Raw genomic sequence first — 144,179 nt, forward strand, 5'->3', positions numbered from 1 at the left:
GTGTGTTACCAGATCATGCATTCCTTTTTTTAATATTTATTTATTTATTTATTTGTTTATTTATTTATTTATATTTGGCTGCATTGGGTCTTCGTTGCTGTGTGCGGGCTTTCTCTAGTTGCGGTGAGCGGGGGCTACTCTTCGTTGCAATGTGCGGGCTTCTCGTTGCAGTGGCTTCTCTTGTTGCGGAGCACGGGCTCTAGGTGTGCAGGCTTCAGTAGTTGTGGCATGTGGGCTCAGTAGTTGTGGCTTGCGGAGTCCAGAGCACAGGCTCAGTAGTTGTTGTGCACAGGCTTCGTTGCTCTGCAGCATGTGGGATCTTCCTGGACCAGGGCTAGAACCCATGTCCCCTGCATTCGCAGGCGGATTCTTAACCACTGTGCCACCAGGGAAGTCCCAGATCATGCATTCTGAATGCAATCTTTTTTCCTTCTTTTTAGCTTAGTTTCATTCTTCCCCTCTCCATCCCCTCTACCCTCACAGGCACTCACCCCCATCCCCATAGTCCATGTTAACAACCTAGTACTTACCCTTTCATGGTATTCTCCATACTCACATAATCATGCACACACATATACTGCACACACTCTTATTTTGCATGGATTATCATTGTTCACACAGGTCATATTTGTTTCACTCAGGACCCAATCAAGAGAACAGAAACTACTACTCTAAGATAGTTCAGACAGAGAGAATTTAATGCAGGATACTGGTCACACTGGTGATGGGAGAGCTAAGAAGCCAGGCAGGGAATGGTGAGGCAGCCCAGAGGTGGGCAAGAGCAGTGAACCACTACCAGCTCTGGGCTGTAGGTGCAAAGGAAAGAGGCAGTATTATCCCATCCCAGCAGGTATGGTCACCTGGTGGGAGCTGGCACCAGGGCAAAACTGTCCAGTGAGACCAGAGCCATGGAGGGGAGACATTGTTGTCACCATAGTGAGGTGGCATTCCCCCATTCATTTAAGTGAATGGACATGAAGCTACTTTGTAAACCAGAAAACTGAGTAGTAGAATGTAAGCTTTATTGGAAATAGTATGTCACGGTAAGATGGCATGTATTCGAGAATGAGCCAGGGAGAGAGTGAGCAGAAGAGGTTGGGGAGGGTGAACACATGTCAGGTCATGCAGGGGGCCTTGGAGAAATTCAGCTTGTAATAATCATCATCATAAAACAGAGAAGGGAGAGAAGAAGCCCTATGGAAAGCCATGCGGGGGCCAAGACTGCAGTGGGCACTGTAAATGCTCTCCTGAGAAAGGAGCCAGAGACTTCCTTGCAGAGGTAACCTGTTTTAAAAACCGATATGAGGTGAGAGGGAGGAGCCTCCACAATGGCACCCGCCAGCACGGGCTTAATGTGGTAGAAGGAGCTCCCCTGTATGTGCTGCAGCCACCCTCCACCTCTCCAGGAGACTCTCCAAGACCAGCAGGTAAAGGAACAATCGTTTCCAGGCTGCTTAGGGTGAAGGAGGACACACAGGACACTGATACACAGACTTCCCACTGTTCCTGTTTTCAGGTCCATACTCCCCCTTACCTTCTGAGAGTTATCCTTAAAACTATCCAAAGCAGTACTAGGAGGACAGGGAATTCACGTCTCCTCACAACTAGGGCACCTACCAGGCACCGGTGGGGTACCACAGACACCTAAGGGGATGGGAGGAACCCCCAGTGACCAGCTTGCGGGATCTTGGTTCCCGGGCTGGAGGTCAGGCCTGAGCTCCTGTGGTATCAATCAGAGTGAGGCCTCCCAGAGGTCCTCATCTCAGCACCAAGACCCAGCTCTATCTAACTGCCTGCAAGCTCCAGTGTTGGACATCTCAGGCCAAACAACCAGTAAGACAGGAATAGAGCACCACCCATCAAAAAAAAATGAAACGACAAAAAAATTGTTACAGATGAAGGAGCAAGGTAAAAACCTACAAGACCAAGTAAATGAAGATGAAATAGGCAACCTACCTGAAAAAGAATTCAGAGTAATGATAGTAAAGATGATCCAAAATCTCAGAAACAGAATGGAGGAAATACAAGAAACATTTAACAAGGATCTAGAAGAATTAAAGAGCAAACAAACAGTGATGAACAACACAAATACTGAAATTAAAAATACTCTAGAAGGAATCAATAACAAAATGAAATAAATAAGGAAACACAAGCTTTAAATGACACATTAAACAAGATGGACTTAATTGATATTTATAGGACATTCCATCCAAAAACAACAGAATACACTTTCTTCTCAAGGGCTCATGGAACATTCTCCAGGATAGACCAAACCTGGATCCAAATCAAGCCTTGGTAAATTTAAGAAAATTGAAATCGTATCAAGCATCTTTTCCAACCACAATGCTATGAGACTAGATATCAATTACAGGAAAAAAAGCTGTAAAAAAATACAAACACATGGAGGCTAAACAATATGCTACTAAATAACCAAGAGATCAATGAAGAAATCAAAGAGGAAATCAAAAAATAGCTAGAAACAAATGACAATGAAAACACGACGACCCAAAATCTATGGGATGCAGCAAAAGCAGTTCTAAGAGGGAAGTTTATAGCAATACAATCCTACCTCAAGAAACAAGAAAAATCTCAAATAAACAACCTAACCTTACACCTAAAGCAATTAGAGAAAGAAGAAAAAAAAACCCCCCAAAGTTAGCAGAAGGAAAGAAGTCATAAAGATCAGATCAGAAATAAATGAAAAAGAAAGGAAGGAAACAATAGCAAAGATCAATAAAGCTAAAAGCTGGCTCTTTGAGAAGATAAACAAAATTGATAAACCTTTAGCCAGACTCATCAAGAAAAAAAGGGAGAAGACTCAAATCAATAGAATTAGAAATGAAAAAGGAGAAGTAACAACTGACACGGCAGAAATACAAAGGATCATGAGAGATTACTACAAGCAACTATATGCCAATAAAATGGACAACCTGGAAGAAATGGACAAATTCTTAGAAAAGCACAACCTTCTGAGACTGAACCAGGAAGAAATAGAAAATATGAACAGACCAATCACAAGTAATGAAATTGAAACTCTGATTAAAAATCTTCCAACAAACAAAAGTCCAGGGCCAGATGGCTTCACAGGTGAACTCTATCAAACATTTAGAGAAGAGCTAATACCCATCCTTCTCAAACTCTTCCAAAAATTGCAGAAGAAGGAACACTCCCAAACTCATTCTACGAGGCCACCATCATCCTGATACCAAAACCAGACAATGATACTACAAAAAAAAGAAAATTACAGACCAATAGCACTGATGAATATAGATGCAAAAATCCTCAACAAAATACTAGCAAACAGAATCCAACGACACATTAAAAGGATCATACACCACGATCAAGTGGGATTTATCCCAGGGATGCAAGGATTCTTCAATATATGCAAATCAGTCAATGTGATACACCATATTAACAAATTGAAGAATAAAAATCATATGATCATTTCAATAGAGGCAGAAAAAGCTTTTGACAAAATTCCACACCCATTCATGATAAAAACTCTCCAGAAAGTGGGCATAGAGGGAACCTACCTCAACATAATAAAAGCCATATCTGACAAACCACAGCAAACATCATTCTCAATGATGAAATACTGAAAGCATCTCCTCTAAGATCAGGAACAAGACAAGGTTGCCCACTCTCACCACTATTATTCAACATAGTTTTGGAAGTCCTAGCCATGGCAATCTGAGAAGAAAAAGAAATAAAACGAATACAAATTGGAAAAGAGGAAGTAAAACTGTCACTGTTTGCAGGTGACATGATACTATACATAGATAATCCTAAAGACGCCACCAGAAAACTACTAGAGCTCATCAATGAATTTGGTAAAGTTGCAGGATACAAAATTAATGCACAGAAATCTCTTGCATTCCTATTCACTAACAACGAAAGATCAGAAAGAGAAATTAAGGAAACAATCCCATTCACCACTGCAACAAAAAGAATAAAATACCTAGGAATAAACCTACCTAAGGAGGTAAAAGACCTGTACTCAGAAAACTATAAGACACTGATGAAAGAAATCAAAGATGACACAAACAGATGGAGAGATATACCACGTTCTTGGATTGGAAGAATCAATATTGTGAAAATGACTACACTACACAAAGCAATCTACAGATTCAATGAAATCCCTATCAAATTACCAATGGCATTTTTTACAGAACTAGAACAAAAAGTCTTAAAATTTGTATGGAGACACAAAAGACCCCAAATAGCCAATCTTGAGGGAAAACAACAGAGCTGGAGGAATCAGACACCCTGACTTCAGACTATACTACAAAGCTGCAGTAATCAAGACAATATGGTACTGGCACAAAAACAGAAATATGGATCAATGAAACAGGATACAAAGCCCAGAGATAAACCCACACACATAAATCACATAAAGCAGGATACTATGCAGTGGATTTATTCAATAATCTGTGTAGCCTCATAGATTCAGAATGAGACATGGAGGGAGAATTACTCCTCTAGATTTTAAAAGGGCAGGTAGATTTGATTAAATGGAGAACTTTCTTAAAGAGATGGACCCAAGATAAGAAACTTCTCCCATTATTTGTTCCAGTACAGTCTGTTTAGGCCATGTGATTTTGTGTGTGAGCATAGCTATCTTAGATTTGGTACTTGGAAATAAACTTTGAGACAGAGTTTCATGCAGAAAGTTTACTGCAAATGTATTCAGGAGAGACATCTGTAAGGCAGTAGGGAAGGCAGGACTCGGCTGAGGGGGAAACCTACCTGTAAAATTGATACAGCCATTATGGAGAACAGTATGGAGGTTCCTTAAAAACTAAAAATAGAACTACCATATGACCTAGCAATTCCACTACTGGGCATATACCCTGAGAAAACCATAATTCAGAAAGAGTCATGTACCACAATGTTCATTGCAGCACTATTTACAATAGCCAGGACATTGAAGCAACCTAAGTGTCCATCGACAGATGAATGGATAAAGATGTGGCACATTTATACAATGGAATATTACTCAGCCATAAAAATAAATGAAATTGAGTTATTTGTAGTGAGCTGGATGGACCTAGAGTCTGTCATACAGAGTGAAGTAAGTCAGAAAGAGAAAAACAAATACCGTATGCTAGCACATATATATAGAATCTAAAAAAAAAAAAAAAAAAAATGGTTCTGATGAACCTGGGGCAGAACAGGAATAAAGACACAGACGTAGAGAATGGACTTGAGGACACAGGGAGGGGGAAGGGTAAACTGGGACAAAGTGAGAGAGTAACATTGACATATATACACTATCAAATGTAAAATAGATAGCTAGTGGGAAGCAGCTGCATGGCACAGGGAGATCAGCTCGGTGCTTTGCGACCACCTAGAGGGATGGGATAGGCAGTGTGGGAGGGAGACTCAAGAGGGAGGGCATATGGGGATATACGTATGCATATAGCTGATTCACTTTGTGATACAGCAGAAACTAACACAACACTGTAAAGCAATTTTACTCCAAAAAAGATGTTTAAAAAAAAAGATGGCATGCGTTCTAATTGCTAAAAACATGATGAAAACACAGCCAGGTTAGAAGTTACAATCTAACCTGAGTGGACTGACATTCTGGGCACCAGGGAAATACCCACTGACCGGTGCTTTCCCACTCAGGGACAGTAGGTCCTAAGACCTCTGTCTGACTTTTCATCCTGCTCTGCTTCCCAAGGCACTGTTTCTCCACTTAGAATAAACAACAAACAATATTGAATTCATGCTTTTTAGCAACACTGTCCTACAGAACTTTCCGTAATGAAAAGTTGTCCAATATGGTAGCCACTAACCACATGTGACTTGAGCTTTGAAATGGGGCTAGTATGACTGAGGAACTATATTTTCAATTTTATTCAACTTTAATTCATTTAAGTTTAAATTGCCCCTTGTGACAAGTGGCTACGGTATTCCACAGTGCAGCTTTAGAACCTCTCAATCATTCTCTCACAAGAGTAGTATTTGTGACCTCTGAGAATCAACTGAGTCTTTTTCAAGACACGTGTACTTAAACCCACTCCAGATTTACTGAATCAGAACTGCTCGTGCTTGGACCACAATGGTCTGTGACATTCCTCGTGGCTCTAAATTCTCTATGGGAAGAAGAGATGAAAAAAGGGGGCTTGCATTGTGTTACCTTGAAAGTTTAATACATTAGCTCACCTACTCATGAGTGGAGATTAAAATTTTTTGGAGTCATTTCTTCCCTCTTCTGGTCACCTGGCTGAGAATAACACTCTACAGCAAAAGAAATTTTAAAAAGGAGGGTGGGTTTTAATATAGCAGCAAGCAGCCAAGAAAGTCCCAACAATTTGTCAACACCCATGCTTCCAGGGTCTTTGTTTTGGGCATCTCTGGGCAGCCCAGGGTCAGCATGATTGAATTAGAAAGAGAAGCCCACTGCCAATGACTTTGACCGAGGGTTGCCCTGGCTGTTTGGGGGCAGTGCCAGGAGATCTTGAACTCAACAGGCCCACAGTATGAAAGGGGAAGGGAGACCATGCCAAGATGGATCCGTGGCTAATGAAGCAGTCAGCTGCTCTAATTGCACGGTGGGATGGATAATGGGCTGCTGAAAAGAAAAATGATGAGGTAAAGCACTTATTAAATAAAAACACCAGGGTGAAGGTGAGGTGTTAATTTTCAAGGCAACGGACAGCTGTCGAGTCCTGTCACATAATTCCATTTCATATTAAACTTATTATGGGCAATAATGTAATAATATCAATGACACCCCTATTCCTCAACAGCCAAGAAATTGATGGTGAGCTAAAAACTATCCAGTCCTAGAGTTAATCCATGACTTGAGGGGATAAAACTGGAATGGGGAAGATATGAAAAATTCAGAACGAGGGCTTCTAATGCTATCTTGGGCACAATTGTTCCATGTTGCTAAGAAAGCATTAGCATGCCCTCCTCTGCTCTGGATTCTGCCAGCAGCAAACTGGGAAAACTTCCTGCCCTTCATTACAATACCTTTAATAAGTGCCAGTGTGGATAGGTGGAGTCTTAGATACTCTGCCTTTCTCCATTCCCCTTGGAGAAAGGGTACACCTAATAAACAAATTAGGATTGACAGGAACTGAAGTGAAAAGCTCTCATTTCAAAGATGAACTGAGGAATTTACAACTGTTGGGTTAAAGCTTCCTAACTCAACTCTTTTATTGTATCATAAACCTCATTTCCCCAAGTCTGAAACTGAAAACTTTGAATGTCTTTCCATTGTCTCTAAGATGAGCCTCTCCTCCTTAGCCTGACATCAAAGCCTTTATAAAATGGCCCCAATATCCCTTCCTGTCTAATGTCACTGACTTGTCCCCCTTTGTGAGCCTTCACAGAATAATAAATGGGGAAACACAATGGCTACACAGCAATGACAAGTTAACTTTTATGAACAACTGCCTCATCTGTAAAATGGATGAAGAACATCAAGGACATAATGCAATTATTGTGAACATTCAGTGAAGCACCTGGCATAGTGCCTGGCTTATGAAATGCAGGTCCCTTTGCTCACAAGTCAGCCTTGTCTTCTCATTATTTCTAAAATCCATCTAGTAAGTTCCTTCTTCCCTTTAGCTCATCCCTATACCCCTCCCCCACCATCGCCTCCATGCTCCTGCTAGAACCAACACCATCTCCAACTCCCCGTTCTCCACTTAGCCAATTCCACTCTCCCTGTAAGGTCCAGGCCCACTGGCCCCCTTCCATGAAATCAGATTCAGTTTCCACATTAGGAGCAGGGCTTAGGCAAAATAGCCTTAAATAGTCTTAAATAGCCTCTCCAACTCTAACATTCCATGATGCAAAGAACACATAAATTTTGCTTTGAAGGTATGATCAATTGAAGCCTTAAACTCTCAAAAAAATAGAAGATGATTTCCCCAGTTGGTGGGCAATGGGGAGAAAATGAAAATACTTCATAAGTTCTTTAAAAATCCATATTACTGTAAATGGTCATTATTTTAGTCTTGTGTAACTTGGGGCTTATTTCATGCCAGATAACAGGCTCTATCATGTATGGAATTTTAAGTTTTCCTACAAAGTCAGTGATATCACCCAGCTTCAGGATGATCAGAAAACTGAGACCCAAGGTCATTAACTTAGTAAGTAGATGACATGAGATCTAAACCATGGACGGTGACCTTGATCTTGTATAGAATTCTGGAATCACTCTTTCCACTATGCTTAACTTCCACAAACCCACCCATTTATCAAGTGCTTTTGTTACATACAAAATCCTTGGTTAGCTACTGGGAAAAATGGGCACGTGTGTGTGTGTGTGTGTATGCATATATATATTTCCTTCTCTTAAAGAGTTCAGAATCTAAAAAGAAAAATAAAACACAGATATAAAAAGAATATAGCGAGAAGTCACAGGATGTGTCAGACTGGCATAGTATTTGAAGGAATTCAAGGATATGGGAATTCCTTTCAACTAATGTGATGAAAGAGCTGTGTCCAGTGATCTAACTTTCCAAAACTGCATCTATCCTGCCCTAGAGAAAAGAATAAAACTCTGAAAATTCTAAATTCTTCAAAAAAAAAACCATCAGAAATTCAATTTTTATAATTCCTTCATATTCATCCTTTGGAAATCTTGAAATCTCCTCCCCAGCAATATTTCTTCTGTTATTTCTCACTGGAAACATGCTTAAGATAGAATATTAAATCAAAGCAATAAAGATGGAATATGTGACATAAGATTAAAGTGTAAAAGCTAATCATTCATCTTAAAATGACTACTAGATACAAGAGAAGATAAAACCTTTTCCTCAAATGGACGACAAAAATTCCTATTCACATTGAAAATTATTTTTGATCTTCTTTCTTGGCACCCAGAAACTAAGATAGTAATAATTTCCCATAAAACCCTGATTTAATTATCCTTCTTTTGTAAGTTTGAAGTCCATCTTTCAGAATCCACTGTGACTTGTCAGAGTTCTCCATATGAGCCACATCTACAAGACAGCCTTGTCGCTTTACAGTCACAGGCTCTGTGCAAAAGTTGCCCTCGTAGACCAGAATTGTCTGTTACAGTTAACCGAAATTTTAGATTTATTCTTCACCTTGTTATCAAATATATCCTTAGAGCTGATCAACGGCAAAACATTTTGGGAGCTGGGCCCACCAGACAGTTTGGTTGATTTTGGAAAAGAATAATAAAAATATATAACAGTAAAAAAAAATAAGAATGGGTTATACTTATTGAGTGCTCACTGGGTCCCAGGTATGTTATAAGAACTTTATGTATTTTATATTATTTCATGTTTTACATTATTTAATGGTGTTTTACAGTAGTTAATCTTCATAAGTAACCCTATGATATCAGTAATATTATTTTACTCATTATGCAAATAATGATGTTGAGACCACGGTCTCACAGAGATTAAGGGCAAAAATAGGACTTGACCCTGGAGTCCAGCTGTTAACCGCTGGGCATCAGAGCCAATGTCAGAGCGTGAATGGAGAAGCCTTATCCGCTCAAATGTATCAAACCAAGAAGACATTTCCTCCCCTACCTCCCACCCTCCCCACCTCAGCCACAGAAACAATTTCATAAACCTTCCTGCCCCCCTAGCGGGGATGGGGGAGGAAAATGGTGGGCAGGAAGTGCTGATCTGGGTGAGGATGACTGTCTTGGGAAGTCAGGGACTTGCTGTGTATGGGGTAGACATGGGCGTGGGGAGCGCACATTGACTAGGCCTAGAACAGTTCCTATTGCTGGTGGGGCCTCTCTAATCTGGTCTGAATTGGCTCAGGAAGTCGAGAGGATTCAGGAACGTAGGAGCTAAAAATCTAAGGGTGCCTAGATATTATAGCCAAGTGTCCATTACTGTTGATGAGACAGTCAGACAGACAGACAAGGATGGGAATGGGAGCGATAGTGGAGCAAGAGGCACATTTGCCTCCTCTTCCTCCTGAGTTTTCTGTTTCTCAGACTTCATCTGTGAGCACATGTATTCCTGTACTGGTTCTTTGGCACACATTGTGCTTCTCCATCTCCTTCTTGTACTCAGATGGTCTCTCTTCCCTCCCCCCACAGCAGGCTCTCTTGCCACTGTACCACAATGCCTCATAATTCATACCCTTATGAAGTGCCCATCACTGTGGGAGATAAATGTAAGGGACCCAATTCCTGCTCTTAAAGAACTTACAGTCTAGTGGTAGAGGCCTTACAAACAGAATATAGGGTAGTTATGTTATACGTCACCACATCAGCCAGAATTTTTTCCATTGCAAGTGGTAGAATCCCAACTCAACATGGCCTAAATCTGGACTTCTGACACACAGAACTATGAGATAATAAATTTGTGTTATTTTAAGCTGCTAAATCTTCGGTCATTTATTATGGTAACAATAGGAAATTAATCCATGTACCCAGCCAGCTCTGGAGGGGAAAAAGGTAATTCCACAAAGTCTACAAGTTCTCTGAGGAATTGGGAGAAACTACGGTACAACTAGGCCTATAGCCACAATAGTAACTCCAGCTCCTATCATTGGTGGGGCCTCCCGGACCTGATCTAAATTGGCTCAAGAAGAAGAGAAGTTCCAGAAAGGTAGAAGCTAACAGTCTGCGGTGGTGCCTGGAGATATCAGCCAGGTGTCCATTACTGTTAGTTAAATCAGGGATTGGCAAACCACAGGCCAAATTCGGCCCACTATCTATGTCTCAAGAGCTAAGTATAGTTTTTACATTTTTAAATAGTTTTTTAAAGCAAAAGATGAATATTTTATAACGTATCAAAATCACATAGAATTCAAATTTCTGTGCCCATAAATAAAGTTTTATGGGAACACAGCCAAACGCAGTCATTTATGTATTCTCTATGGCTGCCTTCATGGGACAATGGCAGAATTGAGTAGTTGCAACAGAGACCATATGGCTTGCAAAACCTAAAGTATTTATTATCTGGCCCTTTAAGGAAAAAGTTTACCAACCCGTACACTAGAGAATACTAAAATATAAATATCCCTGAGAACCTTAACACACCTGAGCATGCATTCATTCTGATGACTGGCATGGGAAGAGGTAAAGTGTTCAGGAATGTCCGATTGTCAAACAGGGCAAGGGCTCTGAGGAATACAGGGACAGACGGCCAAGATCTCGCTCTCCTGACTCCATAGTTGTGTCCAGGGTAGACCCAGAGATAGACCCACGTGAAGAGCTGTTCCCTCAGCTCCTGACGTGAACCCCCAGAGCTATGCACAAAGACCAGGCAGAATGAACCTTCCCTTCTAGGTGGACAGGTGGTCCTTCTGATTTTTGCCACAATTTCCCCTGTGCTGAACTAGGTGGAGAGTGATGAGGGAAGCTGACTTTGCAGGGCTCAGGTGAGTCCAAACATAGTCCATAAGCAGAGGAGCAAGAATGGCACAATTTAGAGTAACCAGAGTAGAAGGTAGAAACACAGGGCTCAAGGCCAAGGGCTGAGATGACCGAGAAACACCCCCTCCCCTGTCACCACCCAGAAGTAAGAGCTGGACAATTAAATGGAGGCTCTGAATGCCATTCTGACATGACAACGTTTTCCTGAACTGATGGCTTTTTGTCCTGGAGCTGTGGTCTGGTCAGCCAGGGCAGCTTCTGAGTGTTCAAGGCACTAACCCTACAATTAAGAATTCTGCCCTATTGAAAAACAGGTTGACCTTTATCTGTGCAGTGGCCTCTGGTATCTGTCAGATGGTAGAGTTAGGACTGATATGAGGCAGGCTGCAATAGGATGACCTACCAGGTGGATCCTAATAGATATTCCCTGGATTTCCATGGGGTTGGATTGTCTAAACATGGCTTCACTTTCTACTGTTTCTCAGACTTTCTTTCCCTTTTCCAGTTTCTCAGACTTTCTTTCCATTTATCCCAAAGCTAGAACGGGGACTAGCTCCTTGACAGTAACTGAAAGAAAAGGATTTGTTTTTTAAAGCCTTTGAAGAGAGTAGAGGATTTGTCAAGTTAGCCAACAGTCCCCAAGCAGAACAGTAGTCATGCCCAGTTTAGCTGGCCTCTTAATAAATATCACCGTGAAAACTACGTGCTCTGCACCACTGATCATCTTGTGTTATAACTGGCGTAAGTAGAATAATTTGGCCATGACTCAGCAGGTCACCTGGGGGACACTTCAGAGAAGATGGTGTTATTGAAGAATAGCACCCAGGTCAAAGAAAGCCCCACTCTAATCTCTCCATCAAGCCAACCCCTATCTGAAGGGTTTGATCAATTCTGGTACTTGAGAGCAAAGGGTCTGGGTCTAGAAAGAATAGCACGTGAGAATGTTTAACCTACTGAGGAGAATCCTACAGGGAGAGGTAGACACTGACTCCAATATTTTTTTAAATCTGTGATAAGAAAGGTAGACCAGTCTTATATGTGGAATCTAATCTAATCTTTCTTATCTGTGATATCTTTTCTGTGATATCACAGATAAGAAAGACCAGAGCTACCTTTCTCACAGAAACCTGGACATGTGAGAGATGGAAAGACCATATAGTCTAACTGGGCCCCAAGAGGGGGCATTTCCAGTGATCTGGAGGAATCCAGGTCTCTGGATTCTCAGCCTGTGTTCTTCACACCGTGCCACAAGCTCCACAAGGGTTTCTTCTGTTGAGCTTCTGAGCGTGTCCCAGGGCCTTGTCCATGGAGAGTGAGGCAGAGCTACCCTCTTGGCTGACTTCCATCAGTCCCAGACGTCCATGTCAGGTTGACCCAGCAACTTGCCTTCCAGGGCCAGTCTGGGTAGGTATTCCCCTCAGCCATTCTCTTCACCACAGACGAGAACAATGCTGAACATCTCTGGAACAATTTTCCTAATGAATCCACAAATTCCCCCTCCAGCACTGCAGGGAGGTCAGGCAAGATGATGATGATCCCATAACTTAGTATTAAGCATCAAAGCTGCCCACACACTGAGATCAGATGGCCTCTCCCTTGCTCATGTTTGCGTTAGAATAAGAAAGGTTATGTCATTTCATCCCCAGAGAGTGACTGTCACAGCTGGTGATTTTAAAAAGTAGAATTTCTTATGGGAATCCAGGAAGAGGCAGGGCAAAAAAGCACTAGACACGGGAAGGCAGAGCCTTAGGAAGCATGGAAGACTTCAGAGCAGAGAGACCTCAGTTGAAATCCTGGCTCCTCAGCACTATTTACAATGGCCAAGACATGGAAACGACCTGAAGGTCCATCGACATTCAGGAATGGATAAAGAAGATGTGGTACATATATACAATGGACTACTACTCAGTCCTAAAAAAAAGAATGAATTAATGCCATTTGCGGCAACAGGGATAGACCTAGAGATTATCATACTAAGTGAAGTAAGACAGAAAGAGAAAGACAAATATCATATGATATCACATGTGGAATCTAAAATATGACACGAATGAACTTATCTATGAAACAGGAATAGACTCACAGACATAGAGAACAGACTTGTGGTTGCCAAGGGGGAGGGGGGGTGGGGGAGGAATGGACTAGGAGTTTGGGGTTAGCAGATGCAAACTGTTACATATAGACTGGATACACAACAAGATCTTACTGTATAGCATAGGCAACTATATTCAATATCCTGGGATAAACCATAATGGGAAAGAATATAAAAAACAATGTATGTACATGTATAACTGAATCCCTTTCTGTAGAGCAGAAATTAACACAACATTGTAAATTAACTATACTTCAAATAAATAAATAAATAAATCATGGTTCCCCTTACTAATAGTAACTTGATCCTTCTTCTAAGTCTCTGCCCTTATCTGCAAGATGGGGGATAATGCCTGTACCCCAGGCTGAGAACCGAATGAGGCAATGTGTCTGCAGCACTCATTACTCTGCTCCGTGAAGGACTGTTAGTTGTGTATACATATGAAGTAGGTGGGCATAACTAGGGAACACTAGAGGCTCAGTGGGCGCTAAAGGACCTAGAGCTGCTTGCTCCCCTCCTCCTGAATCAACATCAACCACATCAGGAGTGGATCACTTTGCCAAGGAGCTATCTTCTCCCTCTCGGCTCTTCTGACATAAGAGTGGAGCTGCTTAGAAAGGGCACATCAGCAAGGCAGACAGTGTTCCCGTGAGTGAGTCAGCTGGGTTAACGAGCTTGACTCTGATAGGGTTAAGTACACATCACTCATGCCACCCAGTGAATTCCTCCAGTCACAGAATCCACCCAACCACATAGCTGAGAGCTGCTCAGCTGGGGAGAAATAAAAGTTCTGATCCAAGATCCAAGTTGCAGAGGAAGAAATGGTGCTTTGGCCTCTGAACACTTCAAAGAAGGAAGGCTGGCCAGGTGGACACAGCCTCTGGGTATTCAGACACCAGGGACAGCAAGAGAGAGAGAGGAAGCCAGATAACAAGAAATGAAAGAGGGATTGGAAAAAAGCAAGGGAAAGAACCCAAAGGACACCTTAGCCCAATCTGTTCCTCTGCTAAGGGCCCTGGTGATCATTCTTTGAGGCCCAGCATTGGTGTCAGTGAGGGTTTAGATTGACTGTGAACCCCTAGATGTCCTGCAGAAGCCATAGTGAGACACTGCTGGACTGGAAAGCTTATGCAATTTCAAACAGGAAGACCCAGTTTGAGTACTGTTTCCACTTCTTGCTGGTTTTGTGACCCTGAGTAAGTCATGATCCTTCCTTTGCCCCTCAAGGTCTTTATTTGTAAAAATGAAGGTTAGACCAGGTGGATGCAAAGCTTTCTTCAGGCTCAGATTATAAGGGTCCCTGGAGAGGGCATACAACTAGAGAGAACAGCTACCTTCCCACGTGGAGTCTGGGTGTCTTTTGTTTACATTTCTCTGTGGGAGGGGACAATGGTTTTCTCTAAAATTCTCACTGAGTCAAGAAAACGATGATGTACCTAAGAGTCTTGATGGCCAAGGAACTCAGGCTATGAATTTGGTCCAGAGACTCTGTTCTGTAACAGACTCTTCAGACTCTCGGCACAAGGAGGTCTTTGCTTCAGCTGCTCTGAGCTGTATGGGAAAGGGTGTGGGGCGGGGAGGAGTCAGGAGGGAGGGAGGTGGCTAACCCCACACACAGTCTTGCAGCTCAGGGCATCTGTGTCCCTGTGTATCTCCAACATGTGCCCGCTCCCTGCTTGCCAATTTCCATGCCTTTTAGCACTGAGGTTCTCAGTTCCTGGACTGTTTCACGTCCCAGCTGGTGTTCTTTTCTCCCACAAGCTGGCTCAGAACACACAGCCCTGCTGTCTGTCCACCCACTTCCCCCAAAGCTGCATTCTTTCCCCCAGCAGTGCCACGCCACCCGGCCCGGGGTTGGGGGCAGGGGGGAGGCGGCTGTGAGCCCACTGTCCCTGGGGGCCAAAGAGCGTGCAGCCAATCCTAGTTCCCTTACTCACACTTTCACTGCACGCACGCACACACACACACAGGCACCAGGAGATGGGTTCACAGAGCCTCTATTTCAGCCTTCCCTCTTCCCTTGACACACTTCTTTTTATCGAGATTCTTCTTCCAAATGAATTCAGCTTACTTGTAAAACTACAGTAAAGGACTGGATGTCTCCCTTCTATATAAATGGTAAGTCAGTGCATTCACTCGACACAAATTTGCGATAAGCCTAACATGTGTCAGGCATTGGGCTGATTGGGATGAATGCAGCGATGAGTCACAGTCTAGAGAGTGTGAAGGACCAAACCACTGACGAGTGAGTCATTCAGAAACTGTTCCTTTAACAGAGTTAACCGATACATTCAAGGTAATGATCTTCTCAAGGGACTCTTGTCAGTAACTCAGTTCTGCTGCTGTCTGAATCGCCAACACGCTCTCCACGACATTCCTGCCAAGGTTGCCTGTTCTGCCCATCACTCTGATGTAGCAGGAGGTGTGTAATCTGAGTGTCAGGCTGTGGGATTGTGGAAGGAGCACTGCGTAGGGGTTAGGAGCCCTACAATCTAGCCCCAGCAATGCCACCTTTGTGACCTGGGTGTAGCTATGTGTGGCTATGTGACCTGGGGAGACTGGAGCCCACTGCTTCCCGTGTCCCCAGTATCTGCTGCATGCAATTCATTACAAAAAGAAAGAAAAGCAGAGTCTGAAATCTCCAAGCAGGGGAAATGACTCTCATAGGGGAAGAGGGCCAAAGAGAGGTCTGTGGTACTCAGAGGAACCAAGGTAACTGAGGCTCCCCAGGGAGAGGGATTGGGAAGCAGACAAGAGCAATTAAGCCAGCAGAGAAACCCTGCCTGGGTACTTGCACTGACATCAGGAATGATGGCATCGTCTCACCCCAGGAAAAGCTTTATGAGAATATGGCTTCTGAAGATAGCAGACTTGATCATTAAAGGTGTGTAGCTGTGTGTGAGTGTGTGTGTGTGTGTGTGTGTGTGTGTGTGTGTGTGTGTGTGTGTGTGTGTGTGTGTGTGCTTCTCCCTGACCACATCTGAGTGAAGGCTACTACTCCGTATCCAAGCCCAGATCATCCTACCAAGGACCCTGTCTTTGCTTTCTAATTGTCCCCCAGTCTGAACTACCTTTATTTCTTCTTCCTGTTTCCTTCCTTCCTCTTCTCTTCCTCTGTTCCTTCCTCCCTCCCTTTCTCTCCCTTTGATAAGCACACATGATTTTTTTTTTTTTTTTTAAAACCTCAGCATAAAATAGTACAACGTGAAAAGTCTCCCTTTCTTCCCTCCCCCTGCCTCCTACTTCTGGAGCTCCCCTCCCCAGAAACAGTCACTAGTACCATCTTTTTTTTTTTAACATCTTTCTTGGGGTATAATTGCTTTACAATGGTGTGTTAGTTTCTGCTGTATAACAAAGTGAATCAGCTATACATATACATATATCCCCATATCCCCTCCCTCTTGCGTCTCCCTCCCACCCTCCCTATCCCACCCCTCTAGGTGGACACATAGCACCGAGCTGATCTCCCTGTGCTATGCAACTGCTTCCCACTAGCTATTTATTTTACATTTGGTAGTGTATATATGTCCATGCCACTCTCTCACCTCTTAAATAAACTTCAAAAGGTGTTTTCTGCACAGATGGGCACTTATGTATTCATAGCACCCCTTTCATAGAAAGGTGCTGCCTCTTTGTTTTTCTAAGTTTTGTTCAGCCTCAGTGTAACTAATTTAATCAGTGTACATGTCCCCAGAAAGCTGTATAAATTAAATTCTATTGTGACAGGTGTGAACAGGAAAATAGTTATAAAAGTTATTTAAAAAGAAAAAAATGTTCCAAGCCTTATTAGGCGATTTAAAACTGTGATTAAAAAAAAAAAAACTTTGTGTTAATAAAATATTCTTCCTCCCCCTCCCCGTCATTTAATCAGTTGTGTATGTACTTTGGTATTGGGGGTTTCCTTCAGTTGAGCATTCCTGTGTTTGAACTGTTCTCATGATTTAAAAAATGCCTTATGACTTTTTGGATGATGTGCATTTTACAGTTTTCCATAATGAGTTGAGAGAGCCCATCAGTACTCAAACTCCAGCAGGATAGTGGTGCCCCAGAAAAGCACACTGCAAGTGACCTAAATGAGGATCAAGTTTAGACACTATTCTGAAACTGCCAGCAAGAGATTCATGAGGAATGGGTGAGTGCCTACCAGAAACCCAGCACTGCCTAAGTCTGTGTCAGAAATTCAGAAAGGTAAGGAGCTTACAGACTAGGTAAAGATAAATCTTCAATCAATTTGAAGGAAATCATAAAACATATCGGAATTACATGCTGATTTCATGCATAATTGTACCAGACTTCCAGTGTAGCTGGAAATCAGAGAAGGAAGGCAGGGGAGGTCAGTATGACCAGAGGAGTGGAAAGCCTTGCTGGAGGCACTGGAAGTTGAGTGGGCCTTTAAAGGACGGGTAACCTTGGACCAGGAGAGAGGAGTGTACATTACCGCCCTAGGACTGTCATAACAAAGCACCACAAACTAGGTGGCTTAAAACAACAGAAATTTACTCTCTCACAGTGCTGGAGGCCAACATCGGAAATCAAGGTGTCGGCAGGACCATGCTCCCTCTGAAACCTGTAGGGGAGAATCCTTCCTTGCCTCTTCCCGCTCCTGGTGGTGGCCGGCAATCTTGGTGTTCATTGGCTTGTAAATGCATCACTCCAGTCTCTGCATCTGTGATCGTGTGGCATCATCTTCCTTCTCCCTGTGTGTCTCTGTTTTTACATGTCGTTTTCCCTCTCTTATAAGGACATGAGTCATATGGATGAAGGGGCTACCCTACTCCAGTGTGATCTCACCTTAACATCTGCAGGGACCCTACTTCCAAATAAGGTCACATTCTGAGGTTCTGGGGGTCAGAACTTCAATATATCTTTCACAGGGGGACACAATTCAAACCGTAACAAATGCCAAGGATTTTCCACGTGACTCCATTTCCAGCCCACCTCACATCCCCCCACCACCCAAAGTCAGTGTGCACTGAATTCAGCCTCTTCTTCTCCAAGGACCTCTACCCCTCCTAGTAACCCATCGACACAGCCTCACTGTAGAATTTCTTATCACCCAGAACTCCTACTCCTGCAAAATAGCAAACTCAGATGCTCTTGTCCGAGCCCAGTTTCCTGCCCTTCTGCTGTGCCTTCTCTCTCCCTTTTTCCTCATAACACCAGTGCCTCAGTTCCTCTTCCTAGTCTGCGCCCACCTCCTGGATTCACATCCCTTTTCACCACCTTGGACCCCACTGATTCACCTGTGCTCTCATCAGTACCATCAACATCCCTGCCTTCCTGACAGCCCATGAGCCCACACTTGAAGGAGGTCTGACTCTTCCAGCCATGGATCCGTACTGCAGGAGAAAACCAAAAAAAAAAAAGTCTTAGCCTATTTACTTTTAGTAAATAAATTCAGTCTTAGCTGTGTCTTATCTTGTGCATTCTCATTCCCACTCGATACATTTTCCTGTTTCCCACATCAGCTTCCCAAATCCTTCCCACCCTCTCCAGTCCAAACCTTGTCCCCATTTCCTTTCCTCCCTCTGGAAATGACATATTTCTCTGTTATGTGGAGTAAATAGAGGTCATCAAATATAAACTTGTTTAACCTCCTCCTTCTAGAACTCAAAGTGTACACCCAGCTTTACTCTCATGTGGTCCCTCTTCTGAAGTCCCACGGCATTTTTCATAAGGAGAACGGAATTCTTGTTATTGAATCCCTCCCAAGGGCCAGGCATTATGCTAAGTGTTTTCATATATTATCTCATGTATATTTCTACTCTGACACTTACATGATTCTATTTTTGCTTGTTTACTCTTCTATCTGACCCTCCAACTACAAGCTTCTTGGGAAAATCTCTTGGCCACCTCTACTCCTCATGCATTATTTCATGTAAGCCTCTAAAACTTTATGAACTAAGTAGCGAACTGCTATTATCTCTGTTACAGATGAGGAAACAAGCTCACCAAGGTTAAGCCACTTGGCCAACCTTATACCACCTGGAAACAGCAGAGCCAGGATGCGGGCACGAGTCCACCCGGCCCCAAAGCCCGTGTGTCACCACCACATCACACTGAACAAGGGGAGGGGCTCGGTGCTAATGGAGGCCCAGACAGGAGAGAAAATGAGGGCCACATCCTATTGGCTCCATCACCCACCTGCACCCTCTTTAACCAGAAACCACCCTCAAGTCTGGGATAAGAAACGTCTAAGAATTATTCAAGCTCAATAGGGCACCCTTTCATTCATGCATTCAAGAGAGATTTAATGAGTGTCCCATGTGTGTCAACCTGTGCTAGGAGCTGTGGACACAAAACAGAGCTGGGCCCTGAATCCCTCTCTCTTCACTCCCCACAGACCTTGCAGGCTAAGGACCCACTCCAGGAAAGGCTCAGTCTACCAGAAGGTGGCCGTCCCCAGCCCCATGCACAGCCTGTCCACAGCCCTTCCATTTAGTTCGGGAAAATTCGGGCCCCATGGCAGGCATATGTCTCTTCCTTGCGGCGGGGCGGGGGTGGGGGGTTGGGGAGAGGAGACGGGGATCCTGGGGAAAATGAGAAAAGGGTGGGTTGGACTCTGGTTTTCCCTTCCTCTCCTTGATCAAGGCCACTTCCCATCAGTGAATTTATGGATCACAGCTAGGGTTTGGAACCACTCCTGAAATCCCTAGCTGAGGAGGCAGAATCCCACACCAGCCCTACCTGCAGCCACTCACCTGTCCCCGCTGCCCTTATGAAATGTGTACTTATCTCCCGATAGGCTTCCGCTGGTACAAGGCTTCTCAGCCTTAGCTATTGGTGTTTGGATTGGATAATTCTTTGCTGGGTGGGGCCGCCCTGTACACTGTTGGAAATTTAGCAGTATCTGCGGCTTCTACCCATGGCATCCCAGTAGCAACAACGCCACCATCCCACTTATGACCACCAAAAATGTCTTTCAGACATCGCTAAATATTCCCTCAGGGTTGGGGGGGCAAAATTAGCCCCTGTTCTAGTACATTAAAAATTGCTCAGATGGACAAAGCTATAATTCAAAAAGAGACATGCACCCCTATGTTCATAGCAGCAGTATTCACAATAGCCAAGACATGGAAACAACCTAAATGGCCATTGACAGATGAATGGATAAGGAAGATGTGGTACATATATACAATGGAATACTACTCAGCCATAAAAAGAATGAAATAATGCCATTTGCAGCAACATGGATGCAACTAGAGATTATCACACTAAGTGCAGTAAGTCAGGCAGAGAGAGACAAATACCATGTGATACCACTTACATGTGGAATCCAAAATATGACACAAATGAACCTATCTATGAAACAGAAACAGAATCACAGACATAGAGAGCAGACCAGTAGTTGCCAAGCGTGAGAGGGTTGGAGAGGGATGGAGTGGGAGGCTGGGGTTAGCAGGTGTAAGCTTTTATATATAGAAAGGATAAACAACAAGGTCCTACTGTATAGTACAGAGAACTATATTCAATATCCTATGATAAACCATAATGGAAAAGAAATTTAAAAAAGAATGTACATATATATGTATAACTGAATCACTTTGCTGTACAGCAGTAACTAACACAACATTATAAATCAACTATATTTCAATTTAAAAAAACAAGGTAAGAAAGAAGAAGAAGAAAAAAAGATGATTAAAAAATACGGTGAGGATTGGTGCCTATGTTTTGGTTCGTATTGTCACATATTATTATAATTGCCCTTTCTATGGTCCTAAACAGTAATAAAGCTTCAAAATTAAAAAAAAAAAAATTACGCAGATGACCTCCAAGGTATCAAGTGGGGACCCACATGACCTGAGTGCCACAGAGAAGCCACTCTGAGGAGGAGAGCCCAGCACAGCCAGGAATCTCCCTCGGAAGATGACCGCAGAGGTGATGGATGCAGCCGGCATCCAGAAACTCAGCTCAGCTCAAACACGTCCAAGCTCAGCTCACCTGGAGACTCAGGAATGCTGAGCCATCGAAGTGTGCCCAGAGTGGCAGGGCATTTGTAGCAAGGCCCACGACAGGATAAGTTACAGGTTAATCCTCCCTGAGGTCTCAAATCTGAATGGCTCAATCATGGGCTTTTATCCCCCCGTCATTTCCTGCCAGCTACCTGGTCGCCATCACTTCCCGAAATGCTTTTGTTAAGAGTGTCTTCTCTTTTTCTCACACCCTCACCTATAAAATGTGAACCTCCCCAGGAGAGCACAGTAAATCACTAACCTTTTATCTTGAAGTAACTAACAAATCCTTTGTCCTTAGGCCCTGGGGTAATTTGACGCGTCAGCCAGCTTTGATGGGAAGTTTTCTGTGTCTCCGGGATCTTCTCAATAAATGGCTTTGCAGCCATATCTTCTACATGCCAGGATGAAATTGGCTGAATTTAAGTGTGTCAATTTGAAGAGAGTTTTTTCATCCTAACTCAGTGAACCCCAGAACTGGGGCAGCAAAGAGAGGAGGACAGAGGAAGGGAAGAAGGAGACACTTGCCAATTTGACTTCTTACCTGCTTGTGACGAAGGCTGCTAGGAACTGTGACCTGCTAGAATGGTTTCTCAAGGAGCAATCATTCAATAAGTATCAATAGACAATTCACTTTGTGCCAGACCCAGTAGGATTGATTGGAACCATCCTCCTTTGCAGGACTCGTGCTAAAGCAGCACTGGACTCAATGGCTCCCCAGTTAGGACTGGATCATATGCCATTGGGAGTGTCTTGCCAAGAAATGGGGTCACGTATCCTGCCCCAAGTCAGTTCAGTTCTAACCAATTATAATACAGACAGGAAGGCCAAAGAGACCCTGACCCCACTGACTGCCCTGAAGAATTTCTGACCCTAGGTGGACAACAGAGACATTCTAGGAAATACCTGGGTCTTCAAGCTTTACTTCAGCTGACCCGGAGGCCCAGGCTGATGTCATGTAATGATGTGGACCTCACCCTGGAACCCAAACCACTGGGCGAGCTGAAGTCCATCCCTCGCAGTTGTCCACAACAAGGAAGTTAACTCATTTGAATTAACATTCCACTCTCTGTGTTTCTCCCCTTCCTGCATGGCTACAGATGTCCAGAAATTGGCTTGGCCACTGGAAGACCTACATTCCAGTGTCTGTCAATGTGGCATCCTAACCACCTGTGTCAAAGCCACTCATGGAGTGTGTTTAAAATGTGTGTTAATAGGGACTTCCCTGGTGGTTCAGTGGTTAAGAATCCGCCTTCCAATGCAGGGGACACAGGTTCGATCCCTGGTCGGGGAACTAAGATCCCACATGCTGCGGGGCAACTAAGTCTGCATGCTGCAACTACTGAGCCTGTGGCTGCAGCTAGAGAGAAGCCCATGCACTGCAACAAAGAGCCCTTGCACCGCAATGAAAGATCCCGCATGCCACAACGAAGATCCCACGTGCCGCAACTAAGAACTTACGTAGCCAAATGAATAAATAAAAAAATAAATATAAAAAAAAATGTGTTAAAAAAGCAGCCCCACCCTGGTCTAGAAAAATCAATCTCAAGGTGGTAAGGACCAATTATCTGATTATTTCAATCACACAGTAGGTGATTCTTACCCACACCGATTTGGGAATCATTGGAAGATAAAAAGAGCACAGATGCTGAGACCAGACTGACCTAGGTTCAAACCCAACCCTGCTAGTTCTGGACTGTATGACTTTAAGCTAGTTATTTAGCCTCTTCTTCATTTCTAAAATGGGGAAAATAAAGCCTTCATTGGGTTTGTTATGGGAATCAATACAATAATGTGTAGAAATGGCTCAGTCCGTTGTATGTGCTCAAGGATGGTAGGCTGCTGTTACCGTCTCCATAGTTTTGTCGAATTTAGACAAATGATCAAACCAACTTCTGGTCCTCGGAGTGCCTGGATCTTTCTAGAACCTTCCAGCTGCATTCCTGCTGCAGATTACAACAGCCAAAACTGGGAGAACATGATCCAGGATCATTGTTCCCCTCCACTGGAATCTCTGAGGCCCTGAGGGCCTAACAGAACTTTTAAGCTACCAGAACTCCCAGAAGGAAAGGCAAACAGATTGCTGGGAGAAAGATCTAGCTAATCCATCCACTCCTTTATAAACCCTCAAGCCCCAGGACTTCTAAAGGCCCTGATCTCAGCAACACACACATCACACTGAACTGGCCTTGCCTGCAGCTCCACTGTGCCAGGACAGGTGCCTACAACACAACTGACAGGCACGGTGTGATGAGCAAGCTATTTTCTGAGTCTGCACAAGGAATGTTTAATATCCCAGAGCTCATACAAATGGAAGAGGCAGTGTCAGAGAGTTCTGCATAAGAGCATTATGCAAGGAAATTATTTTTAAAAGCTTTCCACTGACAGTTTCTTCAAAGAGAGACAATTGTTCCTTTCAGAATTTCCTGTGTTCTAACATAGATGAGCAGCTTAGACCTGCTTACAGGGTGACTAAGTGCTCCTTTACGCTCTTATTTCTACCCTGGATTATTCTAAGCCCTCAGATTCAGAGAGAAATCAAGTCCCAAGCCTGGGCGTTCAGCAGGAGGTCTCCTGATCACCAAGTTCTGAGCCGAAAGAGCAAGACTTCATTTTAAAAGGGAGGTTTCTCCAGGTAGGTATTCTTGGGACTAATCCTTATTTCATAGCCTCACCCATCACCGTCTTAATTCATCCCAGGGTCCTGCGAGTGTTAATGTCCTGAAACAGACTGAATGTCTGTGTCCCCCCAAAACTTATACGTTAAAAGAATCTTTAATGAGATGGTATTGGGAAGTGGGGCTTTTGGAGGTGATTAGGTCATGAAGGTGGAGCCCTCAAGAATGGGATTAGTGTCCTTCTAAAAGAAACCTCAAAGAGCTCCCTCACCCCTTCCACCATGTGGGGACACAGCAAGAAGAGGGGACAGGCACCTTGAACCTGGAAGAAGGCCCCCACTAGACCCTGAATCTACAGGCACCTTGATCTTTGACTTCCCCGCCTCCAGAACTGTGAGAAATAAATTTCTGTTGTTTGTAAACCACACAGTCTATGGTATTTTGTGATAGCAGCCCAAACCAAGACAGGTCCTATAAGAAGTTCGCCTAGCTAGGATTTTAAAGACTTATTGAAATATCTCAGGAATTTCAAACATAAAGGACTTCATCTGTGTTTTTGATTTTTGTTTCTTAATTTGGGTGGTGGGCACACGGATACCCATTATTTTATCCTATATGTCTGAAATAGTTCATTAAAAATAATGTTTCCCAAATATCATATACTATCACTTATATGTGGAATCTAGAAAAACGGTACAGATGAACTTATTTGCAAAGCAGAAATAGAGACACAGATGTAGAGAACAAACTTATGGATACCAAGCGGGGAAGTGGCGGGGTGGGATGAATTGGGAGATTGGGATTGACATATATACCTACAATGTATAAAATAGATAACTAATGAAAAGCTACTGTATAGCACAGGGAACTCTACTCAATGCTCTGTGGTGACCTAAATGGAAAGGAAATCTAAAAAAAGAGGGGATATATGTATACATATAACTGATTCACTTTGCTGTACAGCAGAAACTAACACAACATTGTAAAGCAATTATACTCTGATAAAAATTAATTTAAAAAAATTTTTCCAGATATGCAATGAATATGCCCAAGAAAATGTCTTGTCAATAGTCCCTAATCTCCAAGGTATCACCAGCCTATGACATGGATTCCTTCTCCCTCTCCTTTGATCATCCTGGCACATGGTAACTATGAATCTCTACCAGATAACATCTTTTGAGAGCAGAGACCTTTGAATTTCCAACATATTGCACAGGGATGGACATCTGGTAAGTACTATTTATTGAATTTTTTGTTCATTAAATTGAGGCCTTTAGAACCTCTTAGAACCACAGCTTTTCCCCTCTCTCTTCTCCCGAAACAGATCCACTGCGTGCTGGCTGAGGCCATTCCAGTGCACGTATATTTTATGACAGTGTGACAGAATCTTGAGTTGTACAATATGGATTTTATAAATTACACACATCCATGCTCACATTAATGAAGTCAGTTTGGCATGAGTTTAAAGCATAGCTAGTTTTCCGAAGCTTATTCTGTTTTCGTACTCCCTTCAGTTATCCCTCTGCTTTTTTTTTCCTCTAGCCTATACTCTTGAGTTATTTTTCTTCTTTCAAGGTCACCCCACTTCCATCTTCCATTTCAAAAAGCATTTGAACTCTGATCAAAGAAATGTCCTGCCTGGGCTTCCTCCTGTTCATGGCTCACAGCAGCCCCCTCCCAGCTCCCCTGAGCAGACGGTCTCACCCAGCAATTTCCTGAATTCCCCTGTCACTCCTTCTCTCTCCTTCCCTCTTCTCAGACCATGGATTCTTGGAAAGTCCAGATTCCCTCACAATGAGACTCCCCAGAGTCACCATGTAGGCTTCCCCACCCCAAGCCCTTCCTACTCCTCTGCCTTCCCTCATCCAGAACCAGAGGTCACCTCTGGGATCACACCTCCAGGTCACTGTTCCTCCTTGTACTCTGCTTCCTCCACCTGTGAGTGTAAATAAGCTGGGCCAGGAATCTGCAGGCAAAAGGTTCTCCTGTCTTTCAGACACATCTCTGCCATGGAGCCATGATGTTCCCACCTGTCTGGTCTCCTCAAACCCAGAAGTAGTCCATGATGCTCTTTGCTCTGACTTATGTGTACTTAAAATGGGAGGTGGGGGTACAGACTCAGCCTGTCTTTCTGGAAGCCCACAATGCTGTCAACTTCTTCCATTCAACTTGTACACAGTGAGAGTCCCTGGGCCCACAGGTACCATGAGGGTACCTGGGTAGGGATAGCTTTAATAACCACCCACCATAACCAACAGCTCTTCCTCTCTGATCTTGTTTGCCCAATGCCCCTCACCCTCTATACCCCCATACCCCCATTCCTCTCCCACATCCAACAGAAGGGTCTGTGTGTCTCTTCAGCCCAAATTGTGGACAGAGTTTCTATTGTCTTTGTTTATTCGAGGGGCTACTCTGTGAATGTAAACAGATCATCGGAACTAGGAAATGTCTCCTAGCTCTGCACCACATGTATACCTGGACCAGCTGAGATACGCTATGATGCTGACATTGGCCTTGTTGAAAGTGATTGCACATCATTTGTCACTTACCTCTCACTCCCAAGACTTCAGTCAAGTAGCTGTGTCCTCCAAATCAAAAGTCATCTAAGTAAATAGGTTTTCTGCTACAGGGTGGATTAAAATCAATTTCAGAAAAATAATATCCTTAATCATCTAATACTTAGTTGACCCTAGATTGGGTGGTGTTCTTCAAGGACTAGGAATCAGAGCAAACAATTTTTCTGGAGATAAATTAACTGGTAGCTTTTCCCAATTTTGAGCTAGAGTATCTCACATTTGGTCATTTTTCATACCAAGGAGAGAAAGCAGTCTCAGTAAGGGCTGAAATCAATAGTTTTGCATCCTCCTCCTCCAAGGTGCTTGGGAAGAGCCAACACTCTTCGCAAGGCTAGATGCCCATCACTAATACTGACTCTACATCAGAACACATCCACCTCTATGAACAATAATCCTTGTTTCCCTCCCTAAGAGCTTCGTCACTGTCAGATTGATCTTTCATTGATGGCCACCTAGACATAAGAACCATAGTCAAAATCCTGACAGAAAAAGTTTAGTATCTGAATAGACAATAACTGTATAACTAACAAATTCTTAAAATAATTAAAACAAATTCATGCAGCATGTGTAAGGGAGAAGGAAGAAACAATAGATTTATTTCATTATTACTAAATTCATTTATAGAACACTGAACATTAAATGGTGAATATAATATTCATTGATTAAAGATATGAATTCACCAAAAGTTTTATTGGAAGAAATTGAGAATTAGAATTGTCTATGGTATGAGAGGAACAAAGGCTAATGCCACCAGTTACTTTAACTAATTAGTATTTGGGTGACAAGAAAGGGGGGTGCTGATGTCTTAGGTTCAGTACCTAGAAGCTGACTCTGAGATGAAGATTTATTAAGAAAGTGCTCCCAGGAAAAATCAGCAAGAAGGTAGACAAAAACTTATCTACTAAACATAGATGACTTTAAAGGTAAAAAAAAATGTATCTTAGAGCCTTGTTATTCTCAGTGTGGTCTTTGACCAACAGCATTGGCAACACCTACAAGACTCTTAGAAATGCAGGATCTCAGGTCCCACTCTAGACCTACTGATTCAGAATTTGAATATTGAAAATATGTCCAGGCAGTTTGAATGTACTTTAAATTTTAAGAAACATTTCCTTATATAAAGCTGGCTTACAGCTATGATCAATCTAAAAAGAACAAGAGATTCTAATGTCTACTGCCTAAAGATCCATTAGCCAATTCATATGTCCAATTTTTGTTTAAACTTTTGTTGTAAATAAGGAATAATTATCTGTTAAAATTTGTTTCTGCTGTTAAATGATGAACTCTGAGAGGTCAGGGACTATAATCTGTGAGATAGATAGATAGATAGATAGATCTCCAAGTGCACAGTTAAGTTTCAGTAAATGTACTCGAGTCTCATCTCTTGGTAGTAATATAAAGCCAGCAAAAATGAATATTTCAAAATTTTTAGCAATAACACTAATGGCTAATTCTGTAACAAACACTTACGGAATATCTATCATGTTCCAAGCATGTGCCAGACATTAGAGTGAAAAGACAAAATGAAGGAAAATAAGAGAGAAAATACAGAGGAGAAACTTATCAATAGAATAATTCAAGAAAAATTTCCAGAACTGAAAATACATTGAATTACATGATCCAAAAGGCCCACTGAATTTCTAACACAATAGTGAAACTAGACCAGGGCACTGTGATTGAGGGAAAGATTCTACAAGTCTCCAGAGAGAAAGGCAAGTTGCATACAATGTCTAAGAGATGAGCATGGCTTCAGACTTTTCAACAGCAATACTAGAAACAAGAAGATGCTGTAGCAAAGCCTTCAAAATTATGAAGGAAAATTATCTCCAACTTAGAATTGTCTACCCAGCTAAACTATCAATCAGAAATAAATTATCAATCACATATGAAGATGGAAAATAAAGATGTTTAAATACAAGAAATGGCTTAAAAACTTTACCACCCATGTTCTCTTTCTCAAGATGTGACTAGATGGTACCAATAGAGTACCATAGAATAAATCAAGAGAGCAGTAAATGCAAGAAAGAAAGAAGTGAAGGGAATTCTCAGGAAGGCAATGAAGAGAGATCCCAGAATGACTGTTGTGCATCAGAAAGAGAAGGCAACAAGAGCAGATCAGAGAAGAGTGACTCAGGAGATTGACAGCACAAGGATGCCCACTGCCATTGTGCTATGCTCTTAAGAACAGAATGCCTGAATGAGTCTGGTCCAGATTCTAATCTGTACCTGTCTTGTCTTGAACACATGCTGATGAAATCCTTGCTCTCCCCACCATACTTGCTGCCTGGCCATCTTAGGACACTCATTTTGTTCCACAGAAATGTTCTGCTTTGACCTAGGCCTGAGAGCTTAAGATAAACTCTGGAGATCTTTGAAGCAAAAATACACAGTAGCCCACTTCCCATGCCTATACTCCTGCTGGATATATAGTACCTGACCACACAAGAGCCCAACTAGGGTGAGCCTTGGGTTTCAAGGAATCCCTCACGACTTTGCTCATTCACTCTCCCAAAAGGAGCACCTATCAGCTCTCAGATTTCTTAGGGAATCTGAGACTGTTCAGTCTGTCTTCTACTGAGAGCCTTCATCTGCTGCTTTTTCCTTGCACAGTTGTGTTTGTTCTTGCTACTCAGTGTGTCAAAACTAAATAATGTGTTGTTTAATAATACTTAACTAGGTGATATAGTTATAAAGAAAAGCAAGGGAATGATTAACACAAAAATTAAGACAGTGGTTACCTCTAGTGGGGGGAAGGAAGGTGAATGCAATAATAAAGGGGAGTCTCTAAGCCAGTGGTAATGCTGTACTTCTTAACCTGAGTGTTGGATTATTCCTTAAACTAGATATAGATATAGATATATAGATATATATATACACACTCATTATACATTTTTAAACTATATTGTCTATGTATGGTATACTTCATAATAAAGCACAATTTTTTAAAAGGAAGTGGATTTGAAAAACTTTAAATAGATCAAATAAATAGGTAGAATCAGATGAAGGCAAGGGAAGATTTAAAGTTGAAGCCAGGTTCTCTGGCTTGGACAAGGGATTAAATAGTGGTACCATTTACTGAAATGGGATACAACCAGAGGAGCATATCTGAAAAAAGAAGATTGTATACAGAAGGGTGGAAGCCCTATAGAACTTCAAGGATGAGATATCTGATAGACAATAGAAATATATGGGTTCAGAACTCCAGAGAGGAGCCTGGGCTGAAGAAGTACATCTGGCAGTTGGAGGATATAGTTGGCAGTTAAAGCTATGACACTAAATGATATTGCTGAAAGAAGCACATCAAACAAGAAGGGAAGAACCCTATGGAGAATCAAGATTTGAGAGCTGGGACTTCCATGGCCATCCAGTGGTTAAGATTCTACCTTCCAATGTAAGAGGCTCGAGTTCAATCCCTGCTTGGGGAACTAAGATCCCACATGCCACGGGATGTGGCCAAAAACTAAAAAAAAATAAGATTTGAGAGCTAATTGGAGAGACTTTGACTCAAAGTTCTTAGAGCTGACAGTGAAAGTTTATAATTTACTAATGGAGCTGTCTTGCTAAGGACATTTAGTTTGCATCTGGGTTTCATTTGGTTTGGTTTGATTAGAATACCTGCCAACACATTTGCCCCTTTGGGTCTTGGGAGGCTATAATTAATCGGTATCTAGGAGGGAGAAAAAGAGGATAAACCAGGACCTGGACTCTCTTCATAAAGATGTAATGGTTCCAAAGACCTTGAGAAGTTCAACCAGAAGTTCACTAGTAGCAAATAAGTACCAGGTATAAGACCAAATGGGAAGGTAGGGATCAGGGGTAAGATGAGCAAAGGGTCAAGAAGAGAAAGCTTAGAGCAGGTGTCCAAGCAGATAGACTGGGATGAGGAGATCAACAAAACAGGGTGTAAACAAGCATTGATTTGATACTAAAACCAAAGAAAGACATTCCAGTGAAAATGAAACTATAGAGCAATATCACTCATAAACATAGAGACAAAAATCTTTAACAAAATATAGCAATCAAAAACAATGTATATTATTTTTAAAGCATAATATACCAAATATACCAAGTAGGATTTATCAAAGAAAAAACTGTAAAAGAAAACTGTCTCTCTACTCATAGCATTATTGATACCAAATGTGTGGATTTCCCACACCAAGCTATTCTCCAGTTTCCTGTAGACATCAACTGGGTGTCCTACAATTTCATTCAATTCTGATACTAACTACTCAGAGTTAGTACAGACCTCACAGGTTTAGGTCTCAGTCCCACAAGACTGTCCCCCACTTCAGATGTCCATTGCAAGCAGTGGATTCCCAGATTACCCACACTTCTGTTCTACTTGGCTACAAATTGGAGATTCCCATGACCCCTTCCTCAGGTTTGATAACTTGCTATAACAGCTCACAGAACTCAGAGAAACACTTAACATATGTTTACCAGTGTTTAATATAAAGGATACAAATAAACAGCCAGATGAAGATGTATACAGGGTGAGGTCCAGAAGAGTCCTGAGCAGAGGAGCTTCTGTCCCTGTGAAGCTGGGGTGTGTCACCCTCTTGTTATGTGGATGTGTTCACCAACCCAGAAGCTCTCCAAACCCTGTAGTTGAGAGTTTTTTTAATGGAGGCTTCAACATGTAGGCATGATCAATTATCAACTCAATCTCCAGCCTTTCTTCCCTCCCTGGAGGATGGAGTTTGAAGCTGAAAGTTCCAAGCTTCTAATCATGGCTTGGTCTTTTTTGTGGTCAGCCTCTATCCTGAAGCTATCCAGAAGCCCACCAAGAGTTACCTCACTGGAACCAAAGATGCTCCTATCACCTAGGAAATTCCAAGGGATTTAGGAGCTCCGTGTAAGATACTCCTATCACTCAGGAAATTACAAGCGTTTTAGGAGCTCTGTGTTAAGAATCAAGGGCAGAGACCTGATGTGTGTGTGTGTGTGTGTGTGTGTGTGTATAGTGTCACAAATGGCATATGACGTTCAAAAATTAGTGAAATTCACCATATCAAGAAACTAAAGCATTTGGCAAAATTCAACACTCACTCATAATAAGAATGCAGGAAGGAAGGAAGGAGGGAAGGAAGGGAGAGAGGGAGGGAGGGAAGAAAGAAAGAAAGAAAGAAAAGAAAGAGGAAAGAAAAGAAAGATGAAAGAAAGAAAGAAAAAGAAAGAAAGAGGGCTTCCCTGGTGGCACAGTGGTTAAGAATCCGCCTGCCAATGCAGGGGACACGGGTTCAAGCCCTGGTCCGGGAAGATCCCACATGCCACGGAGCATCTAAGCCCGTGTGCCACAACTACTGAGCCTGTGCTCTAGAGCCCACGAGACACAACTACTGAGCTTGCATGCCACAACTACTGAAGCCCGTGCACCTAGAGCCCATGCTCTGCAACAAGAGAAGCCGCCACAATGAGAAGCCCCTGCACCGCAACGAAGAGTAGCCCCCGCTCACCGCAACTAGAGGAAGCCCGCGCACAGCAACAAAGACCCAACGCAGTCAAAAATAAATAAATAAAATAAATAAATTTATCAAAAAAAAAAAAGAAAGAAAGAAAAGAAAGAAAGGAGGAAAGAAAGATCTGTCTCAGCAAATCAGTAACCTGACAAATGACATCTGAAAAAAATGTACAGCTAATATTTTACTTAGTGTCAAAAACTCAGTGCTTTCCCCCCAATAGCAAGAAAGGCAAGGATGTCCACTCTCACCACTTCTATCCAACACTGTACTGGAGACCTTAGACACTACAATAAGATAAGAAAAAAAAGACATAAGCATATTGGAAAGGAGGAATTAAAAGTATCTATTTGCAAGCAGCATGATCATGTACATAGAAATTCTTAGGGAACCTAGAAAAATGAGCTGTGACAAGTGCTAAAAGGTGAATTTAGCAAGGTCTCAGGACATACGGTCACTATACAAAATTCAATGTATTCTATACACTAGCAATGAGCAACTGAAAATTGAAATTTAAAAACAATATAATATATAGTATCATCCCCAAACACAAGAGATTTATGAATAAATTTAACAAAATATGTATAAGATCTGTAGCTAAAACTGATAAAGCATTGCTGAAAGAAATGAAAAAGATTTAAATAAGTGGAGAGAGATGCCATACTTAGGGATTGTAAGATTCAATACTGTTAAGGTGCCAATTCTCCACAAATTAATATACAGATTTAATGTTATCCCAATCAAAATGCTAGCAGACATTTTATAGAAATTGACCAAGCTGATTCTAAAATGCAAAGAACCATAAATATCAAAACAATCCTTTTAAAGGAAAATTTTTAAAGATTAGAGAATTTGTATTACCTGATACCAAGACTTACTATAAATCTACAGTACTCAAGAGAGTGTGTATTGTCATAACATAAAGTCAGATATATAGAGCCATAGACCAGAATAAAGAATCCAAAAAATAGAAACATACATATATGGTCACTTGATTTTCACAAAGGCACCAAGGAAATTCAGTGAAGGAAAGGATAGTCTTTTCAACAACTGGTGCTGAAACAATTAGATATTTATATGGATAAAAATTAACCTTAACCCTTATCTCACACCATACACAAAAGTTAATTCAAAATGTACCATACATCTAAACATAAAAGGTAAAACTTCTAGAAGAAAACATAGTAGAAATCTCTGTGACCTTGAAGGCATCTCAGATAGGTTATGAAAAGTATAAAGTATAAAAGGAAAAAAAATGATAAAATGAACTTTATCAAATTTAAACACTTTCATTTGATGAAAGACACCACTGATAAAATGAAAAAGTAAGCCACAGACTGGGAGAAAATATTCATAATTCATATATATGCCAAAGGACATGTATCCAGAATATATTTCAAAACTCTCAATTTGATAAGTAATAAATCAAACAATAGAATTTAGAATGGGTAAATGACACTTTACAAAATAAGTGATTTAAATAGTCAGTGACCACATGAGAAGGTGCTCAATATCAATAGTCATCTAGAAATGTAAAATAAAACCACAATGAAATACCTCTGCACACCTACCAGCACTAGAATGGTTATAATTAAAAATATTAATAATACCAAGTATTGGCAACAATTTGGAGCAACTAGAATTCCCACACATTGCAGGTGGAAGTGTGAAATGAGACAACCACTTTGGGAAAGTTTGGCAGTTTCTTATAAATTTAAAATATACATATTATGTGAACTATCAACTCCATTCCAAGGTATTACATAACAGCTAAAAAACTACTAATAGTGGACAACTGACTATTTCAAATCTGAATTTATTATTTTCACTAACAAAGAAATGCAATCAACATTTTTCCCTTACAATTCTAATTCATTAGAAAACTTCTAGGGCTTCCCTGGTGGTGCAGTGATTGAGAATCCGCCTGCCAATGCAGGGGACATGGGTTCGAGCCCTGGTCTGGGAAGATCCCACATGCCGCGGAGCAACTAAGCCCGTGTGCCACAACTACTGAGCCTGCGCTCTAGAGCCTGCGAGCCACAACTCCTGAAGCCTGCACACCACAACTACCGAATCCCGCGAACCTAGAGCCCGTGCTCCGCAACAAGAGAAGCCACCGCGATGAGAAGCCCGCGCACCACAACGAAGAGTAGCCCCCGCTCGCCACAACTAGAGAAAGCCCGCACGCAGCAACAAAGACCCAACGCAGCCAAAATTAAATAAATAAATAAATTTATTTATTTTTAAAAAAAGAAAGAAAACTTCTATGCTCCCCAGTTTCTGGTTGGATAAGGAAACACTTAGAAGACAGGGACTGTGCCTTATTTAGTTTTGGATCCTTAGTATCTAGTTTACGCCTGGCACATAATAAATACTGAACAAATATTTGTTGGTCATGATATAATTCAGCACAATTTTAGGTCCTTCAAGGGACATGATATTACTTTAAATCACAACGTTAGCACAATTTATAACAGATGTGTTTCCCCTTCATCTTTTTCTGGGGACTCTATTGGAACCTCTCAGCATCTTCCATAGTGGTTGATGTTACTACGCTGCAGAGGTCTGGGGTCAGGATTGTGAAGACAGCTGTTCCTCTTTTTATTGCCCTGGACTAAGATTGTGCAGCGATAAATGACGAAAACACTAAGCAATATAATTCTAAAATCAGAAGGGTTCTAGATCAAGTCTCAAAGGGAGCTAGCTGACAAGTCATTCTTTCCTCTGATTTAAGGGAAATTTTACTGCCAGATGTGAGAGCCTCATGAAATAAGGAAAAAGACAATGAATTAGGTCCCTAGGTCTCCCAATCAAATCATTAATATCGAATTCAGTGGGGTCCAATAACTAGTTTAACTTGAGTATGATTCCAAGATTAATTCCAAACCACGACTGGGTAAGTAGATAATATAAAACTAAAGTGACAATAAGAATTATATTTCACTCTGAATTGACATTATTATTTTCAAGCTCAGCTCAATTGAGAAAAAAATCAAAAGTACAACGTTCTAAGCAGCTTCCAGGAAAATAATATTTTTAAAAAATCCTTACGACAAAGGTGGTTCACCCCTGTGTTTCTAAGCAGGAAGTGGTTTGGAACATCAGCAGGTAAACACAATTAATTGTTCCACTCATGGCAGCTAAGAGAGTCTTCTCTTCATTATGGCTGTTCTTGTAAAGGCGATGAAAATGCCAAAGTTCAAAAAGTGTTTTAAGATAACATGCAGGCTCCAAAAGCCTGGAAAGATTAGGAATCATTATAAAATGGAAATATAAGATGGGCTATGGTTTTTCCAGTACAATCACTACATTGTTTATTCCTCTTATTTTCCAGTCCCTTTTATCATAATTGCTGTTTCTTGTCTTTGAAGAGATGTTTGGTACTTGGCAAAAATCTCCAAAGTGCCCAGAAGGTCTTTCCTGCAGACTTTGCAAGTTTTAGTCACTGGTTTCTCAAATAATTGTATCTGTTATAAAAGAAGACACAGTCATCTTAACTTGCTAGAGGTTGTCTGAAAAGTTTCAGGCACACTTAATTGATGAAAGAAAGCTGCTTTGTGAGGAAGTTGTATAGGCTGGATTTTGATATATCGGACTGATCTAGGTTCCTCTTGGAGACTGCTTTTTATTATGTGACCTTGGCCTAATGACTTAGTATCACTGAGCCTCAGTTTCCTTCTCCATAAAAATATTATTGTTGGGATTATATAATGATCTAGGTAAAATAATGATCTGTGCCTGACACATAGTTAACCCTCAATAAAGGTACATTTAAGAGGATGAGGGAATAAACTGGTCAAAGAGTAGGGAAATGGAGGGAAATGTGGGGAAGGAGAGAAAACAGACAAAAATTAGAGAAGCCAGAGGAGGGGGAAAAGGTAAAACAAGGCACTCCACCCTAAAGTTCTAGAAATCAACTAAATATGAATATGATCTATGGCCAATTCATCAGGAGGGTACTTGTACCAAGATTTCACAAGTTATCCTTTGCTTTGTGGGTGCTCAATAATTTGACAATGACTTGTCTGATCTTTGCTCATCCCTCACCGTATATTCCTTCAAATATATTGGAGAACTGTTATTTAATGGGATAGTAGGGAAAACTGGTAAATATTTAGGGCGTCAAGTTTGAAAAACTATAAAATGTCCATTCCATCAATTGACAAATTGCCAGGTATTTGTTTCATTTGCATGGATGTCCTACCAAATGGGCAGTGCTCCTTAAGGGAAAATGTTGTCTCTGTGTCCCCAGTATGTGGCACCCAGGAAGTCTCAATAAAGATTTCTTGAAATGAGTTAAGTCCAACATTCCATGGGGTTCAGTCCTGAAAAGATAAGAACACCTTAAAAATAGGTCTCTGTCCTCCAGGAATCAATACTCTAGAGTTGGAAAGTGAGGTCAGTGCAGGCTGGATCAGTCTGGAAAGACTTTGCAAATTTCCTCTGCAGAGACTACATGCAGAAGAATCCTTGGAGGAAATGGGGCAGCATAAGAGTCTCAGTAGAAAGTGAAATTACCTCCTAATACTGACTCTCGGGAGTGAGGCTCCTGAATGAAGCAGATGTGAGAGGAAGCTTGAAAAACACTGGCCAAGAGCATCATAGGATGAGCCAAAAAAAGCTTAAAGCCTTTCTTGTCCGACTCTTTCATTTTTCAGATGAAGATGTTAAGACCTAGAAAGATGAAATGATTTCCCCAGAGTCACATAGCAAGTTCAGACCTCAGGACCCCTGACTTCGAGTTTTTGCAATATTTGCTATTCCATGAAGATTCTTCTGTCTGTTAAGAAAAACTCCAGTGATTAACTGAGTATCTGCAGCCCAGGCTCATCCAGTCCATCAGGGTGCCATCACCGGTGATTCACTGCTGTATTTCCAAACACCTTCTTTCTCTTAGCATTGGCATCAGCACTTTTGGTCCATCTATAGGAACAATGTTAATTATATCGCCATATTAATCATTTCAGCAGAAAGAAATAAAATAGAGGAATGAGTATCACTTCGTACTTTGGAAAAGAGTGTCTTAATCTTTTGTTTTCTTTTGTTATCCCTCATATACCCAAAGAGCAGCCCCCAACACCCCTCCCCAGGCTGCAGCCTTCCTCTCCCTCAACTACACTTGCACTTATATCCATTGGGTTTTGTTCCAGCTCTTTCCTTGGCCTGCAGTAATCTTCCCCAACTCCCACCCCCCCCATCCCTTTCTTCATCTACTCAACCAACAAGATGTCATTTAAAAGCTTCCTCTTATGAAAGGCTTCTCAGATTACTCAAAATCATAACAAATGGTTCTTGTCTCTGAGACCCCAGACCCCAGAAGTGCAGCCTCTGCCTCTATTTCAGGTCTTAGATCCTCAACTTAGATATCATTCCGATCACCCTCTAGATTTCAAGTCTCCAGGAAGCAAAGATAAGATGCATCCTTTTTCAGTGTTTCACAAAATATCACAGAGGAGATGTTGAGTACACGTCTATTCAATGAAGAGATAAATGAAATATCTCGTCCAATTTGCATATTTCAGAATATTTAGTATGCCTGAGGAACTATGTAAATTATCATATTTTAATAATTTCACTAGTGAAGGGTAGTTATAGGGTGATAACAGAATCCAACTCAAAAATAAATTTATTATTATTTTAGGAAATAATACTAATGAGTTTAAGTAAGGAAATACATTTTTAAGAAAGGTTAACTAGGCCAACAGAGCATCTGGGATTTGAGGTTCTCTGGCAAAGTGATCCATGATCCCTCATGATAAAGAAAAATAATGCAGAAAGTCCACCCTGACAGCACCGCACAACTGTACAGTCAGGGACCCATAGCATCGGAGAAGGAATGGAGGCGGGGGATGACTATGGGAATTTTTACTTCAGGTTATACAGGTCAGTGTTTTGAGAATATTTTCTTCAATGTTTTTATCTCCACTTCCTTCCAAATAAAGTTTAAGGGCTTCCCTGGTGGCGCAGTGGTTGAGAATCTGCCTGCCAATGCAGGGGACGCGGGTTCGAGCCCTGGTCTGGGAAGATCCCACATGCCGCGGAGCAGCTGGGCCCATGAGCCACAATTACTGAGCCTGCGTGTCTGGAGCCTGTGCTCCGCAACAAGAGAGGCCGCGATAGTGAGGGGCCCGCGCACCGCGAGGAAGAGTGGCCCCCGCTTGCCACAACTAGAGAAAGCCCTCGCACAGAAACGAAGACCCAACACAGCCATAAATAAATAAATAAATAAATAAAAATTAAAATAAAAAAGAAAATCACTGACGGATTTTTTAAAATAAATAAATAAATAAAATAAAGTTTAAGGACACTAAAAGTAATATCACAAGGAAGTAGGGTGCATAGTAGGGCAATAATACTATTTTTCAAATTTGTGTCTTTGTGTATGAAGGATGAAGAAAAAATAGCACAATGGGCACCTTCCGCAGAAACAACTTTTGCCAAGACATGGGTATTAGAGGCAAAGAACAGCATCCAAAAATAATCCCAAGCACCTATGATCACTACAAATAATTAGCAGGAGCGATGAAGATGATCCATCAGAAGTAAAGTCATCGAGACTTCCCTGGTGGTCCAGCGGTAAGACTCCACGCTGCCAATGCAGGGGGCCCAGGTTCGATCCCTGGTCAGGGAACTAGATCCCACAAGCCACAACTAAAGATCCTGTATGCCACAACTGAAAAAAGAAGATCTTGCATGCCACAACTAAAGATCCTGCACACCACAAAGACCCGGTGCAGCCAAATAAATAAATATTAAAAAAAAAAAAAAAGAACTAAAGTCATCAATGTCTCTAAGAGTGTTGAGCACCTGGAGATTTGGAGGGAAACTAAAGACAAATGGCCTCTCAGGTAATGACAAATTTTTCATTTAACAAATATTTATTAAGCATCAGATGAGTGTAAGGCACAGAAAGATGAATTACTAAAAGATTTATCCTTAAAGATCTCACCGCCTATAAGGGAAAGAAAACATTACCATACATACTATGTTACAGCTCTACAACTCTTGATTAAGCAGTTACTATGTCTTAAAATTCTCCTGAATATTAAGGCTGGGTACATAACAGAAGATGATCGCTGCTCCCAAAGCACATATAGTCTAGGTAGGGAGACAGGCAATGCATATGAAACAATTTGCGAACCATATAAAACATTTATAAGTAAGTATTTTAATCTGGCAGTATGGCAAGGAATTTTGAGAATGGAGACTTACTTATAGCTTAAGATAATCAGGAGAGGCTCGAGGGAATAGAGGAAACCAAGAAACTGAGGTAAGCCTTGAAAGATGACTTGGAATCAAGATCCATGGGAGGAAGGAGTGAGGGGGTTCAGAGTCAAAAACACAACATGTAGAGAAGACAGTCATGTGACTGAGTTGAGAGTAAGAAGTTTGCTCATGATTAATAAAAGTTACATTTGGGAGATGCAAGAGGGAAGAGATATGGGAACATATGTATATGTATAACTGATTCACTTTGTTATAAAGCAGAAACTAACACACCATTGTAAAGCAATTATACTCCAATAAGGATGTTAAAAAAAAAAAAGTTACATTTCAAGACAGGGTAAGGGAAGATTTTTAAATGTCTAGAATCACGTTCTAGAACTATGTGTCCTAAAAATGTGTTTGTCACCTGTTGGCATGTGGCACTGTATCAACCTTGTACAAAACCAGTTTGATCCACTTAACCTTTGAGGCTAGGTCCACAAACTAGGATGCATGCCAAGCCTTCCTCCTCCAAGTGAGGGTTTCAAATCCTTTATCTAACTCCAGAAACCTAGGATTTCAAGAACACAATGATCAAGCCAGAGCAGAGGAGAATGTAAAATATAAACATGGCAAGGTAGATAGATGCTGAAATCATGAGCAGCCCCATCCACGGCATGCTTAGAAGTGACTCGGGAAAGCGTTTTTCCCCCATTTCTTAGTGACTATACAGCTTTGAAAATGAGGTCTTTCTGCCTTGTTTTTCACAATACAGAGAAGAGAAACATTCAAGTCTTTTGCAAAGTGGAAAAAGAATACGCTTACATTTTTTCCCATCCAACAATAACTTAGAGGCAGCTGGTGAGATTTTCTTTCCTTCCGTGTGCTCCCAGAAGCCATCCATTCTCTACCAGGCAGGGTCCAGCCATGAAAATTTCCACCCAATTTACAGTTTTTCAGACAGCTCGGAGAGGGATGAAAATGGCTTAGTAATGGGAGTTGCCATAAAACTTATAATTATAGAATTGCTACAGTGAACACCATAATGGAGTGTTTGTTTAAATCAAATATCTGTTGACTCTCTTCAAAGATAAATGATGTATTCTATATCCCATTTTCTCCAAATGTACTAAGACAGCCTTTTTGCACAAGAGTGGTTCTTCCATCTTTCTTCCACACACCAGCTGCGCTGGCTGCGGCAAGTAACTTCGCCTCACTCAGGAACAATAGACAGACGCTGAGCACAGCCCCAAATCTAAGCTCAGCACTAGCCAATAACACAATCAATTAATACACTCTCATAAGACCTTCAAGGTGACTGGGCATCTTATCTAATAGAGATGCCAAGGGCAGTCCAGGGAACAAACCAGTCTTGCCCTGTGTGACCTTGAGATAATCTGACATTTCTCTACCTTAGTTGCTGCATCTGTCAAGTCAACTCATAGAATCACTGTATCTCCAAGATCCTTTAACATTCTACAGTTCTACCTAAGAAGGAAAACTAGGATTAGAATCAAGCTCATACTCAAGTCCTTAAACAAAGTTGGCTCCTCGGAGTTTATCCCGTAACGAACCTGCACCAAAGTCCTTGATGGAGAATTTCACGAGATGACAAAGGGATTTCCTCTCAAAATCTCTCCTCTCCTCTCTCTCCCCTGTTCTGTATCCTAGCTAATGGTGGGAAATATGCTTGGAAGCTCAAAGACACTTATGGAAAGAGGAAGAGTCATTTTCCTTCTCTTTCCTATTGTTAGCCAAATATTCAGTGTTCCCACAGGGTAAGAGATGTTGAGAGGATTCATTAGTTAATCTTTGTGAAGGTGCTTCGCAGATGAGGAATGCTATGCATAATGTTAAGGAACATTAATATTGGCCCAATTTCACACCAAAGAATAAAAGTCCCAGAATAAGAACACATCGCAAGATTTAAAATAACTGAGAGCAGTAAAAGAAAGGGGGCCGCGACAGAGAGGGGCGATTCTATTTCACTTAGTTTGGAAAGCAGGGAAACCCATCCAGGAAAGACAGGACACAAAGATCCAAAACAAAGCACTTGAAAGTACATGTGCTTTGAAAGAGAAAATGGGGAAAGTAAGGAGTAAGGTGTCTGAAGCCTACAGATTAAAAACTCCTTCATACGAAGGAGAGAGACCTGGGAGGCCGGCTCTTTTATGGGGGCCATGGGAAAGAACAGCTCTGTGTTCTATCCTCTAAAGCCTTCTGGAAATCTCTCCTTCAAGGAGCAATCTGCTCCCACAGACCAGCAACACTGTAAACTGCAACTAAAAAGGATATTTCTACAATGCACTCATTACTCAAGTCTCGGGAAGAAAATCCTAGCCCAGTTAGAACCAAGAAACTCAGGTTGCCCCCTCCTGCCGAGAGAGGACGACTTTTCTTTTCTGCACAGCAAAGAGTTAAAGCCTGAACAAAGTACAGCCGAGAACTGAGGTATTTATCCTACGAATTCAGACCAAAAGCAATAAAATACTGGCTTTGTTCCTGGAGATTTAGGAAAAAGCCTGGGGCTAGCGCTGTTCCTTGGGATGGGAGATGCAGCTCCCCATGCCTCGACATCCCATGGATTTTCAAACACCTAAGCTAAATTTTTACCACCTAAGCTAAAATCCTGCTCAAGGCTGCCGAGAGACCTATAGAGGACCCAGAGCTGGCAGCACGTTCAGACGCTGAGAATCACCCTTCACAGTGGCCTCCGCTATTCTGGACCCTTGTTTTGCTAAGGAGGCTGTAAATCTCTACTTCCTCAATACATTACATCTAGTATGTGTGGATGGTCCACAGAGAGTTCCTAATTAGGCACTCTGTGAATGGCTAGCACCTGTCAATCAACTAAAGTTCAACCATGATGAGACAAAAAAGAGTCTGTGTAGACACATCAACACGTAAGATGAATTGGACGATTTAACGACTGACTGTCCCCTTTGCGGGACACACACTGAAGGACTGTTGGTATTTGGGGTTGGAGGCAACAGAGCTTAAATGCAAGTGTCCCCGTCTTGACTTACAGCTTTTTAACCTTGGAGAAGTTATTCAATCATCTGAAAAACATAAGGTTCTCATCTACAAAGTAGAAATTATAATAATATTTACCTCATGGAGTTGTGATTACATAGAAATTGGCATGAAAAAGCACTTAGGCCCAATCCTTGCACTCAATAAATGCTAATTTTTATTAGTAATTGGATTTTTAAATTTTATTGTTAATTCTATCTATATTAAGGACAAAATACTATGAAAATTTACTACAATCCCCTTAGTGACATCTGTTTTTATTTTTCCATATTCCCTTCCCATGTTTTATCTTTGTATAGATGTGTAATATATATATTACACATGTATAATTATACTATGGATATAACTTTTTCTTTTATTTTGTAACTTAAATTATGCCATAAACACTTTCTATCCTGTTCCATAGTTTCTGTAGTTAGAGTGTGTAAAGCCTCCATGATGATCATCAAATTGGCAAACCACAGGTTACTAAAAAGTCCTTCCACTGGAGAATGGTGATGGTGTGGTAAAGAAAACACTGAACTTGGAGCTAAAGACCTGGATTTCCCATTTCCTCTTCCAAAGCACATACACATCCAAGTACTTTGCTGTGGATCTTTTTGACCAGCGTCCTATCTTTCTGGGTTAGCTTTCCCTGCTTTCCAAACGAAGCAAAACTTTCCCAACTCTCCCTCTCATTCTCACTGTGCAACCTTAAAGAAACCGCACCATCTCTCTAAGCCTGTTCCCTCATTTCTAAAATAAGGAGGAAAAATAAAACCACCTGTCCTGGAGGGTTGTTGTGAAGATGAAATAAGATAATAGGTGTGAAAAGGACTTATACACTGTAAGTGAAAAAAAAAAAACACCTGTATGTTAAACAAAAAACCACAGCAATATGTTTTATAACTTTCTTTTTCTTTTAAATGATTTCCTTGGTATCATTTCCCAAGGAGGACTGTGTCCAAGAGTTTGTCTGTTGTTATGACTCGTGGTAATACCTATTATTATAAGCTAAATTGCTTAAATTGAAAGCAAATGGATAAAAGTATGCTCAGTCCATTACTCCAGTATTCTAAACAACTACATCCCAAACACAGAGATATGTGTGCATATGCATAAAATACATGTGTGCATGTGTGTGGATATATACGCATGTATATGCATTTACATAATATATAATAGTATGTTTTGAGCAGTGTCAAGTTTGATACTAGAGAGTTGGAGATGAAAACAGGAATGTAAACAAAAACATTTCTGTGCATTTATTCTTATTTTATCAATATCCACTCAAAATCATGGCATTTAAAAAATATGGGAAATCCAGCTTTTGCTATCCATGAAGAAAAGCCTTTGATTGTGACGTGAATACATACATACTTGCCCTGGCCCATGTTCCTCCGTCCCATCTGCAGAACCTCCACAATGGACAGGACAGGCACCCACAAGGGAGAAGGGAAAGGAGAAACTTCCAAGGACAGGCTTTGGAGTAGGAGCCTTGGACAGAGTCCCTTAGACAGGATGGAAATGAAGAAAAATGAGGCTGTGCCAGCCAAGCCCATCTGTGGTCCGAAGTGCTACTGCTAAAGGCATCTCTCGTTCTAAGCTTCTCCATCTTTTTAAACCCTCACCCCACCCCCACTGCCTTAGTGAAGGCTTGTTTGGAAATGTTCAGTCTCCTCTCGGGGTTGGGGAGCTAAGAGGGAACAAGGCTGTGTCTTCCCTCTGCAAGGCCAGGTCAGCTGGGTCTGTGTGCCCCTAGTAGCCAGATGTGTAATGGTGGTCACAGGGCAAGGGTTTGTCAAGACCTGGTGGACATCCAGGAGGCCAGTGTCCTCTTTGCGTTGGGACGCAGTAGGAGACAGGCAGCACCCACATCCACTGGAAGACTGAGCTCAAGGATTCTCGTCTAAGACACTCCATCACACACATACACTAAGTCACAAGGGCAGGGCACCAACGCCAAACCACAGCGACCTCGGGCCTCCAGAACAATTTTTCAATCTGGGCCTCACTTCTTTACCTACATACACCCTATTTTACTCACTTTGTGGAGTTTAGCAGTAGCCTAGGGCATCCTCCTAATGAAGAGGAAGGTCCATGAATCTCAGCTCTATTCGAGAAACTTCGGGCAAGTTCGTCAACTCTCCTGACCCTTGGTTTGCCTCATTTATAAAAAGGGGCTAATTCAAACCTCCCTCATCAGATGCTCAAAGTCCCCTTAAACAATCAGAGTTATATTGCCAAACACATTTTCTAAAACCAGCACTTAGAGCCCAAGAATATAGTGCCTGTTTTATATCACCACTTAAGAGATCTGCATGCTCAGACATATTAAGAAAATAGCGTAGTAACAGAATTTGGGCTTTTATTGTTCTTTCCATGAAATCCCTGATTTAATTTAGTCACACTGTGGACCCAAAGAGTCAAGCTCTGGTCTCAATTACTGAAATACAACTCTCAAATGGAGAGGAACAATCTCCTGAAACATAGTTGGGCTCCAGAATGCAACAGCCCAGAAAGTCATCTCACCATGTGTACAAAAAAAAAAAAAAAAAAAAAAAACAAAGCAGAGAGAGGATGAAGAAATTGCTCTAAACTGATCATTTTCCAGAGAATGGCTGCAGCAAAATCACAAGAAGAGTTTTTAGGACCAATTTCCTATCCTATACTGCAGATCATTTCAGTTCAGGGGAGAGTTATCAGAATCCGTTTCCCCCTACATCCTTTCTCTTAATCCCAGACATAAATGAGTGTATAAGGAGGACGCTACAAATAAATGGCGAGCTATAGTTCATTTGGAGTATAATGGAGATCCACAGTCCATTTCCCAGGTTAATATCCTTGAACCATCTGCACACTGTAGAAAACTCTCCATTCCCCCTCTCTTGGTTCCTCTCATGTTATTATTAAAACATCGTACAAATGGCTCAGTCAAATTGTGTAACCCAAAACTGTGGGCAGAAGAGAAAATTCTGGTCTGTAAGATATGAGGGAAGACATTGGGAGGGCATTTGAATTTCCTGAAAAATTTACGTCAACCCTTCCAATTTCCCTCTCCTCCTTTCCCCTTGTCTCTTCTCCCTTCTTCCTTCCTTGAATACGGATGTGCTGACTGGAGCTGCAGCAGCCCTCATGTAACCATGAGGAAAAAGGCAAAAAAAACTGCAGACACACAGCCCTAACATAATAGAGACACTGAACTAAAGCTGGCAATCACTACCTCTCAAATTCTTGTTATGTGAAAAATAAATAGATCTCCATTTGCTTAAGTCCCTGTGTTTGAGTGTCCCATTTTATTAAATTGGATGGAACCCAAACAGATATACACGACGTTTCTTTCCCTGTAAATGGTTTTGGAGCAGATGTTCTCCTTCACAACTCCATGGGACCGGCTTCCACTCTGACACAGGCTCCTAATTACACCAGGTCTCAGAGCATGACAGCAGCTACCTCTCAGTACTTCCCAGGCTCCTTGGATCCTTACCATCTACAAACATTTGTGACTTAAAGAACTGTAAACTCATCAGCCGATAACCTAGGTCTATTCAAGTTAGGTTAGAAACAAAGCAGTCAAAACAGTATCAGGAGCCTACTAGATAAGCATTCTTTAGAGTAAAACAAGTATCATCAATTTCTCCACAGAAAAGAGACAAAGGCAAAGAAGAGAGAATGATAAAGAGTAACAGAAATAACTATCAAACCTCTATGTCTTCATAATTAATAGGTAGCTGAATACAATTACACTCTTTACAAAGTTGATGGGAAAAGTTCAACAGAGACAGCATTTGAAGATATACCTTTATAACTGCTTTTGGTTATTCTTTACTACATGAGTGCCCCTAGGACCACTAGCACTTCCTTCCACCTCTTCTCTCTCCCTTGCCTCCTCCAGGAAGAGTATATAGAATATACTCTAGAATCCTAGAATGCTCCAGAATAGTCTAGAATATAATATACTCTAGAATATAATATAAAATCCCAGAGCCTGAGTTGGGAAGAACTTTAGTGGTCTTTTAATCCAAACTTTAAGAATCCCTTATAAGCCCCTCTTGACATGTGGTCACTCTGCCTTTGTTTGAAAACTCCTGCCTACTGCTCTCATGGCAGCCAAATTCCACTGTTTCACAGCTTTCCTTCCTGGAAAAAATTTCCTAGAGTCAAAGTCTCAAGGAGGCAGTTTCTTGTAACTGTCTCCAACCTCTCTTAACAGCCACTCTACTTACATGGAATAAGCCCAACCCCTTTATTGTGTGACAGGTCTTCACAGGAGCTTTGAAAATCATTGCTTGATGTCCCTTTTCCCTTCACTTCTATAATGTGTCAATATACAGCTGAAATATAGCTTTAGGAATGCACCATATAGTATGATCAAGGTACAATTAGAGTACTTTGTGCAAGTTCACCCCATGCATGCTTCTGTCTGGGGTATATCACATTTGTAAAATCATGGGCTTGATTTGTTTGAAATACAGGAACAAATTTTTTCTACAGATAAATCTATTCGTACTTAACATACTAATTAAAAATCATTACGAATACATGAGTCTATACACTTGATAAAATTTCATGGAAGTACACACACACACAAATGAGTGAATATTAAAACTGGTGAAACATAAGGCATATAAAGTATACAAATGTCAATTTTCTGCTTTCAATATGTACTGTAATTATGTAGGATGTTACCATTGGAAAAATCTAGATGAAAATGTACATGGGACCTCTCTGTATTCTTTTTGAAAACTTCTGTAAGTCTATAATTATTTCAAAATTTAGAGTTAAAAAAAAAATGTTGATAGGGAGAGGACTCAAGATGGCAGAAGAGTAAGATGTGGAGATCACCTTCCTCCCCACAGATACATCAGAAATACATTTACATGTGGAACAACTCCTACAAAACACCTACTGAACGCTGGCAGAAGACCTCAGACCTCCCAAAAGGCAAGAAACTCCCCACGTACCTGGGTAGGGAAAAAGAAAAAAGAAAAAACAGAGACAAAAGTATAGGGATGGGACCTGCACCAGTGGGAGGGAGCTGTGAAGGGGGAAAAGTTTCCACACACTAGGAAGCCCCTTCCTGGGCGGAGACTGCGGGTGGCGGAGGGGGCAAGCTTCGGAGCCACGGAGGAGAGCGCAGCCACAGGGGTGCGGAGGGCAAAGCGGAGAGATTCCCACACGGAGGATCGGTGCTGACCAGCACTTACCAGCCCGAGAGGCTTGTCTGCTCACCCGCGGGGACGGGAGGGGGCTGGGAGCTGAGGCTCGGGCTTCGGAGGTCAGATCCCAGAGAGAGGAGTGGGGTTGGCTGCGTGAACACAGCCTGAAGGGGCTAGTGTGCCACAGCTAGCCGGGAGGGAGTCCAGGAAAAAGTCTGGAGCTGCCGAAGAGACAAGAGACTTTTCTTGCTTCTTTGTTTCCTGGTGCGCGAGGAGAGGGGATTAAGAGCGCACCTTAAAGGAGCTCCAGAGACAGGCGCGAGCCGCGGCTATCAGCGCGGACCCCAGAGACGGGCATGAGACGCTAAGGCTGCGGCTGCCACCACCAAGAATCCTGTGTGCGAGCACAGGTCACTCTCCACACCGCCCCTCCCGGGAGCCTGTGCAGCCCGCCACGGCCAGGGTCCCGTGATCCAGGGACAACTTCCCCAGGAGAACGTACGGCACGCCTCACGCTGGTGCAACGTCGTGCCGGCCTCTGCCGCCGCAGGCTCGCCCCGCCTCCATACCCCTCCCTCCCCCCGGCCTGAGTGAGCTAGAGCCCCCAAAGCAGCTGCTCCTTTAACCCCGTCCTGTGTGAGAGAAGAACAGACTCCCTCAGGCGACCTACACGCAGAGGCAGGGCCAAATCCAAAGCTGAACCCCAGGAGCTGTACGAACAAAGAAGAGAAAGGGAAATCTCTCCCAGCAGCCTCAGAAGCAGCGGATTAAATCTCCACAAACAACTTGATGTACCCTGCATCTGTGGAATACCTGAATAGACAACGAATCATCCCAAACTGAGGAGGTGGACTTTGGGAGCAACGATATATATATATTTTTCCCTTTTTCTCTTTTTGTGAGTGTGTATGTGTATGCTTCTCTGTGTGATTTTGTCTATATAGCTTTGCTGTTACCATTTGTCCTAGGTTCTGTCTGTCCATTTTTGTTTTTTTTTTTTTTAGCATAGTTTTTAGAGCTTGTTATCATTGGTGGACTTGTTTTTTGGTTTGGTTGCTCTCTTCTTTATTTCTTTCTTTCTTTTTATTACTTTTTAAATTTTTTTTAATAATTATTTTTTATTTTTTATTTTAATAACTTTATTTTATTTTATCTTTTTTTTCTTTCTTTCTTTTTTTTTCTCCCTTTTATTCTGAGCCGTGTGGATAACAGGCTCTTGGTTCTCCAGCCAGGCGTCAGGGCTGTGCCTCTGAGGTGGGAGAGCCAAGTTCAGGACATTGGTCCACCAGAGACCTCCCAGCTCCAGGTAATATCAAACAGCGAAAATCTCCCAGAGATCTCCATATCAACGCCAAGACCCAGCTCTACTTAACGACCAACAAGCTACAGTGCTGGGCACCCTATGCCAAACAACTAGCAAGACAGAAACACAACCCCACCCATTAGTAGAGAGGCTGCGTAAAATCATAATAAGGTCACAGGCACCCCAAAACACACCACCATACGTGGACCTGCCCACCAGAAAGACAAGATCCAGCCTCATCCACCAGAACACAGGCACTAGTCCCCTCCACCAGGAAGCCTACACAACATGCTGAACCAACTTTAGCCACTGGGGGCAGACACCAAAAACAACGGGAACTACGAACCTGCAGCCTGCGAAAAGGAGACCCCAAACACAGTAAGCTAAGCAAAATGAGAAGACAGAGAAACACAGCAGATGAAGGAGCAACGTAAAAACCCACCAGACTAAACAAATGAAGAGGAAATAGGCAGGCTACCTGAAAAACAATTGAGAATAATGGTAGTAAAGATGATCCAAAATCGTGGAAATAGAATGGAGAAAATACAAGAAACATTTAACAAGGACCTAGAAGAACTAAAGAGCAAACAAACAATGATGAACAACACAATAAATGAAATTTAAAATTCTCCAGAAGGGATCAATAGCAGAATAACTGAGGCAGAAGAACGGATAACTGACCTGGAAGATAAAATACTGGAAATAACTACTGCAGAGCAGAATAAAGAAAAAAGAATGAAAAGAATTGAGGACAGTCTTAGAGACCTCTGGGACAACATTAAACGCTTCAACATTTGAATTATAGGGGTCCCAGAAGAAGAAGAGGAAAAGAAAGACACTGAGAAAATATTTGAAGAAATTATAGTTGAAAACTTCGCTAATATGGGAAAGGAAATAATCAAGTCCAGGAAGCACAGAGAGTCCCATACAGGATAAGTCAGAGGAGAAACATGCCAAGACACATATTAATCAAACTATCAAAAATTAAATACAAAGAAAAAATATTAAAAGCAGGAAGGGAAAAACAACAAATAACATACAAGGGAATCCCCATAAGTTTAACAACTGATCTTTCAGCAGAAACTCTGCAACCCAGAAGGGAGTGGCAGGACATATTTAAAGTGATGAAGGGGAAAAACCTACAACCAATATTACTCTACCCAGCAAGGATCTCATTCAGATTTGACAGAGAAATTAAAATCTTTACAGATAAGCAAAAGCTAAGAGAATTCAGCACCACCAAACCAGCTTTACAACAAATGCAAAAGGAACTTCTCTAGGCAGGAAACACAAGAGAAGGAAAAGACCTACAATAACAAACCCCCAAAAATTAAGAAAATGGTAATAGGAACATACATATCAATAATTACCTTAAATGTAAATGGATTAAATGCTCCAACCAAAAGACATAGACTGGCTGAATGGACACAAAAACAAGACCCATATATATGCTGTCTATAAGAGACCCACTTCAGACCTAGGGACACATACAGACTGAAAGTGAGGGGATGGAAAAAGATATTCCATGCAAATGGAAATCAAAAGAAAGCTGGAGTAGCAATTCTCGTATCAGACAAAATAGACTTTAAAATAAAGACTATTACAAGAGACAAAGAAGGACACTATATAATGATCAAGGGATCGATCCAAGAGGAAGGTATAACAATTGTAAATATTTATGCACCCAACATAGGAGCACCTCAATACATAAGGCAAATACTAACAGCCATAAAAGGGGAAGTCGACAGCAACACAATCATAGTAGGGGACTTTAACACCCCACTTTCACCAATGTACAGATCATCCAAAATGAAAATAAAAAAGGAAACACAAGCTTTAAATGATACATTAAACAAGATGGACTTAATTGATATTTATAGGACATTCCATTCAAAAAGAACAGAATACACTTTCTTCTCAAGTGCTCATGGAACATTCTCCAGGATAGACCACATCTTGGGTCACAAATCAAGCCTTGGTAAATTTAAGAAAATTGAAATCATATCAAGTATCTTTTCTGACCACAATGCTATGAGACTAGATATCAGTTATGGGAAAAAATCTGTAAAAAATACAAACAAATGGAGGCTAAACAGTACAGTACTTAATAACCAAGAGATCACTGAAGAAATCAAAGAGGAAATCAAAAAATACCTAGAAACAAATGACAATGAAAACACGACGACCCAAAACCTATGGGACGCAGCAAAAGCAGTTCTAAGAGAGAAGTTTATAGCAATACAATTGTACCTTAAGGAACAAGAAAGATCTCAAATTAACAACCTAACCTTACACCTAAAACAATTAGAGGAAGAAGAACAGAAAAACCCCAAAGTTAGCAGAAGGAAAGAAATCATAAAGATCAGATCAGAAATAAATGAAAAAGAAATGAAGGAAAAATTGCAAAGATCAATAAAACTAAAAGCTGGTTCTTTGAGAAGATAAAATTGATAAACCATTAGCCAGACTTATCAAGAAAAAAAGGGAGAAGACAAATCAATAGAATAAGGAATGAAAAAGGAGAAGTAACAACTGACACTGAAGAAATACAAAGGATCATGAGAGATTACTACAAGCAAGTATATGCCAATAAAATGGACAACCTGGAAGAAATGGACACATTCTTAGAAACACACAACCTTCTGAGACTGAACCAGGAAAAAATAGAAAATATGAATAGATGAATCACAAGCACTGAAATTGAAGCTGTGATTAAAAATCTTCCAATAAACAAAAGCCCAGGACCAGATGGCTTCACAGGTGAATTCTATCAAACATTTAGAGAAGAGCTAACACCTATCCTTCTCAAACTCTTCCAAAATATAGCGGAGGGAGGAAAACACCCAAACTCATTCTATGAGGCCACCATCACCCTGATACCAAAACCAGACAAAGATGTCACAAAGAAAGAAAACTACAGGCCAGTATCACTGATGAACATAGATGCAAAAATCCTCAACAAAATACTAGCAAACAGAATCCAACAGCACATTAAAAGGATCATACACCATGATCAAGTGGGGTTTATCCCAGGAATGCAAGGATTCTTCAATATACGCAAATCAATCACTGTGATACACCATATTAACAAACTGACAGAGAAAAATCATATGATCATTTCAATGGATGCAGAGAAAGCTTTCAACAAAATTCAACACCCATTTTTGATAAAAGCCCTCCAGAAAGTAGGCATAGAGGGAACTTAACTCAACATAATAAAGGCCATATATGACAAACCCACAGCCAACATCGTCCTCAATGATGAAAAGCTAAAACCATTTCCACTAAGATCAGGAACATGACAAGGTTGCCCACTATCACCACTATTATTCAACACAGTTTTGGAAGTTGTAGCCACAGCAATCAGAGAAGAAAAGAAATAAAAGGAATCCAAACTGGAAAAGAAGAAGTAAAACTGTCACTGTTTGCAGATGACATGATACTATACATAGAGAATCCTAAAGATGCTACCAGAAAACTACTAGAGCTAATCAATGAATTTGGTAAAGTAGCAGGATACAAAAATTAATGCAAAGAAATCTCTTGCCTTCCTATACACTAATGATGAACAATCTGAAAGTGATATTAAGGAAACACTCCCATTTACCATTGCAACAAAAAGAATAAAATATCTAGGAATAAACACTTAAGGAGACAAAAGACCTGTATGCAGAAAATGATAAGACACTGATGAAAGAAATTAAAGATGATACAAATAGATGGAGAGATATACCATGTTCTTGGATTGGAAGTATCAACAGTGGGAAAATGACTATACTACCCAAAGCAATATACAGATTCAATGCAATCCCTATCAAACTATCAAAGGCATTTTTCACAGAACTAGAACAAAAAAATTCACAATTTGAATGGAAACTCAAAAGACCCTGAATAGCCAAAGCAATCTTGAGAAAGAAAAACAGAGCTGGAGGAATCAGGTTCCTGGACTTCAGACTATACTACAAAGCTACAGTAATCAAGACCGTATGGTACTGGCACAAAAACAGAAATATAGATCAGTGGAACAGGATAGAAAGCCCAGAGATAAACCCACGCACATATGGTCACTTTATCTTTGATAAAGGAGGCAAGAATATCCAATGGAGAAAAGACAGCCTCTTCAATAAGTGGTGCCGGGAAAACTGGACAGCTACATGTAAAAGAATGAAATTAGAACACTCCATAACACCATACACAAAAATAAACTCAAAATGGATTCAAGACCTAAATGTAAGGCCAGATACTATGAAACTCTTAGGGGAAAACATAAGCAGAACACTCTATGACATAAATCACAGCAAGATCCTTTTTGACCCACCTCCTAGAGAAGTGGAAATAAAAACAAAAATAAACAAATGGGACCTAATGAAACTTAAAAGCTTTTGCACAGCAAAGGAAACCACAAACAAGACAAAAATACAACCCTCAGCATGGGAGAAAATATTTGCAAATGAAGCAACTGACAAAGGATTAATCCACAACATTTACAAGCAGCTCATGCAGCTCAATATCAAAAATACAAAAAACTCAATCCAAAAATGGGCAGAAGACCTAAATAGACATTTCTCCGAAGAAGATATACAGATTTACAACAAACACATGAAAGAATGCTCAACATCATTAATCATCAGAGAAACGCAAATCAAAACTACAATGAGATATCATCTCACACCAGTCATAATGGCCATCATCAACAAATCTACAAACAATAAATGCTGGAGAGGGTGTGGAGAAAAGGGAACCGTCTTGCACTGTTGGTGGGAATGTAAATGGATATAGCCACTATGGAGAACATTATGGAGGTTCCTTAAAAAACTAAAAGTAGAAATACCATATGACCCAGCAATCCCACTACTGGGCTTATACCCTGAGAAAACCTTAATTCAAAAAGAGTCATGTACCACAATGTTCATTGCAGCTCTATTTACAGTAGCCAGGACATGGAAGCAACCTAAGTGTCCATTAACAGATGAATGGATAAAGAAGATGTGGCACATATATACAATGGAATATTACTCAGCCATAAAAAGAAACGAAATTGAGTTATTTGTAGTGAGGTGCATGGACCTAGAGACTGTCATACAGAGTGAAGTAAGTCAGAAAGAGAAAAACAAATACCGTACGCTACCACATATATATGGAATCTAAAAATAAATAAATAAATAAATAAGTGGTCATGAAGAACCTAGGGGCAAGATGGGAATAAAGTTGCAGACCTACAAGAGAATGGACTTGAGGACACGGGGAGGGGGAAGGGTAAGCTGGGACAAAGTGAGAGAGTGGCATGGACATATATACACTACCAAATGTAAAATAGATAGCTAGTGGGAAGCAGCCACATAGCACAGGGAGATCAGCTCGGTGCTTTGTGACCACCTAGAGGGGTGGGATAGGGAGGGTGGGAGGAAGGGAGACGCAAGAGGGAAGAAATATAGGGATATATGTATATGTATAGCTGATTCACTTTGTTATAAAGCAGAAACTAACACACCATTGTAAAGCGATTGTACTCCAATAAAGATGTTAAATATATATATATATAACCCAAAATAAAGGAAGCTGCAACAACAACAAAAAAAATAATGTTGAATAGTCCAGAAAGAACCTAAGACCACTCTGACCTTCTTGGTATTCCTAGTACACCATTAACTCACACTGAGCTGTGTCACTGTTGTGATATTATTTACGTGAGTATCTGGTATCTCGGCCTTTCCCATCTGTCCTTGTATACTCAAACTTTTAGAAAAATACAAATCTTTGATTTATCTCTTTTATATTTGTTGTGTTAGTTTTAAACTCATTGTTCTGGCCTGTCAAGATCTTCTTGAATCTTGACTTTGTTATCCAGGAAATTAAATATCCCATCTTGACCTTTCTTCTGTGTGAAATATGAGAATTATGTCTTCATCAAGGCCAAGGGAATCCAAGCTGACATGGGTCCATTAATCAGCACTCTTCATTCAGTAAACTATAAAGGCACTTTGACGTATACATCATCCAACTCTCGTTTTTCCATTCTGTCCACAAGGATATCATGGCAAATTTTATAAAACATGGATGAAGCCCTTATTTAAGGGGTTTTGTAGAGTTTCCCTAACCTACTGGTATAGAAGCGCCATTTGCATTTTTAAAACCATGAGCTCAGAGACCATAAAAGAAAAGGACAATAAACTTGACTACATATTTTTTTTAAATCAGTGTGGCAAAAGAAAAAGCCATTAAGTAAATTTAGAGGACAAATCAAAAACTGGAAAAATATTTGCAACATACAATGAACAAAGGATAATTTAACTTATAATTATCATTCAAATCAATAATAAAAGGTTAAGCAACATATTAAAAATGAGCAAAGGCTATGAAGAGGAGTTCATTAAAAGAAAAGTATGAATGGTGAACAGAATTTTGGAACAATGCTTAAGCTTATTAATGAATAAATGCAAATAAAACACAAGAATATGATGGGTTTTTTCCCCTATTAGACTGTCAATTTTTTTAATGCCAGAACCTAATAGTGGCAATGACGTGGGAAAAAACAAGCATTCTCATGTCCTGTTCAAGTGAGAATAAAGTGACAGAATCATATTGGAGGGCATTTTGAAATATTAAAATGCATGTACATTTTGATTGAGTAACTCTACTTATAGGAATTTATCTTATGGATATACTTGGAAGTACATATAAAATACGTGTACAACATTATTTATTGCATAATTGCTAGCAATACATTAAAAAACAAACATAAATAATATCAATTTTTAAAAAATATCTCTAAACAGTAAAAGATATGAAGGAAGGCTATACAACCATTAAAGATAATGAGGTAACACTATGAGTGTTACCATGGAAAGATCTCTAAGATATACAGTTAATTTTTTTAAGGCAAAGTACAGAATAGTGTACCTGCAGAAAGAGAGCAGTCCATTTACATGTAAATTTCCTTCTCCAAAAATGCTCAACATCACTAATTATGAGAGAAATGCAAATCAAAACTACAGTGAAGTATCACCTCACACCAGTCAGAATGGTCATCATCAAAAAAGTCTACAAATAATAAATGTGTGTGAGAAAAAGTGAACCTCCTACACAGTTGAGGGGAATGTAAACTGGTACAGCCACTGCAGAGAACAGTATGGAGGTTCCTTAAAAAACTAAAAATGGAGCGACATATGATCCTGCAATCCTACTCCCAGGCATATATTCGAAGAAAACCATAATTTGAAAAGACACATGCACGCCAATGTTCATTGCAGCACTATTTACAATAGCCAAGGCATGGAAGCAACCTAAATGTGCGTCAACAAAGGAATGGATAAAGAAGATGTGGTACATATATACTATGGAATATTACTCAGCCATAAAAAAGAATGAAATAATACCATTTGCAGCAACATGGATAGACCTAGAGATTATCATACTAAGTGAAGTAAATCAGACAGAGGAAGACAAATATCATATGATATCACTTATATGTGGAATCTAAAATATGATACAAATGAACTTATTCACAAAACAGAAATAGACTCACAAACATAGAAAACAAACTTATGGTTACCAAAGGGGAAAGGGTGGAGAAGGACAAATTAGGAGTTTGGGATTAACATATACAAACTACTATGTATAAAATAGATAAACAACAAGGTCCTACTGTATAACACAGGGAACTATATTCAATATATTGTAATAACCTATATGGGAAAGGAATCTGGAAAACTATATATACATATACACACACACACATACACATACACACATATATATACATATCTGAATCACTGGGCTGTATACCTGAACTAATGCAACACTGTAAATCAATTCTACTTCAATTAAAAGTTGATTATTTTTTTTAAGAGGCAAAAAAAATAAAATAAATTTTCTTTTCCACAAGAATACACAAAACCTTTAAGAAAGCCAATGGGTGAGGGAGGGGAGTTCAGTTATTTTACAGTGGGATTACGGGCCATCTTTGCTTTCTCTTTTACACTGTCCTGTATTTAAACATAAGGAACTTTCTTTAAAAGCAGAAATGAAACAGCATAAAGATGATCTGGTATAATCCAGCTCTTTACAGCTCAGCTGTTTTCCTTGTTAAGTGTTCACACCCCACCCACCTAATAAAGCATTCTAGATTTTTGCCAGAAATCAATGTCAAGTTAACCAAACTGTAGTTGTCAGGAGCCATCTAATTCTGATTTTTAGAAAACTAGAAAGACTTTATTTGCCAAAATATGATTCTCTATGGTTTCTTGGAGCACCAACAGTAGTCTGTAATGATAACAGTAAATTCTTTCAATATGCTAGAAGAAGGATTCTGAAAGTTTGGGGGTCTCAAATCCTTTTGAAAATCTGATAAAAGCCATTTTCCTCCCCCTGCCCGGCCAATGCATATTGAAAAAATATTTGTGTCTTATACCAGAGGGTTAAGGGACCCACTGAAGTCCATCCATGGAGTCCAGGTTATGAATTCCCTCATGTCAGAATCACCTGGAAGGCTTATTAAAACACAGGCCCAGAGTGCCTGAGTCAGTAGGTCTAGGGTAGACCCAAGAATTTCCAGTTCTGAGAAATTCCCAGGAAATTCTGCTGCTGCTGGTCTGGGGACCACACTTTGGGAACCACTACTTGAGGATATAATCCACCTGGCCCTGGAGGTTTGAATATAATTGAAAACTACTACGAGACGTCCTTACTACTTTCTCGATTCACTAGGCTTTCACTTTTCTTTTAATCCTATTTGTCCATCCCTTTCTGATTTGGCCACTAGTCTCCACATCAGGGCAACACTGGATATTATAATGTTACCTGGCCCAACACCTGTTCATCCTTGATTCTTCATCAGGCCCCACAAACTATAAGCTATTTTTCTTATTCTCAGCATTTTTCACAGGCTCCACTTATTTTCCTCATTAGCCCTCCTGATACTTTTCTCACACACCATTTTTTTATATTTACCTTTGGTGGTCATTTTTCCCCATATTTTATATATTTGGGGGTGAAGAGGGTATATTTTCCCATCAAAACTCACCAGAGAGCTGACTGGGTAGCCTTTTTTATCTTCACTAGAATAATTTTTTTACCTTGAACCACTGCCGTTTTAGAGTCGCAAGCCTTGGGCTTATTTTTATTTTCCCCTTGAACACTGTTTTTTAAAATTCTGGAGTATGTGCACAGCTAACCCAACAGTCCTGTTAGCAACAGCTAACTTGGCAGTTGCAGACTTCACAATGGCATTTTTCCCCTGGGTTTCCAGCTATTTCCCTAACCAGCAACCCCCTTTTTAGTGAGAACTAGGTCAGTCCAGCAATCCCTTCACTGCCTTCTCTCTCTTCTTGGAGATGACATTGTCCTTAATGAGGCCCCATCAAGAACTGATCATGGAGAATTTGGGGGAACGGCCTGACCAACTCGAATTCCCCATTATGCCTGTGTGTCCCTGTGATGGTTTTATGACCTACTTTAGGAAAGCATCACCATATCCTCTGGTGCCCACATGGGTCCACCTGTAAAATACTTCAAACAATACCTCAAAACAAAACCAGACTCTCATACGTTTAAAAGAGGAAGTTGGATGAGAAAAGTGTCACTCAGCTAGAAGAATGAGTGGAGCAGGACCTGGGACATCAACAGAGCAACCCGAGCCTGTGAGGTCGGTCAGTCTAGGGACACACAGACCCACAGGCCCTTTCTTCATCCAGGTCTGCATTAGTTGCCTACTGCTCCAGTAGTAAATTACTACAAACTTAGAGGCTTAAAAACCTGCATTTATTACCTTAAGAGTTCTGGAAGTCAGATTTTGTCTAAAATCAGGGTGTCAGCTGAGCTGCATTCCTTCTAGAAGCTTCAGGGGAAATTGGTTTCCTTGCCTTTTCCAGTATCTAGAGGCCTCCCGCGTTTCTTGGCTCATGACCTCCTCCTCACATCACTCTGACCCTTGCTTCCCTCATCCCATCTCCTTCTCTCCTTCAACCTTCCTGCCTTCCTCTTGTAAGGACCTTTACAATGACACTGGGCTCACCTGGATAATCCAGGTGACTCTCTCTATCTCACAATCCTTAAATTAATCACATCTATAAAGTCTTTGTTTTCACCACCTAAATTAGCATATCCACAGGGCCAAGGATTAGGATATAGACGTCTTGGGGGGGCCATTGTTTAGCCTGCCACAGGCCCCAGAGTGAGATGCTATGACTCAGAAGATATAAGTGTCCCCTTGTAAGAAGGGTAAAGACTCAGGGCAAGGATAAAACAGAAGAGAATTTTCTAGCTGGAAGAGATCATCAGGATTCCACACATACATATACCCTCAATTGTGACTCAGAGAGGTTAAATGACTTTCCTAAAATCACACAGTTAGATAGTGCCAGATCGGAAAACCATACATTTCCTGACTGAAACAAATTGGCATTTTAACATAGGCCATGTGCTCCCATATTCCAGAACAAGGTGCTGGACCATCCATGCAGGACATACAAAGGAAATGAACAAAAACAAGTTCTGCCACAACCCAGCGCTGGAGAATTCACTGGAGGTGTGAATTTCTTATATAGAGAGTGTTGCAGTTGATGTACTGTGTATTCACACACACACACACACACACACACACACACACACACACAGAGTTATGGGAAGGGGGTAGGGCTTTCCACCTGGGAAAGGGAGGACCTTTAAAGAATAATCCAAGAGGTTGACAGGTGTTTCCCATGGCTTGGGAGACACAGGGACCAGAATACAATCTGAATCCTCCAAAGTCTGAAGGAGTGAAGTTGTGGAGATGTGCAAAGAGGGCCACACTGGGGAAAACCTGCTCTTTTAGGGTTTGTCTGGGCAGGGAGGCATGCATGCTCTCATGGACCAGGAGTGGTCTCCTGAAGAGAAAAGTCAGACCAGGTCCTCAGGAGAGAGATTCCTCTATGGATGGGCTAAAAGATCCCAAGAGAGCAGCACATCACCAGAACCCATGGGGATGGCACCTGAGGGAGACAGGAGTCAAACAGAGAAAGAATAGCCAAAATGTAGTGGCTTCAAACAGCAAACTCTATTATCTGACGCTGTTTCTGAGGGTCAGGAAACTGGGAGAAGCTTAACTGGATGGTTGTGCCTCAGAGTCTCTCACAAGGTTGGGGTTAAGAGGTCAGCTGGGCTGCAATCTCATCTGGTGGTTTGACTAGGCTGGAAGATCCACTTCCAAATGCACTCATGAGGCTGTTGGAAAGAGGCCTCAGTTCCTCACTGGCTGTTGACTGAAAGCCCAAGTTCCTCAGCATATGGGTCTTTGACAGGGCTCCTCACAAGACAGCACACTTCTTTCAGAGCTAATGAGATGGCAGAACAGAAGCCACAGTGTTTTTTATAACCTAATCTCAAAAGTGACACCATCACTCCTGCCATATTCTATTGGTCACACAGACCAACCAGGGTACAATGGAGGAAAGGAGGTGGTACCACACAAGAATGTAATGTCAGGAGGTAGGGGTCATTGGAGACTATCTTGGAGGCTGGCTACACACACCTTATGAGAGAAAAAAACCTGCATTTGGAACCCAGCATGATCAGGGGACACCAGCATCTAATGACCACCGTACAATCTCTCCTCCCTGCGAACCTGGAGGGGCCCAAGATGACAACCAAGTGAGGGAGGAGGGGGAAGAAGAAAAGGGAAGCGGTTGACCACATCTTGCTTCCATACTCAGGTTTTATAAGCTGAGATAGGCCCTGGCTGAGGGAGAAAAATGTTTAAATTGGATGAGAGTTTAGAGTGTTGATATTACATTGACTGGAACTCTGTACAGTGACGGGAAAAGATCTTGGACCTCCCCATGACCCCATCAAGGGAAGACTGGTAGAGGGAAAAGACTTTGCTTGGAATAAAGCAGCTTCCTGCTTGTACCCCACCAGGTCCAGCTCATTTAATAAACCAATAACTAGTTAAACTCAAGCCCAAGTGTCCCGACTGGGTTCAGGCTCCTTTCCTCTGCACTGCCCTGTCCCATAGAAGTTGTCCTGTGTCTTTTGGTCAGGTGATGGAGAGGAGGTGGGGAGAGGCTGGTAGGGGGTGGGGGCAGTGATAAGGGGGAAGAAACCAATCTATTGCTGAGCTTCAAACTAAACGTACGCTTTCCTCAATGGAAGTGGCCACTAGCCTTCCTCTTCCCTTCAAACATATTTCCTGTTTTGAAAATCTGGTTTCTGCTCCCGGGATTCCTTGGAGTTCAATGGGAGGCTGCTGCTGGCCCACTGAGAGTGACGACTAGAGAAATACACACTCCGGAATCTGCAGGTTTGGGCCTCTGATCCTCTAGGGCCACATGGTACCTCCCTACCTGGAATCGTAAAAAGTTTCATTCCAAGAGAACACACATTTATGTTCTCCCAAGTGCTATAATTGTCCATTTCCAGGAGAGCACTGACAGATCATAACTGCAAAAATAGAGAAGGTGTGGCTAGTGCATTACCCTTTACGATGTGCCTTCACAAACATTATTACCCATCTCTGTGGGTATCAAAATATTCCCATTCTGTAAGTAGTCAGGATCCCAAAGAAGTGACAAGTCTGACTCAGTCCCAAAAGGTGAGTTAGGTTCTAATGACCAGCTACTCCATGCTTAGCTCTGTGGCAGATTTGGGGAAGAGCACAGAAGATGGAGAAAACAAGCACCAGCCTTGAAAGATCTTATAATCCAATTGTCCAGACTCATGCAGAGTCATTTATTTATTTAACAAATATTTATTGAGTAATACCATGTGCCAGTCCCCCTGCTAGGCATTGGGATACAGTGGTGAATAAGAACAAGTTCTTGACCTAAAGCAGCTCGTGGTCTAGTGGAGAAGACAAGAGAGTTAAGAGAGAAATACACCAGGTCAATGCCTGGTGCAAAGTAGATGCTCATTAAATATTTACTGTATTCATGAGTGCAGTGACGATGAGTGATTGCATAGAGATATAACAGAGCATGTATGAGGGGCTTGGGGGTTCAGGAAGGCTTCCGAGAAAAGATGATACAGCACATGTAATAATAACTCCTTATTATTAAAGAACAAATTGTGGTATAAACTATGTGTTAGCTTTGCTAAAATAACGAGCCCCAAATCTTACAACAAGAGTGAATTTCACTCCTGTTCCACGCCGGCTACTGCTGGGAGTGTCTCTGGCTCTGCTCCACGTGTCTTCACATTCCAGGGCCCAGGCTGAAGGAGAAGCAACCATCCAGGACATGCTGTTCCTTCAGTGAGGAAAAAGGACAAGAGGCAACCACACGGTGGACCTTAGAGCTCTTGCTGGACACAACACACACTGCGTCCCCTCTAAACACATGGGTCAAGTGAGTCACACGGCCACGTCCAACAGCGAGCCTGTCCACTTCTCCCAGGAGCGTAGAGAGGGCACCACAGTCATGGGCAAGAGCAAGGACGCACATCCTCATAAAAGGAAGGGAAGAGAGAATAACGAGGACCGGAATACAAGCTCCCACCATGTGTTAGTCCGCTTGGGCTGCCACAACCAAATACCTCAGCCTGGGTGGCCTGAACAGCAGAGCTTTACTGTCTCAGCGCTCTGGAAGCTAGAACTCTGAGCTGGAGGCAGGGTTGGTGTCTCCTGTGGCCTCTGTCTCCGTGACTTGCCCACGCCACCTTCTCACCGCGTCCTCACATGATCTTCTTTCTGTGCCCACGCACCCTGAGTTCTCTCTTTGTGTCCAAACTTCCTCTTCTTGTAAGGACACCAGTCAGGTTGGATTAGGGCCCACCCTAAGGGCCTTGTTTTAACTTGATAGCCTCTTTAAATTTATTTATTTATTTATTTATGGCTGTGTTGGGTCTTCGTTTCTGTGCGAGGGCTTTCTCCAGTTGTGGCAAGCGGGGGCCACTCTTCATCGCGGTGCGCGGGCCTCTCACTGTCGCGGCCTCTCTTGTTGCGGAGCACAGGCTCCAGACGCGCAGGCTCAGCAATTGTGGCTCACGGGCCCAGCCGCTCCGCGGCACGTGGGATCCTCCCAGACCAGGGCTCGAACCCGTGTCCCCCGCACCGGCAGGCAGACTCCCAACCACTGCGCCACCAGGGAAGCCCGATAGCCTCTTTAAAGACCTTATCTTCATATGCAGTCACACTCTGCTGGGGGTTAGAGCTTCAACAGAGGAATGCGGACATAACACACCCTAACCCACCAGAAGAACCAGAGGTGTTCCAAGGAGGCTGAGGACACTGAGGCACCAGGAAAGGCCTCCAGAAGGGCAGGCCCGGGCACTGGGTGGCGGTGGAGGACTGCAAGAGAAGTGACGTGACCAGGGCCCCAGGCAGAGGGAAGCAGCAATGAGCTTGTGGGCTGTTGAGGAAATGGAGCTTTTGAGACCAAAGAGTACAATGTGAGGCTGAAGAGATGGGAGGGAAGCAGATCCATCAAAACTTAGAAACCCTGAGCTCTGAGGGGGCGGCCCAGTGGGGAAAGGGTGAAGAATTTTGTGAAAGGGGGTGGTGTGGTTGAAACTGCTAATTTGGGAAGATTCCTCTGGAACTGTTGCTTGGGGTGGGGACAGCAGGTCACAGAAAGGAGACAAGGAACAGAGGGAGACATAAACGTCTTTATCAACAAAGAAATCATGAGAGATACTTGCTCAGGAGGAAAGCAAACAAGATTCAGAGCAGCAAAGTTTCTGACCCCCATCAGCCCAGGCTCTCCCAAGACCATTTAGGCAATTTTCCCCTCTCTCTTGCAGACGTGAATTCAAATTTAATGAATTTTGGTTTGCCCAGAGTTATGAAATAATTACAAAAATGTCACCTGAGAGGTCCAAATTCTACATTCTACATTATTGTGGGTTTTTATTAAAAGAGAAAAATCATCCAAATCAGAAGGGAGAAATACAAGGGTTAATATCTGCCCCCCAAAAAACAGAGAAAAAAAATTGAATTATATCTTCCTGCACCAAACACGCCCCAGCACCACCATCCTAACCTCCTCTTGGTGAGCAATCTCTGTTTAATTTAAATGAAGAGCCGACTGGGGGCAGGGGTGTGGGGCGAGGAAACAGGTCTAATTCTGTTCCCTGACGATGCCCGCTGGTCTCAATGGTGAACAATTGATGTTAAAAATAATGATGATAATAGTAATTATTCCTGCATGTCATGCTCAGTACGGGTCACACCACCATCCAGAATGAAATAATAAGCAGACACACAACCCCATACGGAAATATGCAATCATCAGAAAAGCTGCTTGGAGCAGGAGAATGGAAGAGAATGTGGACTCGTTGGGATGCCCAAACGTGCAGAGCCCCGACAAGCCCTGCCAAGAATTGCCTGCTCAGCGCCTGTCAGGGAAGGGCGGGGTGAAGGGAGACAGCTGTCAGGTTCCCCTCCCTGTGCCACTCACAGTGGGCACCATGAACAGATGTCAGGCAGTCATGTCACAGAAGCGCCCCAGGACAATCCAGTCTCCCCACGCAGTTTGAACAAGCCTGCCAGAGGATGGCATAAAGCTCCACCCATCCTCTCCAGGACAAAGGCTGCCTTCCAAGCGACAGCATTTAATCCAATAGCTCCCAGGATGGCTTTGCAAGATGATTCCTCTAAGAATGAATCGTTGTTGGAGGTGCATGGGGTGGCCTCGAGTTTGCATGCTAGCTCCTATTACAGTGTGAAGAGAAAGCTGGAAGAAAGCATGTATTCAGAGCAACAGAGGTGTCAGTAATGTGAAACTGACTGTCCAGTGCCAAGAACCACAACAAGGTCAGAGCTAGCACATCAGGCTTCCTGCCAGGGTAGTATCTAAAAAACATCTCTGCATAGCTAGTGGGAAGCAGCCACATAGCACAGGGAGATCAGCTCCGTGCTTTGTGACCACCTAGAGGGGGGGGATAGGGAGGATGGGAGGGAGACACAAGGGGAAGGAGATGTGGGGATATATGTATATGTATAGCTGATTCACTTCGTTATACAGCAGAAACTAACACACCATTGTAAAGCAATTATACTCCAATAAAGATGTTTAAAGAATTAATTAATTAAATAAAATTTAAAAAAATTAAAACATCTCTGCAGCCCAGGTCAGAGGCAGTAGCCCCACTAAGGACACTCTTACATCTGTGTTTCCTCGGTATCCCCACAGCCCTCCAGGAAAGCAAGATGGCATCGTGGTCAAGCACATGCGCTCTGCAACCAGATGACCTGAGTTCAAATCCTTGTTTGTGGTATATGAACTTGAGGGTGAAACTTTGCATTTGTCCCTGTGGTTTGAAACCCTGAATCTGCCCTTCTGTTTAAGGTTGGCAGGCATCTTAAACAGCCTTGTGAATCTGGGCAGAGCACTTGACCTGTCTATAAGTAGATGATGTTGTCCTGAGTTCTAAGTAAGATAACGTACACAGTGCACTTAGCACTGGGGTGTGATGAGCCCTCAAGAGGCAATAGAACTTTTTAATCTCCATTACGGTTCTTATAACCTCATATTCTAATTTTACAACATGTTTTTATTTTGCCCACAGTGTTCTTTTAAACAAAAATGTGAGTTCCTCCAGTTCCCAGGGCTGCATTTTGCTAATGGATACATCCCAGTCCCTAGCCTAGTAAAGGCACTCAGCTGGTCGGAAACAAATATTTGGTGAATTAATGTGTGGTCAAAGTAATTGGGATGATCAGTCTAGAAAAGATAAAACAGGCAGGAAACAATGATTTGTTTCACAATTAGAAAGGAAAGGCTCCTATTTGGAGAGGAAAGTCAACTAGATCTGGGGTGTCCGGAGGAAAACAACCAAGATTGGAGATGGAAAGTTACAAGGAAATTAACATGATATCCCAATACAAAACAATTTTCTTAAGATTCCACAGGTGGCAGGAAGGAGGAAGGAGCGCCTGCCTTAGAAAGAGGGCAGGGTTCTGCCTTGACCACCACTCATCAGGGCTGGGAGGACAAAATAGAGGCTGCCCCATGCTGGATTTAATTAATCTGATACAGAGTAGCAGCAGGAGGACATTCTGGCTCACTGCTGAAGAGTGAAGCAAAAACAAATTGTGCCTTCTACATTTTCCCTCTGAAATTCCAAACTCACACACACACACACACACATACACAAAGAAAAGCTCTGGGAAGGGTTCCCTCCCTATTTCACCGTAGTGATTTTAAAAGATGTCCCCACGTGGGACAGTAGATGAGCAGTAGAGCCAAAGATGGGCCGAAACAGGGGAGAACAGCATAGATGTGCCAAAGCACTAGAAAGACTCTCCAAGGAGACGGGGCCTTGGGAAAGCATCGCCCTCTGTGTCTGCCAAGGCCAGGCTCCCGAGTCTGCCAAGGCAGTGCCACTCCCACTGGCTGGGGTTGCCCCAGGAGCTGGAGAATGCCAGCCGTGAAGGACATCTGCCCAGACAGAGAAGTGATAGTCCAGGAATTCTGGACGCCTGCATCCTCAATTAGCCTTGCGGGCTTCAGGGCCGTGCCCAGCGCGACCAGCCTGCAGGGCTGCGCTCTCAGAGCCAAGGCAGCAGAGACACTGACTCAGAGGCCAGCCTCCCGCGGAGCTCCCACAGGCGATTTGCACCCCCTGCTCTCATGTGCTGGCTCTGAACTCACCGACCTCAGAGCAAGCAGCTTTCTAGGCTACCACCAGCTGCTAATTATAGTGAGGCCCGTCACTGTACTTCCTTTCTCACAGGCCAGGAGTCGGGCTGGGCTGCGTCGTTGCACCTGTGCTAGTTGCAGCGGTTTCCTGTGACTCGTGCAGTTGAGTTGGTTCAAGGGCAAAGCCACCGGTGCCCCAGGCTGCCTCTGACACAGCTGCTCGCCCCTTTCTCCTTGCCTCCTCCGTCTTTTCTCTTTCTCCCTTTCTGCTTCCTTTCCCTGCACCCACACTCTTTCTCCTCCTTTTCTACTCTTCCCCTCCTAGAAGTTTCCATCTCCCTTCCCTACACCTCAGGCCGAGAAGCATCAGATCTCCTTGTAATATTTTACAATGGGAGGCGGCTGACCTCTACTTGCAGGATCACATTTTGTTTAAAGAAAGGGATTATGCACCTACTGTGTGCCAGGCGCTGTACACGTCTATACAGGGGTGTGTGTGTGTGTGTGTGTGTGTGTGTGTGTGTGTGTGTGTGTGTGTGCACGTGCGTGTGGTTGTCCCCAAATTCTGCTAGGGGGGGTATGGTCCATAAATTTCACTTCCCTCAAGTAATTGTTACTTTCATGTCCAGAATCTCTCAAAATGGACACTACCTATTTTCTCCATCTTTCCAGAATAGCCTCTCAAAACACAACACTGTGCCTGTGGGCTGCACCTCTCGCCCGCTCACTTTCTCAGGGGCTTTGCTCCTGCAGTTATTGCCTCTCCCTTCTGAAGCATCAGTCTCTCCCACTTCTTGATCCTCCTTGCCAACTGACAAACATGCTTTAGGGTTTTTTCTTCATTGAACAAAGCAAAACACCTCAGGCCCCACATCTGCCTTGAGCTTCCAGCCCACATCACTAAACATCACAGAAAACTCGAGAGAGCGGTCCACACTGACTCCATCTCCTCACCTCCCATTGGTCCATCCACCCATTCCCTTGGGATTCCCACGCCCTTTACTGACTTGCAACATCCTTTACCAAATCGCAAGTGATCTCCACAATGCCAGTTTCAGTGGTCCTTTCTCTGTTCTCATCTCTGAACTCAGTTCTCTCAGCAGCAATTGATATAGGTGTTCACTCCTCCTACTAAAAACTCTCCCTTAAATTCCATGAGCACACATGCTGGGCTCCTTCTCTACCCAATCGCTAAATATAGAAGCCTCTCACAATTCAGTCCCTTATTTTCTTCTCTTTCTCTTTTAAGGGGATCTCAACTATTCTCATGTTTTTAAGTACCTTTTATACCAACTTTTAAATAGATGTGTACAGCTCCAATTTTGTCCATATCCAATAGGCATCTCAAAAATATCACATCTAAATTGTGATTGTCAGAACTCCTTTCTAAGTCTCCTCCTCCCACAATGTCCACCCTATCAGGAAATTGCAGCTCCACTCATCCCGTTACATGAGGTACAAACCTATGCCTTCCTTTCCTTCACCCCCACTCAGTCTAACCCATCAAGTCCTCTTTGTTCAGCCTCCAATATACAGTCCAAATCTCCTCTCCAGCTCCACTGCCTCCACTCTAGCCTAAGCTGCCTTCTCTCCATTAAGACAACTGCAAGGGCTTCCCTGGTGGCGCAGTGGTTAAGAATCCACCTGCCAATGCAGGGGACGTGGGCTTGAGCCCTGGTCCTGGAAGATCCCATATGCTACGGAGCAACTAAGCCCGTGCGCCACAACTACTGAAGCCTGTGTGCCACAACTACTGAAGCCCGCACACCTAGAGCCCGTGCTCCGCAACAAGAGAAGCCACCGCAATGAGAAGCCCGTGCACCGCAAAAAAGAGCAGCCCCCTCTCACCGCAACTAGAGAGACCGCGCGCGAAGTGACGAAGACCCAACACAGACAAGAGAAATAAATAAAAATAAATGATAATAATGATTAAAAAAGTTCAAAAAAAAAAAAGACAACTGCAAGGAACGTTCTCGTTCTCCATCATTCTATCTTGCCAGCCTCTAGGCCATTCTTCACACAGCAAAGCAGAGGGATCCTGGTAACACAGTCGTCTGAGTACTCCTCTTGTAACAACACTCCAGTGGCTTCCCACTGCTCCTAGAACAGTACCTGACACACAGCAAGAGTTCAATAAATAGCTGTTGGGTGAATGAATATATGAATGCTCAGCCAGGTTCATGTGACCAAAGCACAAGAATGTATGATTTTAAGTTGTCAAGGGGAGTTGCCTGTGTTGCGCTTTGCACATTGTTCAGGTTTGATCATTGTTTGATGGATAAATAACAGCTGCCACTTATTAAGTGTGTCTAACTTATTAAGTGTGTCTAATACTAAACTATGAAGTTGGGTTTATCCATCTCCCTTATTTACATGAAAACACAGCTAATGAGTGCCAGAGATGGATTTACTTATTTTTTATTTATACTTTTTATTGACGTAGAGTTGATTTACAATGTTTCAGGTGTACACCACCGTGATTCAGCCAAATATATATATATAGATTCTTTTTTAGATTCTTTTCCATTATAGGTTATTACAAGATATTGAATTTAGTTCCCTGTGCTATACAGCAGGTCCTTGGTGTTTATTTTATATATAGTAGCGTATATCTGTTAATTCCAAATTCCCAATTTTTCTCTCCCCCAACCTTTCCCCTTTGGTAACCATAAGTTTGTTTTCTATGTCTGTGAGTCTATTTCTGTTTTGTAAATAAGTTCACTTGTATCATTTTTGTAGATTCCACAAGTCATATCATATGATATTTGTCTTTGTCTGACTTACTTCACTTGGTATTATAATCAATCTCTAGGACCATCCATGTTGCTGCAAATGACATTATTTCATTTGTTTTTATGACTGAGTAGTATTCCATTGTCTATATATAACACAGCTTCTTTATCCATTCATCTGTCGATGGACATTTAGGTTGCTTCCATGCCTTGGCTGTTGTAAATAGTGCTGCTGTGAACACTGGGGTGCATGTATCTTTTCAAATTAGAGTTTTCGTCTTTTCTAGATACACACCAGGAGTGGGATTGCTGGGTCATATGGTAGGTCTATTTTTAGTATTTTAAGGAACATCCATACTGTTTTCCATAGTGGCTGCACCAATTTACGTTCCCACCACAGTGTAGGAGGTTCCCTTTCAGAGATGGGATTTAAGCACTGGACTGTCAGACTCCAAGGTTCACATTCTCTCCCTCTATTCAGCCAGTCATTCAACAAATGTTTTTGGAGAATGAATTATATGTTTACATAGGTCCACCACAAATGTCGATGGTGGACCTTTTCTTCAGGGGCCTTACATTTCAAGGACCATACTCTCCCCAAAAGGGAAAGAATAGGTGAATGAACAAAAGGACTAAAGTCAACAGTTTTTTTTTTTAAATTGAGGTATAGTTGATTTACAATATTATATAAGTTTCAGGTGTACAACATAGTGATTCACAGTTTTTAAAGGTTATATTTCATTTATAGTTATTATAAAATATTGTCTATATTCCCTGTGCTGTACTATATATCCTTGTAGCTTATTTGATACATAGTAGTTTGTACTTCTTAATCCCCTATTCGTATATTTCCCCTCCCCCATCCCTCTCCCTACCAGTAACCACTGGTTTGTTCTCTATATCTGTGTGTCTCTTTCTTTTTTGTTATATTCACTAGTTTATTTTTTAGCTTCTTCATAAAAGTGATCTCATACAGTATTTGTCTTTCTCTGCCTATTTCACTTAGCATAATGCCCTCTAAGTCCACCCATGTTGTTGCAAATGACAAAGTTTCATTCTTTTTACAGCTGAGTAGTATTCTGCTGTGTGTGTGTGGTATATATATACATATATATACCACATCTTCTTTATCCATTCATCTGTTGATGGATACTTAGGTTGCTTCCATATCTTGGCTACTGTAAATTGTGCTGCTGTGAACACTGAGGTGCATGTGTCTTTCCAAATTAGTATTTTCATTTTCTTCAGATATATACCCAGGAGTGGAATTGCTGGATCATATGGGCTCTGTATTTAGTTTTAGTTTTTTAAGGAACCTCCATACTGTTTTCCACAGTGGCTGCACCAATTTACATTCCCACCAACAGTGCACGAGGGTTCACTTTTCTCCACATCCTTGCTGACATTTGTTATTTGTGGTCCTTTTGATGTCACCCATTCTGATGGGTGTGAGGGGATATTTCATTGTGGTTTTGATGATTAACGATGTTGAGCATCTTTTCATGTGCATGTTACCCATCCGTATATCTTCTTTGGAAAAATGTCTACTCAGGTCTTCTGTCCACTTTTTAATTGGTTTGTGTTTTTTGATGTTGAGTTGTATGAGCTGTTCATATATTTTGGATATTAACCCTTTATTGGTCATACCATTTGCAAATATTTTCTCCCATTCAGTAGGTTTTCTTTTCGTTTTGTGGATGGTTTCCTTTGTTATGCAAAAGCTTTTAAGTTTAATTAGGTCCCATTTGTTTATTTTTGCTTTTGTTTTCTTTGCTTTAGGAGACAAATTCAAAAAAAGATTGCTATGATTTATATCAAAGAGTATTCTGCCTATGTTTTCTTCTAGGAGTTTTATGGTTTCTGGTCCTACATTTAGGTAGGTCTTTAATCCATTTTGAGTTTATTTTTGTATATGGTGTTAGAAAATATTCTAATTTCATTCTTTTACATGTAGCTGTCCAGTTTTTCCAGCACCACTTATTAAAGAGACTATCTTTCCTCCATTGTATATTCTTGTCTACTTTGTTGTAGATTAATTGACCACTAGTACGTGGGTTTATTTCTGGGCTCTCTATTCTGTTCCATTGATCTATGTGTCTGTTTTCATGCCAGTACCATCTAAGTCAACAAGTTTAAATGGCCTACTATATGCTAAGTGCCATGGAAGGCACCAGATATGGTGACTATACCAGGGAGTCCCTGCCCTCAAGAGGCTCTACCAGCCAACTGCTTAATAAGTTCCCCCTGACCTACCCATTTCTGACTAATCACTTGATTTCTAACTCTCTCCCTTCAAAGTATAACTTCAAATCACACCTTCAAATTATAAATAATGCCAGCATTGTTCGATATTATGTTGTTCACAAAAAGCATCTAAACATCAGTTACCTACTGAGCATATGTGTCGTCTCTGCCCAGGACAGCATCAGTGATCTTGGCTTATAACCAGGGACTGTCTTAAACCCTAAGGAGAAGAGTCAGATCCCAAGGACTGAGAAAATCCCTCTGGTACCACGTTGTCTGTGTGGAGCTAAGCCCTCCTTTCATTATCCACCTGCTTCCCAAAGGGCCTTTTTTTTCTTTAAAGGGAAGGGTATCTCTCCCCTTATTTTCTTTTAATTTATTTATTTATTTTATTTATTTATTTTTGGCTGCACTGGGTCTTCATTGCTGTGGGCTTTCTCTAGTTGTGGTGAGCTGGGACTACTCTTCATAGCGGTGCGGGGGCTTCTCATTGCAGTGGCTTCTCTTGTTGCGGAGCACGGGCTCTAGGCGCACGGGCTTCAGTAGTTGTGGCACACGGGCTCATTAGTTGTGGCTCATAGGCTCTAGAGCGCAGGCTCAGTAGTTGTGGCGCACGGGCTTAGTTACTCCACGGCATGTGGGATCTTCCCAGACCAGGGCTCGAACCCATGTGCCCTGCATTGGCAGGCAGATTCTTAACCACTGCACCATGAGGGAAGCCCCCAAAGGGCCTTTTAAGCACATCAGAAAGGGCAGCTAAGGTGCTCTGAGCAACGAGAATGTGCTTGTATTTCCAAGTGAGGTTCACAAACGGCATTTGATGTGGGCCTCAGTGAATGGATCAGATTCAAACACAGAGGTGGGGTGACATTATTCCAGGTGACAGGAAGTGAGAACTTGGGGTGATAAGATGAGGAAGTATGAGGGAAATTTTCTAAAAGGTGTATAAGGCGTTGGACATAAGGTACTTTTGTAAACTATAAAGCTCTGTACTAATCTGAGGAATTACTTTCATTTGCTTAAACTACACCCTGAAACTCACCCTTCTGAATTAATATTTTGTTTCTTCAGTGACCCACTCCTCCCGAAAGCAATTATATCAGGAGGAAGAGCACTTAACCTACAACATGTTTCCTGAACGAGGCATTTGTTTTGCTTTGTTTTTTGTTTTTTTAATATTAAATTGAAATAAAGTTCACATAACATAAAATTGACCTTTTAAAGTGGAAAATTCAGTGGCATTTAGTAAACCCACAATGTTCTGCAACCACCACCTCTAACTAGTTCCAAAATATTTTTATCTCTTCAAAATAAAACCCAAAGCTTGTTAAGACGTTACTGTCCATTTACCACTCCCCACAAATGGTGGCATCCACCAATTTGCTTTCTGTCTCTACAGATTTACCTATTCTGAATATTTCATATAAATGGAATCATATGAGACCTTTGATGTCTGGCTTCTTTCACTTAGCATAATATTTCAAAGTTCATCTATGTTATAGCAGGTATCAGAATTTCATTCCTTTTTATGGCTGAATAACGTTCCATCATATAGATATACCACAATTTGTTTAACCATGCATCCATGGTGAACATTTGGATTGTTTCTTTCTATTAGCTATTGTAAATAGTGCAGCTATGAATATTCACGTACAGGTATCTGTTTGAGTTCTTGTTTTCAATTGTTTTGGGTATACACCTATGAGTGGGATTGCTGGGCCATATGGTAACTCCATAACTTTTTGAGGACCTGAAGGAGTTTACTGATCCTCTAGCAAAGGGGAATGAGAGCACAGGATTGGGTTGCTGGGATGAATGAGAAGCGACAAGCCATGAAGCCCTGGATAGATAGAAGGTGGGGCTGTCCTGAGTGGAGTCCCAAGGTGTGGAAAAAAGGAGGCAGGTATCCTGAAGGCCGCTAAGGAGAGAACCAACGCAAAATGTGCATGCAAAGCGTATAGGAGATGTTCAACAAGAACATGAATGAATGGGAGCTTGATGAATAGGAAGTAGGGGCAAGGTATACCCTAGCTCTCTAACAAACTTTCCTTGAGCTGTGATGAGCTCTTCTAAGCTGGGAACTCTAATCCTATTAGTTCAGAGCTGTAGAAGTCACTCAGGCCCAATTGCTTGGCACTGAAGAGAGTTTCATATATTGGTAACTTCATCCTGTTAACTCTCAAGTGGTCATTAAACTGGTCATGTATGTTTGCCTTATCTTGCCATCTCCTTCCTAATTTTTTAAAGAGCTGGGACCCTGACTATTCACTTATTTATTTATTTGCTTATTTTCTTATTTATTACCTTCTATTCTGCCTAATAGAGAGCCTCAGCAGGGCAGGTCCTTAATAAAGGCAAGTTTCTTGCTTGATTGATTTTTTAAATCCCATATATAATGTGTATCTTTTTAATACAGAGGTTACAAACTACTGCCAAATTCAGTTTTCTGCCACTTAACTGTACAACTTGCCCTTGATATTTTTGTTAAAAGCTGTAAGAGTCTTCCTGATAAGCCTTTATCAAGTACTTTCACCCTTAACGTGGGCAGTCTCTTGTCAGAGCTCATCCCCGTGTAGTCAGGGGGAGGATGGAGATGACAATTGAGATAGTTGGGCCAAACTTCAATTATCTTTTATTTTGTATGCATGGGCTTTATGCCTGGAAACCACAGCTTTCTGCCTTCGTCTTCCACTTGCATGTGTGTGGCTGGGGGTGGGTGGAGGAGGCCTGAAAAACACAGGTTTAAGTTTGAAGTTCCTGTGACATGTCCAAGTAATCATATGCTACTAACTTTTTATTATCCCATGAAAATGACAAATATATATAAACTATTATTGATGTGGTAGATGATTAAATAGGCCCGCACACTCCAAGATTAAAAGTTTAGGATAAATGAGACTTAGAGCAATCATTTCCCCCAGAAGTAGCATAAGCTGAAAATATGGAAAAAAATCAACGAAAGTTTAAGACTTCAACAATGATCCACCCACTGTGAGTTATTTAGAGTCCCATCTAGCAGTTGTGTATGGAGACACTCCTAACCTTTGAGTCTAACAGCCTGAAGGTCAACCACTTCTTCCCACAATGCTTCATCCAGGTCCCCATGGGACAGAAATCTGAATGTAGGTAGAACACAGAGAGTATTCTTGGATCTGTCCAGGACAGAATTTCATCCATTCCAAATGCATGCCTTTGTATCTTTAGAGAGAGCTGGAGCTTGGCCATCTGTGGCAATTATTGGAGAATAAAATGAAAGACTGTCCTCATTACAGTGAGAGTGAGTGAAGTGTGTGTGTGTGTGTGTGTGTGTGTGTTTGATGAGTAGGGATGGAAATGCATCTCATGTACTGTGAACATTGATAAAATTACAAATGCACACACTCTTTGATCCAGTGATTATGATTTAGGACCTGATCCTACAGGTGGGCACTCACATGTATGAAATAATGTAAGTACACAATTATTCATTACAATAATGTTTGCAAAAGCAAAAAAAAAAAAAGGAAACACCTATATGTCCCTCATTAATGGACTTTTTTGGTTTAGATCATAAGCTGAGACATTGCCAATGAAAGTCTACACTCCTTAGACCAGAGCCAGAGCCTCTCACAGTCTATCAGCCCAACTTCCAGCCTTATCCCCCAACTCTCTCCATAGCATTTTCACCCTCCATCTGAATGCTGAGCTTCTGGAAGACAGAGATTCTGCCTGAGACAGCTCCATATGTACCTGACTGACACAGTGGTCAGCACAGAACCTGCTATGTGGATTGATCGATAATGATCTGCGGGTGAATGGTTGCCAGTCCTGATGCCCTAAATTCACCATCAAGTCCTTTCTCCATGTTGCTCCTGCTGTCTGGAATAACCTTCTCCCTCTTCTGATGAAACCCTACCCACTCCTTAAGCCCCAGTTGAGTGACTTTTCCCCAAGCCAGCACGCTTCTCTCTCATTTCCCAGAGCCCTTTACCCTGTCTCCATCACAGGGCTATTCCATCCATACCCCCATCAAATGTACATATCTGCAACCCTCTCAAATTATAAAATCCTTGAAAGCAAAAGCTACTTCATGTTTGTGTCCCCAAAGCCTGTCAGGGCTCCTGACACATGTTACGTAATCAATAAATATTTGTTGTGGAAAATACATTGCAAAGGAAAAAGAAGGAACTCGGAGAATCTTCACTCATCATCTCCTATTAGCTCAGGAATCTAAATCAGCCTTCCTGCTCAATTAATTGCTACCTTGTACATCCAGAGATCCTGGCCTTTAGGACTAAGATAAAGAAGCAAAAATATTTTAATGGGGAGGAGGGTATATGGAGCCAATTAATCGTTTCCAAAATTCACTTATTCTTTGAGATGGACAAGAATTCAGGGTTTTTCTTATCAGAACTTCCTGCAGTTTCTTTATTGAGACATGTCTTTGAGCTCCCTAAGCCACTGAATCTCCCATAAGAAAACTTATCAAGTGAAGAAATCCAGGTCAAATAAAAAGTTCAGCCATGTGTAGGAAGGTCTGAAGTTGGGGCAGCTGCCCCAGATTGCCATCACCACCGTGACCAAACAATGAGCTATTTCTGCCCTCTCTTAGTTGAGGAGGAAGGTTCTCCAAGAGGCAGAACTGATGACAAGAAGCCCCAAGCTGTTCAGGGACACTGATGCTGGAACCATTTCCAGCAGCAGTCAACATCCTAGCCAGGTGAACACGAGAAACCTGCTCTCTTGAGGGGCAGACCTGCTTGACTGGCGAGTGACAGCAATTTCATTGATTTATTTATGAAGAGCCCATATGAATGTACCTCCTAAAGCAGTGATTTACTAACTGCTAGCTACTCCAAATTTGCAATTTTAATGTTATCACTGCCCTCTCAGCCAGAGAGACAGAAAGACTTCCCCATAACTCACAAAGCCCTCAGTCCCCGGAGATTCACCATACTGTGATTTACAGCACCCCGATCCAAGAGGGAACAAAGGTGTTAGTCCAATGGGTTCATTGTTCATTCATTCATTCCCACCTTCATTTGGGCAGCACACCTTTATTGAGTATCCAACACTGTGCCAGCATTATGAGACAAACAATAATTAAAAAGACACAATTCCTGCCTTCATGTAGCTCCTGTAGTCCAGTACAGAGGGTAAAACATGTACCTAATGAACCCTAATTGATGGCAGTACTGTAGACTACAAATGCTTCACATGGTTTAAAAAATGCCAAGGGAGATTGGAGGATGCGGAGTTCTCCTATGACTGGGTCCATCTATAAAAGCGTTGTGAAAAAGATGGTATTTGGACAAGCTATGAAGGAAACGTGGCTTTTCCTGCATAGCATCTTAGAAGTTCATGGGATTAAGGAAGTAACTCAAGTAAGCATAACAACGTAATGAAAAGGCTGCCATATTGGGATGGAAGTGATCTGGGGTGTTGTCCCATAGCTGTCATCTGCATTATAGATCTGTGATCTGGAGCAGATCTATGATCTGTGGGCATCAGTTTCCTCATCTAGAAAATGGTACCAGATCATCTCTAGAACCATCCAGTTTGCCTTCTGCATGATCCCTTGGGGTCCCAGAGTAGGAGGTGACGGGTCAGGAAGAAAGGAAGGCAAATAGTGAGCCAAGTCTCAACTGCATGCATTTCACCATTTATCAGCAACATTTCCGAGCAACATTCATGAGCAACCTTTCAGAGGTTACGGGTGTCGACGCCCACACACAGAGGTGTGCCCTTCAGATAACGAGAGGTGTATATGGGTGGAGCAGGCGGGAAAAAGATCGGCTTATTTAAGCAGATTTTTAAAATAATTTCTCAGGCTGGACCTCTCTGGAAAGGGTGAGATTTCAACTGCACCAGTGCTGAGCAGGAGCAAAGGAGAGATGAGAGGGCGTTTGCTTTGGCGTTCTCCTGCTTGCCCTGAACTGACATCGCTGAGTGAGCGCAGTAAAGGCGGGCGGCCAGGCAAGCCGTAGCTGCACCCCAAGAGCTCTAGGTTAAAGGCGTCATCAAGAGAGCACAGTCCACAAATATGATGGCAGGAAAGTGCCGGAGGGTGATAAGGGGGGAGAAGAAAATAAGGGCTGAGCACCAGAGAAGAGGAAGCGCTGAAATAATTACCTTTCTTTGAAGAAAGTAAAAATATCCAGTAATGCCCCTCATGCAGGATGTTCAAAGCCCCAGAACCAGTGGCCACTTCCTTCTCTCTCTTTTTTAAACAGCGGGATTTCTAGATCTTCACATAATGTGCAAGCGACTTCATGACAGTATGGTAGGGTCCTCCACCATAAACCCAGCACCCACTCATCTACCTAAGTTACCTTCCAGATTCTGTGCATCTGTGAAAGCCAGGTGATCACTCATTACTGCCAGTTCCTTCCATCCCCAGACACGAGGAAAGAGGCAGCCATAAGTCCTAATGTAGATGAGTTCATCTATTAATACCAGTCACAGACATATAATTCACGATTCTGAGAAAGCTCTAGGCCATGGGCAGCAGTGGACCTAACCAGGGGCATCTGTATTTTTTAGGAGATACGTAAACAACATTAATTTGATGGGAAAGATCATCTGCACCAATTTTAGAGGAAACAACCCAAATGGAAAGTATTTGGAAAGACAAAAAAATGGAGAAGGTAGTAGCTAGCAAGCAAATTCAGTTTTCTTGATACCTGCATGCAGGTAAACGACACTGTTTACCTAACATGGGTCTCTTTTGAAAAGATATTTATACTCAGGGATGTTTATTGCTCACTTAGCTTCAGATTTAGTCTGCAATCCTGCATCTGGTCGGCCCCTCCCAGGGACCACCTTTGACCAGTCATTGGATCCAGCCTTCTGTCTCCAAGAGGTGGTCTGTGCAATAGACACATCTCATTTTTAAAATGTTTAAACCCCCGGTAATATGCAACTTTACATTCTGCTTTTCTCCTCTTAATATTACATTATAATATTTCATAACTGTTTTAGTAATCACCATTTTTAAAATGACATAAGTGTTCTCAAGGGGATGTGCTATATTTACCAAACCATTCCCTTTGATTAATCAATTAGATGGCTTGCCTTTTTTCATTAAAAATAATGCACTGAACTGTGAAATATTGGGACTAAATGAGGGATCCCAGCATGGGAGGGAAACCTCCTGGTGCCTTCCATCTAACCATGAAATCTTCTCTCAGAACTAACAGTTAGTGTTTAACTGAGCACCTACTAAGTGCCACAAGAAGAATTCTCCAGAACTTCCATCACTGAGCTTAATAAGCAAAAATTCTAAGGATCAAGATCTTCCTTCTCATTTTCTTACCTGTCAATTTTTATTTAAAGTGGTACGTAAGAAACAGAAAGATAAATAACATATGATATCACATGTGGAATCTAAAATATGACACAAATGAACCTATCTATGAAACAGAAACAGAATCACAGACATAGAGAACAGATTGGTGATTGCCAAGGGGGAGCGGGTTGGGGGAGGGATGGAGTGGGAGATGGGTTAGCAGATGTAAGCTTTTGTATATAGAATGGATAAACAACAAGATCTTACTGTGTAGCGCAGAGAACTATATTCAGTATCCTATGATAAACCATAATGGAAAAGAAATTTTAAAAACAATGTGCATATATATGTATAACTGAATCACTTTGCTGTACAGCAGTAATTAACACAACATTGTAAATCAACTATACTTCAATTTTTAAAAATAAATAAATATATAAAAATAAAGTGGTTTTAGGGCCAAAAGTCTGAGGAAATGAGATGTTTGCTGTGTTTCTGAATGTTTTCATCTCAGCTGTAACGTAACAATATTCAGGATGCCATCTGTGGCTCGTTACATGTATATATTTTTGTTCCTAAAGACAGCCTTGAAAACGTAAGAAAACTTATTAAAACTGAAAATTGGCAAAATGTGATCCTGAACTCTCAAAAGCAGCAAAGCACACGAAACTGCTGTGTGTAGATAGTGCTGACAGGTAATCAAGAGGAGTCAAGCAAAGCAGCGGGACCTAGATAAAGAGGGGCGAGTGGAAAGCACAGGATTCCAAAATGACCCCAGAGCGGCCCAAGAAGGTCCAGATTTTCCATCTTAACAGGTGAAACTGGGAAACACAGATTGAATTGCAAACAGGCAAATAAATGAGAAAGCTTTTGCAATGAACAGGCAGCCTTCAAAGGCTTTCAACTGCCCACAGAAGAAATTCCAAACTCCTGAGCAGAGCAAGCAAGTCGAGGGTACACGTACCCCTCCTCACACTGCTTTTACTGCAACCCAGACTGCTCCTGGCTTGCTCCCTTTCCCATCCCCAACCCACGCCTCTGCTCACCTGGTTTCTTCCACCACGAAGACTCCTCCTGCTTCTCTCTAGAATCTGGTCCAAATCTGCCTCATCCCTTAAACCCTGCAAGCCGAGTTCTAAAGTCAACCTCCACTCACTCATTCCCAAGCCCTCCCAGCTGGAAGCAATCTCCCAGACCCTGTCCCCACGCCGCTGTCCCGCTCCTGCTGGGCCTCCACATTCGCCAGGCTCGGCCTCTTTCCCTACATTGCGTCTTCTTGCTCAGCCCCGTCTCGCTCACAGCACTATACCCCGTGCCTGCCCACGGGAGCATCTCCATAAATGTTTGCCTAATTTTCTGAAATCAAACCAAGGACCAAACAGCGTAGCTATCTTCTTAATTGAGGTGGATGTTGCATCACGGAGCCTGAAGAATTTTGATTGGTTAAGAAAAAGGAGCGATATGATGAAGGCAATGGAGACAAAATATGGGAGCGCAGCCTAAGGACACAGTGACTTTGTGAGAAAATGACTTCATAGAAGTCATCGCTTCATCAGGAAAGGGCACTGGAGTTAGACAAACCACCTTCGCTCTTAGTTCTGCTTCCCCTGGCGTGCTCTCCCTGCCACGTCCCAGCCCTGCTTCTAAGCCAGATAACAGAAGACTGCCTGGAGAAGGCGTGGTGATAACTCGGAAATTTTCTGATAAGGAGTATGTGGATGGCGATTTCTTTTTCTTTCTTCTTTTCTTTTCCTTTTTTCTTCTATGCTTTGTTTCCGAGATCACAGAGTAAATTCAGAAGGGGTGGGTATATAAAGCCAAAACTGTGTGAGCTGTGTCTCAAGCAGGTGCTTTTAATAGGATGAAGCGGATCTCAGGGCCCAGCATGCTGATGGCATGCCCTGCTTGGGGCAGTGTGACCACCCTCACCTGTGCGTGTGCCTGGAGGTGACGGAGGCAACACCTGAGTATGGGGCGGGGAAGTGCTCCAAATAGCCTCCCCTGACCTGAGCCCTGCACTTTCCTAAAGGTAAAGAAAGGTTCCAATGCGTACTCTTCTACCCACACCACTGACCTCCTGCCCCCCCTCTTCTCCAGCACTTTTCAAGAAACACCTGAAGTGCATTCACATTGCTTCCCCCTGGTTCCCTGCCACCCATCCACTGCATTCATATGAACCTTGTTTCCCCTGCTCAAACCACTAGCCTAACCTCATCCCACATCTCAGGAAGACAATGGCCTTGCCTCTTCCTACATCCCTAAGATCAAGGCCATTGAACAGAACTCCCTGAATTCTCTCCTCCAGGACTCCCAGGATCTATCTAGCTATCATGTCTATAACCAAGCAGGACCCTGGGGGGGCCTTCCCAGAACAGACCACCTCCTACCCCCCATGTCCTCCACCTGCCTCCTGTCTGCAGGAAAACTTCAGCCTCCTAGGCCCTCCCCAAGTTCCAAAGAGTAAATGTAATCAGAGAAGTGAGAATATACGGAAAGAAAGGAAAACAGCCAAGCAAGACAAAATAATAATGGTTTAGCCATTAAACAAAGTCAAGGACCTTTAGTTCCTCCTCAAGGGCTATAGATAATATTCTGAACCAAGTCCTTTGAGCTGTTTCGCAGATACTGAAACCGTCACCAGGTGGGAGAAGTTAACTGTGAGCTGCCCACAAGCACATAGACCCCAGACTTGTTGAAACCAGAAGGTTGATGATGCTGACTCCCAATTACCTCGCCACCAACCAATCAGAAGAATGTCCAGGAGCAGATCACACACCCCACAATCCCCCTCCCTCACCCTGTCTTTAAAAACGTTTCCCTGGGACTTCCCTGGTGGTCCAGTGGTTAGGACCCTGCCCACACTCTCACTGCTGAGGGCCCGGGTTCAATCCCTGGTCAGGGAACTAAATCCCACAAGCCAGGCGATGTGGCAAAAAAAGAAAACAAAAAAAACCACCTTTCCCCGAAAGCCTTCAGGGACTTCAGGCCTTTTCAGCACTAGCTGCCTGGACTCCTTGCTTGGCACCCAGCAATAAAGGCTGCACTTTCCTTCACCACGACCCACAACCTGGTGTCAGTAGATTGGCTTTACTGTGCTTGGGAAAGGGGACCCAAGTTTGGTTCAGTAACATTTTCATCTCGCCATTCTCTGAGGAAGGAGCCTCAGGATATATCCTCCCTCCCCCCACTTCCTCATTCTTACTTTCCCTCCCCTTCCCATTGTTCCTCCCCACCCCCTGCCCTGTTCTAACACCCCGAATCAGGTTTTTCCATTTTTCTTTCTGCACCTGCTTTTTGTTTGTTTAACTGTATGATTCATTTAGTCAGAGAATTCATTTGGGTTGATCTATTTACAGTCTTTTCCAATTTTCATTTCCACTGGCCAAATATATTTCACATGAATGTTCAACATGTACTTGAGTATATCACTAATTACAAATCAGCCAGGGTCAGGGGTTTTTGGTCCACTTCACCTCCATTTAAAAGATCATTTTAAAGACTATGATCTCACTGTTATTTTAATTTAAAAAAATTAAACGGTAATTTCACTCTTTCTACATTTCACCCATGTAATATTTTACAGTATTCACCAGCATCTTCTCCATCTTATGAATAAATCCATCAGAACTGATCTAATACTTTCAAATTTTCAGTACATTTTCATTGTTTTTTACAAACTTATTATTTGCAGGGAGATAAACTTCACTTTCCACAACTTACTGTGCACCCCAAATTTGCTTTTACTGTCTTCTTTCACATTCTAGAACAAACAGACTTTTCTACTTTAAACAAAACTGCTCTCTTTCCCTCTTTTTTAACTTATTACCAATTTGCCTTCCCTCTTGCCTTTCAGACAGTACTAAAACTTTCAATGAATTCCTTAAGGCAGTTTCTTTCATTCTAGATCCAATAAGTCATGTCATGCGTTCATCCCTCCAAAATGTTACATTTAAAAACTGCAGTTTTCTTAATTGGCTCAAGAACAGTATGGCTTAGTTTCATTTGGTAAAGTTGATGTGATTAAACACACACACGCTTTTAATCAAGGAAGAAAAATACTTTAAGAATGTGCCAATTTGAAAAGGTGCCAAAATTTTTTTTAAAAAAGCAAATACTAAAATCTACTTTACCATGAAAAATAACAATTGGCAGGTTAAATGAACAAAAAATGAGAAATGTGCGCTGAAAAACAAACTAAGATAAAGTACTCCAGTTGATAAAATGGAAAATCTATCAAGTTTTAGTCTAGAAGTTGTCTTCCAAATAAGTTATATGAATTTTGAAATACTACAAACATATATTCCATGTATAATTTAGGTGCCAATGTTAAAAAGTTCAAATTTTGCATGCTAAGTTTATTTTAAAAACACTGATAATAACCCAGTATTTGCAAAATTCTAAGTTTGGGCAAATATTGTAAATATCAGAATTAGTTGGTACTGTAAAGTCATGATGAATCCAGAATTAGGAGAAAATCCATTTCATAAATATTTTATTTGACTAAAAATACCAGATTTGGGACTTCCCTGGTGGTCTAGCGGTTAAGACTCTGTGCTTCCACTGCAGGGGGCTTGGGTTCGATCCCTGGTCGGGGAACTAAGGTCCCACATGCCACACGGTGCGGCCTAAAATTTTTTTTAAAAATCAAAAACCAGATTTGCATGCTCTAAATGAACTGAAAATGTACACCTTAAAAAAAAAAAACACCATTAATTTAACACAGTGTGTACACCTTTAGCTGCCATTAAAAAAAAAAAAAAAAAAGAACAACAACAACAAAACTATAGAAAATGCTAAGGCTCCCATGTGCACGTTACAGAGACCAGGGCCGTCGACTCCGGGGCTGGGCTGCTACTCTTGTTTTCCCATTTTTAAAAAACCCTTCTCTCTCCAGCTCTTCTACTATCCCCCTGTCCTTTATTGCTAATTGTCTTGAAAGAGGAGCCTCCATTCATCACCCTCCCATTCCCTGCTCAGTTCTCTGATATGTTATTCCTCCTTACCTCCTCCAGTGAATATAAACTATATTCTCAAAGGTTATAAATTGCTTAATAGTAATTGCCAAAATCCAAATCATCCTTCAAACACCTCTTTGCAACTTCAGAACTAGATAACTAATAAGATAAAATAGAATCGATAACTAATAAAATAGATAACTAATAAGAACCTGCTGTATAGCACAGGGAACTCCACTTCACTGTACAGTAGAAATTAACACAACATTGTAAAACAACTATACCCCAGTTAAAAAAAAAATCACAATTCAAGGACTCTCTTAAAAACTTTAAGTCCTGATTAATTACTAAATGAATTCCAAACTCCTAACCATGGCATTCAAGTCTTTCAGAACCTGGTACCTCTTCTTTTTAAAAGTTAGAGCATGTTCCTTTCTTGCATACCTTAGGATTCAGCCAAAAAAGACACACACTATGTTCTCTTTTGTTGAAAGGTCCTTTCTCTCTTCCCCCCAAAGCCCTACTCATTCTTCAAATTCCCATTCTCCTCCATGAATCCCTTCTATTCTGATTCCCCTTTATCTGGGTCTCTCTTACGACTCTTATTCCTTTTAAAAGTGTATAGTAGACTCTAAGTCTCCTCGGGAAAGAGTCTTTGTTAACAAGCCCATGAATTCATTTCCTCAGAAAATATTTAAGGAATACCTATGTGGGGAAGGAAGTTTGGGTAGACAGAATATTGTGTTCCAAGCAGGAGAGTGTTGACATGATAGTGCAGAGAGAAGGGAGACACCAAAACGATCTATTACAAGGGGCATTTTACAAAAATTCATGAACAACAATAGTCAAATGCAGTAAGGAAGGCAAATGGGGAGGGCGGGTATAGACCCAAAGACTACTTTGTCAATTCAGGTGCAAGGTAATGAGGTAAAAGACTTCGTGACCCACAATGAAATATCACTTCACACCCATTAAGAAGACTATTATCAAAAAAAATATTGAAAATAACAAGCGATGGTGAGAATGTAGAGAATTATAACCCTGGTGCATTGCTGGTGAGAATGTAAAATATTGCAGCCACAGTGGAAAATAGTTGGGCAGTTCTTCAAAAAGTTAAACACAGAATTTCCACATGATGCAACAATTCCGCTCCTTGGTATACATGAAAAGAATTGAAAACAAGGACTCAGATACTTGTATACCAATGTTCACAGCAGCATTACTCACAATAACCAAATGGTGAAAACAACCTAAACGTCCATCAGTAGATAAACGGATTTTTAAAAATCTAGTCTATGCATACAATGGAATTAAGCCATAAAGAAATAAAATTTTGATAAATGCTATACCATAGATGAAGCTTAAAAACATTATGCTAAGTCAAATAAGGCAGACACAAAAGGACAAATATTGTATGGTTCCACTTATATAAGTGACCTAGAAAAGGCAAATTCATAGAGACAGAAAGTAAAATAGAAGTTACTAGGGGCTGAAGGGAAAGGGGAAAGGGGTGTTGTGTAATGGGTGCAGAGTTTCAGTTTGGGAAGATGAAAAAGTTCTGGAAATGGATAGTGGTGATGGTTGCATAACATTGTAAATGTACTCAATGCCATTGAATTTTACACTTAAAAATGATTTAAATGGTAAATTTTATGTTATGTATATTTTGCTACAATAAACAATTTTGGCCCTTGTCTGTCTCCTCAGAAATAACCTTTTTGGGGTTGGATATTCCAAAATCATAGAAGTTATTTCCCAGGAGCCAGACAAGGGCCAAACTTTCTTTGAAATGCACAAGGTTTGGACAACCCAGACCTGCTGAGTTAATCCTTTACTGCACAGAGGGTACAATTGGAAGCACAGGGAAAGTTAGAGTTTGTCTAGATCTATTGCAAAAATCCAGATGAGAGATAATAGAGGTTTGAGCCAGGGTGGTAATGGTGAGAGGCAGACAGATCTTGGCTATAGTTTGCTGGTGTAGAGCCGTCAAGATTTCTTATTGGACTGGGTATGGACTGTGGGGAAAGAGGAGAGTCAGGGATAACTCCAAGTCTTTGGACCCAAGCAGTTAGAGACATGGGGAAGGCCTAGAAGAAGCAGGTTTCAAGCAGCAGCAGGGGAAAGACAAGTTTGACTTGGACATGTTAAATTAGCATCATTTCACATCCCAGTGGAGATGGCCAGTTAACAGTTGGACTTACAGGTGAGAAGAAGTTGGAGCTGGAGATAAATATATAGGGAGTCATCCATCCATGCGTTGAGTAAAGGGAATGAAGAGAAAATATCCAAGTACTGGGTCCTGGGTCACATCAATGTTGAGAAAGACTGAGTAACAGAGATTTAAAAGGAGCCCCCAGTGAGGCAGCAGGGAAACCAAGATCGAATGCCGATCTAGAAGTCAAGGTAAGAGGTTTCCAACAAGCAAATGGTCAACTGTGTCAGATGCCTATGGGTAGGTCAAAGAGGAGATCTTTGAATCTATTAATGAATTTGGCAATTAGGTGTCACTGGAGACCTCGGCAAGAGCAGTTTTAGGGGTAGTAGACATAAAAATCTGTTTGGCCATCATCAGAAAATCTGCAAACAATAAATGCTGGAGAGGGTGTGGAGAAAAAGGAACACTCTTGCACTGTTGGTGGGAATGTAAATGAATACAGCCACTATGGAGAACAGTATGGAGGTTCCTTAAAAACCTAAAAATAGAACTACCATACGACCCAGCAATCCCACTACTGGGCATATACCCTGAGAAAACCATAATTCAAAAAGAGTCATGTACCACAATGTTCATTGCAGCTCTATTTACAATAGCCAGGACATGGAAGCAACCTAAGTGTCCATCATTGGATAAATGGATAAAGAAGATGTGGCACATATATACAATGGAATATTACTCAGCCATAAAAAGAAATGAAATAGAGTTATTTGTAGTGAGGTGGATGGAGTTAGAGTCTGTCATACAGAGTGAAGTAAGTCAGAACAAGAAAAACAAATACAGTATGCTAACACATATACGGAATCTAAGGAGGGAAAAAAAAAAAAAGGTCATGAAGAACCTAGTGGTAAGACGGGAATAAAGACACAGGCCTACTAGAGAATGGACTTGAGGATATGGGGAGGGGGAAGGGTAAGCTGTGACAAAGTGAGAGAGTGGCATGGACATATATACACTACCAAAAGTAAAATAGATAGCTAGTGGGAAGCAACCGCATAGCACAGGGAGATCAGCTCGGTGCTTTGTGACCACCTAGAGGGGTGGGATAGGGAGGGTGGGAGGGAGGGAGACGCGAGAGGGAAGAGATATGGGAACATATGTATATGTATAACTGATTCACTTTGTTATTAAGCAGAAACTAACACACCATTGTAAAGCAATTATACTCCAATAAAGATGTTTAAAAAAAAAAATCTGTTTGGAGTTGGTTTAAGACAAAATAAAAACAGGAGTAGGGACAGTGGCAATTGATGGCTGTTGCCCTTGTCACGTTCTCCTCCCCACCGTGCCATGGCACCACCAACTGCCCCTGCCTGGACTTCTGTAACCTCCAGCCTGTAATGAATGCTGTCTATACATGCTGGCCTCTGCAGTGGATGGTTCTAGGGAAGCCACGCTTCCTTTTGCTAGTCTGCCCCTAACTTCCCCTGTGATACTATGTAAAGTACACTGTATGTGTGTAACAGACTTCACTGAAGCGTGTGAGTTAACCAGGGAATAATTAAGCCTGGACATCAAACACAACTATTCCCAGCATCCAAAGGGAAAAGGAATTAAAAATTAAAATCTCCATAAGGGATCCCCTTGTGTGTACACCTCAGTTTCTAATCTTTCTTCCCCATCTCAAGATTTCCCCTTCTTCTGCCAGCAAGCAGTCACAGGTTGGTCTTACTCTAAGACTCTTCCGCACCACCAGTACAGCAATTTTTGAGACACAGTAATTCCCTGCAATACAATTTGTAGAGTCTTTGTCATTTAGTCAAGAATAACACCATGGAGAGCAATGGGTAGTCACCTTGCTCCAGATTTACAGCTTCATAGCTGAGCCATTCCAGGCTTTAAAGCAATAGTTCTCAAAGGTGAGAATGCCTAAGAGTTATCCTGGGACTTGGCGTCAATGCGTATTCCTGAGACCCAGCCCCAGAAATTCTCATTCAGTGGATTTTAGGTGAGGCCTAGGAACCTGCTTTTTTTTTTTTTTTTTAAATACACTCAAGCAACTCTTATACAAGTGGTCTTCTGACTTCCCCAGTTAGGGGTCTGCAGTTTTCAAAAGTTCATTGTGTAATCTGTGGTGCTAAGTTTCTTCATTCTGGGTGACACCCCATTCAAGCTTGTTGGGCCTGCAGGACCCCATGCAAGACATGAAAGGGAAAGGGCTGGGGGTGTGGTCCACAGAGGTGCCTCTTCCCTCCCCACTCAGAGACCATACGTTCATCCACACAGAATGGAAACGTAACTTGAATCAAGCTACTGATGAAGCTTGATCAAGTTACTGGATCTGGTTTTTCAGCTGAGGTCAAAATAAATTCATTTCCCTGTCTCCAGGGCTGACTCAGTTTTGTAGGTCAGTCATTTGGCAAGCCCTACTGACCACAAGGTTCAATAAAATAATGCCCTCCTGGACCCAAACATCAGTTAGATGATATGCAGGACTCAAACTTGGTTATTTGCTGATGTGACACTTGGCCTCTCACTGCTATTGGGTTAGTGGTCAAATGGCATCATTGTGGCCTCTCCTTGAAGAACATTTACCTACCAGTGATCCTCCTAATATCACTTCCTATAACCTCACCTTCCTCCTCCTAGGAAACATTTCCTCCTTGTACCACTTCCATGGCTTCTCCATTACATCAGTGACCACTGGCAGCAAAGCAAAGTGACTTCTTTGAAAGATGGGGAAGCCCATCCATCCTCAGACACAAGGACAACCTCAGCTCCTGCCAGAGCAGCTTTTGGCCTCCTTGTAACGTCGGGCTGAAGAAATATTTTCTTAGGGAAGATTTCTACCTTTTTAATATTGTAGCAGCAGAATACTTTTTCTCTCTCAAATCTACAAAAAAAAAAAACCCCATACACTTGAACAAAAACCAGATAAAAGGAATTTTTATGGTCAAAGCAGGTTTTGGTGCTCAGAGCCCAGCCGGCTCTGCCTCCACCAGCCCTGGGCGGTGCTCCAAGTATAAAGGCTTGAGAAGTCCCATCCCACGCGATAGGTGCAGCTCAGAGGACCTTTGCAGGCTCACAACCTGAATTTTCCCAGCCTCCTGTATTATCTCAGCACAATAAATCCACCTGGGTCCCCATGTTCTACCTGGATGAGAAACCTTACACATCTGTGAAGCCCCGCACCTTCCAGCTGACTGCAAACTCCTAAGATTGGACCCAACCCCTGATGTAGACTCAGTGCTCAACGACAGGGCCCACAGCTCACCTCCTAGATGTGGGACATCTTCTTCCTGGGACCCACACCACCTCCCTCTTGCACCTGCCCCAAGGATTGTGCTCTCTGGCTTGTCAGAAATCTGACTCAGATCCCACCCCCTCTTCATTTTTGTGTTTTTTAGGAGAGATTTTTTTCCCCATTTTATTGAGAAATAATTGATACACATCACTGTATAAGTTTAAGGTGTATAGCACAACAGCTTGATTTACATATATTGTGAAATGATTACCACAATAGGTTCAACTAACATCATCTTCTCATATAGATACAGTAAAAAGAAAAGAAAGGAAAAAGGAAAAAGAATTTCTCCTTGTGATGAGAACTCATAGGATCTACTCTCCTAACAACTTTCCCGTAGATCACACAGCAGTGTGACCTACAGTCGTCACGTGTACGTTACATCCACAGTACTCATTTATCCTATAATTGGAAGGGTATAACTTTAGACCATCTTCCTCCAATTCCCACCACCCCCTGCCTCTGGTAACTACAAGTCTGACTTCTTTTTCTATGAGTTTAATTTTTTTTTTTAAGATTCCACATATAAGTGAGATCATACATTATGTGTCTTTCTGTCTGACTTATTTCACTTAGCATAATTCCTTCGAGGTCCATCCATGTTGTTACAAATGGTAGGTAGGATTTCCTGGGTTTTTTATGGCTAAATAATATTCCATTGTGTGTGTGTGTGTGTGTGTGCGTGCGTGCATGTATCGCAACTTCTTTATTCGTTTGTCCATTGATGGACATTTAGGTCGTTTCCATGTCTTGGCTATCGCAAATAATGTTGCTATGAACATGGGGTGCAGATATCTTTTTGAGTTCGTGTTGTGTTTTCATTTCCTTTGGATATATTCCCAGAAATGGAATGGTTGGATCATATGGTAGATCTCTTTTTAATTTTTTGAGAAACCTCCATACTTATTCTCATAGTGACTGTGCCAATTTACAATTCCATCAGCAGTGCACAAGGGCTCCCTTTTCTCCACACCTTCACCAGTATTTGTTATCACTTGTCTTTCTGATGATCCACCCCTTCATCTTGACCCATTGCATTCTCCTCTTCCCCATCTTCATTTCTTAGACTTATATTTTGCTTTTCCTTATCTTGGTACTTCACAGCTTTGCCCAAGCAGCCATTTCATAAGTTAGTAAAAAGAATTGATGCTAAAGTTTGTCTGCAAATAGTGGTAAAATAGGACACTGGGGAGAAAAAAAAAAAAGCTGCATATAAAAAGGCCAGGAATCTCCACCAAACATGCAGAATTATTATAAATGCCAAGATTTCCTTCCTATGACATACACCCAAGCAGAAAGAGAGTAGTAAAAGGGGTCAGGATTTTTTTCTTAGGGTTTGTCTTTTATATGCACCTGAATAAACAAAGAGTATTTATAATTTCATAAATTTTAAAGTGTAAAGACCCAAACCTTTTCTTTAAACAGCAAATAGATGTAATGTTACAAAGTAATAATAGATTAACTCTCATCTTAGGGTTTTTTGAAGTACTTGGTGCACGCACAAAATACTAAAATGTATACTTAAAGTAAAAAAAGGTTCTGCATGCCTAAGATTCCTCTGTCTTCAATTTCCAATTACTTATTTCATGATACTAAGCAAGTCCAAATAAGAAAGAACATCTATTTATTCAAACCAGTGAAATGTGGAAGAAAAAAACCTGTGTGTTCCATATAGGCATGTGCTAGGTAATGCATTTTTTAAAGATGAAAAAATACCCACAAAATTTGGTGATATATCATCAATGTGAATTGAGAACCTAAATTTGCTAATAGAAGACATCTTCAACTAATATAAAATATCTAGGATGCTAAATATTGATGTCAATGAATCTAGTTCATGATTATCCATTAAAATAGTGCCCCCAGAAACAGCTGAACCATACTTCTGAACTCTCCTAAGATACTTTAGATGCAGCGATCATTCCGATATCTAAATACTGGCCTCAGAATATGTCAAAATGTATAATAGTGTGCACCACAGACAGCATAGGAGGGCCAGGGATGCAGCTGGGCCTCAGATATAAATGGAGTCAGAAATGTGAATGCTACCAGGTGTCCCAAATGGCTCATCTCTTTGTGTGGGTTTCATTCTCTTCTACCATATACCATCTTCTTCCACATAGCAGCAGGCATGACCTCCTCCATCCCCATCTCTAGAGAGAGCATGGGACCCCATGTCTCAATTCTCGGCTCTAAAATCCCAGGGAAGATCAGCTGAGTCAGGTATTCATCCCCAGACTAAACACTGGGGGAAAAGGCCTGTATAAAGACCCTTCCAGGAGCTCCCCCAGAGCCAGGATTGGAAGAATCATTTCCCAGGTAGTCCTGTTCTTGGCCACAGATGTCAAAACAGTCCCTAAATGTTTATGGTCTATTTTGTGAGACAATATGTAGAAACACACATAGAATAATGAAATACAGGAGCTATCCAAGGACAATACACGATCTCTTATCAAAAAGCTGTCATAGGAACCTTGAAAACATTATGCCAAGTGAAAGGAGACATTCACAAAAGAGTAGATAGTGTATCATTCCATTTGTATGAACTGTCCAGAATTGGGAACTCTATAGAGACAGGATGTGGATTAGTGGTTGTCTGGAGCTGGGCTGGGATGCAGGAGACAAGGCTGGGGAAAATGGGAAGTCACTGTTAAAAGGTACAGGGTTCTTTGGGGGATGACGAAAATGTTCCAAAATGATTTTCGGTGATGATTGCACAACTCTGTGAATATACTAAAAGCCGCTGAATTGTACACTTTAAATGGGTAAATGGTACGATACATGAATTTATCTCCTTAAGCTGCTTAAATAAGAAAAAAAGATAACACAAAAAGAAAATGTTCAACCTTAAAATAGTAGAATCTTTGTTTTAAAAATGTGAAACTTTAAGCAACGTGTTAAGGTGTTAATAATGTTAACAAAGAAAATAATTTAAAAACTAAAATATATTTATAAACAAAATAAAGATCTATGCTGTAGGAAAGAAGGTAACTAAAATATTCATTTTAAAATGAGTAAATGTTAGGGTGGTAAGTCTGAAGATGAAAACTAAATTTGAAATAAATTTTAAATCTGACCTTTCATTTTTACATGTTTCTCAAGGTAACAATTAGCAAACAGCATAGGTTTTTAACCTTCAGTTTCCTACCCCCATGCAGTTAACCTTCTGGCACACACTCTGATTACGCTTCTGAATGAGTGAAAATGAGAATGTAATTTGGAGAAAAGGGAAGAGAAAGGAACTAAGATTAAAAAAAAATCATACACTCTACAAGAACTTAAAATATAAAAGCATTAGTAACTTCGCAAAACCATCGAACACCTAATTCCACTTGTGAAAAAAATTGCAGACTCTTAGTCATTTTTTAAGGAGCACTAGCAGGACCCAGAGGTCATTCGTTGCCCCCTGCCAAGCTGAGAATGAAACTCCTCCACTTGGTGAAATTCCCTGGTGTTTGTATTTCTCAGTTTGTAAAGCAAGTTTTCAGCCATTTCCTTTCCCATGATCCTTCCCTCAGCCAACTGACAAAGGCAGAGCAGATATAATTTGTTCCACTGTAGAGACGAATTAATGAAGGTTGAGCAAGGGGCACTGCTGCAGAGAAGGAGCAGGGTCCAGGAAGAGGGTGTTAACTCTTCAATTGATACATAGTATGAAGAGATGGAAATTTCTGGGGAAAGTCCAAGGTGGAGGGATTGGGAGGTTGGGCCAATGACTACCTATTGTATATCATGATTTTAACAACCAGTATAGCCAGCATTATGGTGGGTTTCTGTTGAATACCAGCCCCATTTCCATGGAATATAGATTGAAAACACCTAAGAGCAACAGTAAATGTTAAGACCTTCTGAGGCTATGTACAGTTGGATAAATATAAGAACCTAGCTTTCTAGGAGCCTGAAATGTATAAAAGGGTTAAGAAATGTTTGTGTCCACTATTACTACTAATCAGCAGCATTTATTGTATGGAGAAGGGAAAAGGCCTTAAAAAGTAGGGGGAGGGGCAAGATAGGGGAGGGGATTAAGAGATACAAACTACTATCTATAAAATAAATAAGATATGCGGATGTAATATACAGCATAGGGAATATAGTCAATATTCTATAATAACTTTAAATGAAGCTATAAAAATATTGAATCACTATGTTGTAGACCTGAAACTAATATAATATTGTAAATCAACTATAATTTTAAAAGTTAAAATAAATAAATGACTAAATAAGTAAATAATAAAAGGTGGCCATCCACATCTACCTGACACCATCAAATCAGCCAAGACAAAGTTATTGGAGATTCTTGACGGAGTTAATCACTCTTGTACAGCAAACGACTAATCAATCTTGAGAATCGTATGACTTTTGACACATAGAATAGCAGAGAAGAGCTCAGCCTCTGGAGTTAGACTGTCTGGGTTCAAACCATGGCCCAATCTGTTACCAGCTGTGCTTCACTTTCCTCACCTATAAAATCTTATCATCCATCTCAAAGGATTTTTCTGAGAATTAAATGAGCAAGTGCATGTTAAATGCCTAAGACCCAGTAGGTGCTCAATAAACATGAGCTATTATTATTAACTACAAGGGAAAATCCACCAGAACTGAGAAATTTCTGGACAGAAAGGGAATGACAATAATAACCCAGATGATCTGGAGATAAAAATTCTAATTACTTCTCTGCCTGAAATGAAGCTGTTTTCATCTCTAATACTGATCTCTTTTTCTTCTATATCTCTTCTATATCTCTTGAGGGTCACAGAGGAATTGGTGAATATCCAGGAAACCAGTTGATTAGGCATTTTCTCTAACTCATAAGATGAGGTGATTTCCAAAATTTACTCTCAGATTTGTTGATGTAATGGATATGTTCTACTTGCTACTAAATAGAGAAAAGCACCTAAAGAGTTTAGAGGCAAGTAGCATTTTTGACATTAGAAGCAAGGTAGGAGGATTATGTGATGGATGTGGTTGGATGCTATCATCCCTTACAAATGCATGGATGCTTTTTAATGAGGCAAAATTGTTCCAAATGAATAAACGAAAAAGCCTTTTTAAGACTGTTGAAGATGATATGCCCAATGGATAATGTTTTAAAACTTATGTTGGATTACATGCCCAAAACTACACTCTAAAATAAAACAGACATTCTAAATTCTAAACGAGAGTGTACCTGGTGTTTACTAGGAGAGGAGGATTCTTGATGTGAGTTAGGCCTTGGCCACAGACACAGTCTGGCAGGGCTCAGCTCATGGGACCAGATGAAAACCACACACCCAACCCTTCCTCTTATAGTACTTTCCCTCTTTTGTTCTTGCTAAAGGAATCTAATGGAACCAAGAAGAAATAATGAAAGGAAAAAAAAAAGGCCTAACTGATGTTGAAAAATATTTCCATCCCTGACTGTTTGCAGGGACTTGTTTTGATCACTAAAGTGTTCATTCCTGCTCAGTCCTGCCCTGGTGACCGGGAAAAATCTCTCTCCAAACTCAGGATATCCCAGGTATTTCCTCCCGGATTTACGCAAATATGGAGAAGATCCCCTGAAGGAATAGAAGTTAAATCTAACAAGCTTTAAGGCAGTGTGTCTCAAAGTGCTCTCAAGAAGCACTGGGGGCACTATTACGGCCTTTCTCTATCTATATCACAGGTATTATTGAAGGTCATTCCAGCTGCGTTAACAAACTCCAAAATGAGTAATGGCTCCAACACAATAAAAGTTTATTTCTCTCTCACATAAAGTCCAAATGCGAGTTACTGATTGGACACAGCCTCCTTCATCTTGTGCTTCTGACTATCTTCAATTCATGGCTTTCAAATTTTCCTAGCTTGTCTAAGTCAAACCAAAGAAATGGGAAATAACACAGAGGAGTTCTCATTAGACATTTTTATGGGTCAAGTCATTTCTGCTCACATTCCATTGGCAACAACTTGGTCATACAGGCAGAACATTACTACAAGAGATGCAAGGAAATATGGCCTGGCTGTAGGCACCAGGAAGAAAAGGAAACAGTTTGGGTGAATAATAACCAGGTAGTTTCTGTGTATAGATTATATCATTGCCCCTTCTTATTCATACCTCCTTGTATCCATGGCCTTTTCCATGAAATCTTGCAGTGTCCTCAAACTGTGTGCTGGCATATTTCCCTTTCTCTTGCCTTTGGATATGGTCGTAAGACTTGCTCTGGTCAGTAGAATGAGGCACAAGTGACAGTGTGCCCATTCTGAACCTTAGCCTCAAGAAGCCTTATATGTGTTCATTTGCTCCTTTTACCTCTATCAACACCATGAAAAGAGCCTACCTAGGCTCACCTGCTAGTCCCAGAAAAAGGATGAGAGATGTGGAGTGGAGCCAAGTCACTCTGGTTTAGCCCAACCCAGATCAAACTCACCCTTAGCCAACCATCAGGTCCATGAGAATAATTACTGTTAACCACTGAGTTTGGGGATGCTTTGTTATGCAGCAGATTTTGGCAATAACGAACTGTTACAGTCTGCTATGTCACCTCTCAACAAACTGCTTTGTTAAACTCTGAAACAGAAATCTATAACACAGTTTCACTATAGATATCACAAATAAGATGGTAACTCTTCCCTTCAAGTCCCATTTTAAAAGCATATATTATGGCCCCAGAGTAAATTAAAATCATTTGAACTTAATTTTAGATTACCTAACAAACCTTTGGTCTATACCAAATTGGAATGAAAATGTCTGTTTTAAATGCATCAGTACTTATATTGACCACTCATGATTTGGTGGGAGGAACTAATGCATTGTTGCTACTTATGATACTGAATAATATGGTTACATTTAACATCATTTTAATCCATAGTCCTAATATACTTGATAAAAGAAAAATTTTATAAGGGTAATAATAAAGATAAGAATATTATTCTTAAAGCTCCAAAAATATACTTTAACTTTGGTTCCTATGGATCAAGTTGGACATGTCTATTTTGGTTATCCATCATAAGCCCAGCACTAGAACAATACCTGACATGTGGTAGGTTCAGTCAGTATGCCAAAGTAATGAGCATCATTTATCTATGAGCCCTGGTGCTTGAGGAATCATGAATATCTATATAATATCTACATGTTGCATATACAAACAAATATTTGCAATATGTACATGTTGCATTTATAAACATCTCATTCACTTTCAGTTTATTTCATAGAGATTTTATTTCACTTCAGTTCCTGAAAATCCTTGGAGATTCTGAGCCCAGATAATAAAAGATACCCAGGTAAGTAAATTTTTAAATATACAATAAATTCTTGTCAGCCTTGAATTGATTCAAATGACTTTAAGAATATTTCCATTGATATGATGATGATAACTGCCATTTCATTTTCATATGTTATTTATCCATGAGGTTATGAAATGAATAAAACACCAGTTAAGAAATTAAGTTGCAATGTGTTGCCTCTGGAGATTTCATGAATTATGATAGCCATGTTTCCTTCTGAAATAACTAAAAGTTTATGTCCCTGAGGGATTGATAGTTTACAAGGAAAGTACCACGAGCTTTGGCGGCATCTAGCTTTTTTTTCTGATTATAAAAGTATAACCCATTTATAGAAAATCTGGGGGAAAACCATCATAACGAAGTACATAGAAAATTGGATTAAAATACTGAACAAAGAATATCTCCACTCTAATTCAAAATCCCTTGAAACAGGAGAAATATACTATTTCAAAGGAATAAACACATACAGTGCTAGAAAACCAAAAGGCATGGCATTAAGAGATTAGATAAGAAATCCTGCAAAGTAGAAAGCATAAAGATCAGACTGGCAAAGAAGTCCACATCCAAACATGCAGGTCAGGAGAAGGCTGCTGTAGAAATCAGAACAATTCCAGAGGCCAAACCAGCTCAACGTCCACGAATTCCAAGAGGAAGAAGAGACATGGGGATTAATTCTCAAACTGTTTTTAGGACAAGGCTGAGCCGTGGCCAGTGAGTCTGCGAGGGACTCTTGGAGCCAGCGTTGCAGGAAAGGAAGAGAAACAGATCTGCAAATATCCCTGGAAGACCACAAGAAATGCAGTAGGAAAAAGAAGAAGCAGGGAGCGGCATATTCCAGTAGCGGTTTTCTTGCTAAATCCATGCAAACAGCTCTGTGAATTGGCTCTTCTGACTCTGAAAGATGCCCGCAGTGTCCTGCAGCTAGTGAAGCAGGGTGGTGCCTCCAGCAATTCAGCGAGTCCTCTTCCCAGGGACAATAGCTCCTCCACCCAGAAGACAGGCTAGTCACAGACCACGCCCACTCAAATATGAAAGATTGACCATCGTATCAGTCAGAATCCAGTTAGGAAGCAGAAATCATACCACTTCTCTGAACAGAGAATCCGATATGAAGAACTGCTAAATAAATAGAAACAACTGGTAAAGGTAACTGCAAGGGTAAAAAGAGATGCCGACCCAAGCGTCCATCCGTGGAAGAATGGACAAACAATGGAATAGTATTTGTCCTTAAAAAGGAAGGAAATTCTGGCACTTACCACAACTTGGATGAAACTTGAGGACATTATGCTAAAATAGGCAATAACAAAAGGAGAAACACTGTATGATTCCTCTTATATGAAGTACCTAAAGTAGCCAAATTCTCACAGATGGAAAGTAGAATGGTGGTTGCCAAGGGCTGGGGCTGGGGGGGTGGGCGGGAGGCAGCGGAGGAGTAGGGAGTTATTTTTAATGGGTACAAAGTTTCAGTCTTACAAAATGAAAAGAGTTCTGGAGATTGGTTGCACGGGACAATGTGGATGTACTTAACGTTACTGAACTGTACATTTTTAAATGGTTAAGATGGTAAATTTTATGTATATATGTTTTACCCCAATTTTTAATTAAAAAAAAAATGTTTCAATGTTTTCAGAGAACTCTGAGTTATCATGGAAGTAGCTAGTACAGGAAACAGCTATTACCCCTAGGGCTTGAGGGAACAAAAGGAAGAGGTTGGGATTATTAACATTCAGGAACTTAAAGGAGGGCTCCGAGGGCCTGGGACCCAGATCCCAGAGGAAGGATCACGAGATGGCTGGTTGCTGGCAGATCAGAAATGGGGCATCATGAGGCTGCTTTTGTAAGTGGTGGAAAACTGCCAAGTGGCTTTAGCTGGGAGGCACTGCTGCCAGGTGGGGTGAAGAAACCTGGAGCAACTCTCGCACGTCGAGGAAGCAACAGGCAGGAGCAAGTCCTTTTTTTCTCCCTCCAGCCTCCCCATCTCCCTCTGACAACCCCCGACGGCACAGCCCAACCCGGAGCCAGCTGGAAAAGCAGAGACGTGGTTTGAAGAGTCCCAGCGCTAGCAAAGAGTAGATTAATTTGAAGCTGAGAGACAAGAGCTTAACAGCTGATGGAAGCATTAAAGAATAACCACAGTGTAGGGCAGGGAAACCGTACATCTACCCTCTTAGGTTCTGTGCCGGGGACCTTTGAATTCAACTGAAGGAAGACATTAACAGGAGAAAAGGCATACAAATTCTTTGACATTAATATTTTCATTTCTACACGCACAGAGGCCTTCACAGAAAATAAGTGAAGACACAAGGAAGCAGTTAAACTCAGGGTTGGGGGTGGGAGGGGTGTTTATATTCCATTTTAACAAAGGGCGATAAATTATGGAAAAGTGACAAGACAGAGGAAAACGGTCTTGGGCTTCTCGGGGTGGGAAATTGTGGGAAAGTAAATACACGGGGGAACTAATGGAAGCCAGGGGTTATTTTGGTAAAGTTTGTTTGTGCAGCCCCACCTCAGCGCTGTCTCCAGTGATAAGCGTTGCTCTCCTCCTGGTACAGGATAGGAGAGACGGATCGCCTTCACAAAGGGAAGTTTATGTCCTGCTTTTAGGCAGGTAGCCGGTGGGAGCAAAGAGCTGTTTCTACATTTGCAGCTTCTTAATTGCCTTCAGCTGAAAATAATCCTTATGCCAAAGTGGCGTATTTCGGGGCAGCGTATTCTGATATGATGTTCATATTTCATCAACAAGAAAGAAAGGTACCAAATTCATTTATATTAATATTGAAATTTCCACCATCTTTTAAAGCAATAGGCTACATCCGTACTAAATTTCTTAAATTCTACTCAAATTTATCAATGCTCAGATTTTATTAAAAAAACAAAAATATTATTACAAGATATATTACTCAATTTTTTCACCTCTATCTTCATGTTTATCTATATGTGACTATGTTTATCTATAATGCTTAGGAAACAGTCTCTCTAGAAGTTAGTTTCATACTAGTTTTGATACATCCTGTCCCTCTCAATCATTAAAATGTTTTTCTTTCTGTTTTCATTTCCTTATATTTATTGCAATGTCATTTTATTGCATATTTCTCATACCATTTTGACATAGAAAATTTTTCTCTAGTAGTTTTTTAAATATTCTTAATCCTTTTTAAAGTCAATGGCTAAATTTAGATCCCTTTAGGTTTCTTATAACCTTTTGCAAACATCAGTTCATACTAAATAGCTATCAGTGTACAAATTCAATATTTACTTCTTTTTCTGCCAGTCTGTGATTCACTCTGTTTGAGAATCTTCTGCTGTTCTGCCTAACTCTTCCAATGCATCTTGTGTCATATCTAAATTAAATGTAATTGATTTCACAACATTTCCCAACCATGTTATCGGAGAGTGGTTGCCAATCAAATTTGATATGCATTTCTTCAAAATATGCCATCTTTACACTGGTCCAGAGATTATTATACCTAATCTCTGAATTGTTCCCCAAAAATGTGATTGCAATTGGCACAGCTGAGGCCACATCTCCTAGTAACAAATTCACAGTTAGAATTTCGTTAGGCACAAAGAATGGTTCTGGCTATTTCAGACAAAAGTCTAGCTTGTGCATCTTTTTCTTTACCCACCATGTCAGTGCCATTGCCCTAGGCTGCCCTCCTTCGTCTCTTAAATTAATGCTGAATGTCTGAAGAAGATTTTTCAGTTCTTCAATATTTTTTTTTAAATTTAGTTTTTGCAACACGTGTAAAGTCAATGAAATACTCATTTCAACAACCTCCTTGTTTTTGTCTTCTGGTTCAATGATATGTACAATAAATTTTAGTTGTTTAACACAACTTTTATCCCTGCCACAATCTGATCAAATTGGCTTTGAAGGTTACATGGTTTTAAAATTTCTTGTACGATATTTTGTGCCACTTAATTACCTATTAAATCAATAGTGATACATTGAATTCTCCATCCCAGGTAGTGATAATTTGGTTCATAATTTATTTTCCATCTCACATGCTTGGCCATTCTGAAATTTACTGAAATTATTTACTGAATTTACTGAAATTATTTTTCAGTAAATACTGTACCACAGAAGTCCTCATTATGCTTTGTTTTTAAGAGCATCACACCCATGTTCTCTAGCTCTGTCAATGTTCTGCATTTACTTGTCTTTGTGGAATACTATCAACCGTTTGCTATTTATTCAGCCTTTTTGTTCCCACCCAGTAATTGCCTGTGAGCCTTTTTGTGTGCAAGTGACATTTCATGATCGTAATTAAATCTTCACTCAGGGAAGAATGTGGAGTTGCAGGGATTTCTTCTGATCTGTTCAAGTTATGAATTTAATTAGGACAATTTTCTGACTCATTTTCTTTCATTTTGTATTAATAATTAAATCCTCATTAAATAAAAAATTCGTAATGCCTGTTTCATGTGAGTCGAGTTCAATGGAGATCTGCTTCCTTTTGTTGTTTTCAATCTACAAAAACTTAGGCACACTGTTTCTTTGAAAACTTTCTCTTTTTTCAGCTTTTTGCTTTTTTCTGAGCTATTGTTTTATATTGTCAACTTTAACGTCTATACAATCTCAACTGGTATTCATTCTCAATTATCTAGGAACTTCTGCCTCTCAAATCTTCCCTGTACTATGAAATAGTGTTTGTCTCTGATTTATAGCCCCAAACCTTTGTGATTGCCTTTTTCCCTAATACACTACATTTTTTTTTTTGCAATTTTATTGTAAAATATTCCGAAAATTTACCATTTTAACCATTTTAAGTGCTGCAATTCAGTGGCATTAAGTAGATACATGGTGCTATGCAACCATCACCACTATCCATTTCCAGAACTTTCTCATCATCACAACCTGAAACTCGGTACCTGTCAAACAATAACTTCTCATTCCTCTTTCCTCCTCCAGCCCCCGGCAACCAAAATTCTGCTTTCTGTCTCTATAAATTTAACCATTCTAGATACCTAATATAAGTGGAATCATACAATATTTGTTTTGGGTGTGTGTATGACAGGCTTATTTCACTTAGCATAATGCCTTCAAGGTTCATCTGTGTTGTAGCATGCATCAGAATGTCCTTCCCTTTTAAAGGCTGACTAATATGGTGTTGTATATATATGTATATACAACGTTTTGTTTATCCAGTCATCTGTTGATGGGCATGTGGGTTGTTTCCCCCTTTTGGTTACCGTGAATAATGCTGTTATGAACGTTGATGTGCAAGTATCTGTTTACATCTCTGTTTTTAATTTTTGGAATACATACCTAGGTGTGGAATTTCCAGATCATTTGGTAATTCTATGTTTAACTTTTTGAGGAACTCCTGGTTGCTTTTCATACCTACATACTCTTCTACTGCTTTTATAGTGGGTTTGTTTTGAAAGGTGAAGTTCTTCAATCCACATGGAATATTTCTCTGGGTATTATGTGTGGGACAGAGCTAACTATATTTTATGTGAATGGATATTCAGTTGTCCCAGGCCCATTCCTTGCATAGTTTTTCCCCTGCTTCTTTGAAACTCTATCATATACTAAATTTTCATGTAAACGTGGATCTCTTTTTAGATTTCTACTCTTTCCATTGAGCCAATCTCCACAGCTGTGTGGGAGCCTACATTGTTCTTTTTTTAAACCATTCTTAGTTCTTCTCACAGATTTTTTTTCCTCTAGATGAACTTTAGACTCAAGTTCGTGAGGTTTAATTAAAATTTTCCAGGGATTTTAACTGAAATTTTATCGATTGATAGTTGAATAGAAGAAATGACATTTTTATAATATCCAACCCTTGAATACAGAAACTTGGTATTTTCCTCCACTTATTCAGGTCATCCTTTCCATCCTTCACTAAAGATCTACATTCTCTTTAAATTTTTTCTGTTTTGTTGCTATTATAAATGCAACATAAGTATTTCTGTCTTTAAAATCCTCTAGGAAAAGATCTATTTAGGAAGAACAGTATTATGCTTTAATCATTCTTGTATTTTTAGACATTTAAGCTTTTTAACCTTTTGCTAGTATAATTTAGGAAAAAATATTATTATGTATTTTTTTCTTATAATCTTTAGAATAGATTCTGCATATTTCTGGATCAGAGAGTAGGGACAATTTTGAGGTTCTTGAGGGCATATTCTTGATACACTGCTTCCCATTGCACTAAAAATTTCAAACTCTTCACCACTGTCTACACAGTCCTCCCTGAAGTGGCTTCTGCCTCTCTCCAACCTCATCTCCTGCCACTTTCTGCCTCGTCCACTTCAGCCCCGCTCTACTGGCCTTCCCTTTGTTTCTTTTTTTTTTTTTTAATTTTTATTTATTTTTTGGATGCATTGAGTCGTCGTTGCTGTGCACAGGCTTTTCTCTAGTTGCGGCGAGCGGGGGCTACTCTTTGTTGCAGTGCTCGGCCTTCTCACTGCAGTGGCTTCTCTTGTTGCGGAGCACAGGCTCTAGGCACGCGGGCTTCAGTAGTTGTGGCTCCCAGGCTCTAGAGCACAGGCTCAGTAGTTGTGGCACACAGGCTTAATTGCCCCACGGCATGTGGGATCTTCCTGGACGAGGGATCGAACCCACGTCCCCCTGCATTGGCAGGCAGATTCTTAACCCCTGTGCCACCAGAGAAGTCCCTTTCCCTTTGTTTCTAAAACACACCAAACTTATTACCTAACACAACCAAATCTTATCTTATATTCACATAAACCCTCCATCTTGCAGCTGCAGCTTCTGGAACACAGGGTCTCCAAGATTACGTCAGAGAGGAGAGGGGGCTGGAAGAGGCAAACTGGTTCTTAATTACATTGGCCGAGAAACCACATATGTCACATCTGCTCACAGTCTGCTGATCGAAACTTAGTCATATGACCCAGCTTACCTGCAAGGAAGGCTTGAAAAGGTCAAGGAAGACATGGAACATTGGGCGAGCACTGTCTTGTCTCTGCCATGATGGCCTCCCATTTGCCTTAGCCTTTCTCTCATTTCTCTGCAAGTTGAATATTCTTTTATATATTTTATATAGCTATTAGTATCACATGTTCATGAATTGCTTGGGCATGTCCTTTCCCCGATTATCTATAAAAATTCTTGCTATTTTCTTATTTGCTCATTTGAGCTATTTAAATATTAAGGCTATTTTAGACTTTCTCAATGATTCTATGTGTTACTTCTTCCAAATATTTTTTCTGTGTTTGACCTGCATTTTAACTTTATGCATTTTTGCAGCTGTGGAGAATTTTTTATTTTAAAATAATAATTTATTTTCTACTATTACATTTAACTAATAATCAAGTCTATTATTTTCCTTTTTAAATGTTTCTATTGCTTTTAAACATGAAAAGCCCTTTCCTACCTAAATACCACACATTCGCCTATATCTTCTTATTTTTATGGTTTGACTTTTTACATTTAACTCTTCAATAAAAAAAAATACAAAATACTTTATTGCTAGCACCTGGAAAAAACAATGAGGTACTCCTCAATAAACTTAAAATAACGGATCACATAATGTATCAGAACACAGATACGCATCATTACCTTAGATAAATTGGCTACCAAGCTGAAGCTTTAGTTTAACATTCGGGGGGATGGTAGAGGCTAGAAGAGGGAATACCAAAGAGATGCAGACCAAGGAGGGATGTCATGATCAGATCTGTGTGGCAGATACATCACTTTGGTGGAAAGAGACACATCTGGCTATCACCAGCCACTTAACCTCCAACTTTCTTTCCAGTTCTGATTCTAAGTTCTCAGTGTTCACTACTGATTATGCCTTGTCTTCCCATGCTGCTTGCCTACAGGGAAAAAATACACTAACTAAAGAACACAAATATCTAGTCTGCCTGTGTTACAAGAGTGAAGTGACATTCTAGTTTATACACCACTCTCTTTGTGTGTTTAGAAAAAGTCAGTTCCCAGGAACCCGAGTACTTCGCTTATGCTCAGGTTGAATTTTAGAGCCAGGAGCCGGCTCAGAACCTTGAACACAGTGATGACACCCAAGTGCTGCTCCCTATTTGGACTTGCCTGGAAATCCCCATCTTGCCCAGGTGGTCCCTCTATACAGCTCAATGCTTGATTGCTTCCAAGACCAATGCGCTTCATGAATCCTTTGTGTCATCCTCGCATAGGGAAAGTACTAACCTTCTCCAAATTATTTAAGTTTTAGTATTTGTATTACCAAAGTGAGCACATAGGTTATATTTAAAGTCTAAATCAAGGGCCAGTGGGCAAATGGGCCAAATCCAGTCCATTGCCTGTGTTTAAAAATGAAGTTTTGTTGAAACATGGCCATGATCATTCATTTACATATTGTCTACGGTGGCTTTTACTCCACAAGAGCAGAGTGAGTCATTGTAACAAAAAGACCATATGACCTGCAAAACGTTAAATACTTCTTATCTGGCTCTTTACAAAACAAGTTTGCTGCTCCCTGTCTAGAAGGTGGCAGAGCAATAAGATGAAAGGAACCTGGATCCCCAGATGAGCTGGTAGAGTAGAGACAGCCCAGGCAGCCAGTGTGGCTCATCTTCAACTGGACATCAGAAGGAAACACACTTCTATCTTGCCTGTGCCCCCTAGATTTTCATGGTATCAGAATTAACTACAATGCACCATAATTAACCATCAGGTAACAAATCGGTTTGATAATGGATATATATTAGTGAGGTTAGGCTAGGTTATGTTGCACTAATAATAACCCTTAAAATCTTAGGTGCTTATATGTTTATTTCTCATTCCTGCTATATGTCCATCCACAGTGAGTGAGGTGCTAGTCTGCCCTGCATCTTCTCACTCCAGGACACAAGCTGAAGGAGGCTCTGTCACTCAAACCATCATTCAAACCATCACTGTTACCCTGACAGGGGAAGAAATATAGAAATCGTGAACTGTCTCTTAAAGTTTCCACCCAGAAGTCACATCCATCGCTTCTGCCCACGTGCTATTGACCAAAATAAGAGATGGGCTGTAACAGAGGCCTGCCCCCATATCTCTTCCGTCACTTGAGTTTCCCTGGAGCCACAGTGCAAGTCCCAGCAAGCTGACAGCTTCCACCTCGAATGCCTGTTTCTCTCTTCTATTCCCAAGGGATTTCCAGAGCTTTCCACACACGAGTGTGATCCAGAAATACAAGGATGTTAATGCCACAGGGGCAACCTTCAAACATTGGAGGATGGGAGCTGGTGATAAATACCCCAGTATCCCTTTCCTCTGACAGCACAATGATGAGGCACAATCCACGTGGTTTCTTTGGGGTCCCAAACAATCACCCATAGCTTTTCCCTCATTCCTGTCTCACTTGCCCACTTCCTCACTTTTGTTTCCTGAGATCATTTCCCAAATATTCTACACTGCACCCAAGCTCTGTCTCAGGGTCCACTTTTATGGAAATTCAAATTAAGATATACAGCCGTGCCTAATTTCAAGACAAGGGGGGAAAACAATCTCAACAAGACACCAGGATGAGAGCAGCATTACTGACTTCCACACTTCCAGGGTCTTCCTAAGCTTAGTTCTGGACATTCATGCACCACATGCTCCAGTCACAATGAACTACGCTTTGTCCCCTTGACATGCTGTGTCACTTTTCTGTCTCCAGGACATTTGTCCTGTTCTCTGCCTGGATTACTCTTTCTATCACATTTCTAGTATCTGTAGTCCAGATTACTCCTTCATTTAAGACCCAAACTAAATACTGCGGGACTTCCCTGGCGGTCCAGCGGTTAGGACTCCACGCTTCCACGGCAGGGGGCCCAGGTTCAATTCCTGGTCTGGGAACTAAGATCCTGCCTGCCCCGCAGCGTGGCCAAAAAACTAAAATCCCATAAGCCACACGGGGCGGCCAAAAAAACCCCCCCAGAAAACAAAAAACAAACTAAATATTGCTTGTATACTGTTTTGTGTGATCCTGCCCACCCCTATCTGTACCTCCTGGAATGGGAAATAATCTTTCCCTCCTCTAAACCTAGAAGCTTTTTACACTTCTCACTTCTTACTTTGTGATATAAATAGTTATTATGTTTTCCCTGCCTTAATCTAGTATAATCTCCTTAATGACAAAAAAATGTTTTTCTCAGTCCATCTTTATCTCTCCCATTGCCTAACACAGCACTAGAACATAATAAAGGCTGTTGGCCCATGCATGACTGGGAATGCCTGGTTTTCTTCAGTTAGAAATGTATCTTTACCCCACACCCACTGGACTAAATGAAACACGTTTCCCTGTCAAAGGCTACATCAGAAGAAAATTGGTTTATATTTGGGTATCAGATCTGTGACAATTCACTATAACTTCCTCCTCTCTGATAATAAATGATTGATGTGAAGAAGTAAACATAATTTGATTGGGTATTTACTGTCTTCCAGAATACATGCATATTCTTATTCAGTGCATTTGCATTGTGTGTAAACTTTATTGAAAACAGAAATGAGAGTGTCTTCACGTCTGTATGCAATTTGCGTCTCCTAATACAAGAGACTTCAGTAACAAGAAGATCTTGCCCTTCTAACACTAACTTTAAACAATCTCAACAAGACTCCAGAATGAGAACGTTCTGAAGGAATGTGAAAAGCAGTATAACCTTGAAGACAATAAGCTCCCCTTGAGCCCCATGGCAAACTTCTCAGAAGTTTGAGGAATCTTTGTGCTTGAAGAAGTTACCACCGCTATTGTGCTACACCTTGTAAAAGGGAGGAGTGTAATACCAACGATGGTATTACATGGGGCAGACAGATGGCCCACAGTCTTAGGAGACTTCCTGCATTGTGCTGATGGTCTGATGGCCCCAGATTCAGAGAAATGTATTCACGTAACAAATGGTGACTGAACTCCTGCTAAGTGCCAGGTCCCATGGTGGGCCCTGAGGACACTACGGTAAGCAAAAAGCTCAGTTCTTGACCTCAAAGACCTGACAATCCAGTGTGTGTGTTGCTGGGTACAGAGCTGTCTTGACCTTACTATTCATTAACTGTGTGATCTTGGGTAAGTTATTAGATGTATCTCAGCCAGCGTTTTTATTGTTGTTTATAAAGAAGAGATAACATCCAGCAGCCTCATCTTCCTGCTGAGGGACTCAGAGGAGACTGTCCAGGTGAGTCTAGACTTAGACATCATTGGATGTGGATGCCCTGGCAGGGAATGAGTACAGGAATGGAGGTCAGGATGGGCCCCTAGGGGCTACTGGAGTTATTGGCATATCTTTTTCCAATGTCAGGGGCAGGTAACTCCCTTCTGGCCATGCCAGGGAGAAAGGCAGCTACTTCCAAAAACTGTGTCTTGCCTGGAAGGAATCGTATGAACATTTCCAAAAGAGAAAAAAACTAAGAAATTTACAGATGGCCCAAATTAGGATTTGTTGACTTTAACAAAGCCTTGTCCTCACTGGCCAATTGGAGAAACCTGCCACGTGGGAGAGATGAAAGATTTGAGGAAGGTGATGGGGAACTAGGACTAGAGGGTATGGGGAGATTCAGAGCTGGTGCAGTATTTGGTTATCTGTCCCCAGTATCTCTGGAAGGTCCTTTTCAATTCTTTTCCCAGATGTTCATCTTAAGAGCCATGGAAGGGAATATTTTTAAACTGTTGGTTTTAACTGAAGGAAATGACAAAAGAATACACGTTTGCTTATCACGGGCCATTTCCAAAGCCACAGAGAAGGTGTATGTACTGAGAGCAGTATTCCTTAGCTGGTTTTTTTTTTCATTATTCTCCCCCATAAGGAGAAAAAATAAATTTAATTTAAAATTAATTTAAATTAATGAATACATTTTAACTTTAAATTACATTTCTCCCTATTGAGAGATATTGAGTACTAAGGGCTAGGATTCTGTCAGTTTGGTTGAACTTTGGAGGGCCACAAACTATTGTAATATCTAAGGATTTTTTTATCCCCTGAGAACCAATTTTCACCCCTTCAAGGATAGTATCACCTCTGTTGAAAATGCATACTCTAGAAGAGCAGGGAGAATTCTTCAACAGATTGAATAATAGCCCACAGGATCCTCCCACTCAATTTTCCCAGGTCCCATGGTACCTGGCATCCTGGTGACACAATATACCCCAGAGCATGTGGAACTGAGGAAATGGCCCTGTTGGTGCCAGGGACCATCAGGACACAAATGCACATGTCTGTAAGTCTCTGCCTCAAATACTCCCTGATCTGAAATCAAACTATGAAAAGAAGAAAACAGCAGTAAAGTCAGCACACATAAAGAGCTTTCAGAAAGCAATTTCAGTTTAAATGCCAGATTGATTAGTTAATATTAATTTTACACCTATTCTGTCCAACACCCTGGGATAAGACATTCAACTGGATTTGTTGATCTTAACAATGTCAGGCTTTTGTTGGCTATTTGGAGCTAAAACGTTAGGAAGTTGTACGAGACTGAAGCTGGAAGTAGGCAGAGACCTCGGCGATCTTCACAAGGGAAGATTTTCCATCTTTATATGCAGCCATTCAAGATGGATCCAGCAATTCATTTCTCCAAAACATCTTACTTTGCAAGCCTGAACTGATGAAAGTCCTCAGGGAAACAAAGGTAGGGAGATCCTTCACCAAGCTCATCTACATTCTAGAAAAGTCTAACAGGAAATGAATCACAATGTGCAGCAGATCTTATTAAATTTCTCTAGGAGCCTGGGCATAGACTATTTTGTGGAGCTGGGCTAATAACATTCTGGTTTGAAGGACCAAATGTCCTCACTGCTTACGATGATTTGTCTCTTTATATAAATCATTTCTGATCCGAAATGTTGTTTCTTTGTCTTTCTGTCTTACTCTGTCAGTGCATTTTTATACTTCTGCCAAAGATCTGATACTCAGGAGAAATTAAAATCGACAGAGAAATTAATGGGCCAAGATTCTTACGTAACTATGGAACTCTGCAGGAGAATTCTTCTGTGGAGAAAATTGAGCTCCTTGAAGATATAATTAAAGGTAATTCAAATCCAGATGTGAGACAGGAAGATCAAGACAGAGGCTCAGCACTTAATTTCATGATGGGGGTGGGAAGGAAGGGAAGAGAGGAAACTGCAGGGAAAGCAAGTTATTAAGATGATAAACACTTAAGTGTATTATGTCACCAAATTCACCTTAACCATATCTAGTCTATTTCACGTCATTGGGCAAAACAAATTTTAATTCATGTGTGATACAAACATTGGGTGAAACCAGACAGGCAAAATTAATACACATAGATCTCAACTTCAGCATTTAGGCAAGAGGCAGGCGGCATGTCATTATCACAGTCAAATGCACATCAGACGGTAGATAACATCTTTTGGTTGAGATTTTAGCTGTATTTTATTAGGAACTGGGCAAAAATATTAATTTGCACAGACTTGAGAGTCATTTAGCACCTTTAGCTAGTAGTTATACAAAATGCCAGAGGGGAAACCATCAGGCAGCTCTTCCAAATGAGCAGAACAGCACATTGGGGTGTTGTTGGTATTTGTATACATGGGAAATCTCAAAAATGCAAACGAAGGAACAAATTTAAGCATGCATTTATAAAATACGGGGAAGCCATAAGGATTAATTTGCAGATTTTCTGCAGGTCCATTTATGATATATAAAGAGAAATAAATATGATTTGACTGGCTTTTAACCACTTTTGAGCAATCAAGACTTGTATGAAGCATGCAGGTGTGCTCTGCCTTGCCTTCCCCAGGCACTTTCTGGTAATGCCTTAGATTTCCTAAGCAAGAAACCTTGATATTATTTAACTTCATTGTTAGTATTGCCTCTCTGGTTCCATCAACATTATCATTCACGTGGGAAAGAGAGACAGAAACTGTCAGATCAAATCCAGTTTTGTAATACATATGCTTAGAGTCATAAACAACTAGAAAAGAATACTTTGTCAGACACTCCGCTGTTTTGACACACTACCAAGTGAAATGAATACTTCGAACAATTTGATTAGTGTAGAAAGTGAGTCTGAATAATACTTGAATCAGGAAGTGTTTTTAAAATGAATATTTTCTGGTCTACTTGTTTTAAATCAACTAGACATTTTGCCACATCCCTGCTTCTGTTTGTGTTTTAGGAACTCAGTTACTTAACATCACCTCTCCAGTTGGGTCCATCCAAGGTGAAGTCAGGTGAAAAGGTAACAACTAGCACTTGTCCACAATTATGAGTTTGGCATATTATAGGTGTTCAAGAAGTCCTACAAACTATAAACCCTAGATTTTCCAAAACAACTGGATTTTTGTTCATTGCAGCACTATTTACAATAACCAGGACATGGAAACAACCTAAATGTCCATCGATAGATGAATGGATAAAGATGTGGTACATATATACAATGGAATATTACTCAGCCATAAGAAGTACAAAATTGGGTCATTTGTAGAGATGTGGATGGACCTAGAGTCTGTCATACAGAGTGAAGTAAGTCAGAAAGAGAAAAACAAATATCATATATTAATGCATATATGTGGAATCTAGAAAAATGGTACAGATGAACCTATCTGCAGGGCAGGAATAGAGATGCAGACGTAGAGAACAGACATGTGAACACAGGGGGAGAAGGGGAGGGTGGGACGAATTGGGAGATTAGGATTGACATATATACACTACCATGTGTAAAACAGATAGCTAGTGGGAACCTGCTGTATAGCACAGGGAGCTCAACTTGGTGCTCTGTGATGACCTAGATGGGTGGGATGGGGATGGGGAAGTGGGAGGGAGGTCCAAGAGGAAGAGGATATATGTATACATATAGCTGATTCACTTAGTTGTACAGCAGAAACTAACACAACATTGTAAAGCAACGATACTCCAATAAATAAATAAATAAAAACAAAAACTCAATAGCAGCAAATAATTAAAATAGGAGACAATAGGTACAAAACAATTACCCTCCTGAATAAATATAATCATTAACAATCTCAAAAAAAATCATTCTTTTTGTTAAAAGTGATCTGTATATTGTATGTAACCAAATGCAATTTTAATTTTATGCATTTAATTTATAACTTAAAAATGTTTTATAAATATGAATATACAGATTTGGGGGTGGGGGGAGTCCTTTATCAGACCAATGCTCTAGTTTTTGGTTTGAAAATCGTTCTTTCTTAAGCACGATGTAGACAGTTCAAGAAGTTGCAACCTGGTAAATGTCAGTAGCTTGGATTATGGCATTAGGTGTAAATCAGAACATCTGACAATGTCTGGAGATATTTTGGTTGCCACAACTGGGTGGGGATTGAGAGTGCAACAGGCATCTAGTGGGTAGAAGCCAGGCAGCTGTTAAACATCCTACAAATGCATGGGACAGCCCACCAGGACAAAAAATTTTCCAACCCAAAATATCAGTAGTGCCAAAAGCAAGAAACTCTGAATTATGGCAAAGAAAACCAACTGGTTAAACATTTCTTCAGGCACAACTGTTGAGCCTCAGAGCACTTATCCATATGACCAGGAGGTGCAGAGAAGGGAAAGCACTGAACTGGGAGTCATGAGGTATTTCTAGCCCTTGCTCTATTGAGGTAGTAAACAAAGACTTAATGACTTAAATTTTTAAATCAATGAACTTAAACAAGTATTTACAGAGACTTGGTTTCCTCATAAGTTAAATAAGGGCCCCTAAGATTTACACTTCCTAGAACCCGCAATTATGCTTTCCCATCAAACTAAAACTTAATTTCTTATAGTATTTTGCTATTAATAAAATTATTTTATAGCTATCATTTCCTTTGTTAAAATAACATAAATTTTAATTATTTAGTGATTATTTAAGTTGGTTTCTTTGAAGAAAATTACAATCATATCAATGCTTGGGATTCTCCAAGAGACAATTTGCCTCTCCACCCATCAAGAGGTGGAGGCTACATCCCATCCCTTTGAATCTGGGTTGGTCCTGAGACTTGTTTTGGCCAATAGAATGAGTGCCAGTGCTGTGCTACTTCCAGCTATAGGCTTAAATCGGCCACTTGTACACTCTTAGAGCCAGCTGTGGTGTCATAAGGAAGTCCAGACTCGACTGCTGACATGTTAGAAGCCACATGAGAAAAGCCCTAGAGGATGAGAAAACATCATGGATGTTCACCCCCAGCCAAGCTCCCACCTGAATGCAGCTGCATGAGTGACTCAGCCAACACCATGTAGAGCAGAAGAACCACCCAGCTGAGCCCTGCCCTAATCCTTGACCCACAGAATGTGTAAATCATACATCATTATTTTGTGTTTGGGGATTTTGTATTTCGCAGCAATTGATAGCTGAAACAAAGCTTTGCTGGCAACTCAAATCTTCATGTCACCCTCATATACTCATGATTTTATCTTCTCTTTCAGGAACAAAAAAACAGAGGCAGGGCTCTGCTCCCAACTATTCAGCATCCCATCATTATCTTTTTTTTTCCTAACCAGAAAGGATTTCAATTGCAACCAAATTATCAAATTCCCCCTCCAATGTATCTGCTTAGCTTCACTGAGGAGGTTAGCATAATGTCATCAGAGAACTCAGGAAACCATATGGTACTGGACCAAGTCTCTATTTTCCCAACTCTGCCACAGGTGAACTCTGCTTTTTCTAATGTATACAAAATTCAGTCAACTCACAAAACTCAATCAACTCACAGAATGGCTGAGCCAAGCCTGTGAATTCTTCTTTGTTTCCATATCAAATACAGGCAGCTAATTGTTGAAACACTCAAATCTCCATACTGTCTTTGGTTTGCCTAATGCTGGGAAGGATTAAACCTGGGAAAAATTGTGATAAGATTCCAGGTACAGTTTTGTCTTGATTCAGGGGATTTCATGTAAAAGTATAAAACCCTTAGTACAGCTGATCAGTGGGCAGGCCTGAAGATGACTCACCAGGCCAGCCATGTTTCCACCATGGTCTGCCTTTTGTTTTCCTGCTTCTCTCAGAAGAAAACTTTACTAGCAAGACTAGTGTCCAGCTACACTGAACACAGAGAGAATGGAAGAACCCTCACCCCTACTAGGTCACATAGCTTTGTCCTTTCCTTCTTATTATTTTCCACTGGAAAGTTCTGGCAGGAAGATATAATAATTGGAACATTGGTTAAGAGAGCCATTGGTCCAACCAAGAACATCTTGTCTAATTAAAAAATCAGAGTTAAATTAAAAGGCCCTGACCCTTCTCCTAGAGTCCACAAAGTCCCACCCCCAAGCCCATAGAAAATCTAAATATCACATTTGAACTAGCCCAAGACTACAACATCCCATACCCCACCTTCCCTCTTTGCATCCAAACAGCTTTACTTTCTTTTTCTGAGCACTGTAAATACACTCAAATGTAATATGATACACCTTGCATTTTTATTGTAAGAACATCCCTTTGATATTGCCAAACTGCTTTCTAAAGAGGTATTTCCTTTTATGTTGCTATCAGTTTTACCAAAATCCTACCAAGACAGAAAATAATTGTTTTAACACTTAAAGCTGGTTTAACCAATGAGAAATGCTATTCTATTTTTCTTAATTAGCCTTTTTTATATAGGAATGTATACAGTATTTACTTCAGAAGAATTATCTCAGAATCAAATTATCTAGACACTGAATACAGTCAGTAATTAAGACCAAAAGAAATCAAGATCCCCCAAATTTCCATACCTTTCCATTAAATAATTCTTATACCTCATGCAACTAGAAATTTATCCACATGAAATAACTAAAAGGAAAACAGTGTAAGGGTAAAGAAGGATGATAAATTCCAGCATATAGTTATTTAGTAAATGCAGTCAGAATGTGAACAAGTCATTCTTCGCTAAGTTCTTTGACATATGACAAGAATTTTAAATTGACTATTTTAGATAGTGGGCAACTGCAGTTATAGAAGGCAGAGATAAGGGAATTGTGTAAATACAATATTTTTGGAATCCAAAATCATGAGACCAGATGAACTTACACAAAAGATTACACAGATGGAAAGCAGCTCAGGATTAAGCCAGCACTGACAATAACAAAGTGTGGACTTGAGGCAGGAGACAGATGGGCCCCCTGGGCAAAAGGATTTGAGTCCGTTCCTTGTGGACCCATACTCTGAGATGGGAGTAACAGGACAATTGAGGGAGGAGGCTGGGCCCTGCCCAGATAGAAGATAAGAGACCACATATTCCTCATTCTCAAAGTCAGGAGACCTCCCCGACTACACATGTGCAGAAAGGCTCCTTGGAGGTCAAGAGGGGAGTGATGTCAACTGACGCTCACTACCCATAGGCCTCTTCGGCAGAATCCATCTTGGCTAAGAGATGCACCCGCACACATGGGAAGATCCTGAGATACACCAAATGTGGACACTGAACCAGGCAAATCAAAATGATTGGTCAAAGGAAACACAGAAGAAATGTGCCATAAAAGTAATTCAAACTGCCACGAGGGCACAACTTTCTCTCTGAGCCTGCTCGTGTCTCTATCCACACATACTGTACCCTTTTCTCCTAATAAATACTTTACTTGTTTCACTACTTTCTGTGTTTGTAGGAATTCTTTTTCTGCAAAGCCGTAGGGCCAGGGCTTTGTCACTGACCACTGGTCTAGTGGCTGGGATTCGGTGCTCTCACCACCGCGACCCGACCTCAATCACTGGCCGGGAATCGAAACCCTGCTTCAAGCTGCTGCACGGCGAGGCCACCTGAGATCAGACTGTCTTTTTAAAAATGCTAAAAGACCAGAGAAAGGCCTACAAATAAGGCCAAGAGAGTCTAGGGCCTTCTGAGCCCCTGTGGAAGGGGTCTGAGATAAAGTGTGGGGCAGGGAAGACTGCTCAGCGTTAACAAGCAGAGAAGTCAAGGGGCTTAAGGAAGAAGAGGAAGATTTTGGACTTGGGTGTGAAGGGAGTGTTACTGACAGAAGTGGGAGGTGACATGGTATTTGGAAGGCAGGGGTGGAGAACACAGAACAATGCCTTACCCTGTCCTCAAATAATTGACAATGTTTAGGAAACAAATCAAGGCCATGCCAAGGTCCAGGTTTCATGGCAGTAAGTGTCCTAAACAGGAAGAGGGGCAGAAGCTCGGTGGGCACATTGGTGTTCAAGGAAGTTGGAAAGTGGGAGTTAGATGTAAATGGGGAGGCAGTGGGGACTAATGGGGTGAGTCTCTAGACCAGAAGGCAGGGCCCGAGTTCTGGTCCTGCCCTCCTGGTCCCAGTTCTAACAATGCCAGCAACTTCAGACCTCCTGGAAGGAGGAGGGAGGGAACAATCTCTAGGATCACCCTAGCTCCAGAGATCTGTGTCCTGAGGTCAAAAGAGTTGTGTGGGAGGAGAGCTGAAAGGCAGAGATGCCCAGACAAACAAGTACATAAGCTTGTGAATGAACCCATTTCCTTTTGAAGATGAGATACTAAAGAATAGCTCAAACCACCACTTAAATTGCCCCCGTGTCAGCCACAGGAGTCATAAAAGTATCCCCACCTTTCACGTCTGCACATCTAGGGCACCACGTACAAAGACGGTGCTGTCGAGAACTGTAAACCAACCAATCCTCTAAACCAGAAGTTGCAAACCAGGGCCCATGCCCAATCCAGCCACCTTCTGTTTTTGTAAATAACGTTTCACTGGAACACAGCCACATCCTTTTGTTGCATATTGTCTGTGGCTGCTTTCCTGCTACAAAGGCAAAGTAGAATAGTTGCAACAGAAACAGTATGGCCCAGAGACCCAGAACTATTTATTATGTAGCCATTTTCAGGAAAAGCTTTGCAAGCTCAGCTCAAAAGCAATGGTTCTCCATGGGGACTGCTCATTGGAATCACATGGGAAACCTTAAAAAAAAAAAAATACTGATGGCTGGGGTCCAACCCCAGAGATTTTATTCAGTTGTTCTGAGGAATGGCCAGGGCATCAGGGTTTTTAAAAGGTGTCCCCACCCCCATGATTCTAATGTGCAGCAGGCAGAGTTAAAAATTCATTGCTGTGGGTTCCCTGAGGCAGACCATTTTAGATCTTCAGAAGGCAACATGCCCACATTATATCTGTGTCCCCTGTGGAAACAAGTTAAAAGCTATTATTAGTGTTTCTCTCTCTGCTTTCATAAAGAAATGATATCACAAGTGTCCACTTAAAGAGCATCTCTCTCTCTTTTGAGCAACAAAAGCCAGGCATTGACTATTCTGTTTCTCAATGGCTCTGATGAAAGACACATTCAATCAAGTCTTTCTAAAATTCAGTGTCAAGGGGGAAAAGTGATTTTTCAGATAAATTTGTAAACTTCCATTTACTGAACAGCTAGAGCTATAAACACCAAAGTCTTTCATGTTTTAACTTCACTGCCAGGAAATGAATGTGGTACTTAATGGAAGGAGCTAGAATCAGTCCAGGTACCAGGTACCTGGCACATCTATATCTTTCATCCTTTTATTGTTTTTGCTTTCAGTATTATTTTTCACTGTTCCATTTGTTTTATCATTGATCAATTACTCAGATCCTTTTATCAAAAAGACAAAAATGAGTCAATGAAGATGTCTTTCTTTAAAAAGACAAAAATTAGTAAATTAGTAAACTATATGTACTTCATAAAAAGAATGTGGTGGTTTTAAAACATATCTGCAAATTTTTTGACACTCTTGCCATGGAGAAGTGGATCCATGTCCTTTCCCCTTGAATCTGTGGCCAACTTTAATGGCTGGTCTACTAATATGTTCATGAAGCTATGTGACCTCCAAGGCTAAGTTACAAAAGACGATGCCGCCTCCACTTCATTTGCTGGAACCACGTTTGAATTCTGAGCCACCATGTAAAGTAGTACTACCACCCTGAGGCTGCCATGTTGTGAGGACACCCAACTAGCCCATGCAGAGAGACCACATGAAGAGGGAGAGATGTCTGGCCAGCCCCCAGATATTGTAAGTTCATGTTTATCCAGCTCCATTCCTGCCTGAGGACAACCACCTGAGATAACTCAAGTTAGAAGCCCCCAGCCATGCACTTCCCAAAACCCTGACCCACAGAGACCATATGAGTTAATAAAGCAAGTGTTATTGTTTGAAGTCACTATACTTAGACTGCAGTAGGTAACAATAAGTCCATCCATATTAACAGTAACATGCATAATGACTTTATGTCTCCTCTTCTCAGTTCCCCTTGTAACCTGATCTATTGTCAGAAAGTATCAGGTGGTAAGAACAGTTTATCCATTCACGAAAGACTTGACAATGGATACCAAGGTTATTAGGGGAAAGGTTAATGGAAATTGATTAGTACCATCCATAGCTTATTTGCTAACCAAAAAGGGGAGTGTCTTCCCTTACAATGGAGAGATCTGGCTGTCACCATCTTTAACAGAGTAACCAATGTAGCATCACTAATAGTGGGACAGTCGGCCAGATATTTTGTGCTTTCTGATGTGATGCAATGTGAAGTACATGGCATCATCATCTGTGAGGTATTGTCAACAAAAAGTCTAACTTGAATCCAACCTAGCCTTTAAAGTTAACTTGCTTCATATAGGAATTAAAGGGAAGAGAGGAACTAGAAAAACAATACTAAGAGGAAACCATCAGACAAATCTAGAATGTAGGACATTCTACAAAATATCTTGCCTGATTTCACTTAAAAAAAAAAAAAATAGAGGAAGGAACTGTTCTGGATTGAGAGACCTAAAGGGCATAACAATCCAATGCAGTGTCATCATTGTTTGTATCCTGGCTCAAAAACATCTATAAAAGACATCATAAGGATGACTGGAATATTTCAATATAGGCAGGTTATTAGTGATATTAAGAAAACAGTGTCAATTTGGTTATATGAGATAATGGCATTGTGGGTATGCAGGAAAGCATACCCCTTTGGAGATGGATGCTGAAGTTTTTAGGGTGATGTGTTATATTATCCATAATTTACTTTAAAATGTTTCAGCAACCAAAAAAGAGAGATGAAGCAAATTTGAAAAAAAAAATGTTAGTAACTGTCGAATCTGCTTGGTAGATTGATAATGTTTATTCTATTATTCTTTCTACTTTGCTGTATGTTTGAAATTTTTTCACAATGAAAAATTTTAAAGACTTAAAAATCTTGTTGGGAGCATTCAGCTATTCTAACTTACACGACTCCTGCTATGGTTTAAATACACTGTATATCCTCCAGAAAAACAGCTGGGAAGCACTCAGTTCACTGTCACCTATTCTATCCAGGCTAATTTGGTTGAAAAAAGCAGAGCCTTCCTTCTCCCTCAAACTTAATCCAGAAAAGTATGAAACATGGGGTTTACTATTGGGCTCAAATGATCTCATGAGGATTCCAGGATAGGAATAGAGAAGACCCAGTGTTAGGGTGGAAAGGGATTAGCTCAAGAGAGCTCAGATAGAGACTACTTCCAGAATCAATGTGGTTCCAGGGACAGATATTCTCACCATCCCTCTGCCAGAAGCATCATTTTTAATCTTTTTCTGGCTCCTTCTCTTTTTTCTCCCCATTCTCCATACTTCAGCTCCTCTTTGCCATCACTGTCCCTCCAGCCCTCACTCTGCTTGCAGGATCTTTAAGCTGCAGCACCAACATCCAACTGGCAATGATCCTCTGTGCTTCTTGGTTCCAATTCATCAGAGCAAGAACCAGATTGGCCCAGCTCATCTCTGTGCACACTTTGACCAGTCCAATCAGCTGTGGCCACGGAAGAACTGGATCAAGTGATTAAAAAAAAATTTTTTTAATGGCTACTGAGGCATCAAGGGCTTTACATGGGTCAGTTCCTTGTATAGTGTTATAAGCAGGGCAGACAATGATAACATCTCTAAAACATCTTCTTTTCTGTCCAGTAAAGATCATCCTGAGCTGTACAGACATTTTTGCAAGAATCTAAAGAAGATATTCATGGGTTTCTATATCTCTGCACAGGATCATCTTGTCCCGTTAGATCATTGTCACGCTCATTAATATAAAGCAGTGATGTCTGAGAACACAAGGTTTGTTCTGAATTGAACACTCACCTGAAAATAGGTGAAACAAGGAGATCAATCCTCTGCCTGGGTTTGAACTACACAAATCAATCATGTACCTTCATTGAGATCTAGTATTACCCGGGTGGAAAATATTGATTGAGTGAATGTCTACTTCGTGCACCACACTTTGCTAGGGAAACATAGGAACATACACAGAAGAAGGCAAATCCTCTGTAGGTAAGGATATGACAGTGTCATCAGGTGAGATGATATATACACTCTAGAAAACGTAAATAACAGTCATTTCACCAGACTAGAGTTGTCATAGGTCAGTATATGTTAAGTGTAAAGTGAGTGCTATGAGTGCAGAGAGAGGTCAGGTAAGCTGGAAACCTCAGATAAAAAGCTTTCTGGAAGGATTTTGGTCTTGAAGGACACATTTCAAGGTGGGGAGAACAATAAGAAAAATGGAAAAAATGTGTCAGGCAAGTCTGGAAAACAGTAAATAAACCTGGTTAGAGAAAAGGATTTAATTGTAGGCAAGTGGAAGGTGCTTTTGAAAAGGTAGATGGAGACTAGGTTACAGAGGAAGGACGCTGGATGTCAGAATATGAGCTTCATCTTATGAGTAAGTCTTTGAAGTCAAGAAGGGACAGGATGAGATCAGTGTTTTAGGAAGTGCTGGTGTCAGGGGTGGGTTGAGCGGCCAGAGATCTTTGCAATTTATAAAGTATTTTCACAGATGAGTCATCTAATTCTCTCCTGGCAAATGGTTTCTTACAAGGCTTTTAGAGACTGGTGCAGGGCAACTTTCAGAAGTCTACACGACTAGAGTTACAGCAATTAAAAAAAGTAAGCTACTGGCGCCAGAATGGTCAGACAGGTCAATGAAGCAGAATGGAACATCTGGAAACAGACCCAAATATTTATATTTATATTTGTATTTATAGATAAACTTAATATTTTATAGTGGTGGCCTTTTAAATCAGTGAAGGAAAGAGGACAATTTAATAAATAATTTTAAGACAATTGCTAATCCCTTAGGAAAAAAAAAATAGGTGAGATTTCTGCCTTACAACTTACATCAAAAAAATCTTTTTGAATGGATAAAGCTATAGATCTCAAATGTTGGCATATATTTAATTACCTGGAGAATTTGGCATAAAGGGAGATTCCCAGAGATTCTGATTCAGTAGTTCTTAGGGGGCCCAGAGACTGAGGTCTATAAGCTATCCTTTGACAAACACTTGCTTAAAGATTTACATGTAAAAGATAAAACAATAAAAGCACTAAAAAATAGATTAATATTTATAATTTTTAGGAGGTACAATGACATCAAAAGCAAAAAAAACAAACAAACAAAACACACAAAAACAAAACCCAGAAACCTAACTCCAAAAAAGTAAACACTTTTTAAATGTTAATATGGTATACATATACATAATAAGATATATAAATACATATTAACACCAGTAAAGAGACCTCTGCCTCTGAAAAGATGGAGTAGACATACATTCACTATTCCTCCCCTTAAGTACAGCTAAAAACTCTCGCATTACATATAAAACAAATGTAGGAAGACTCTGAAAGATGGAGAGAAGAAGGCACACTGGCTAGGAACCTCAAGACCTAAGGCGAGTTCCCCAGGTTTTCTTTTTGACTCATGAATTCCACACTGGGTGTTGACAGAGAAGCTTGCAACCCAGAAAGGCCAATGAGTGCAGACAAAAAAGTCAGAAAAAGAGCCTGCTCGCTCCAGCCAAAGAACGAGGAAAAGGGCAGCCTAGCAAAACAGAAACTTTTAGACAATAACCCATCTACTCTTGTGAAACACCACAGAAGAAGCTGTAGCCCCTACCCCTGCCAGCAAAGGCCAAGTGGAGAGTCTAGACTTCCACCCCAACTTGATGGAAACAAGGTCCCCTTTCTCTCCCTGTTGTGTAGGGTCAGAAATGGCCTAATGGAAAGTCTTAATGAGTTGTAATGTGTTATCCCACCACAATGTCTTTAGAGGACATGAAAAGAGCAGTAACAAGACACCTCTGCCCCTCCCAGCTACAATGCAATCAGAAGGCTGAGTGGGGACCATGAATTCCTGCCCCAGCCAGCAGTAACAAGGAGCCTCTCACTCTAGGTGTCAAAGAAGGCCAGTGGGGAACCTGGACTTCTAACCACACCTGGCAGTAATGAGGCAGTGCTCCTCTTTCCCTGCCAGAGAGGTGTTCAAAACACCCTGCTACAACACAAGATTTAAATAAGGTCCAGAGTCTCATAACACAAGATCCTAAACATCCAAATTTCAACTGAAAATCACTCATCATCCCAAGAACTGGGAAGATCTCAACTTGAATGAGAAAAGAAAATCAGAGCAAGATGGAGGAAAAGAAATTCCCAGACCTCACCCATTCCACAGAAACACTAATCTAACAACCATCCGTAGATGAAAATACCTTCATGAGAGCTCCAGAGTCCAGGTGAGAGGTTTGTCACCCCAGCAGAGCACAAAATCCAAGAACAGCTGCAATGAAAAGAACAAAAAGAACAGTTGCACTTTACCTGCATTATCCCTCCCCTAAGCCAGCACTACTCAGGACCAAGACAGACCCCCTGGGCCCACAGTTTCTCCTATGGGGGAAAGAGCAAAGTGAGTACCCAGCTTCCCCAGCCTTTCGGGGTGCTGCCCAAGAGGCCCAGTCCTGTCTCACCTCACCCATTTTACTGGGAATCAGCACAGCCACATTGTGTGGGGGCAGCTAAGAACAAAGAAACCAGCTCACAGAGCTCAACAACTGGCACAACCCTGCTGGAATACACATTCCTCTCAAGCACACGAGGAACATTCTCCAGGATAGAGCGCATGCTAAATTACAAAACAAGACTTAACAAATTTTAAAAGGTTGAAATCATGCCAAGTATCTCTTCCAATCACAATAGATTAAAACTAGAAATCGATAACATAAGGAAAATGGGAAAATTCATAAACATATGGAAATTAAATAGTACACTCGAGCAAATATTGGGTCAAAGAAAACATCAAAAGAGAATTTAAAAAATACCTTTAGATAAACAAAAATGAAAACACAACATATCAAAACCTATGGGACTCAGCAAAAGCAGTATTAAGTGGGAAGTTTATAGCAATAAAGACCTACATTACAAAAGAAGAAAGATCTTAAACGACCTAACTTTACACCTTAAGGAACTAGAAAAAGAACAAACTAAACCCAAAGTTAGCAGAAGGAAAGAATAATAAGAATTAGAGCAGAAATAAATTAAATAGAAAATAGAAAGACAATAGAAAAAAATCAATGAAACTAAAATTTGGTTTATGAAAAGATAAACAAAACTGACAAACCCTTGCCCAGACTAATGAAGAAAATAAAAAGAGAAGACTCAAACAAATAAAATGAGAAATGGAAGAAGAGATATTACAAATCTTGGTGGCATAATATATGCCACAGAAGTAAAAAAGATCGTAAGAGTCTATTGTGAACAATTATACATCAACAAAATGGACAACCTAGAAGAAATGGATAAATTCCTAGAAACATACAACCTACTAAGAATGAATCAAGAAGAAACAGAAAGCTTGAACAGACCAATGACAAATTAGGGGATTGAATCAGTAATCAAAAATCTTCCAGTAAAGAAAATCCCAGGACCAGATGCCTTCACAGGTGAATTCTATCAAACATTTATATAACTAATACCAATAATATTTTCTTAAACTTTTCCAAAAAAAAAAAAATAGAAGAGGAAACACTTTCAAACTCATTTTACAGGGCCAGCATCACCTTGATACCAAAGCCAGACAAAAACATCACAAGAAAAGAAAACTATAGGCCAATATCCCAATGAACATAGATGAAAGAATCCTCAACAAAATATTAGCAAACCAAATTCAACAGTACATTAAAAAGAACATAAACCATGATAAAGTGGAATTTATCACTGGGATGCAAAAATGGTTCAATATCCCCAAATCAGTACATGTGACACACCACAGTAACAGAATGAGATAATATTACATCATCATTTCAATAGATGCAGACAAAAACTTGTTAAAATTCAACATTCTTTCACAATTAAAAAAAAAAATCCTTTCAAAAAGATTAGGTATAGTAGGAACTTCCCTCAACACAATATGAACACATGTGAAAAGCCTATAGCTAACATGGTGAAAAAACTGAAAGCTTTTCCTCAAAATCTGAAACAAGTCAGGGATGCTCTCTCTCACCACTTCTACTTATCATAGTACTAGAAGTCCTAGCCAGCAATTAAGAAAGAAAAAGAAAGAAAAGTTGTCCAAGTTGGAAAGGAAGAAGTATAATTATTTCTGTGCATATGACATGATCTTATATCTAGAAAATTCTGGAGACTACACACACACATACACAAACACACACACACACATCTGGTAAAACTAATAAATGAATCCAGAAAAGTGGCAGGATACAAAATCAACATACAAAAATTAGTTGCACTTCTATACACTAACAATGAACTAATTCAAAAAAAATAAAGAAAACAGTCTCATTTACAATAAATAGAATTAAAAGGAATAAAATGCTTCCAGATAAATTTAACAAGGAGGTAAAAGACCTGTACACTGGAAACTAAAACACCAATGAAAGAAATTTTAAAAGACACACATAAATGGAAAGACATTCCATGTTCATGATCTGGAAGAATCAATATTGTTAAAACGCCAATACTACTCAAAGCAATCTGCAGATTCAATGCAATCTCTATCAAAATCCCAATACCATTTTTCACAGAAATAAAAAAACAATCCAAAAATTCATAGGGAACCACAAAAGACCCCAAATAGCCAAAGCAATCTTGAGCAAGGAGAGCAAAGCTGGAGACACCACACTTCTTGATTTCAAAATATATACAAAGCTACAGTAATCAAAACAGTATGGTACTGGCATAAAAACAGACACTTAGACCAATGGAACAGTACTGAGAGCCCAGAGATAAACCCATGCATATACATTTAACTGATCTTTGACTAGGGGCCAAGAGCACAAAATGAAGATTAGTCTTATCAGTAAACGGTGTTGGGGGCTTCCCTGGTGGCACAGTGGTTAAGAATCCACCTGCCAATGCAGGGCACACGGGTTTGAGCCCTGGTCCGGGAAGATCCCACATGCCACAGAGTAACTAAGCCCGTGCACCACAACTACTGAGCCTGCACTCTAGAGCCCATGAGCCACAGTTACTGAGCCTGCGCACCACAACTACTGATGCCCGTGTACCTAGAGCCCATGCTCTGCAATAAGAGAAGCCACCGCAATGAGAAGCCCGTGCACCACAACAAAGAGTAGCCTCCACTCGCTGCAACTAGAGAAAGCCCACGCGTGGCAACGAAGACCCAACACAGCCAAAAATAAAAATAAGTAAAATTAAATTTAAAAAAAAAGAAAAAAATGAACTCATAGAAAAAGAGATCAGACTTGTAATTATCAGAGGGGGAAATGGAGGAAGGTGTTCAAAAAATACAAACTTCCAGTTGTAAGTACTAGGGACGTAACATACAACATGACGACTACTGCTAACACTGCTGTACAATATATAGGAAAGTTAAGAGAGGTCTCATCACAAGGAGAAAAATTTTTCTTTTTTCTTTTCTTCTTATTGTATCTATATGAGAAGATGGATGAATAGCTGAACCTATTGTGATAATCATTTCAGAATATACATAAGTCAAACCATCATGCTGTATACTTTACACTTCTACAGTAATGTATGTTAATTATTTTTCAATAAAACTTGAAAAAATTTTGCTAAGAGGGTAGTTCTTATATATATTGTGTTCTTATTAAATAAATAAATAAATAAAGACAGTGGGAGGAAATTTTTGGAGGTGATGGATATGTTTATGGCATTGATTGTGGTGATGGTTTCACAGATGTATGCTTATCTCCAAACTCATCAAGTTGTATACATTAAATAACACAGCTTTTTACATGTCAGTCATACCTCAATAAAGTGGTTTAAATAAAACTGACATTGCAGTAGGTGAATGGTGCCCCCCCTCAAAAGCTATATTCACATCCTTATATCTTATTTTCCACACAAGGTAACCTTGTGAATGTTACCTTATTTGGAAAAGGAGTCTTTGCAGATGTAATTAAGGGTCTTCAGATGAGACCACCCTGGACTACCCAGGTGGGTCCTACATCCAATGACAGTATTCTTATAAGAGACAGAAAAGAGCAAATGAACACAGAGGAGGAGAAGGCCATGTGAAGACAGAGGCAGAGACTTGAGTTATGGAGGAACATGCCAAGGAATGCCAGGAGTCACCAGATACTGGAAGAGGCAAGGAGAGACTCACCCCTAGAGGCTTCAAAGGGAGCACGGCCTGGCCAACAACTTGATTTCAGATTTCTGACCTCCAAATTGTGAGAGAATAAAGTTACGTTGTCTGAAGCCACCAAGTTTGTGGTAATTTGTTACAATAGCCCTAAGAAGCTAATAGACCGATGTCAACACAGAAATGACACAGCTGTTAGAATTATCTCACAAGGAGCATAAAGAAGCCATCATATAAATGTTTCAACAAGCAATCACAAATATGCTTCAAACACAGGAAAAAATAGAAAGGGCCAACAAAGAAATAGAAGATATAAAAAGAAACCAAATGGAAATTTTAGAAATGAAGAGTATAGTAACCCAAATAAAAAGAACCCAGTGGATGAGCTTAACAGCAGAATGGAGACAACAAAGGAAAGAATGAACGAGCTTGAAAATAGAATGATAGAAATGGCCCAATATGAACAACAGAGAAAAAAATAGATTGAAAAAGAATGAACAGAGAGAGACCCAGGGACCTATGGTTCTATTATAAAAGAGCTAATATTTGTGTCATTGGCATCCCAGAAAGAGACGAGAAAGAAGGTGGGGCTAAATACAATTAAATATTTAAAGAAAAACAGGGAATAATATTTTCTACATATTATAGACAAAAAGGTACTATCCCTGTGCAAGATCTATTTTAGGATCCTTCTCCACCCACGTTTCCTTCTAGGGGATCTTTCCTGCCCACAGGATCTCTTCTTAAGTGAATTACAACAGGACAGGGATGGTCAACAGGTCCCAGGTTAGCTTATTCTTAGGCTATCAGTGGTCCATTACAAAGCTCTCTGGAAAAAAAGAGGTAGGTGACAGCTATCTGCTGAGCCAATCAGCTTCTCTTTGAACTGCTGCTATAAACTATAGTTATTAAAAGTATAAGCTACCCTATGGAGCTGGGGAAGATGAGCATAATGATTGCATTATGATAAAACTTGCACACTAATTGACAAGAAATTGTGTTAACAATATACTGGTAAGTATTAAAAAGAAGGTATTAAAAACAGAATGTATAGTATAATCCCATTTGGGGGAATACATATGTGTATGTATGCATATATATACATATACATACATATATGCATATACATATGTGCATACATATGTGTATATATACATATATGTGTGTGTGTATATATCTCAAAAACATGAAGAGTGAAAGGAAGAAATTAGGAAATAGAGATTCTCTATCTTATCTTTTCTTTTGCTAATTTTTACCCTTTTTCTAACAATATGGATTACTTGTATAATTTTTTAAGTAAAAATAAGAACTTGAAAAATTGGAATGATTTCTGTTTTGCTCTGTTTGAGTTTGGTTTTCATTTCAAATTCACATAACCTATAAATTCCAGTCTGGTGTAAGTTGAGACTAAGCTCCTATACTAGCCAAAAACACCTTCCCCACACACACTAAGTGAGGCTGATTAGGGTGAAGCACTGCTTTTCTTAAGCTACATGTCTTTCATCAAAGTCTTCCTACCAGAGAACATTATAAACAGTGAGCAAAATAAAGGAAAACATGCTCGAAAGAATATTTGCTGCTGAAAAAAATATGAAGTTTATTACATTTTTTTCTTTGAGTACACCCAAATAACAAATTATGATTAAACAGGAAGAGCAGAGTTGACCCATGTGTGCCACATGTGTGTGCACCACACACACACACACACACACACACACACACCATTAGAGGCCCCAGTAAAATAGCCAGTGTAACATAGATGTATCCCCAGAATATGATCCCCCCCCCCCCAGAGCAATACTCATGTAGCTCATGTAGACTCGTTTAGGTAAATTAAAGCAGATGAATCTTTAAGAGTCAAACCGTAGCTTCTACGCGAGTTTTATGGAGGCTCTCCAGGAACATTTACAACCTAAAAAAATCTCTTGCTCAGCTGGAACAAAGTTGTAATTGGAAGCCTTTCAGATGACAAAAGAGTTATTAGAAATGTCATCACCACCATGTAAAGTGCCAGACCCGGTCATTCATATTCAAAGCCCACTTGGCCCTCAATAGTAGGCATTGGCCCAAATTACCCAGATAAATACATGAGCCCTTCCATTCATCTGGAACTCAAAGCATACTCGGTGTTATAAGAGAGAAAGGAAATGGACACTGGCCCCGGGCATGGGTGGTGTTCAGCATGTGACGGGAGTTTCCTCCTGTTGGCTCATTTAATCCTCACTTTCACCCTTCGAGTTCTCTATTATTTCCATTACACAAAAGATGACCAAAGCCAAAGTAAAAGAAGTTTGGGGAACAGATTTTAATTTAATTCAGTTGCATAGAAGAGGGGCTCTCAGAAAAGCAATGACATTCAAAGAAGTCTTCAATAGAAGCAGCTTCCACGTGCCCCCCCGGGGACGGTTTTCCTGAGCTGACGCTACTGTGTCCCAGCCCCCATCAACCCCACCTTAAGCTCCAGATACAGCTGAGCAGTCTTTCTCTCCACCTTCCTTGAAACCTGCTCCCAAGCAAGCCTGCTGCATTTGAGTCTTTAAACTTTAGCAGGCATTCAAACTACCACTCTCTTTCCTAGGGGAATTTGCACTTTAATCCTTAACTCCTTTGGTTTGGGAAGCAAAAGGAAAGTAGGAAGTGCTTTGAAGCAAACAGCCCTTTTTAGTTCTTGTGCAATCCCATCAGTAGGGGGCTTCCGATGGGCTGTGGGATAAAAGAGATGTTAGGAAACCCCCCTCTCGGCATAGGCTACATAATTTTCAGGGTCCAGTACAAAATTAAAATGCAAGGTTTGTTCAGAAATTGTTAAGAATTTCAAGACTGTGTCAGCACAGCGTAAAACTGAGCACAGGTCGCAGCCCATGAAGCCAGCCCTGCCCACGCTGGGCTTTTTACCACCGCGGCCTGGGCCCCCTGCTTAGGCCCAGAGCTGCACCACTGGCCTCCCTTCCTTGCAGATGCAGGCTCATGTCCACCCCTGTCTTCCCTCTGCCGGTGGCCACCCACCCACCCACTCGACTCCCCATCTTCTCCCACCGTCCGGGCTACACGCAAGGAGGCACCTTCCTCTCCCGCCCCCAAGAACAAGCACACAAGCCCTTTTCATGGTAAGGATTTCACTCTTAACTTCCGTGCTGCAACAGACAAGGGACAACAAAGAAAGCAGACCAACGGGATATATGGAGCTTACTGAGTTCTCACGAGGGGTCCCTGGTCCCCAGGTTCAGATTCCCTTCTCAGACGTCTCAACAGAGACGCCTTCAGCTCATATGTGTTCCTGGAAGGGGAGCTCACAAAAGCAACCCCACCCTGGGGGAAGGCCACCTAAGGCAGAGTGGCGAACTGATTATGACACAGGACCCAGAGCGAGGGGAACCTGGCTGCAAACGCTGGTTAGGACCTACCTGACTCTGCGCAAGTTACTTCCTTAAACTTCCCCAGGCCTCAGTTTCCCAATCTGTGACATGGGGATAAGAGCACACTGAGCTAGGAGGGGCAGACTGAAGTCGAGACCCTCTCTGAGGAGGACGCAGCTAAAACCACAGACCCTGGCAGACTCAACCTCTTGAAACCTGCCCACCCAGGAGTCTCTCCAGAATTTCCACAGTTCCCAGTAAATAAGATAAAAGGTGAAGAGCAACAAAACATGATTTTAGGATCACCATTTAGGGGTTGCCATTGGAGACCACCACATACACAACCCCCTGTGTCAGACATCTGGACTGGGGCTGGAACTGGGGTGGAGGGGCTCAAAGAGGGTAGTGAGTACAAACTTCTGAATTGAGGGTCAAACACTACGGTCCTGCAAGTCCCCCTGGCACCAGCTGCTGCAACATTTGGGTAAAAGCCAATAGTGGGTTTCTCACAGTGAGAGAGCCACTGTGAGTCCTTTCTGTTAGGAGTCAGAGCACAGGGAGTCGCGGATGGGTGCTGCAGTAGCAGCAGCAAAGAGGGCCACGTGGCTTTAGAGGCTCCCATGACAGTCGTCCAGCCTGTGTTCCCCACCACTGCCCCACCGCCCAGAGCAGAGCCTGAGACAAAGGCTTGCCTGCAGAGCGTTCATTCGGAAAATGATCCCAGGGAGTGGGCATGAGGGCCAGGGAGAAGAGAACAGGGGTATGTGGTTGAGCTGCCAGGGTTACAGGTGACAGATGCACATCCCACTGAGACATTCTAAGGCTTGTGAAATAGGTCTCAGAAGGATCTGCCTGGAGACAGAAGGGGGAAGCATTTATCCATTGACTCTTCTTCCTATGGGTCAAGGGTGGTCACGTGAACATTAACTCCTGCACTTCCAGGTTGAGCTTCGCATCCCAAGCCCAGGTATCAGAGGAGCCACAAGGTGGGAAGAGAGAGGTATGAGGCTCAGGCCAAAGAGGGGCTCCCTCTCTGCACCTACACAAAACTCATCGAAGCCTGCTCAGAACCAGCCACTGTGATAGGGGCTGATACAAGACATGGGGCCCAGAGGATTTGCAGTGTCCCACACAACACCCATCCAAGAGGGTTACTGTGAAAATGAAAAGGGAAAAGGGAAGTGTCAGCTCCCTTAGCTCTGAGCCTGGCACACAGCAAGTGCAAGAGAATCCCGGCTGGTATTGCTGTAAGTGATGTTCTTATTTGGACCCCTTCCTCCTTAAGTCTGAAGATATGTCCTGGCAGAACATCAGGGGTCCTTTTTCCCTCTACTAGACCCTTTACATCTTGGAGCAGCTTCGGATTTGGTGACATCCAAGACCCTGGACTTCTAACTGCTCTGAAATGACACCCCTGGGCATATCTCTCAAAGAATGTTCATTCCCACTGTTCTTTCCCCATGGAAAGCCCTACTTAAAAATAACCAAATGAGCACAAAACCCATGTGTACTTGAAGGGCTGGCTCAGAAGTGTTTGGACCTTTTTACCTCTTTCTTTCCTCTCTTAAGAAGAAGGCTATTCCAACAAGAGTTCATAATTACACAAAGATTTCTCAGGTCTAAATACAGAGTAAAATAAATAACGCTCTGACTTAGGAACCAAAATGGTATCAGGGGAAAAATAACGAGAATGCTGACCAGTCCAATAGGACCAAGAAAATCTTCCAATACACAGCTTGAAACCCACAGGAGGCAAAGGGGTCATTCTCAGTGCTGCCAGTCTGATGTGAAGAACTCAAGTGCAGCATTTGATTTGAACTCAAAGTCAATAAAAAATTGCAAATACAAAGAGAGAGTCCCCATCTTAACCAGATAATTTATCCTCAAAAACCCTTGGCATGCTCAGACTTTGCATTTGTTCATTCTCTTTCCCCAGAGCAATCCCCTCTTTTTTCTCCCATGGCATCAGTAAAACAGCAATTAATAGGAGCATATGGAGAATGGAGTGTTCTAGTTAATTGAATTTTCTAGTTAAAGAAAGGCTAGTTCCCTAACAGCCCCTTCTGTCCAGTGAAGTTTCCAAAACATCTGAGTCCACTTCCCTACTTTACAAAGTGGATGCTAGGAGACAGAACAGAATCTTTGTTTTAGAATTCAGTCTCATCTAAACTTTAGGTCTTCTTCATGCTGTACACTTAACAGAACAGTGAATAGGAGATGGCACTGTTTGAGAGTCAGACTTACATTCAAATCCCCAGCTGTCCCTTACCAACTAAGTGACATTACACAAATTACTACCCTCTCTGAGCCTCTCTTTTTGATTATTTTTGAAATGGGAGTGATGAAATCTGCATCATAGAGGTTCCATGTGTCTGATACATGTAGGACACTCAATAAATGGTGGCATCATGATTGTCCTCGGGGCTCACAGTTTAAAGCTGTTGAAGAAGATAGAGAAGGTGTAGGAGATGGTGCTGAGTCGTACTGTTGCCAGCAGGCCCTCTAAGAGTTTCTTTACCGCCAAAAAATTATTCTGTATCTACCTGTTTTTTCTTACTTGCCTCTTTCTCCAAAAAGAGAACAGAGAGGACTATAATCTGCTTAGCTGGCCCCACGAATTCATGAGTTTAAATGTCTTAAGTGTCTCTCTGCTCACCCTCTGTCTAGTACACATTACACGTGAAGGACCAGCACAGCTCTTATGGTTATAGAACCAGAAGGCAGCTTCAAGACCAACGTGGCTTATGAGACACCACGAGGCCCTGCCTGCTCAAATATACCCTCCCCAAAACCTGCCACATGACTTAAATTTCTTCCACCCAAGTTATCCCTTCGGGTTAAGGCATTTCTCCAGAGGGCTCCATTGGTTGAAAAGGAAAGAAATCTCTTCTTTCAAGAGATTTGATCAAAAATTAGTTGATCAGATTAACTAGTTCCCATTCAGGAGAAGTCCTGGTTGTCTGATCTCTCTTCATCCTTCACTCTGTGCCAAGGCATCCTCATTTCTGCCCAAGGGTTGGATCACCAACCTCTAACTCCAGCGCAAATCATTCCTCAAAACGTCACACCCAGACAGTCAACGGCCTTTAACATCTCCATTCAGATGCCTTAAAAGCACTCCATAATAATTCCACACCCACCCTGCTCCAGGGTTTCCTGTCTCAATGATTTGCACTACTTACCATCCAACCATGTAAGCTGGAGACCTAAGACGCATCCTTTATTAATACCTCTCCTTCACTGCCAAAGCACTAAGTCCTGTTGATGTTAACCTGCTAAAGATCTTTTGAATCCATCTGCCTCTCTAAATCTTCACTGCCATTCCTTAATCCAATCGATATCATGTCCCCTCTAGACCTTCACTGTCTAAATGATATCCCCTCAAAACCGTTCTCCACGTTGGAGCCAAATCTCATCCTTATAAAAAATGACATTAATTCATGCCTCTCCTCCATTCAGATCATTTTATGATTTCTCACAATCATTAGGATAAGGTCCAAAATCTTCAACATGGCATGTCCCCTGCAGTATGGGGACTCCACCTGTCTCTCCAGCGATGTATCTCCCCACTCCTCCCTTCCTTTCCCTCAGCCACTCTTGCCATCTTTCAGTTTTCCCACACATATTACGCTTTCCCACTTACAGAGCTTTGATAAAAGCTGTTCTCATTGCTTGAAATGCTGTTCTCAATCTCATTGCTCTTCATGTAATTAACTCCTAATCAAGCTACTAATTTTAGCTCAAACAGTAACTTTCTTAGAAAGTCTTCCATGATCCCCAAAGATAATCAGTGATTTGGTGAGAGGCTGGGCTACAAAACCGTTGGAGGATAGATTAGAATCGACTGGAGAGTTTTTCTAACCATATTTTCAAAATATATGTTCCTTTCAACCCTGCCCTAATCTAAACTTGCTTGTTCTCTCTCAAACACACACACACACACACACACACCACCTCTATCACCAGATTTTCATTTGATACTCACATATGCCCCAGTGAGATACCATTAATTATTATCATTAGCCATTACTATGAGTGGGAGTGTGTTATGTGCCTCAGAAGCATGCAAGTGGAAAAATATTGAGAACTACCCTTCTAGATGTGCTTTAAAGAGTCTTCCAATGACAAACCTGTAATTCTCTGACATGCAAGATATCATGCTAGGACCAGACATTCCCATAGGCACTCTCTGGAAGTAAAGGGTATTAATATTCAGTAGAGCTGGGGTTGCCAGAAAAAATACAGGATGTCAGTTATATGTGAATTTCAGATAAATGACAAATAACTTTTCAATATATGTCTTAAATCTCTCTTGGGATATACTTATACTGAAAAATTATTTGTTGTTTATCTGAAATTCAAATTTAACGGATGTCCTATATTTTTATTTGTTAAATCTGACAACCTTACATGAGGCAAACCTTTGATAAATGGGAGATATGTGGTGGTTAAATTCTTCTCCCTTCCCAAGGACTGTCCTGAGACACAGTAGTTTGTATAATATGATGGGTCCCGCAAGATCCAGCAATCAGCATTCCTGTACAGGAAGCAGTGGCCAGCATCCTCACCTCAGCTTCCCCACCTTTCCTGAATGCCCTCTTCACTTCTGCTTCCTTGGGACCAAACTCCTTAAGAAGCTTTGGTCTCCATGTAAGCTTTGGCCTTAGGTTCTGCTTCCTAGGAAACCCTATCCATCAGGAGGGAAAGGAAAAATAAACTGTGGTTTATTTATAGGATGGAATTCTATACAAGTTAATATATACGAGTTAAATTTATATGCATCAACATGGATAGATTTCAAAATTGATGTTAAGTAAGAATAGCAAATTACCAAAGGATATATACAGTATTTGACTATCTCTTTTAATGCACAGAACAATAACTACATTGTTTGGAAGCATATAAATGTAGTAAAATATAAAATTATGGATGAAAATCAAACAAGCCAACTTAAGGAAGTTGGTTATATCTGGTGAGGGAAAGAGGGAAGAAGGGACAAGGATGGGGATCGATGTAGAGAGATTTTAACTGTAACATTTCATTTCTCAAAGAAAAAAGCTATCTGAAGCAAATACTGCAAAATGTTAATATCTGTTCATTGTAAATGGTGGATACATGGTATATAATTCTCAATATATGGTAATATAAATCTATACTTTTCTGTATGGTTGACATTTCATAATTTTTTAAAAACCGAATGACATTTAAAATCAGCTGCTTCTAGATAGCCAACAGGCAAATAAAAAGATGCTCAACATTGCTAATCATCAGGGAAATGCAAATCAAAACCATAATGAGATATAATCTCACACCTGTCAGAGTGGCTATCATCAAAAAGACCACAATCAACGTGATACACCATATTAACAAATTGAAGGAGAAAAACCATATGATCATCTCAATAGATGCAGAGAAAGCTTTCGACAAAATTCAACACCCATTTATGATAAAAACCCTCCAGAAAGTAGGCAGAGAGGGAACTTACCTCAACATAATAAAGGTCATATATGACAAACCCACAGCCAACATTGTCCTCAAAGGTGAAAAACTGAAACCATTTCCACTAAGAGCAGGAACAAGACAAGGTTGCCCACTCTCACCACTATTATTCAACATAGTTTTGGAAGTTTTAGCCACAGCAATCAGAGAAGAAAAAGAAATAAAAGGAATCCAAATTGGAAAAGAAGAAGTAAAGCTGTCACTGTTTGCAGATGACATGATACTATACATAGAGAATCCTAAAGATGCTACCAGAAGACTACTAGAGCTAATCAATGAATTTGGTAAAGTAGCAGGATACAAAATTAATGCACAGAAATCTCTTGCATTCCTATACACTAATGATGAACAATCTGAAAGAGAAATTAAGGAAACACTCCTATTTACCATTGCAACAAAAAGAATAAAATACCTAGGAATAAACCTACCTGAGGAGACAAAAGACCTGTATGCAGAAAACTATAAGACACTGATGAAAGAAATGAAAGATGATACAAACAGATGGAGAGATAAACCATGTTCTTGGATTGGAACAATCAACATTGTGAAAATGACTATACTACCCAAAGCAATCTACAGATTCAATGCAATCCCTATCAAACTACCAATGGCATTTTTCACAGAACTAGAACAAAAAAATCTCACAATTTGTATGGAAACACAAAAGACCCTGAAGAGCGAAAGTAATCTTGAGAAAGAAAAACGGAGCTGGAGGAATCAGGCTCCTGGACTTCAGACTATACTACAAAGCTACAGTAATCAGAACAGTATGGTACTGGCACAAAAACAGAAATATAGATCAATGGAACAGGATAGAAAGCCCGGAGATAAACCCACGCACATATGGTCACCTTATCTTTGATAAAGGAGGCAAGACTATACAGTGGAGAAAAGATAGCCTCTTCAATAAGTGGTGTTGGGAAAACTGGACAGCTACATGTAAAAGAATGAAATTAGAACACTCCCTAACACCATACACAAAAATAAACTCAAAATGGGTTAAAGACCTAAATGTAAGGCCAGACACTATTAAACTCTTAGAGGAAAACATAGGCAGAACACTCTATGACATAAATCACAGCAAGATCCTTTTGACCCACTTCCTAGAGAAATGGAAATAAAAACAAAAATAAACAAATGGGTCCTAATGAAACTTAAAAGCTTTTGCACAGCAAAGGAAACAATAAACAAGACGAAAAGACAACCCTCAGAATGGGAGAAAATATTTGCAAATGAAGCAACTGACAAAGGATTAATCTCCAAATTTTACAAGCAGCTCATGCAGCTCAACATTAAAAACACAAACAACCCAGTCCAAAAATGGGCAGAAGACCTAAACCGACATTTCTCCAAAGAAGATATACAGATTGCCAACAAACACATGAAAGAATGCTCAACATCATTAATGATTAGAGAAACGCAAATCAAACTACAATGAGATATCATCTCACACCGGTCAGAATGGCCATCATCAAAAAATCTAGAAACAATAAATGCTGGAGAGGGTGTGGAGAAAAGGGAACCCTCTTGCACTGTTGGTGGGAATGTAAATTGATACAGCCACTATGGAGAACAGTATGGAGGTTCCTTAAAAAACTAAAAATAGAACTAAAAATATGACCCAGCAATCCCACCACTGGGCATATACCCTGAGAAAACCATAATTCAAAAAGAGTCATGTACCAAAATGTTCATTGCAGCTCTATTTACAATAGCCAGGACATGGAAGCAACCTAAGTGTCCATTAACAGATGAATGGATAAAGAAGATGTGGCACATATATACAATGGAATATTACAGCCATAAAAAGAAACGAAATTGAGTTATTTGTAGTGAGGTGCATGGACCTAGAGTCTGTCATACAGAGTGAAGTAAGTCAGTAAGAGAAAAACAAATACCGTATGCTAACACATTTATATGGAATTTAAGAAAAAAAGAAAAAAATGGTCATGAAAAACATGGGGGCAAGACAGGAATAAAGACGCAGACCTACTAGATAATGGACTTGAGGATATGGGGAGGGGGAAGGGTAAGCTGGGACAAAGAGAGAGAGTGACATGGACATATATACACTACCAAATGTAAAATAGATAGCTAGTGGGAAGCAGCCACATAGCACAGGGAGATCAGCTTGGTGCTTTGTGACCACCTAGAGGGGTGGTATAGGGAGTGTGGGAGGGAGGGAGACGCAAGAGGGAAGAGATATGGGGATATATGTATATGTATAACTGATTCACTTTGTTATAAAGCAGAAGCTAACACACCATTGTAAGGCAATTATACTCCAATAAAGATGTTAAAAAAAAAAAGAGCACAAATAACAAATGTTGGCAAGGATGTGGAGAAAAGTGAACCTTTGTACACTGCTGGTGGGAATGTAAATTGGTGTAGCCACTGTAGAAAACAGTATAAAGGTTTCTCAAAAAAACTAAAAATAGAACTACCATATAACCCAGCAATTCCACTCCTGGATATATATCTGGAATAAAAATAAAAATGCTAATTCGAAAAGATACATGCACCCCAATGTTCATAACAGCATTATTTACAATTGCCAAGATATGGAAGCAACCTAAGTGTCCATCAACAGATGAATGGATAAAGAAGAAGTGGTGTATATTTATATACAATGGCATACCACTCAGCCATAAAAAGGAATGCAATTTTGCCATTTGCAACAACATGGATGGACTTGAAAGGTATCATCCTAAGTGAAATAAGTCAGACAAAGACAAATATCATATGATAACATTTATATGTGAAATCTAAAAAAATAACAAACTAGTGAAAATAACAAAAAAGAAACAAACACAGATATAGAGAACAAACCAGTGGTTACCTGTAGGGAGTGGGAAGGGGCAATAAAGGGGTAGGGAATTAAGAGTACAAACATATGTATAAAATAAGATATAAAGATATATTGTACAACATAAGGAATATAGTCAATATTTTATAAATTGAGTTTATAAATTTTATAACTGGAGTTGTATAAATTGTATATATTTTATAAATGGAGTTTAACCTTTAAAAATTATGAATCACTATATTGTATACCTATTACTTATATAATACTGTACATCAACTGTACTTCAATATAAATAAATTAAATTAAAATGAAAATATAAATAAATTTAATTAAAACTAAATTAAAACGAAAGTACAGTTTTTAGCAGAAAAATAAAAATAGATGTGTTAGATTTTTTTTTAATCATCTGCTTCTAGCTTAACAAAGGACAAAGCAAGTAGAAATTGATTTCAGCTGCACAATATAAGACACAAGAAGCTATGAAACACCAAACGTGAAGAGAGAATGTGGCGAGAGAATGCCCAGAGAGAATGTAGTCTCCTTCTTTCAATCTTTCAACTAATATCCACCAAGCACCTCATATATGTAAGGCATTGTTATAGGCATTTAGGAAGAGATGATTGTATGTAAAACAGTCCAGTACCCAAAAGAGTTTATAACTTGGATAATTTAGAATTGTATTCTAAATACTTATTTAGAAGTTTGTTGGTTAGAACTCAAGCCTCAAGGAAGATTTCCCCATAGAGAAAAAATGTTATCAACTGTGGTTAAGTTCTTAAGTTATCCCTCCAAAGGTCTATTTATTCTATAATCTAAAATTATTGAATTCCAGGGTTGGAAGCGATCTTAAGATAACTGAAATTCTGCACATTTGCAATGAAAAATAGTAGAAAACAACGAGTTCCGAACTGGTAATAAGGTAGCACAGAAAAACAATAGAGTAGAATAAGAAATGGCTTTTTTCATTATCTTCAATGCTGAGGTTTGAGGAAAAGAAGAAGGAATTAAAGGTAGGTTGGAAAGCAAGGGAAGCTTGTAGAAACTCTTGCAGGGGGGAGCGTTGTGGACATTCCAAGGGCTTTTGAGGTTGATGGTCCTCACTTTCTCATCATTTATAGTTGCTACATACACTTTAATCAAAGAGCTTTCAATTTCCTTGATATTCAAGTTATCATTGATGGTCTTATATTCAATTCAAGTTATCACTGATGATCTTATATTCATTTATTTGCCATAATTAGGGATCTATGACTTAATGAATTGAGACCGGAAAAGACAATGTGTCTGTGCCTTAAAGAGATTGCCTTAGGGGGTCTTAGCTAAGTTCTGAGTAGATCAGGAAAGGGAAAAGAACAAGCAGAAGTGCACCATGGTGTTGGCACAATCCTCCTAAGGGAGAAAAAAAAAGTAAGAAACAAATATAAATCAGACATACTTTGAACTGGCCACCAAGCATGTTACTGGCCAGAGACAGTGTGGCTATATCAGAAGAGAAGCCAAGTACAAAATACACACACATTCTTCATAAAATGAAACATAGAAGTACAGTATTACATGATCCAGCAATTCCACTTCTGGGTATACACCCAGAAGAATTGAAAGCAGGGTCTCAAAGAGATATTTATACACTCGCCTTTATAGCAGCATTATGTGCAATAGGCAACAGGTAGAAGCAACCCAAGTGTCCCACAACGGATAAATAAAATGTGGTGCATACATACAATGGACTATTATTCAGCCTTAAAAAGGAAGGAAATTCTAGCACATGCCACAACATGAATGAAACTTAAAGACATTATGCTAAGTGAAATAAGCCTGTCACAAAAAAGACAAATACAGTAAGATTCCACTTATATGTGGTACCTGTCAAAGTCAAATTCATAGAGACTGAAAAATAGAATGGTGGTTGCCAGGGGCTGGGGAGAGAGGGGAATGGGGAGTTGCTGTTTAACAGGTGTAGAGTTTCTGCTTTGCAAGATGAAAAGGGTTCTGGGGTTGAAGGGAGGTCGTGGTTGCCCACCAGTATGAAGGTACTAAACACTACTGAACCATACACTTAACAGTGGTCAAGACGGCAAATTTACCACAATTAAAAACAAATAAATTAATTAAAATTTAAAATTAAAAAAAAATACACCACAGCAAGGGGGAGATATCTCGTTGGTGGGGCAAATGGAGTGGTCTCAAGGAAGACGAAAGAAGCAATCTGGGAGCTATAATAACATCAGGTGAAAGTACTTACAGGACAATCCCCTCTTCTATTAACACAGCTCCTGGTGCTTTCTCTTCTTCACACTATCACCATTACAACTAGATATTTGCATGGCAGTGTTTTGAGGTCTTTCTGTCCTCTCAATCCTAAGGTCCGTGAAGGTAGGAGCCACATTTGCAGTGTCCACCACTTCATCTCCCAGGCCATCATATTGACTGATGCCTTATGGGACTTAATAATATTTGTGGAATGAATAAATTTATAACCACAGGAATAATCACCCCTTAAAAGTCAAATTGCAATGAAAGAAAGCAATTTCCAAAAATAGAATATAATTGAAAAAATTAATGGTTCAGGTAATAAGACATATGATGTCATTGTGCCTTGGGAGGTTTGCATGGAGAAGGAGAGATGTGGGTTGAACCCTAACACTGTCCCCACCCCACTTTGCTGTGTGACACCCAGCTCGACTGTGGACATTTCACTGCTATTCCACACTGAATATGATGCACTTGCCAAAGTTAAATACAGATAGTTGTACGTCAAGGTTCTCTGATTTTATTTGCAAAGTTCCTCTTTTGTCCTGTGGGTCTGTGATTAAATAGGAGAAAACTAGTGTGATTAATAGGATCTTAAAGTTTTGATTCTGCAAATACCAATTTCTCTGAACTGCACCTACTACCTCTTTAAAATTGACATGATCTTAAAATTAACTTCTTGGCATCCCAGGTCTGATGAATTCCTGACAAAATTAATTAAAGCTCTTTGTAAAGACTATACACACACACACACACACTCACACACAAACACACAGAGGGAGGGAGAGAGGAAATAAGAACTTGAATTTATGCAACATCTTCCAAAAGGGTGCCTCATTTATCTACAAAAAGAGAGAGAATGAGAAGAAAAAAAACCTTCCTCTTAAAAATTGGCATAGCCTAAACCTTAAACTTCTTGGCATCCCAGGTCTGATGAATTCCTATTAAAATTAATTAAAGCTCTTTGTAAATAAAAATGTATATGTATGATGAGACTAAGACCTTGAATTTATGCAACAACTTCTAAAAGGGTGCTTCATTTATCTATCGAGAGAGAGAACAAGAGAAATAAAAACTCACTTTGAGTAACAAATGGATAAATATTAACAGTATTATTACCCTTGCCTATAGAATGAATGCAAGAAGCAAAAAAAAACCATCAGGCAACTTGCCCAAGGTCACTCTGGAAGTCAGTGACGGAGATGAGAATAGAACCCAGGTTTCCAGTCTCCTGGCCCAAAGCGTTTCTTTCAGGGACATAAATTACAAGACTGTTTAGGTCTCTAGATTCTCCAGATGTTGCCATCTCCTCAACGTCCTTGGGCCGCCACCCAACGCTTTCACATTTTTTATGAAGTTAGATGAAAGTCTCCCTCCTCCTGACAGCTTTATTACCCCCAGAAACAATTATCTCCCTCTAACTCAGAAAGTTATACTCAATTGTTGGTGCAGTAACCAAACACGAGTCAAAGACATTTCTATGATTGATGCACCCTTCAGTGGAAAACAGCTGAAAATATTACTGCTTTGATATTCCCATTTTTTTCCAGGCCTAAAGGTTAATCAGTTGAAAATGTTACACAGAAAGTCTTTTTTAAAAGTCCAACAACAAAGAGACTGTGTACGTTGGCAAACTCTTCACCAGGCCAGGAAGAGTTGTTAACACCCGGAAGAAAAGTATAAACAAACGGGGGCAATGTAAGAATTTTCAAGATCGTGGGATGGTTTGGTGCCACGTTATGCAAGGGCAGGGCACCAAGAGGGGCTAAAATTACTTATGAGTGTGACTGTCAGTCCCAAGGGAAGGAAAAAGAAAACATATACAAAAATATAGAGAAAATGAAGAGAGACAAAAGAGGAAAGAGAAATATAAAAAGGAAAGAGTAAAGAATGAAGTATATGTTAATAATAACTAATATAACATTTAGAGCTTATAAAAGGTTTCATGTAATGTCAAAACTCCTGCACAGTAGACATCAACCCAACTTGACAAACGAGGCTCATATGCCAAACGTCAGACTGTTAGGCCATAGAAGGTAGATTCAGATAGGTTCCCTTCACCATCTCCACCAAGGACCCAAGGAAGCGTCTACTGGGTCATAGCAGGGGGCATTAAGATGAGAGTCTGACCGTGGTCCCCAGGGGCTATGTGGGGACTCTCAGCGGTGTAAGGTAGTGTCAAGAGCCTCAGAAGCCCTCACTGCAGATTCTGCACAAGTCCTATACCTACTCCAGCAACAGCAAAGATGAGAAGATTGCTTCTTCAAAAGTGAACAGTAAACAAGTGAACTTATTTACACAGCAGAAATAGAGTCACAGGTGTAGACAACAAACTTATGGTTACCAGGGGGGAAAGGGGGAGGGAGGGATAAACTGGGAGATTGGGACTGACACACACACACTGCTATATACAAAACAGATAACTAATAAGGACCTACTGTGTAGCACAGGGAACTCTACTCAATACACTGTGATGACCTATATGGGAAAAGAATCTAAAAAAGCATGGATGTGTGTCTATGTATAACTGATTCACTTTGCTGTACACCTGAAACTAACACAACATTGTAAATCAACTCTACTCCAATAAAAATTTTTTTTAATTTTAAAAAATAAATAAATTTCATGGATGACTTAAAAAAAAAAGGAATGGAATACAGCACAGCCATGTAAAGAACTATTGTTGCATACACAGACAGAAATGAAGCTTGCATACAGAACACTGAACACAAAGGGCCAGGTACAAAAGTGTACATTCTATATAATTTCATTTATATGAAGTTCAAGAATGGGCAAAACTAATCTGTGGTGATAGAAGTCGGAATAGGGCTACCCTGGAGGAGGTGTATTGAATGGAAGGGGTCATGAGCGAGCCTGCTGAGGGCTGGAAATGTCCTACATTGTGATCCGAGCTTACACAGGGCCGAACAGCTAAGATTTGTGCCTTTTCTCTATGTAAGTTACATCTCAATATTTAAAAAATAAATAAAATAAAAGGATACCTTCAACAGAAATTGTTTACATTTCCAAGTTGATTCAACGACTAGCTGAAATCGGCTGCAGTATATGAATGAAAGCTCTGATTGGAAAGGAAAAGAAACAATCTGGGGGAAGGAGAGAGGATGTCTTAGGTTTTGGAGGGACGAGCACAAAAAATTGCCATTGTGGGAGTTGGGGTGAGGTCGGGAGAAAGTGCAGAAAAGGAGATGTGGGGGTTACCGTTCAGTTCAATAACATCCAGTCCATAAATAATTACTGAGCACTTTCTTAGTGCCAAACACAATGCAAAGTTCTAGGGCAGTTTCTCAAAGTGGGCCCACCTCAACCGCATCAGAATCATGTAAGTTGTTTATTAAAAGGGCAGATTCTTGGGTCCTGCCCTTGATCTACTGATTCAGAAACTTAGTGGGCTGGGCCCAGGAATCTCATTTTCAACAGACACCCCAGGTGACTGTACAAAGATGAATAGTATATACTTTGTTCTGCACTAACTCCTCTGTCCTCAAGGGGCTTAGGGGATGGAAACCGAGACATACAAACAGATAATTTCCATGTAATGTGGCAGCTACAATGACAGGTATGCTGAGACTGCTAGAACCATCTGAGGGTGGAGGAGGAAAGGTAGGTCAAATCAGGCAAAGCAATGCCTGTGCTGAATCAAAAAGGCTGTAGAGCAATTAGCAGAGCAAATTTGGGTGAAGGAGAAGCTAGAAAGGTAATTGGTTTGCAAAGTGTGGTTCCCAGAGAACAGAATTAGCATCACCTGGAAACTTGCTAGAAATGCAAATTCTCAAGGCCCCACCCCAGACTCACTGAATCAGAATTTCTGGGGGTGGGCCCAGCAATCTGTGTTTTCAAGCCCTGGAGGATTCTGATGCCCACTCAAGTTAGACAACCAGAACTGCCAGGGAGGCCGCTTCAGAGCCAGCTGCCTGGGTCTAAATCCAAGGCTCTGCAGCTTACTGGCTGAGTGACCATAAGTGAATTACTTAATCTCTTTGGGCCCCAGTTTCTTCATCTCTATAATAATAGTACTTAATTCATAATTATTACATATAACATGCCTGGCACATAATAAGCGTTGTATACGTGTTTGTTTTTATTAGTAGGAGTGTAGACAAAGGGACCAGCAGGAGCTTTGGCAGGGCTGTTTCACAGGTAGCTGGTCTTTGAGCATCAGGCATGAATCAGGGTGTGACAAAAGTGCTGGCAATGTTGGCAGGGGACAGACCATGGCATTTCATGTTTAAAAAAGAAAAAGACATCTGGGGACTTCCACTTCCAGAAAGATGGACTCCTTATACTGTTTCTTATTTCTCCTGCTAAGTACAATGAAAACCCTGGACATTAAAAATAAGATGCTGATGCACCCCAATGTTCATTGCAGCACTATTTACAATAGCCAGGTCTTGGAAGCAACCTAAATGCCCATCGACAGACGAATGGATAAAGAAGTTGTGGTACATATATACAATGGAATATTACTCAGCCATAAAAAGGAACGAAATTGAGTCATTTGTTGAGATGTGGATGGATCTAGAGACTGTCATACAGAGTGAAAAGAGAAAAACAAATATCATATATTAATGCATGTATGTGGAACCTAGAAAAATGGTACAGATGAACCGGTGTGCAGGGCAGAAGTTGAGACACAGATGTAGAGAACAAACGTATGGACACCAAGGGGGGAAAACCGCGGTGGGGTGGGGATGGTGGTGTGCTGAATTGGGCGATTGGGATTGACATGTATACACTGATATGTATAAAATTGATGATTGATAAAAAATAAATAAAAAATAAAAAAAATCAATTCAATCTCTGAAGACTAAAAGAAAAAACATGAATTTAACTGTTTTGTGTCTACATGTAGTTATGATACATTGTTCTTATTGTTACCCTGTTTTTTAAAAAGATATATTTCATAGGAAAAAAAAAAATAATAATA

This window comes from Balaenoptera borealis (assembly GCF_965194805.1).
Source record: "Balaenoptera borealis genome assembly, chromosome: 14".
Classification (NCBI taxonomy): Eukaryota; Metazoa; Chordata; class Mammalia; order Artiodactyla; family Balaenopteridae; genus Balaenoptera; species Balaenoptera borealis.